A 142,281-nucleotide genomic window follows, 5' to 3' on the forward strand; every position below is an offset into this window, starting at 1 on the left:
ACAGAGGAACCTAGGGGAATGCCATGTGAAGACAAAGGTAAAGACTGGAGTTACACAGCCCCCAAGGCAAGGGATGCCAGTTTTGTCAGAAGCCACCAACAGTTCAAGGCCAGCCATGGGACAGATGATCCCTCAGAGCCACCACCCAAGGCCCAATGCTGCCATCACCTTGAGTTCAGATTTCTGGCCTCCAGAACTCTGAAAGAATAGACGTCCATTTGTTTTAAGCCACCAAATTCCTGGTAATTCGTTATGATAGCCCTGCGAAGCGAACATAGACAGCTTGGCTGGTTATAAAATCTCTAGTTCATGCTTTCTTCCGTCGAGTTTCCTTTCTTTCTTTTAAAAACGCTGCTCCATAGCTGCCTACTTGGCGTATTACTTTTGAAGAGTCTGGAGGCTGAAAAGCTGTCTCATTCTCTTGCCCTTAAAAGTCATTGGATCCTTTTGCTTGGAAGCTTTGAAAACATGTTTTTATCTTTTTATTTTTAAATACTTTTTTTTTAATTAAAATTTTAACGTTTATTTATGTTTGAGACAGAGAGAGACAGAGCATGAACAGGGGAGGGGCAGAGAGAGAGGGAGACACAGAATCTGAAACAGGCTCCAGGCTCTGAGCAGTCAGCACAGAGCCCGACGCGGGGCTCGAACTCACGGACCGTGAGATCATGACCTGAGCCGAAGTCGGACGCTTAACCGACCGAGCCACCCAGGCGCCCCTGTTTTTATTTTTAACATTTAACCGTTTTGCTATCCTATGTCTGAGAATTGATTGTTCAGTGTCCATTTTCTCCAGTGGCTGTGGGCTTTTTAAACAGTAGACTCAGATTATTTTTATTTTTGGAATGTGTTCTTAGATTATAGGTTTTAATGTTAGTTCTGGTCTATTGTTTTGATTTGCTTCTCCATTATAAGGATCTTGGACCTTCTTCACCTATCATCTCAGCTATTTGTTCCCTTTTCTTTTGATTGTTTTGCTGCTTCTTTCCAATGCTGCTCTTTAGATTTTTTATTTAAAACATTTTTCCTTGGGTACTTAACCATTTAGTCAATTCTTTTTTTTTTTTAATTAAAAAAAATTTTTTTTAAGTTTTATTTATTTTAAGAGACAGGATGAAAAGGGGAGGCGCAGACAGAGGAAGAGAGAGAATCCCAAGCAGGATCTGTGCTGTCAGTGGGGAGACTGATGCGGGGCTCAAACTCATGAACCATGAGTTCGTGACCTGAGCCAAAACCAAGAATTGGACGCTTAACCGACTGAGCCACCCAGGCGCCCCCTTCATAAAATTTATTTTTTAATATTTATTTTTGAGAGCCGCCTGGGTGGCTCAGTCAATGAAGCATCTGAGTGCAGCTCAGGTCATGATCTCGTGGTTCATGAGTTCGAGCCCTGCGTCAGGCTCTGTGCTGACAGCTCAGAGTCTAGAGCCTGCTTCAGATTCTGTGTCTCCCTCTCTCTCTCTGTCCTTCCCCCACTGGCGTGCTCTCTCAAAAATAAATAAACATTAAAAATACTTAAAAATAAATAAATAATAAATATTTAAGACAGCTCCAGGGGACGGGGAAGAGGATCCAAAGTGGGCTCTGTGCTGACAGTAGAGAGCCCAACACAGGGCTTGAACTCACGAAATGTGAGATAACGACCTGAACTGAAGTCAGACGCTTAACCAACTGAACCACCCAGGTGCCCCAGAAGCTGGCTCATTTTTTAGTTCTTTTCTTATGGTCACTGGTTTGGCCAACAAGAACTTTCTCCCCACCCCGCTGCCCCGCTCCATATTTTCATCTTTAAATTCTCCTTCGCTCTCACGAACTTAGGCCAATTTGAGACCCTTACATCACCCTCTTCTCTTGTTTTCACAGTTTTTTAGGAGTCCTCCTGCCCCAGGTATGTTCAAAGCCTTGTGACAGACCTGGACAGATAGCTCTGGTAGAAACTGGTGTTGATTTTTCTATGTAATGGCAATATGAGGTCTATAATTACATTATAGGTGTGAGATTTGTGTGTCTTTATTTGTTCTTTTTGTTACTCCATAGAGTTTTGGGGAGCAGGTATGAGAAGCTTCATATTTAATCGGCTTCAATTATGAGACGTTTCCCCTGGCTGCTTTATTTTTTTTTTTATATCCTAGATTCACTTCAGCAAGTTTAGAAATTGCTTTTCGTGGGTTTAGTCGGAATTATGTTAGATCTATAAATTAACGTGAGAAAACCAACTTGGCTGCTAGGCATGTGCTTTGGAAACTGATTGCCAGAATTCAACTCCTACTCTGCCATCTCCTATTTGTGTGATTTGGGGCAAAATGCCTCGCCTCTGGGCGCCACAGCTTCTTCATTTGTTTAAAAACAAAAGAAAACAAAACAAGGGATGCCTGGGTGGCTCAGTCGGTTAAGCATCCAACTCCTGATTTCGGCTCAGGTCAGGATCTCATGGATCATGAACTCGAGCCCCGTGTTGGGCTCTGCATTGCAGGGAGCCTGCTTGGGATTCTCTCTTCCTCTCTCTCATCCCCTTTCCCTTAAACTAAATAAGCAAACATAAAAAAAAAAAAGACCCACCCCCTAAAAATGTAGTGCGATTATGTGTATAAATTGCTTAACATAGAACCTGGTACATATCGCATAGTATTCAGTCTACATATCCAGGAAAATACTGCATTTCTTCATTTTATTTAAGTCTTATTTCTACCTAAGCACAGCTTTATTATTGCCTTCACATTTGTCTTGTACATTCTTTTTAATTTCTTAGGTGTTTTACCTTTTTATTGCAATTATGAATGCCATTTTTCGGCAGTGAATTCTCTACCTTCATACCCAGGAAAACCTATTTTTTGCCAATGTTGGGTTCAACTGTCTTGTAGAATTCTCTTGTCGCTTCATTATATTTTCAGTTGACTCTCTTTGGTTTTTTTAAGTAAAGAAGGATATAATTTGCCTGTAATGACAATTTCATCTTTCTCTTGTCCATAACTACACCTCGCTTATTTTTGTCTCTTGCATTGGGTAGGACCTCCAGCACCACGTTTCACAATAGCGGTGATAACTGGCATCTATGCTTTATTTCTGGTTTAGATAAGATGGTCTCTGTTCGTTCACTATTCACTAGTAAGTATGATGTTACCTAATGGCTTGATCGAGATGCTTTTTCTCAGGGCACTGATTGTGCAATGTGGCAGTTCTATTCTTATCATGTTAGTTTAGTAATAATGTGTTTTTTCTAAGTCTTTTAATATTCTGTCGGATATGATTTGCTGTGGTTTTATTAAGGATTTATATGTTGGTATTTTCCTGTGTTTTGCTTTTGGTGGTGATCTTTGTTAGATGTAAATATTAAGGCTAATGAATTTCATAAAATGGATTAAGAAGTCTATCTTTTTCTTATGCTTCGGAATAGTTTATATACCAGGGGAACCATTTATTCTTGAAACATTTGAAAGAAGCCCTCGACACAAGTATTTGTAAAACTAAGCAAAAATAAAAAATAAAAATAAATAGCCCTCAACACAAGAGTTTGTAAAGATAAGAAAAATAAATTTTAAATGTTTCCTCTTTTTCTACATAGGCTATCTTTTATTGTTTTCTTAATTTTTTAATAAATACTTTTAGCATATTTTTTAAAAAGCTTTGAATGTGTTTTTTTTTTTGTTTTTTTGTTTTTTTGTTTTTTTGTTTTTTTTTGAGAGAGAGAGAGAGAGAGCGTGAGCAGGGGAGGGGCAGAGAGAGAGGAGACACAGAATACAAAGCAGGCTCCAGGCTCTGACCTGTCAGCACAGAGCCTGATTCAGGACTCAAAGCCACAGACCGTGAGATCATGACCTGAGCCAAAGCTGGATGCTTATGCGACTGAGCCACCCAGGTGCCCCCTCATATTTTTTAATAGATGTTGGAAAATCCAAAAAGACACATACCCTAATACCCTGGCCATTCACTTCTCCATAGAGAAAACCACTGTACCTTGTGTATCCTTGCAAAGATACTCTGTTAATACATGAGTGTGTGTGTGAGTATATATATTTTTATTTTTTACTTAAATAGAGCATACTATACATGCAGCTCTGCACCTTGTTTTTTTCATTATATGTCTTACGGTATGGTTCCAAATTGGCACATGTAGAGTTGCCTCATCCTTCCTAAAGATTGCATGGCCTTCCACTGCCTGGATGTACCCCAATTTATTTAACTGATGCCTAATGCTAGACTATAGTTTCCAGGCTTTTTTAAAAAAAATTTTTTTAATGTTTATTTTTTTGAGAGAGAGAGAGGGAGAAGATAGGGGAGAGGGAGAGAGAGAGAGGGAGACACAGAATCTGAAGCAGACTCCAGGCTCTGAGCTGTCAACACAGAGCCCGATGTGGGGCTTGAACCCATGAGCTATAAGATCACGACCTGAGTTGAAGTCGGAAGCTTAACCCATTGAGCCACCCAGGCGCCCCCCCCTTCTTTAAATTACTTTTCCAGTCTTTTGCTATTATAAACAATACTGCAATGAATCTTTGTATAAATTTATCATTCCATACATGTGAGAGTGTATATAGAATTTAAATTCCTAGAAGTGACACACCCATTGGAATGGCCAAAATCCCAAACAGTGATAACACCAAATTCTGGCAAGGATGTGGAGAAACAGAAGCTCTCATTCATTGCTGGTGGGGATGTGAAACAATGCAGCCCCTTTGGAAGACAGTTTGGCAGTTTCTTACAACACCGAAGGTACAATCCAGCGATCTCTCTCCTTTGTGTTTACCAAGAAGAGGTAAAAACTTTTGTTCGTATAAAAACCTGCATGTGGCTGTTTATAGCATCTTTCTTCATAATTGCCAAAACTTGGAAGGAACCAAGACTTCCTTCTGTAGGTAACTGGATAAACTTCAGTACAGACGAGGGATTAGTATTCAGGGCTGGAAAGAAATAAGCTATCAAGCCATGGAATGACATGGAAGAAACTCAAAGGCCATTACTAACTGAAAGGAGCCAATCGGAAAGGCTACATTCTGTACATAGGACATTCTGGAAAAAGGCAAAACTATGAAGACAGTAAAAAAGATCAGTGGTTCCTGGGGCGAGGGGGAAGGAGGGATGGATAGGCAAAGCAGAGGATTTTTAGGCAGTGAAACAACTCTGTATGATGTCGTAATGGTGGATACGTGTCATTATACATTCATCCAAATGTACAACACCAAGAGTGAACCCTAATGTTAACTATGGACATCCATAGAGTCAGTGGACTCTGGTGGGGGTGTTGTTGGGGGGGGGAGGCTGTGCTTGTGTCAAGGCACGGGGCAGGTGGGAAATTCTGTATCTTCCTTTCAATTTTGTTGTGAACCTAAAACTGCTCTGAAAAATAGTCTATTTTTAAAAATCATGGAACTGACATTGTGCGATCAAAGGATATATGTATTTACATTGTTTTTTTCAACGTTTATTTATTTTTTGGGGGACAGAGAGAGACAGAGCATGAACGGGGGAGGGGCAGAGAGAGAGGGAGACACAGAATCGGAAACAGGCTCCAGGCTCCGAGCCATCAGCCCAGAGCCCGACACGGGGCTCGGAACTCACGGACCGCGAGATCGTGACCTGGCTGAAGTCGGACGCTTAACCGACTGCGCCACCCAGGCGCCCCTACATTGTTAATAGATATAGCAAGTGCTTTTGTGGAGCAATTGACATTTTTCACCAACATGTGGACACCTTACCCTCATCAAGGCAATGCAGTAAAACTTTTTGATCTTTATTCAAATGATTGAGGAGAATCATGGTATCTGCTTGTCATTTTAGTTTTCATGTCTTCTATTATAAATCAGATAGGGACACCTGGGTGGCTGAGTCGGTTAAGCGTCCAACTCTTGGGTTTCAGCTCAGGTCACGATCTCACGGTTGATGAGTTCGAGCCCCGTGTCGGCTCTGGGCTGACAGCTCAGAGTCCGGAGCCTGCTTCGGATTCTGTGTCTTCCTCTCTCTCTCCCCCTCCCCTGCTCGTGCGCTCTCTCTCTCTCAAAAATAAATAGTTTTTAAAAATTGATACCCTACTCCTATTCCAATATGGCTTCATCTTACTTTAATTTACTATATCTGCGACCACTCTGTTTCCAAATAAGGTCACATTCTGAGATACCAGGAGTTAGGATTTCAACATATCTTTTTTGGAGGAACACAATTCAACCCATAACAACCTTCCTCTAGAGTCTTTGGGGAGGGGGTGAGAGAGAACGTAAAAGCGAAAGACGCCGAAACCTTCTGCTTACACTGCATTCAGCCTGCCTGAGTCATATTGCTGAGATAGTTACAGCCTCAGCCTTCACTCTAAGCGCACAATGCAGATGAGTTACCAAAAACTTCAATCTGGACTTCAGAGGAATTTACAAAACACTTCTGCCCCATGTAGATTGCACCCCTTCCTGGTTCATGCTTGAGGGAACTGTATGTAGGCTCATCTTTCAGCCATTGCCTCGCCACTCCGGTCCTTGACTGGATAACCTGCAAGCTTGAATTAAGAGAAAAAGAAATGTACAAAGAAAGGTCAAATGACAGCCCCACCTCCATCCTTATCAGATCAGAGACCTCACACCAGGAAGATTTTTGTTTGCTTCTTGTACTGCCCATGGGGGCGGGGCAGGGCAGGGGTCCTGCTGTCCACATGAGCTCCCTGTTCGCCCTTTGAGAGGTACAGGAACCCACAGGTGGAACTGTTCTCGAAGTAATTCCACTGCTCTCAAGTTTCCGTCAAAAGACATCCTTTTTGAATTCAACACCTGTTGCCCACTAAACCTATTAAGAGTCTATTCATGGAAGGCCAGATTTTACTGCTTGGTTCAACCACACCTCTACCAAGAGCCCTTTCTGTCTGTCATTGGTCAGGATTTGGACTTTTGTTTGTTGTCTCAGGATTAATGCACAGGCTTTTCTTGCTTTTCTATGGTGTTTTATACTATACCCTGCATCCTAGAATTTAGACACCGATGAGAGGCTAACCTAAGTCATGGTTAACTTGGGTGGGGAGTCCATGCTCCCCTGGGTCTAAGAGGTTGGAATTTAGAGGAAGGCATGCTTCCTGCTCACTTCCTGCTCATCAGGGCATTTGAAGCACTATTTAATTCCACACCGCCTTTCTATGATCAGTACTTCCTCTCAAAAGCCCTACACTCCTTACCTACCAGGGCCCCAAGTAGGGTGAGGTAAGTGAGGCACTCTCCTGGGGGTGAAACTTAAAGGGGCCTAAAAAGTGTCCGTAATCAAGATAACACTTTCATCCAAAAATAGAAAGAATAATTGGCAAAGTAGGCCAGCTGCTAACTGCCTAATTTTGTAAATAAGGTTTTTAGGGGTGGGATTAACGTGGGAGGAGAGAGGCAGGATTGTGCAAATGCAGAAATGCATTTGAAATTCTGATACATTGCTCATGGTGGATTTTTTTTGCATTAATTTTGATTTTTTAAAATATTGCATTAAAATATTTATCTTGATTATGGGGGTTTAGGGTTTTTTTTTTCTCGAATCCATACATTTTGCGATTGAAGCACGTGTCTCTCACTAGCCTCACCCTCGTATCGGCTTTGTAAAATTACGAGTCAACAAAAACTCAATCCACCTTCTTCAGCCACGCCTCATACATGTTAGAGAATCAGGCTGGTCCCATCCCTAATCCCCCAGCGTACAGATGCCTGCACCTTGAAGTCTCCTTGCGTCCCGGTGGGTTTTAAGATCCTCTCCTCTGGCTTTCCTTGCACGTGCATTAAAATACTACATTGCATTTAGACTGGTCTTCTGCACTCTCAGCAGCAGGAGTGTCTCGACCATGTGTTTTTGCACTTCGGCTCAGGTTAGGAAATGATCTCTTCGTTTCCTCAAAGTTATCCAATTTCACGGCTCGCCAACCACCTCCTCCAACCACGACGCCTTCCATAACCGCGCTGACCCGCAGCGGTGTCCTCTCCAGCAACGTTCTGAGTCTCAGTCCGTGCTCGGCCCTGGGACGTAGGGTGACAGGACCGGCCCCAGCCACGGTCGCCGGGGCCGCGGACCCTCCCCGAGCCCAGACCAGCTCGCTGTCGGGCCGCCGCATCCCTTCACCGGTCATCGTGTGATCCGGTCTGCGCGCTCCGCCGAGTCGTCCGGCGTGAGAAAGGGCTCGCAGGTTTTTACCGGAAGGGACTGAGAAGCGCGAAAAAGCTCCCCGCACGATAGTGCGCAGGCGCAGCAGCGCCCGACGCTTTCTTCAGCCCCGTCTTTGGCGCCGCCGGCTCCGCGCCCCGCGCTCGGCAGCCCGGTGGGGGGCGCTGCGGGGAAGGACCCCCGAGGCGGGAGGGGGCTCCTTGGAGGGGGTGTGGTGCGGCGCCCGGGTCGCCGCCCTCGGGGGCGGGCACCCGTGCGGGCGGAGGGCCGCTGCTAGGACGAGCATGGGGCGGGCGCGACCCGGGGCGTGCGCGGGGGCCGGGGGCCCGAGGAGAAGGGTGACGGCGGGTGACAACGGGCGGGGCTGCGGGCGGCGCCGCGTTCACGCCCTCTGCTCGGCCGGGCCGGGAGGGTCCTCGGCCTCTGTGCGCGCCGGGCCGGGCAGGCTGAGGCGCACGGGGCGGACGCGGCGCCATGCACGGCCCGCCTGCTTGGCCGCTGCGGCTGCTCGTGTGGCGAAGCCCGGCCGCCAGAACGTGGGCCCCGGGCGCCCGTGTCCCGGGGCCCCGGCCGCAGTTGACGGGCCTTTGGCCGGCGCGGCCTTGGGGCGCGGGGCCGCGGCTCCTCGGGGATGCCGGAGCCGCGCGAGGCCCGCGCCGCTGGACTAGCGGCTACCCGAGCGGGGGTCCCCGCGGCCCCGGGGGCGGAGCAGGCCTCGCGCGGCTCCTGGGGCTGTGGGCGCGGCCCCCCGGCGCCTGCAGATGCTGGGGGCTCGCCGGGCCCGGCGCTGCGCGGCTCCCGCGCGCCGGGCTCCCGGGCGGCCCAGCAGTGGCCGCCCGGGTCGGGGACGAGGCCAGGCAGCGCGGGCCGGCTTTGCCTGCGGCCGCGGCGACTCCCGGAGACGACTCGCGAATGCGCTCCGCGGCGGCCAGGCGCTCGGATGCCCGGAAACTTCTGGGGCTGGCGTATCCGGAGCGCGGGAGGCTGGCAGGTAGGGCTTTTTCTCCGTCCGTTCTCTTCCCAACGCTGGTCAGCACCCCTTACAAAGCGCGTGGTCCCGCGACCGCCGAGAGGGGACACCGCGGGGGCTGCAGAGAGACCCTGGGCCACTTGTAACACTGGGTGTAGGGACGGGCTGGCTCCTTACCTGAGGATCTCCACCAAGAAGGGCCGGGTGGAGCGCTCACCTCCCGGTAGCACTGTCGAGCGTTCAGGTTGGCCGAGTTGTGTTTTATGTTTCTCGGCTTGACACACGATACGAGTGGAGCAGTATTTCATTATTGGAACCTTTGGGTCTGTTCTGCTTTGGCATTGCCAGTATTCTCAGAACGGGCCGCGTCCCTTCCCCCCCCCCCCCCCCCCCCGTTCATTGTAAAATTTATTCTAGCCAAAAATATACCTATTTTGTATTATACACTGATACTACTTAAAAACATTTTTTGCCTTAGACAAGTTTATTAAACAGCACTTTTTTTTTTTTTTTTTTGCTGTATGAAGTAAAACAGTCTAAACCTTTCAGATTTGTCTCGTGCTTTTTGCCTCCCTCAATGGTAAGCAGGAAGTTTCTAGCTCTTCAAAAAAAATCAAACACTGCCTACCATCAGTGATCTGTAAACTCCAGAAACTTTGAGCAAACTATAGACCAAACCCCAACTAAATCATAATTGAGTAATTTTTTAAAGAAATAAAAGTGGATGTTTTTAAATGTGTATTTTTTTGAGAGAGAGAGCGTGAGCCGGGGGAGGGACAGAGAGGGGGACAGAAGATCTGAAGCAGGCTTCTTGCCGTCTGCACAGAGCCTGACTTGGGGCTGAACCCACTAACCGAGAGATCACGACCTGAGCCAAAGTCAGACACTCAGCCGACTGAGCCACCCAGGCGCCCCAAAATGAATGTTTCAGAACGATTTTCTATGGCTCCTCGTTTTCAACCATAATTCGGGAAATGCTGGCCTTTTAAGATGTAAAAGTTTCTGAGATTCCCCTAAATCTTCATTTCTTTAATAAATATTTATTGAGCCCCCTCAGTGTCTGGTGGGCCATGGGGTTGCGTGTGTGAGCAGAAAGAAACACAGTTCCTGTTCCTCCTAGGGCTTTCAGCTTGGTGGGGAAGAAACATAAATGAAATAATCATGTGACTGGAGAGAAAACTGCAGCCCTCCCAACTGAGGGCTTGGGATCGAGGCCTGTGAGGTTGTCAGATGCAGCCCTTGAAACAGTGAGAATCCCACACCCTTTGCCGCAAATCCACTGCTTTAGAAAAGATTTTCCAAGAGAGTCATTTGCCATGTAGGGCAGGTCGGTGCCACGGAGGAGAGCAGATAGGGAGAGAACGTTTCTCTTCTTACTGTTGAAGCTTAGGGGAATTCTTGGTATCACTGAGGTAGAAAGAATTTATGTCATGGCTCACTTGATTGTACGTAGATTTTGTTGGAAATAAAGATCTTTTACTCTATTAAAAGAACATTTTGAGACCGGAAGATCCCACTGGGCTGTGAGCTGCTTGAGAACGGCGCTGGGTCTAATTCTGTCTAGTTCTTAGCATGTGTGCTGCCTAGAGCAGGGGCTCCGAGTGCCTGAGGTGGAAGAATAAATAATGGTACAACCAGGCCCAGATTGAGGCCCAAACGTAGAGACCCTGAACCCTACAGGGTGTGTCTGCCATTCCCATATGCAACTCAGAGTGAGTGCCAGGAAAACCAGGGATGTTTAAAGTTTATTTATTTATGAAGAGAGAGAGAGAGCGTGCGAGGGAGTGGGGGAAGGGCAGAGAGCAAGGGAGAGAGAGGAGCCCCAGCAGGCTCCACGCTGTCAGCACAGAGCCCCACGTGGGGCTCGATCTCACAAACCGTGAGACGACCCGCGCCGGAACCAAGAGTTGGACAAGTAACCGGCTGAGCCCCCCGGGTGCCCAGTTTTGTTTTATTTCTGAGATATTAGGCGCTGAGAAGGTTTTTTAGGTGTCAGGCTTTGCTGGTGCCCACATGGGCTCGGCACCATGGGTAGCCTAGCCCCGCATCTCGCGTGCCCATCATCCCTGTACCTTCTTACTCTGTTCCCACATGTCCCACCACGCTGGTATGTGGAGAAGTAAAGCAAGAGCTGCACCGCCTTTTATTATGAGAAGAGCTGGTTTGGGGCGCCTGGGTGGCTCAGTCGGTTGAGCGTCCGACTTCAGCTCGGGTCATGATCTCACAGTTCGTGAGTTCAAGCCCCACGTCGGGCTCTGTGCTGACAGCTCAGAGCCTGGACCCTGCTTCAGATTCTGTGTCTCCCTCTCTTTCTGACCCTCTCCTCCTCATGCTCTGTCTCTCTCTGTCTCAAAAATAAATAAAACATTTAAAAAATTAAAAAAAAAAAAAAAGAAGAGCTGTTTTGATCTGCCTCGCTGAATAATTGTGAACATTTGATCCGAGAAAGGCTGAGGTTGGTTCACTAATTCTTCTAAACAGACAATCAGCCCGTGTTGTACCTTATAAGGAAATCTGATGAAAAACCCTCACTAGGACATACGGTTTCCTTAAAAGTCATTGTGTATGATACATTGAAGCCAATCTGGATGTTGGCATTTGTGGGATTAAAAGGAAGTGGGGTGTCACGTCGTCATTAATTTGTAACTTATCATCATAAGGGCAGCCTCAGATGTTGGCACAGCTCTTCGAAATGCTACAGATAAAGAGCTGTGTGCGTGTGTGCACGCGCATGTGTGTGTTACAATCAAGAGACCAAAAAAAAAAAAAAAAAAAAACCCGAGTTGCAGAGAAGGAATTCCAATGTTAACGTGCTGGTTTTTAGGAAAACAAACGCAAACGTCCTTTTTTTTAACAATTCAGCCATACATCTGATTAACGACATTTTCCTCTGTCTTCAGCAGTTTGCTGAGTATGCCACCTGAAGTGCGTGACTGGGAAAGTTGGATCTTAAGTAATTTGTGTCAGAAACTGTAAAATCAGGGTCTGCCATTTGAACTGTTTCCAGATGTGTGTGTGCAGAGACCGGTCGTAGCGTCACCCATACCCCCCTCTCCCCCAGGTCTTCTAGAGGCACTGCAGCCCCTCACCCGCCCCCGTGCCCCCTCCCCTGCTACCCACTTGCTAGAGGAATCCGCAGCCCATCTTCCTACAGCTGTGGCCCACAGCGGTGCTCTCCGGTCTCACTGATAACTCTTCCTCTTATCCCCTTGGCCAGAAGGAGTCTTCAAAGATACAGGAGCTCACCGAGGAGCCCCTAGTGGACTGCTGGGATAAGAAGTCATTTGTCAGAGCCCCTTGCTGCGCCTGGCAGATAGAGGGGGGCGGTGGAGGGCTCTGGCCATCCCATTGAGTTAGGGGCAGGGAGCACTGCGTGAGCTGATCTCAGCAGTGAGGTGTGTGGGCCGTTGGGGTCCGGTGGGGTCGTGACCACAGTGCCAACCTGGAGGTGCACACAGAGACACCTTGCCAGGCAGGCTCCCGGTTACACTGTTCGAGATACACCACACCCCTCCACCCACACTGTTCAGTTGAGGCCCCTGTGGAGGACCTGGGAGGGTGCCCCTCACTTAAAATACTGATAAGGGCTGTGTGCTTTGAGATTAGGGCCATTCTGAGAAGCCCATGCCCACCGGGAGCTTTTGCTGAATGTATAAGTTAGATTTTATGAAGTGACCAAAAACAATGAAGTGATAAAGCCAGTGAATACGGTAAACAAGGAGCGGATGAGCTGTGCTGAGAGCGACTGTTCCCTGAAGTCCCCAGTCAGGACAGAGGCTCTGACAAGGACCGTACTAACTGGCACATGAGGCTATACCTTTGAAATGGGGACTGCTCCAGAAAGCGGGGGATGTTTGTTTGCTCTGGAGACACCGTATATCAGAGAACGCCTTAACGTTCTGTAGCTGTGCTACGAAACGTGTTAGCATTGATTTAAGTGGAAAGTGCATACCAGATTTTAAAAGAACTTGGTATGAAGGAAAAAAAAAGTGAAGTATCATTGTAGGGTTCGCTATTATTTTTATGTAGATTACATGTTGTTTAATAACTTGGATATATTGGACCAAGTGTGTTGTTAAAATTAATCTTACCCACTCCCTTTTACTCTTTCAATGTGGCGATTAGAAGATTTAAAATTACATAGGTGGCTCAGTTGGTTAAGCGTCCGACTTCAGCTCAGGTCGTGATCTCGCGGTCCACGAGTTCGAGCCCCACGTCGGGCTTTGTGCTGACAGCTCGGAGCCTGGAGCACCTGCTTCGGATTCTGGGTCTCCCTCTCTCTCTGCCCCTCCCCCACTCGTGCTCTGTCTCTGTCTCTCTGTCTCTCTCTCAAAAATAAATAAACATTAAAAAAATAATAAAATTACATGGGTGGCCATCGTGTCCCCTGAGCAGAGAGTACTGGAGGCAAAGGCAGCCCCCCCGCCCCCCAATTGCAAATATGACCCAGATGCCTCAGTCTTCAGCACGTGCTGACAGTCTGGAAGGTCTTTGTTCTGCGTGAACCTAAGAAGTTTCCTAAATGCTCTGCTTCCTGCTAGTCCGCCAGCCCCTCGCGTCTTCACTTCCTTCCCCGTCCAGTTTAGATGCCAGGCTTCTTCACCTCACCCTCGAACCTGGAGTATCTTCTACTCCTTTGTTCCCCATGGTACCCACCTTGCATCCACGGAAATGTCTCCCAGATGCCTGAAAACTCAACATGTCCAAAATCCAAAGTTGCCTTCCTCCCCCAAACTGCCTTTTCTGCTGCCACTTCTCTCAGAGAGTGGGCTGCTGTGTGAACCCCTTTGCCAAAGCCAGCGACATATTCTTGACTCCTTGTGATGGGGACAACGGAAGTGCTATCTACTATGTATTGTTTGCTAGATATCGGGCACCGTACCAGATGCTTTACACGTATGTACTGAATTTTCTCCTTGTGGTATCTCTATGAAAGAGGTATTATTTTTATTGCCGTTTTACAGATGAAGAAACTGAGGCACAGAGAGGTTGAGTGACTCACTGAAGGTCCAACAGCTAGATGGCAGAGCTAGGTCTCAGTTTAGAACCTACCCTCCTAACACGCTCCCCAAATGCGGTCAATTCTCGGGTCCTCTGGAGCCTCGTTCCTAAAAACAGCTGCAGTCCTTGTCACCTTCCTTGTCCCCTCTGTCCCCACCCTAGTTCCCCCAGGCCCCCTTGCCTGAAACCGTGGAACACCACACCGTAAGCGGTCTCCGTCTGCGCTCATGCTGGCCTCCAGTTCTCTCCTTTCACTCTGCAGCCAGAGCGGGACATTTAAAATGCAAAGCTGCCTGTAGCACTCGCCCGCCTAAAGCCCTCTGACAGCCTGCCATACTGCAAATTCCCTGTTCCGCTTCACAATCTGGAGCCCCCCCCCCCCCCACCTCTCCACTTTGTTTCTCAGGGCTGCTTTTGTGTGTCACGAGGTCCCTATTCCAGCTCTGTCCTGCAGCCATTCTACTGCTTCCTGGCCTGCCCCGACCCCAGGCTCAGGCCGGTTTCTCTGCTTGGAGTGTAGGAAGAAGACGAAGGCTTTGTGTCAGAACAGGGTTCGGTACTGTATGAACTGGGTGACCTTGGGCAAGCGCCCTCACCTCTTTGCCGGAGTTGCCCCTAAAATAATGAGGATAAGAGGGGTGCTGGGAAGATTCAAGGAGATAATGCCTATCGGAGGCTTCCGATCGTGGTGGGGGCTCGTTTTTGAGCTTCGTCTTTAGGCCTGGAACGACACTGGGGATAGCTGTACCGACCGGCCTGATGGTCAGATGCGTCGCTAAAAGACTGGTTCTGTGTCCAGCAGCTGGGGCTCATGCTGCACAGGTTCTTCCGCCCACCCCAAAACCCCTGTGCTTTCATGAGCAAACTCTGCGTTTTGGGATGTCTTCCCTCCTCCCTTTGAAGACTAGTTCCTGCACTTTTTGGATGCCGTGGTTCAGTAGGACGAAGACAATAGGAAGATACCTGAAGAAATCTGTCAAGAGATACATAACAGTTGCTGGGGTCCCATCAGGCAAGAGGCTTAACCATGGAAAACAGGTGAAGAACTTCAGAAGGGCTGCAGCGTCCTTGGCATGTTGGGCTTAGGGAGGAATCTGGAACGATAGTTCTGGTTCAAATCTAAATTATTCACTAACGCCGAAGACAGTGGTATGTAGGCAAGACGTCCATTAAAAAGAATCCGTCTAACTGAAAGCTGAAAAAAATCTTTACTTTTGCCTGCGTTCATTCGCCTTTGGCTATTTTATTTTACTTCTGTGTCCTGCACTGTAGGAGGACACAAATGGCAATAAAACGGGCTGATAATCTTTTTTTTTTTTTTTAATTAAAAGGAAAAAGGGGCTATCCTGGAATGAGTTTGGATTCAACTCAATTCTTTCCTCTTTGTAATCGTTATCATGACTGCGTCAGAACTAGGGTTCAGAATCTAAATCGTGGGGCATTTCATTCACGAACTCCAGACTCTGATTTGGAATCATCAATTGGAGTTAAAAGACGGGAGGAGGGAGGGGGAAATGGACCCTTCTGGCACTTCACATGCATGGCACCCGCGGAGGCGTTTGCCAGAGCGAAAGAGCAGACTGGAGAGACTAGCTAGCTACTGATGACAGATGAAACGGAAAGGCCTCTCGGGTTAATCCCTCGTTCCTCAGGACGCCTCTCTCCGGAGCACACCGGCTCCCTGAGGTTGTGCTGGGCAGAATCCCGAGTAGGCATTCTCTGGGCCTGGTGGGCTTTCAGTCCCTCTGGGCTCTTGTCGTCAGGAGCGTGGCATTTTGAAACAAGACCCCAGGTCTTGCATCAAAATGAAACGGCCCTTGACCAGGTTCACATTATTCAGTTAAACTGTGGCTGTGCGGTATGAAGCCAGACACAGGAACTTTCTGGCTCCGTGCAAAGAATCATCTATCTCCATGTGGACTTCCCGAGGCGCCAGAGACTCCGTTCCTAGCTAGGCTCACTGAGGCGCTTCGGTGTGATAGACTCTTATGCCTTCTTCGCCCCCGTTCGGTTTTTTTTATTCATCCAGCAGATGTTTATGGAACTTCTCCTGTGTCTCTGTCCCCGTGGGCGGTGGGAGTATAGCAGTGAACGAAACAGACAAAAATCTTTTAGGTCCTAGTGGAGAGTAGACAGTAAACAAGTGACACTTTGGGTTTAGAATGCCAGACGGTGGCACGTGCTAGGAGAAGAAGGAAGAGGGAGTGATGCAGGCAGCGTTTGGGTATTTGTATTTTAACGAAGGTTGTCAGAAGGTTGTCCGCTAAGGCCTTCTCCAGAACAGGATGTCAGGAGGCCTCGAGGAAGGAAGAGAGCCATTGTGGGAAATGTTCCCTCCCTAAACGCCTCCCCTTTCTCCTAGCGCTCTGCCAGCCAACGAACCGTGGGCACTGAGTCTGCTCTTTGCTCTTTTTTAAATCTAAACAAATATTTTTCATTGAAGTCTAGTTGATGTGCAAAGTTATCTTCGTTCCAGGTGTCATATATTGAATCAATTCTGCCCTTTACTCCACCACGATAAATGTAGTCGCCATCTGTCACCAAACAGCATTTAGTACTGTATTATTGACTGTATTCCCCAGACTGTACTCCGCATCTCTGTGGCTTATTTATTTTATAACTGGAAGCTTGTTCCAGTTCATCTCCTATATCTATCACTCCTTTTTTAAAATTTTTTTTAACGTTTATTCATTTTTGAGCGACAGACAGAGACAGAGTATGAGCGGGGAAGGGGCAGAGAGAGAGGACACAGAATCTGAAGCCGGCTCCAGGCTCTGAGCTGTCAGCACAGAGCCCGACACGGGGCTCGAACTCACGAACCGCGAGATCATGATCTGAGCCGAAGGCGGACGCTCAACCGACTGAGCCACCCAGGCACCCCTGTATCTGTCTCTTAATACTCTCTCCCACCTTTCCTCTGGTAATCTCCAGTTCTCTGTATTTAAGAGTCTAAAATATTTTGTTTGTCCATTTGTTTTGTTTTTTATGCTCCAGATGTAAGTGAGGTCACGTGCTGTTTGTCTTTCTTTGTCTGACTTACCTTACTCAGCCTAATACCCACTCGGTCCATCCATATTAGAGGAAATGGCAAGCCCTCGTGCTTTTTTATGGCTGAGTAATATTCCACTGTGAGTGTGTGTGTGTGTGTGTGCGCGCGCGCACGTGCGTATACCACACTATCCATTCATCTGTGGATGGACACTTGGTATTGTAAATAATACAATCTGTATTCTTTTTATTGAGGTTACGTGAAAGTAATACCTTTAACTGCAGTGGTTAGCATTAGACAAAACACCAAGAGAAGCAATTGCTACTTGCAGGGTGTGAGAGCTCCCATCTCCTGGGGTTCCGTCCATGTCGTGTTCATCTAGGAGCCTCGCCATGACTTTAAGGTGGTGGTACTAGGTGGGTTCCTAATAGGACCAAGCTCAAAAGTACGCAGTAGCACATACCCTGCCCCCCAGTCACCCTGGTCTTAAGAAGGAACTTTTGTTGCCCGCGTCTGATTGCTCTCCTGGAGTTGTCCTGTGTGTACGTAAACTTCGAAACCAACCAGAAAACGTTAACATCCGGGTCCTGGGCTGTTTTCGCTAACATTGTAGCTTGGTGACGTCAATACCTATAGAGTCGCCCCATTCTTTTTAATAACTGTGTAACACTCAGAAAATAAATGCTCCTTTATTGATCTAACTTGTTCCCCATTTGTGGATGTTCCGCCGGTATAAGTGATGCTGTAACGAACATCCGTGAGGGTACATGTTTTGCATACACTTAGGGGAGTATACATAGAAGTTAGAATCTTAGAGGCGGAATTGCTGGATCAAAGGGAATGTACATTCACATTTTAACCGATACGATCGCATCACTCTCCGTTGCATTGGTACCACTTTGCACACCCACTAACAGTGCAAATGCCCCTTTTCCTACAGCTTCTTCCAGCACGGTGTGTTATCGATCTCTGATTTTTGCCAATCCAGTGGATGAAAACTAGAATACCTTTGTAGTGTAGATTTGCACTCCCTTATTAGGGATGCACTCACCTGTTTTATGTGTTGTTCCTGGTCGGGTTTTCTCAGTATCTTCCTTTCTGTTAAGACTCTACCCCACTGCTTTTTAGACGGATGAACAATTGTGTTATTATCTATTGTCCCATCATGCCAGTACTCTGGTGCTTTATTCCCCAAAGCAGTAAGATTAAGAGGGAACGTACCACATGTGTCATGGATGACAGCAACTGCTTTCCAAAGGTTATTTAAAGTTTTGAAATTCTATACATAATCCAGAGATCTACCTGCGTTGCTTGATCTTCAAGCGAAGATACAGTTCAGATGCCAGGGAATAACCACGTGTAGCATGAATGCAGGAAAAATCTCATCTGAGATAAACACCAAGATCAAGCGGCAGGGAGGGAGGCCAGAACGGATTTTCAGATTTTCCACAGTCGGCTCTTGGATATTCCTGGCAAGGAAGACACGATCAAACCTGGGTAAAAGCAAAAGTCATCTTCTCTGGCTACTTGGGTATGCTCGGTCACCCTCCTCACTCTGTCCCTGGAAGCTCCTCGGTTCTTGCCTTCAGTCAAGGGCCCGGGAGCTGAAAGAAGGAAACCCGCAGCACCTGCTCTGCGCAAGCTCTGAGCAGCGCATGCTCTGAACAGCTGCTGCGGGCAAGACGCTTGGTGAATTCGGCGCCCCGCCCCTCGCCGAAGCACCCCCGGGCCTGAGAACTTCCTGTGTTTTCTAGCCGCAGTTGGGTTTCTGGCCATGTCCAGTGTCATCACCATGTCCGCTCCCTTCTTCCTGGGGAGGATCATCGATGTCATTTACACAAACCCCACCGTGGACTACAGCTATACCCTGACCCGCCTCTGCCTGGCGCTCAGCGGCGTGTTCCTGTGCGGTGCTGCTGCAAACACTGTTCGCGTCTACCTCATGCAGACTTCAGGTAAAAGGGCCCTCACCTTGCCGAGCATGGCGTTCCAGAGGATTCGCACTGGGGCTCACGTGGGGTTTCGTGCGCTCCGGGCCCCCTGTTCCTCTTTTCCCACAGTCCCATCCAGCGGGGACAAAGCCCCATGTCTGGCCAGACGTGGGAGCTACGAATATTTTTCGATCCGGCGCTCACTTCTCAGCTCCCCTGGTACGTGGGTGGAAGGGAGGGAAGCCGCCTGTCTTACGGGAGGCACGGCCCGTGGGCAGGAGGCTGGAGTTCTGAGCCTTCTCCAGGGAGCTGTGGAAATCTTGCATGCTCCGTGTTTGTGTTTCCCCTCCAGTGGGCACTGGGGCGATGGTGTTTTACAGCCTTTCCGTGACGAGGCCTGGCCGTTAACAGGCCGGTGACAACCACAGAAATCACAGAGCCCGGGGTGCCCGACTCTTCCGCCGGCTGCTCGCCACTTAGCTCATAAAACGCTCTGCGGATGATTAACCGGCCCTTGCCGCTGCCGAGCTCGGTACAGAAAAGGATTGCCAAGGGGGAACAGAATCAGCTTTGGGGAAGTTAGCGTAGGAAGCCTCATTTGTAAATAGTACTGTTTAAAATGTCTCTCAGCGATCTTCTGTTTTATCCCCGGGTCCCCTCCTGCGCATCCACGGTCTCCGCACGGTTCCTGAGGCAGAAAGAGTGCTCGTTACCAGTGTGTGCGTGTCAGCGTGCCGGGGCTCAGGGGGGCCTGTTGCCAGCAGGTGGACGCAGGGCCCCAGACGTGCTGGGAGGAGGTTGATGACGGCCGCCCGAGCCGCTGCCTGTTAGCTGGCTCGACCCAAGCTGATGCCGTTCTTGTTTGCTTTTGCAGGTCAGCGCATTGTGAATAGGTTGAGGGCTTCGTTATTCTCCTCTCTTCTGAGGCAGGAGGTTGCTTTCTTCGACAAGACTCGCACTGGAGAATTGATTAACCGCCTCTCCTCGGACACCGCACTCCTGGGGCGCTCAATTACCGAAAACCTGTCGGATGGGCTCAGGGCCGGGGCCCAGGCTTCCATTGGCATTGGCATGATGGTACGTCGGCCTGGCTGGCATCGGCGCCTTCTGGTCAGGGCTTTGGCCTGTGCCGGGCCTCTCAGTCAGGGGATGAGCTCTAGCTGAGCTGTTCTCATCGCCCCGTAAGCCACTTAGCCAGGAGTGCTGCCGCAGAGGCACGGGGGATGTGGGGCTTGCTGCCTCCTGTGCGGCCTCCTGCACCCTTCATTTCTCCAGGATGACTTCTTATCTGGAGCGTGCACCATTAACATTTAGGAAAGATTGCATTATTGCCTGGGTTTTCTAAGAATGTGTGAAAGAATGTTGCTGAAAAAAGCAACAGGTGAAAGGAGCGCTTTGAGTGCCAAGCTGTGTGTTAGAGGAAAGGTAAGTAAGTTACATTCCACCCGCCTCCCCCCGGCCCACACCAAAAAATGCAGTAGCGCTGCTATTGCTGTCTTGGTAAGACCAAGGGATGGTTTCCTTTCCTCTTCGTAAGGAAGACGATAAATTCTATCCTGTACACGAGTGGGTCTGTACTCCACTGAAGTGAGCTCTCTCTACTCCCGCCGCCCCTTTTCCTGCCTTAACCGGGTGGCTTGAGCACCGTCGTCTGTTTGCCTCGCTTCTTCAAACCCTGTTTCTGTTCAGACCTGTGCTGCTGGCCGCTAGAATGTAAAGCAAACTGCATAGGTCATTTTAAACTTTCTAGTAGCCACATTTTATTATTATTTTTAAATGTTATTTATTTATTTTGAGAGAGAGAGAGAGAGAGTGCGAGCAGGGGAGAGGCAGAGAGAGAGGGAGAGAGATTCCCAAGCAGGCTCTGTGCTGTCAGCGCAGACCCCAAAGCAGGGCTCGATCTCACGCACCGTGAGATCCTGACCCGAGCTGAAGTCAAGACTCTGACACTTAACTGATCGAGCCACCCAGGCGCCCCTCTAGTAGACACATTTTAAAAAGCAGAAAGAAATGATTTTTTAAATGTTTATTTGTTATTGTTAAGAGAGGGCGAGAGTGAGAGCAAGCAGGGGAGCGGCAGAGAGAGAGGGAGACAGAGAATCGGAAGCAGACTTTCCACTGTCCGCGCAGAACCCGACGTGGGGTTCGAGCTCACAAACTGTGCGCCGAAGTCAGATGCTTAACTGACTGGGCCACCCAGATGCCCCCAAGATGAGATTAATTTTAATAACGTATTTTACTTAATCCAGTATAACAAAGCATCAGTTCCACATGTAATTTTTCTAACAATCATTAATCGGATATTTAATATTATTTTTTCATGTTAAGATTTCAAAATCCAATGTGTATTTTATACTCATGGAGCATCTCAATCCGGATGCTAAATTTTCATTGGAAATATTTCAGCTGTGTTTAGATTTCATAACGTTTGCCATTGAAAAGGTAGATTGACATGCCAGAACTTGACCTAAACTTGACCAATAACTGAATAGAAATGAAATATTGGTTTTTAAGTTTAAATTTTAGTGAAAGCTAAACAAATTTAGGGATTCAGTTTCTCAGTCACACTGGCTGCATTTGCAGTGATCAGTGGCCATGTGGCCCTATCATTGTGAGCAGTGCAGTCCTAGATCCCCAGAGTGAAGATTCTAATTGATCCCATCTCCCAGGTGGAGCAGCTTGGGTTTTTGTCCTCTTTGCGTCCACGCAGCGCTCAGTCCAGAGCAGAAGGACGCACTGCCAACCTGAGCCGGTAAGATCTGGTTTATGAAATGAAAAGCCGCTGTGAAATCCCGTGTTTTCTCAAGAAGACCCATCCTGCACTAACGCATCATTCCTAAATATCGATAGTTCTGGGGCTCAGGAAAAGCTGGGAACCTCTTCCTGTATCAGTTTCAGACAGTTCAGAATAAGTCCGATGGCTAATCAGAAGGGGCCTTAGTCTGCTCAGGCTGTCTTAACAAAGTATCACAGAGCGGGTGACATAACCGACAGAGATTTACTTCTTACAGTTCTGGAGGTTGGAGTCCAAGGTCAAGGTGCTGGCCAAGTTGGTTCGTTGTGAGTCTCTTCTATTGGCTTGGCTTGTAGGTGGCCGCCATCTTGACATGTGCTCACATGGCCTTTCCTCAGTGCTTGCGTGCAGGTTCTTAGGGGGTCTCTTTTCTTAAGGACCCTGATCTCATCAGGGCCCCACCCTTTGACCTCATTTCACTTTAATTACTTCCTTAGAAGCCCCATCTCCAAATATAGCCACACTAGGGTTAAGGCTTCAGCATATAAATTGGGGGGGGGGGGGCACCAACATTCAGCCTCATGAGTTGGCATCACCTGGGACCTGGTTTTTAGCCCTGGAGGAACAAAAGTAGCCTTAGTTTCTCACAAGCTCCCTGGACCTGACCTCTGATAAGTCTGCTGACAAGAACCTAGTAATGTCTATACCAGACTGCAAGTTTAGTAGTTTACATTACGGGATTTTCCTTCCTACAGTAAGATGTGTGTTCCTGGGGCGCGTGGGTGGCTCAGTCGGTTGAGTGTCCGACTTCGGCTCAGGTCAGGGCCTTGCAGTTTGTGAGTTCGAGCCCCGTGTCGGGCTCTGTGCCGACAGCTGAGAGCCTGGAGCCTGCTTCAGAGTCTGTGTCTCCCTCTCTCTGCCCCTTCCCCACTCGTGCTCTGTCTCTCTCTGTCTCTCAAAAATGAATAAACGTTAAAAAAAAAAATGTGTGTTCCTGCTCTTCCAAATGCTCCTTTTTGGTGACAGGACCCTGCATTAGGCTTCAAAGACTTATTACCAAGCACGGAACCAGAGCAGAGAGAGGTGGGTGGTGCCGAGACATTCTGATGGCTATTCCGGCCCCACCGCAGAGGACTTCCCATGCAGTTGGTTTGCTTGAGCTCTGTTGGATTCAGGCGCCGGAACTGTGAGGCCTGCCTTGATTGCATCCCTGTCCCTGCACATGGCCTGCAGGCGACCTGCTGGACTGCATGGCCTGTGTGCTCAGGGTGGATCGGTCCATAAGTGGTCAAAGGTGCCAACCACCTTCCTGCCTCCGGGCCTTTGGGCACTTTCCCTTGTAAGACCCTATTACACCTGCAGTTATCCTCTGTGTGTGTCTCTCTTTTACCCATCTGCTATCTAGCTGTCACTCTGATAAAACTCCACATGGATCAGCTGTCTCCCAGGTGCCTGGAATAGTGTGAGCTCTCTGTAGGCGTTCAGTAACGGGCTGTTGAATGAACGATTGGCTGATCCATTTATCACTGTACGTTTCGGTCTGCGACTTTTCCTCAGCGTTTTAAGAAAGCCTCATGCCGACTATACCATTTCCCGTGCAGATGAGATTTGGCAGATTTTAACCATTTGTTGAAGAGACGCTGGTACCATTGAAAATCCAGGGGCGCCTGGGTGGTGCCGTCGGTTAAGCGTCCGACTTCAGCCAGGTCACGATCTCGCGGTCCGGGAGTTCGAGCCCCGCGTCAGGCTCTGGGCTGATGGCTCGGAGCCTGGAGCCTGTTTCCGATTCTGTGTCTCCCTCTCTCTCTGCCCCTCCCCCATTCATGCTCTGTCTCTCTCTGTCCCAAAAATAAATAAACGTTGAAAAAAAAAAAAAAAAAAAAAAAAAAAAGAAAATCCAATCACCAAACTGCAGGGTTGGCAGGAGCCCCATTATGCTATGTCTCTAGAAGTTGATTATTTCCTCCTCGAGCAGCTCCAGTTGCTAGAAACTTCTTATGTTGAGTCCACATCCCTCCTGCCGAGACTTCGGTCCTCTGAGCCCTAGAAACAGCTCCAACTCTTCTTCCACTTGTTAGTCCTGCTCTCACCTGATGGTCGATTGATACGGGGTTTTGTGGTGTCTTTGCCGTCTTGGCCATTTCAGTGCGACGTTGCTCTGGTCATTCAGTGCCTTAGAGGGGACCCAGACCTGAATACAGAATTCCTGGTGTGGTCTGGCCAGCGTGGAGCAGCCCGGGCCTCCATCCTTCACTCCTGTCCTGCCTTCCCCCCCACTCTCATGGGACAGCATGGTCTAAGGTGCACACAGCACTGTACCGGCTGTGGTCCAGCACTGGACGGTAAAATATTTCCATCCTTTCTTCAGCGGCTTTGTCCGTATTACCCCTGTGTGGTGTGCTCAGTACTCAGGGGGTTTTATGAAGCTTGAAGGTGTCTGAATAACACACACACACACACACACACACACACACACACACACCTGTAGTAGGTAATGAAAGTGTCTTGCTGCTCTGTGTAACAAACACCTAACACCTTTTGGCTTTTGTTTTTGACAGTTTTATGTCTCACCTCAACTGGCCACTTTTGTTTTGAGTGTGGTGCCTCCAATATCCGTCCTTGCTGTGATTTATGGACGTTACCTACAGAAGCTAACCAAAGTTATGCAGGATTCCCTGGCCCAGACCACTCAGGTAAAAGCCCCTCCCTTACGTGGTCTCCGCTTGGAGGAGATGTGCTTCTGCTTTTCAAAAAAGTACTTCACTTTTCCTTAAGGGAGCCCTCAAGAAGGCTAGAAACCCAGACTAGGTTTCTATGGGCTAGAATCCTATAGATTCTATCCTTCTAGAATAGGCTAGAATCCTAGAAACCTAAAAGACTCTGCCTTCTAGACTAGATTACTACCCACACCTTGAAGTAGATCCCACTTGACTAAACATTGTGTGAACTCTTTCGCTCTTTACCGTCACTGTTTCTCATAGGATCGCAAAGCTCATTATATTTTGAAAATAGTGTCTGCGTGACGCTTTGTCCTTCGTTAATTGAGAAGTGAAGCTTTGCAATGCTATCCGGTATTGCATTTTTTAAAAACTGAACATAGCTGGTACATTTTCATGTTACAAAAAACATGGGTGTTTATCATTGAAAACTTGAAAATATCGAGAGAAAAAATAACACATATAACCCTCCCTCTCAGAATGAATGGTATTAACATTTTTGGAGTCTATCCTTTTTACCTATCTTTTTCTCTGTATAAAAATATATTTCACAGGGCACCTGGGTGGCTCAGTCGGTTAAGCATCCAACTCTCGATTTCGACTCACAATCTCACAGTTTCGTGAGTTCGAGCCCCGCGCTGGTCTCTGCACTGACCACACAGAGCCTACTTGGGATTCTTTCTGTATCTACTCTCTCTCTCTCTCGCTCCCTCTCTCTCTCTCTTTCTCTCTCTCTCTGCCCCTACCCTGCTCGTCTCTCTCAAAATAAGTCAACTTTAAAAAAATATATATATATATTTCAGTATCCATTAGCCCCCGTTTGCCTTTCTATCTACATATATATGGCGTGTAAATGTGTAACTATAACAAAAATATATTTGTTTCCAAAAATAAAATTGTTCATATACTCTGCTTTGTAATCTATTTTTAATGTCTTAAAAATGAGAGCCCCGTTTTAACTTTGCTCTAGAAATCTTGAAATGTGACTTTCCTCCCCTGAAATGTATTTATTATTCTCCCAGCTAGCTGAGGAAAGTATTGGAAATATAAGAACTGTTCGAGCTTTTGGGAAAGAAATAACAGAAATAGAGAAATACACCAGCAAAGTGGACCACGTGATGCAGTTAGCAAGGAAAGAGGCGTTTGCTCGGGCTGGCTTCTTTGGAGCAGTAAGTAGCTCATTTTGAAAAGAGTGCAAAGGACAGATGTTACGACTGAAACAGATTTGTATTCCCTTGACTTTGCCGTAAATAGAAAATAATTCTACTCCACTTCAAGATTAGGTCTGAGAGTTCATTTTTGTGAAAGAAGAGGAAACCACTGCATGTGACTAAGCGGCGGTGGGTGATGAGACCAACAAATACAACACTGAACTAGAAAATCACCGCGAGCGGGAAATCTATACCATGTTCAAGTGGGAAAGAACTTCAGAGGCGATTCAATAATGGTCATGATTTAGGGACACAGAGGAAACAGGCCCAGATGAGGCAGCATTACCAAAGACCATGTACCTAACAAAGCTCAAGGCAGATCAGAGACAGGACTCCAACTTCTTGTCTAGCCTTTGCTGAGGGCATCACATTAAGATACATAAATGCATATGCTTGCTGTGCATTCGTCTTGTTGTTAGGGAGGGAGTCCTTAATATTGGGTTTTCCTTTGCAAACCGAGTCCATTGAGTAAAATAGGAATCTGATGGGTGACTTAGCTTCTAGGTTTTCACGTTGATGAGATCATTTCCTTCAATACTGTGATCTTTCCAAAGTAGTTTTTTATTTGAAATTCAGATTAAAACTTAGTGTTCTGGGAAAACCTTGTTGTGATCGTTAAATGCAAAAAAGAAACTATAGGCGATATTTACGCTTTTTGCATTTAGGTTTCTGGCTCCTACCTGAGGTGTCTTCATTTTCTTCATTTGACAGACGGGGCTCTCCGGGAACCTGATTGTGCTTTCTGTCCTGTACAAAGGAGGGCTGCTGATGGGCAGTGCCCACATGACCGTGGGTGAACTCTCTTCCTTCCTAATGTATGCTTTCTGGGTTGGATTAAGCATTGGAGGTATATAATTTAAACAGGCTTGGGAGTTACAAATTAAAACTCAGCTTATTGTCTCTGCGGTAACAATTTAACTTTGCCACTGCACCACCTCTCGTCAGTTAACTTCAACTGAAAAAAACATTTCCTAGAATGTTAGTCCAAATTGCCTCTGAAAGAAGATGTAAAGATATGGACGTGATCTTGCCATGTAGGTGAGCAGTTCCTTGGCTGGGAAGGTGAGGATTTTCATAGGCCTCTCGTGGCTCATTGAGCTCAGGGTCATACTGGAGCTGTATTTTCCAACTTGCATGTTAACACGGCTTGCTGGCTCTGGTCCTAGGAGGTGGGACCAGCAGGTGGGGGCTCTGGGACCTTAGGAGGTGGAAGGAAGGACAGTGCTGAACAGGTGTGCACACAAAACCCACGGTTCCTGTGGCTCTGGTAGTTACCCGACTGACAAATCACCGTGAAATAAAATTCCTTTTGTACCAAGTCAACCACATTCAAAACCGATGAACAGTCGTAAGTAGAAATCAGAAAGTGCGTGAAGTGGGGTCGCTTGCCTTGGTCAAGAATCTCTCGAAGCTCAGCTTCTGTTGTTGAATCCTGGCCAAAGGGAAGCAAGTTCTTGGAGACAGAGCTGTGTGAAGTCTATGAAAGTTTTCTTTCCTGTACCTCGCCTGCATGCCCAGCCAACAGGGGACAAATGATTTCCTGCCTTTTGTTTTCCTCCTTCCCTGAAAACTGAGATAGAAAGGTTAGATAAATAGCTTGAGGTGTGGCCAGCGGAACTCTGGTATCCCACCGTGGCCTCTCCACCCAAGACTTTTCTTTTCAGGGTTAAAGCTAGAGGCTTTTCCTTAGACGTTGGCAGGCAAGTGAGGATATTTTCTGGACTGAGATTTTGAGAGATCCCTGAAAAGAGCATGTTAGTTCTGCGGGCTGCTCTGGAAGAAAAACCTGATTCAGACCGGTCAGGGTGCTAAGTGACTTGGGAAGTGAGAGGGTCAGTTCGCGAGGACCCAGTGAGGTGGGGTTGCTCTCCTCTCCACCCCTGGGATGAGCCTGCTGGGCCACAGGGTCTCACACCTGGCTGGTCGTGTTCCTTCAGTCTTCTGTCCTGCCCGACAGTGGATTTACCTTCTGCCACTTACCCTCTCTGCGGCCTTTCTTTCCCATCCCACGCTTGACCGCAGTCTGCTGTCCTCCCCAGCCTCCCCCAATGTTCTGTTTTCTGCCACAAGCTGCTTTGGTCTTTCTTAGTCCCTCCGCTCCTCGCACCTGCTTTTCTCCAAAATTCTTGACCCGACAGAAGCTACCTCTGGTTTGGGGTCTTCACTGCCTGCCTTTTTGTCCTGACAAGCTCGCAGCTGTGCCTTGTACAGGAGTAGGTGGGAAACACGGTGTACCGGGTGACTGACCGGAAGTTAATTCCCTCCCCCCGTTACGGAAGCTGCTGCTGAGGCTTTGTCTGTGCTCGAGGTTTGAGGGTAACTTTGCTTTCTGAACCACAGGCTGTCCCATGACTCTGATCACTGCCTGGTACAATACGTGCCAAGTGGGGCTGGAGGGGGGAGAAAAGGTGCGGGTAGATGGATGGGGATCTGTGACCACACGGTGTCCCCACATTTACAACCTAGATAGGTACTTAAGGCTGTAGGAACTTGATTCAAGAAGCTGAAACAGATTTTAAAGGTTTTTGTGAAGCTCACTGTTGAAAACAATCGCATGATGAATCTGTAAGCAAGAAATCCTATTTTGTTTATTAGAATGTATTTAATAATTAAATGTTAAAGAAAGTTTAGATGTTTTCTGCTTAGAATAGCATACTGAAAAACAAATACAACAAATTCTACGTATATTCGAGAGAGGATCAGAAGGGCTGTTTGAAGAAAAGCATGCTTGTTCGTTTCGTGCCAGAGAATGCCCTTACATCTACCTAGCGAACCCCAATACCTCGTTTCTTATTTATTTCTATCGAGGTGAAATTCACCTAACATAACGTGAACCGTTTTAAAGTCTACAGTCCGGTGGTATTTTGTACATTCACAGTGTTGTGCAACCACCGCCTCCCCTTGGTTCCGAAATATCTTCGTCACCCCCCACACCCCCAGCCCAAAAAGAAACTCCCATACTCATTAAGCCGTCGGTTTCCATATCCCTCCCTCCCCCAGCCCCTGGCAATCACAGTTTGCTTTGTGTCTTCCCGTCTTTACTGGAGTTCGCATAAAAGGAATCACACAATATGAGGCCTTGTCTGTTTGGCTTGTTTCACTCAGCACGTTTTCACAATTCGCTCACATTGTAGCGTGCTTTGGTCCTTCCTTCCTTTTCACGGCTGAATAATACTCCGTTGTATGGGTGGACCGCGTGTTGTGTATCCGGGGCCATTTTGCTTGGTTTTTATTTTCACTATGTTGAACTACCTCCAACTCCTTCCCTCCTTTTTTCTTTTTTTTTTTCTTTTTTATTAATAGAAAATTTGTTAGAGGAGTTTTAGGCTCACAACAAGATTAAGCAGAGAGTATAGGGAGTTCCCACATGTTCCCTGCCTCTACGCGAGCACAGCCTCCCCATCAGCATCCCCCACCAGAGTGGCACATTTGTTATCATTGACAAAGCAACACTGACAGGTGATTATCACCCAAAGCCCAAAGTCCATCGTTTACATTACGTTCGCTGGTGTTGTATATCCCATGGGTTGGAACATGCATCTGTCATTACAGTATCATACAGAATACTTTCACCGCCCTAAAAGTCCTCTGTGCTCTGCCTATTCCTCCCTTCCCTTAACCCCTGGTGACCACTGATCTTTTTATTGTCTCCACACTTTCACCTCTTCCAGAGCGTCATCTAGTTCAGATAGGCATCTTTCATTTCGTAGGTGGCATTTAGTGTTCCTCTGTGTCCTTTCAGGACTTGATCGCTCGTTTGGTTTTAGCACGGACTAATATTGCATCGTCCGACGTACCACGGTTTCTTTACCCACCCACATTCTGAACGACATCTCGATTGCTTCCAGGTTTTGGCAATTATGAATAAAGATGCTCTATAGATCCACAGGCAGGTTTTTGTGCCGACGTGAGTTTTCCCCCTCTGTGGGTAAACCCAAAGGAGTGAGATTGCTGGGTCGTAGGCAAGAGTATGTTCGGTGTAAGGAACTGCCTTCCAAAGCGGCTGTGCTATCTTGCATTCCCACCAGCAGTGAATGAGAGTTCCCAATGCTCTTCGTCCTCACCAGCTTTAGGTGTTGTCAGAATCTTGGGTTTTCATCCTTCCGTTAGGTGTGCAGAAGTACCTCGTTCTATTTGCATTTCCCCGATGACATGTGATGTCACCTGTAGATCTTTAGTGAGGTCTTTGGGTTCAGGTCTTCTGCCCATTTTTTGATCGGGTTGTTTTCTTACTGTCGAGTACGAAGAGTTCTTTGTACATCGTGGAACCTTTGTCAGCTGGGTCTTTTACAAATATTTTCTCCCAGTCTGTGGCTTGTCTTCTCATTCTCTCTGGAGAGCACAAGTCTTTGATTTTAATGAAGTCTAATTTGTCAGTTCTTTCTTTCATGGATCGTGGGTTTGGTGTTGTATCTACAAAGTCATCACCAAGCCCAGAGTCATCTAGGATTTGTCCTATGTTAACTTCTAAGAGTTTTACAGTTTTGTTTTTTACGTTGAAGTCTGTGATCCATTTTGAGTAATTTTTGTGAAGGGCATGAGGTCTGTGTCTAGATTCTTTTTTTTTTTTTTTTTTTTTTTTTTGCATGTGGATGTCCAGTTTTTCCAGCACCACTTGTTGAGAAGACCATCCTTTCTTTATTGAATTGCCTTTGCTCATTTGTCAAAGATCAGTGGACGATATTTATCTGGATCTATTTCTGCCCGGTGCACTTTTAATTCAACACGAAGAGTTTAATCCACTGTATTCTTGCACAGACTCCCACAAAAAATGCACCAAAATACCTTGGAAAGAATAGCTGAATTGCATTTTTGTGGCATCCTTACCGCATGTTACAAGTATATGTTCTTGCGGTTGGCATGGCCTAGCGTACTTGGAGTTTGTTTGCTTTAAGTCATTAATTCATTCACAGTTCAAAGGTGACTTTGGGGTACCTAGGTGTCTCAGTCGGTAAAGCATCCGGTTCTTGATCTCAGCTCAGGTATTGATCTCGGGGTCTGAGTTCAGTCCCCGTGTTGGGTTCCGCGCTGCGTGGGGAGCTTATTTAAAAAACAAACAAACATGGGGCGCCTGGGTGGCTCAGTGGGTTAAGCATCCGACCTTGGCTTAGGTCATGATCTCACGGTCCGTGAGTTCGAGCCCCGCATCGGGCTCTGTGCTGGCTGCTCAGAGCCTGGAGCCTGCTTCAGATTCTGTGTCTCCCTCTCTCTCTGACCCTCCCCCATTCATGCTCTGTCTCTCTCTCTCTCAAAAACAAATGAACATTAAAACAAACAAACAAAAACAAAGGTGACTTTAAAAAGAGATTGTTGGAAAATTTAACATTTCTAAATTCCTTTTCAGTTTTTAGCCTAGTAAAAGTTGTATTTGTCGAGTGCTTGAAATGGGGTTTGGTTTTGCAGATATGAATTTAAAATGAATATTGGGATGTTTTATATTCCTTTTAAGTCAGCATTATATTCTACTTGTATTGCTCTGTTTTTTCACTAGGTAGCTTTTCTCTGTCACGTTGTGATTTTAATTCAGTGGTTGATTACTGTGGCTATATGCATTTGTAAATTCCCAATCGAACATGAAATCTGTATTAGAAATCAGTGAAATCGGAGGAGGAGAAGCTGAAGGCAAACAAGGGTATGAGACAGAGGGAATTTTGAGTACAGATTCCCAGGCAGTTGCCTCAAATCCTGTTTGAAAGTGAACAGATGTCATATTAAAAGCAAGTTACCGTTACTGTTTGCAGAGGGCTGTAGCAGATGGTTGTTTCCTGGCATTGGTGATGAGTATGTTTGCTTCTCGTCCTTAGGGCTGAGCTCTTTCTACTCGGAGCTGATGAAAGGACTGGGTGCCGGGGGACGCCTTTGGGAGCTCCTCGAGAGAAAGCCTGAGCTGCCTTTTGACGGTGGGTATCCCACGGGTTTGTTCTTTGCTGGGATTAGACAAATGTTGCTTTGGGGGTGCCTGGGTGGCTCAGTTGGCTGAGCATCCAACTTTCGATTTCAGCTCGGGTCATGATCTCGCCGTTCATGCGTTTGAACCCCCTCCCTTCCCCTCTGTGCTGGCGGCTCAGAGCCTGCTTGGGATTCTCTGCTTCTCCCTTGCTCGCTTGCGCTCTCTCTCTTTCTCTCTCTCAAAATAAATACCTAAACAGTTAAAAAAAAAAAAATGTGGCTCGGGACAGTTAGACCAGCTCTACCTGTGAAGGCTGAGCGTGACAAGGGTGTTGTCCTTGCCACGTTACAGAAAGGGTGATCAGAGGGGCAGGTGGTGGGAGGGGAAGGACAGAGGAAGCGTGGGGGCTGACCATGCAGTGTGTCAGTCCTGCCGGTGATCTGTTATCACCAGCAGCAGGAAGGAAGCGAGTACCACCCGGGGGTACAGATGGGAAGGGCCCTGGCCAGTCCGCCAGATTTGTCTTCTGTAGTGCTTTTGATGTTTGTGTTGGGGCGAGGGCGGGGCGGGGGGAAAGGAAGGCAGGTCACACATTAAAAGCCTCCAAATTTCTTGGCTTGGGGAGGGGGGTGGGCTAGCGGATGCTGGTGTTAATTGGCTAGAGCCATCTCCTTCGTCAACTCCTTCCCTAGAAGCTAGCGCTCCGGGGAGCTACGTGACCTAGAAGCAGTGGCCACTCCGTCACTCGCTGACTCCCAGGACACTGATTGCTGCTCAGCCCCAGTATTCTCCAGTGTGACAGGCTGGAGGAAGTAAGCCCGGCTGAGGGAGACGGAGTGGCTACTCCCGAGTCATCGGCAGGGTGAGGAATACGAGGACAGAGCAGCCCTCGGATCCCTCTGGCTCTGCGGCTGGTGTACAATGCTCAGCCCTCTGTCATCCTTCTCTCAAGACATTTAGAGAAGAGAAGACAAACCCTGCACCCGAGGAACTCGAGGTGGCGGCACAGAGGGGGAAGGCAATCGGCTTCGAAACCAGACTGCCCTACGGGGGGACGGTCGCTCCGCTGCCCGTTGGCTTGGGCAGGCGGTTGTCTCTGAGACTCCGTGTCCCGTCAGTAAAACTGGGACAGTCACCTCTGCCCATCAAGGCCATGAGGCTCAGACGAACGCAGAGGTATCGTGCCTCGCACAGAGTGCGTGCAGAGCAGGCTCCGGGTGAGCGTTAGACGGAGGCCTCTTCCGGGCTTGCCCGGGAAGGGCTCACAGTCCGGGGGAGTGTGGTGGCCGTGGCCCGGCACCGCCTGGAGTCAGACGAGTGGGAGAATGGAGTTCCGCTGTCCGTTTGATCTTTGCGTTAAGGAACTCGTACTCTGTCTTGTTTCAGAAGGGGGCGTTTTAAACCAGGAAAGTTTCCAGGGCACTCTGGAGTTTCGGAACGTGCATTTCGCCTACCCCTCTCGCCCGGAGGTGCCTATATTCCAGGATTTCAGCCTTTGTATCCCGTCAGCGTCGGTCACGGCGCTGGTTGGCCCAAGTGGTTCTGGCAAATCAACGGTGCTGTCCCTCCTGCTGAGGTTGTATGACCCCATTTCTGGTGAGTGGGTCATCGCCTGGTAGGGTGGGAGGCCTCTCCAGAGCCCCCCTACCCCTGTGTTCTGGGAGAGGACCAAATTAGGCAACGACTTGTAGTGTGAGACTTCTGGATGCTAGAGGGTTTGTTCCGAGGAAAGGAAGCCCCTATACAAGGGGGTCCCTCTTAAGAGTACACAGAAGCCCCGTCAGGCAGTTTGTAGAGTTCCTGTCTGGCCTCTTCAAGTCCCGAGCGACTTCCTGAATTCTGCCTCCTCTCCCGTGCCGGTGTCTCCTTCTGACGCCCCCATCCTGGGAGAGGACAGGCAGGGCTGCCCCGCAGCCTACGGGAAGGTGCCCCACGTGTGGCAGAGCATCACTGCCCAGCAGCCGCGGAGTAAGTGCCTCTCTGTGCCAGCCGCTCAGCTTGTAAAGCTTCTCTGGAAGCCTTCGGGCTGCATCCGCCCGTGAACTGCCCCGTGGCCAGCGTGCAGACCGGTGATTTGGCAGTCCGTGGTTCACTTCTAGTTTGTGACTGCTTTCTTGAAGTCATTTTGAGGTAGTAGGAATTTTTTTAATGGATTTTTCTCGCCCTGGTTTTTATTTTGTTTTTAACTGGATCATAGCATCTTTTAGAGCAGAGAACATGTTAGTTTACTTCCTTATGTCCTTTGTCAATTAAGAGGTAATTGACATATAGTATTATATTAGTTCCGGGTGTACAACCTGATTTGCTGTATGTAGATCTTACGGAAGGTCTCGTTGACATCCATCACCGCACATAATTATAAAGTCTATATCCGTCTTTATATCAGAGCCTGAAGTAGACAGTCCTTATGTATGGCTTTCATTCTGGATTGAGACAACAAGGATGTTTCTCAACAAGAAAACAACTGCTTGTTAGTAAAGAACCACATCATTAATTTAAAAGGAATACGTCTCGTGGCTTTTGTAGCTGTGCTTTTTGGTTAAAACAACGAGAGAGCTGGCTGTGTGCCAGATAAGTATTTGACTTGCGGACCCTGACCCGCAGAATAGCCAACTGCGTTAAAATGGGTGTTAGCTCCACTGTTTGCCTCTGGAATCCCTGTTTTGATTCACTCTACTTGCTATAAAATTCTGAATTGAGAAAAGTCCCAGTGAAGTGAATGCAAAGCAAGTCAGGATATTAAGCCTGTGGTTTCTTTATCATAAACTGCCTCATCATAAATTCCAGCCTTGGGTAGGCTATATATAAATATATATACACTTGTACTTTTTAAGCCAAAGACCTCAGATGTTTGCCAGTTGGCGAACGTTTACAGCCGGCTTGTAGAATCCCACACCGCTGAGAAGGAATGGCTTTTCTGAGTCACCATCATCGTCATCACCAAGCATTACTGAGCGTTGTAGAATTAATTCTGTTAGCGAGGGTCGCAGGGTTACATCTGATTATTTAGATGTTCTGCTCTGGTATCAGATTCTCGGTGGCGGATAATGATTCTCTTCCAACTGCATTTATGCAGGAAGAGATATTTTAAGGAAGAATAAAAGAGCTAAAAAAAAAAAAAATCACTGGGGGGGTTAAACTCCCAGGACACGTCTCGTAACTTCACTGCAGAACCAGGCCTTCGAGGTGGTTGCTGATGCTGACGTGGCCCGCAAGCTCCAGGGTGGGGCGGCCACTGTCACAGGTGCCAGCTTCAGAGCCGTGCCACCACTGCCAGCGTCTGTGACAGCCAGTGGACACCTCGCTGCTTGCCCCCTTCCATGTAACTCTCTCCTGAGTCCGTTTCGCACAGGTGCATCTTCTTGTGGGGCCCTGAGTCATTCCAGAAAGGCAGCCATTGCAGCAAAGTGAGCTGCGTGGATGAGCGAGGAGACGGGCTGGTCAGCCACCCGCTGCAGGGAGACGGGACACATGGAAGTTCCATGAAACATGTTGATTTTAGATTCCGTTTGGAGATTTTGAATGTACTTGTAATCTTTGAAAGAACCGAGTGTGGAGTTTTTTCCACCAGACCCTTTCTCTGTTTTCATGAGTCACTGGCCCCGTGACACTCCGTGACTTTCCTCTCCTCTCTACAAGGAACTATCAGTCTCGATGGCCATGATATCCGTCAGCTGAATCCAGTCTGGCTGAGATCCAAGATTGGGACAGTGAGTCAGGTAGGAAGAGAGGTTTCTATTTTTATTGTCCTTGTCCTTTCATTTTGCTTTTATTATTTATTTTTGCCTTAGACTGACCCTCCCAAAAGAGAAGGAAGTTTTCCAGATGTACCGAACTGATCTCACCCACAGGTTTTGTAGACTTGGAAACAGAGCTGTATCCTGCGGACCTTAAACACTTGATCCAATCGAAACCGATTTTTATCAAAAGCTGGGGACTCATGTTACTTTGTAGAGCAGATAGTCTAGAGGGTGAGGAGAAAACAATAGAAGTTTTCGACGTTTTACTGACTCCTCCACAGTTCCCATCTTGGTCACCAGCACAGTCTACGGTTTCCCACAATGGGCTTCAGGGATAGTAAGCAAGCCAAGATTCGGGCAAGAGCCAGCGTCTCCTTGCACAGAGGTCGCGGATTTCGAAGCAAAATGTTAGTGTAATACGGCGACTTTGATGGGGCTGTTTTCACGCGACCCTTTGGTGCAGGGAATTTTTGACGCAGTTGTTTATATTTTTTATTACCAGGCTATGTGCACAGCAGACAAATCTGAGCCTCCCCTCAGACCTTACCCCTGCCCCCACTCCCCTAGGCGAGGAGCAGGGGCGGGGGGTTGCTTGGTTGTATAAGTATACCAGTAGTGCATATTGTTTAGGGATGAAGAAAAGAAGCTGGAGGTTTATTTGCTTCTCAGGACTGTTCCACAGGGTTCTGTGAAAATGTCATGTCCCCACCCTGGTTTGTGTATATTTCTAAAAGTAATGCATAGAGATGGATTCCCCCCTTGATTCTCAGCGGGAAGCCCACAGCTGGAAAGTTCAGGTGGACTCGGCATCTTCCATACCTGACAATTCCTAAGGGGAGGAGCTTGCATTTATGAAGTATCTACCGTGTGCCAGGCACCTGCTGTGGAATCTCATTTCCTGCAGTATAATGATGAAATCAATCCTGTTCATGGAACAACATGAATTTTTTAGAAGTCGGCTGGGCGAATTTATGGAGAATGAGGGAGTAGAATTGAGAAAACCCTTGAACAACATGGGTTTGAACTGCATGGGGCCACTCATGTGTGGATTTTCATAGTGCAGTACTGTGAATGTGCTTTCTCTTCCTTATGATTTCCTAATAACATTTTCTTTAGCTTGCTTTATTGGAAGAATACGGTATGGAATACATAGAACATACAAGATACATAGTAATCACCTGCTTTATGTTATCAGTAAGGCTTCCAGTCAGCAGTAGACTATTAGTGGCTAGGTTTTTGGGGAGTCGAAAGTTATACTCGGATTTTTGACTGCACGGGGATCAGCACCCGTCTAACCCTCATGTTACTCAGCGGCCGACTGTGTGTTCTTGGGGAGCAATTTCATAGTTTCTTAGATAGAAGTACTGTATTAAGCTTCACTATATTTACTAGATATGTTTGAAGTCTGTGTTGAAATTTGCAATAAATATGTTGTATTTCCAATGCGCAGGAACCAGTTTTGTTTTCTTGCTCAATTGCTGAGAACATTGCTTACGGTGCGGACGACCCCTCCTCGGTGACTGCCGAGCAGATAGAAAAAGTGGCTGATGTAGCCAATGCAGGTGCTTTCATCCGGAATTTCCCCCAAGGATTCAACACTGTGGTCGGAGAAAAGGGCGTTCTCCTGTCAGGTACCTTTTTGTTACTGCTTTGTAACGAAAACTTGCTGTTCCAGAGAACTCTCCAGCATTTCGTATGGCAGTATTAATTTCTAATTAGGCTCTTGTCCTTAGAGTTTATGCAATTTGCCTTTCCATTTTCTAAAACTTCTTCTGTGTGTGGACTGCCCCCCAGTGTCCTTCACTTTCTACCCCAAAGGTGTTCCCAGATTCCCACGCAGCGTCCCACTGAGTAATAGCCACAGCAGCTTTTTTCTCACCTGAGAAAAAATGTGTTTTGCAACTTGAAATCCTTGAATTTTGCAGAAAAGAAGACAAACACAGGGTAGCAAGATGATCTGTCCAGGGAGGCAGAGGCTGTGAATCAGGAACGGAACTGAAATTGAAGAATTCTTTATTCCCCACTCTGTACTTTGCCCGTTAGACCAGGAGTTTCATTAAAGGGCCAGAGAGTAAATATTTTTAAAAAAGATTTTTTAATGTTTATTTAATTTGGACGGGGAGAGAGAGAGAGAGAGAGAGAGAGAGAGAGAGAGAGACAGGGAGAGAGAGAGAGAGAGAGAGAGAAGTGCAAGTGGGGGACGAGCAGAGAGAGAGAGGGAGACACAGAATCCGAAACAGGCTCCAGGCTCTGAGCCATCAGCACAGAGCCTGATGCGGGGCTCGAACTCACAAACTGTGAAATCATGACCTGAGCTGAAGTCGGACACTTAACCGACTGAGCCACCCAGGCGCCCCGGTGGTTTCTTCTCTTGGTTTTCTCCTGTTCTGTGCACGCACACGGACTGCTCCCTGTGCCTGTTGTCCCCCAGGAAAGGAAAGACAGGAGGACAGCATGAGGACGGAAGGTGTCGGGAGTAGCGCCCTGAGGTAGAGCAGCAGAATGACAGGCCCCAGCACCACGGATGCCCTCTGCTCCCATATCGGCTCCCATCCCCTTCACATACTGTTCAGAGACCCCTTGATGTCTTGACTTTCGGTTTCCTTGCCACATGGGATGTTCTGCAAGGGAAGCGGTGCGTGTAGCGGTTTAGAGCATAGGCCTTCGCTGTTGGTTCAGACCTCCGCTCTGCCACCTACCAACTTATAGACCTCAGACTGATTATTTTCTGCCTTGGTTTTTCATCCGTGAAAAGGGAATGATTACAGAATCCACTTCATAGGATTTTTTCAAGATTGAACGAGGTAACATCGTAACACATTCAGACAATGCCCGGCACAGCGGAACTCCTCAGTAAATGTTAGCTACGATAATAATGTTTGTTACTAATTTTGAGGTTGGTGAGGCAACAGTATATTTTAAACAGAGGTCTCTGTCCCCCGACCCACCTCAGCTGTGACTAACTGGAAGAAGCTGTCTTCAAACTGCCGCGTAGCTGATCAGAAAATCCTATTACCAAGAATTTTTGTTAAGGCTTTCAAGTTTTTTAAAAAAAAAACATTGTCATTGTCAGGTGGACAGAAACAGCGGATTGCAATTGCCCGTGCTCTGCTTAAGGTAAGCTTCAAGCCACTTGGCCGGGATTTTTTGTGGTTCTTGTTCTCATTTTTAATTAGGGAGCTTATCATTTGTAATTTACTACTCTTCTTCGTTTTGTTTTTTTTGGAGGGGGAGGAGAGGTATGTGGTTGAGAGTTCTGGTGAAAGATGGGTGGGGAGTGTTCCACCCGGTACGTCTCGTCCCAATTTAACAAGTTATTTCTTGGGTATGAGGAGCCCAGGACTATGCTAGAGTTGTTGGAGGGAGAGAAGTTTGGCACATGAACCTTCCATCCTGAAGCATACAGTCTAATGAGTGAAACAGTGATTAATTCAAAATATCAAACAAGACAAGTATGATTCCTCGTATCGTCTATAGTCACCTGCTCAACTTAATAGTAGTACAGACTGGAAATACTTATACAGGACTCCTAAGAAGAGAGGGAAAGCCATTTTAGCTTAAGGCCCCAGACATTGTATTTCTTAGCAAATGATAGCCTTCCCCTTTGCTGTATAACTTTTCTCCTCAGGGTCATAGGTGAGGTTTTACTTTAAAACTTTTTTTATGAAAAAAAAATTTGTTTCAGTTTTCTTATCATTTATTTTTTGAGAGAGAGTGAGAGTGCATGAGTGAGGGAGGGGGCAAAGACTGAGGGAAAGAGAGAGATTTGTAAGAGGGCTCTGTGCTGACAGCAGTGAGCTCGATGCAGGGCTTGAACTCACGAACCATGAGATGACCTGAGCCAAAATCAAGAGTCCAACATCTAACCAACTGAGCCACCCAGGTGCCCCTAAAACTTTTTTTTTAAATGGTTACTTATTTTGAGAGAGAGAGAGTGAGGGAGGGAGGGGTGGAGACAGAGAGAGAGAGAGAGTGAGGGAGGGGCAGAGAGAGAGAATCACAAGCGGGCTCCAGCTGTGAGCTCAGAACCTGATGTGCGGCTCCATCCCACGAGTCGTGAGGTCATGACCTGAGCCAAAATCGAGTCAGACACTTAACCGACTGAGCCACCCCGGCGCCCTCTTAGGTAAGGTTTCAAAAAAACAGCTATATTGAAGCATACCATAAAATTCACCAGTTTTAAATGTACTTTGCAGCGACCTTTAGGAAATTTACAATCGTTCAATTGTCACATGGTCCAATTTTAGAACATTTCTATCACCCCAGATTCCCTTGTACACACTTGTAGCTTTTCTTCTCCCCACCTCTAGTCCCAGGCCATCACCACTGTAATTTTCTATCTGTCTGGATTTGCCTTTCTGGACATTTGAGATCAATGGAGTCCTACAGTTTGTAGAATTTGGGGTTTGGCTTCTTTCACTTGGCAGAACGTTTTCGAGGTTCATCCCCGTTGGGTCACGTATCAGTACTTTTTTTTTTTTTTTATTCCTGAGAGTTTGTGTTTTCCTAATAAAATTGTGTTCCTTTTCTTTTTAACGTTTTTCTTTCTTCAGAATCCCAAAATCCTTCTCCTAGACGAAGCCACCAGGTGAGGATATCTTAATCGTATGTATGATTGTATAAGCCACATTCTTCCTTTACCAAATATTACTCCTTACTTCAAAGTGATACAGCTGAAAAATGCCGTTATCCCCCCTTCCACTTTAAAGTGCCCGAGTGTGACTTAACGAGGCCAGTGGACAGGCTGAGTCGTAAGTTGAGTGTTCTAGTCTCAACCTAGACACGTTTGTGATGAGCCCCGAGTCACTCTACTCAGCAGCGGTCCCGCAAGTTGTGTGGAAATCAAGGGTGCCGAGCTTCCTTTGTAGTATCTTTACGCTCTAAGAGGTAGATAGTAAACCCAAGAGGTTGTCATTTTGATCGCAGTGAAAATTCACTGCCGGTTCAGGACAGCTGTGTGTGCAACAGGAAACACGTAAATACGCAGTATGGGTGGCACTGACAGCTTTGCTTTCTCATGTGGGTTTCCTGTTTAAGTGCCCTGGATGCTGAAAATGAGTACCTTGTGCAAGAAGCTCTAGACCGACTCATGGAAGGTAGGACGGTGTTGATTATCGCCCACCGTCTGTCCACCATTAAGAATGCTAATACGGTGGCTGTTCTTGACCAAGGAAAGATCACAGAACGTGGGAGACATGAAGAACTTCTTTCAAAACCCAACGGGATATACAGAAGATTAATGAACAAGCAAAGTTGAGTCCGCATGAAGAAGTAGTTACCGATGAAGTGAACGCAAGAGACTTTAGAGCGAAACATGGTCACAGGAATAAACGAACTTAGAGAGGATGTGAAATCTGGGCGTCGCACTGCAAGTTATCTTAAGTATGCCTGTTTTTTCCCAGGGTGGGTAAAATATTGTTTTGAGATGCACCTGTTCTCAAGACCTTTTTATTCAGAGTTTTAATCACGGTAACTTTCTAAATGTCTCTAGCACTGAGATTATTTTCAGGTGTTTTACTTTCTTTTCTCTTGGAATACTTTAGTTAATATAACGTGGCACCTCATTTGTTTTTTCTTACCTGCCATTACAGATTGAAACTATTGTCACATGACAATTTTTAAAAGGGGATTTTAAATAAAAGGCTTAATTATTTTAGGTGAGTTTTCCAATCACTGTGTAATCTTCTCGGTAGTGTTCTACCTCCTTTGTGTCTGATTTTACTAGAAGATGAAAATCTTCCCTTTTTTTAATTCTGGTAATCTCATGAAGTGAACCTCACATACGGACCTACAGAAATCGTAAACATCACATGACAAGATGGGAACGTTTACATTCCATACTTCCTGTATTTTCAGAGGTATGAGAGTTTAGGAATATGTGTTCCTCTGGGATGAGACTGTTTGAATGTGTGTGGCTTTCAAAATCCTTAGCACGCGAAAGCCTGACGAGTTTTAAAAAGGGTTAAGAAGCCCATCCTTTGAATAAGAAAACTTCTATTTTCATTATTCACGCATTTGTTACTGTGGGAAGTGAGGCATGAACTGCCAGGTATTATTAAGAGGTAAAAATGAATTCTACATTGAAGTCACCCAAAGGCATGTATTTTGACAATTATCTTTAAAAAATGTATAGTTCCTCACCAAATGTTACTTTTCATCAGTTATTTAAATACATTTGAAATTTCACTCAATGAGGCAAAAACCTAAATAATTTTCAGCCTTAAAACATTGGAAGAAAGCTTAGTTCTTTCTATTCTGTACAACGTCATGAAACGTTAAGAACTTGTCACTCTTCTAAAAAGGGGACAATAGTCATTTTTATTTATGGTTATAGTTTTATGCACCCAAATGCCTCGGAACTCATAAAGCAATGCTGAGAGCCGTTAGATTTGCCATATTTCAAACCAGTGCTGTTAATTTGTTGTTGCCTCAAGAAAAAGTGGTTTTTTTTTTTACATTGACGATGCCAGAATCTAAGAAATACCTATGTTGATGTAATGAAAATAGAGGCTTTCCCTTGTTCCACATATTTATTAGTTCGCTGATTATACTGGAAGGAGAGATCACTATTTCATGATAAGCACAGAGTATTAGATTTCATTCTACATAAAGGAGTTTATTATTGAATAAAGTGAACTCAGTGAATGAACGAACTCCATGTTCTTTGAATGAGGAAGCAGTACATCTGTGACAATCATTTTCACAACCTTTACTTGCATTCTTTGTACAATTTGCTGTTATGGTGTGGTTCTCAGAAAGCAGACAAAACACAACGACAAGGGTGGATCTCTTTGTGCCATAGAAGTATTGACAAAATTGAATTTGATCATTACATTTTATTCTCTAATACAAAAATGTTCAATTGTGTCTTTAGGGAACATTTTATATCCTGGATTAAAATTTATAGTGAACTTTATCTGTGTCTGTCACTTCTTATAGAACCTTATTACATTCAGTTTCTCACTAGAATTTGGCTTTGGAGATTCAGAAATAAGGAAAAAACTGACATTACAAATAAAGTAAGTAGTAATTACAAGTTCCCTTCATTTCCTCCTTACCTAAGATTGTTACTGTCTTTTTTATTTTCTATTTATAAACTGTTAGAAGGTGAGGGAGGGATAGTAAAGTATCCCCCAAACTGAGACAGCATTGAAAGACTGGAAAACGAAGCAGGTGCCTCCATTCAGTCCACACACGGTTTTATTCAAGGTAACTTACTGATGGGAGTTCGGGTGGACGACCATCCAGGCAGCTGCACAAATATTCTCCGCAAAGTTGAGACCTTAGTCTAGAGATTTTATAGGGCACTATAGGGAGATCAAAGGGCTTGCATGCACCTGACCGCGAACCTGTAATTAGGTCTCGTGGCACCATCCAGGCATCACGCAGGGGAAAGACTATGTTATCTCTACAAGATTTATGGGAGGCCAAAGCAAGCCTCCGTCCCTCCCAGCCTTGGCGGTCATTTCTAAGGTATGTATGTTAATCTTCAAGGGGCCCGGAACACAAGGGAGGTCATGGAGCAAACATGGACAAGACGGAGGGCTAAAGGTGGAATCAGTGTTGTCCGTAGTCCCACAGAAACATTGTAATTAGTTGCTTCCGTGCAAGAAATAAGTATCCCCTGCCCCTACCACGGACGAGGAACTGTGCTGTGGAGTGGACAGATTAGCACCTGCCCTCAAGGGGCTTCTGTTCAGAAGGAGGGATGAGGCAGATAAAAATTAATTACAAGAAGATAGCTAAATATCACAGAGGTGTCGCTGCCCCTACCGTGGTTCCTACCGCTTTGTTTCCTGAGTGTTTGCACGAGTTACCACGTTTGATACTTTGACGGTCCTATAATTTAAATAAATACCTATCATCCCCTTTTCACAGAAGAGGAAATAGGACTAGGCAAGTTGTAATTCATTCAGCATTGATGCCGTATACAAGAAAAAATTAGAGAAATAGCCGGATCATGGCGGGGGGGGGGGGGGGGACCTTCAATATCATGCTGAAAATCTTAGTTGTCATCCTACATGTATGGAGAGCCATTGAAGGATGTGTATATTCATAGGGGCAATTTAGAAAATAAGCAAAAAAGGACATTTTAATCACCTGAAATTTTACGCGTGAAGATAAAATTTCACGTTAATGAGCTTAACATTTTGTTGTCCGCCCTCCCAGGCTCATCTCTATGTGCAAGGCCTTCTCTGACCGCGGACCTGACTGCTTCTCAGGGAATAATCACAAGCCAAATAAGCCATTATAGGCTAAACCCTTGCAAATACAGTTTTATAAATTAGGGCTCTATTTTGGGAAATCCATTTTATTCCATAAAAATGCCAAAGTGGCTAGAAAATAAAACAAACGTAAATGTTGTAAAACATTAAGTATATTAATGAAAGGAGTATAGTACAACTACCTTGTAAATGTTCCTTTGGGGGTGTTCTCCGTGATTTCTACATCTGAGGCATCATGGTAATCTATTCATTCAACTCATTCGAGAAACATTGATCATCCTCTATTTTGTTAGGTCCTATGCTAATAAAGGACCAGTGCCTCCCTCCTGAAACTAACCTGTGGGTCACCAAAGTGCAGCCTGCTGCCTGATTTCTACGGCCTGCAAGCTAAGGATGGTTTTTACAGTTTTAAATGGTTTTTAAAAAATCAAAAGAAAAAGATCTCATAACGCATCAAAGTTCTCTGAAGTTCAAACTTCAGTGTCCATAAACAGAGTTTTATTGGACCACAGCCAACTTGTGAGCAGTTGCAACAGACCGTACGGCCTGCAAGCAGGTGCTCTCTGGCCCTTGACGGTTTGCTGACTGCAGAACTAATGGAAACAATATGCGTGCTTCCCCGCTCGAAGGACTTGGAAAGCTGCAACGAAATTTGGCATTGTCTCCAAAAGTTCCACTGGCATTAGAGGGCAATTAAATGAATACCTTGGACACTGGCTGGGGCATGGATGATTTCCATGATGAGTTCTCCATTGTTTCCCTGCCTTTCCATTTTAATATTGTCACCATTATGTTGGTGATAATGGAAGTCTAACGATTCCGCCACAGTCACGGGATGTAGTTCTGGCTACTATCCTCTTGTTCATTGCAGTGATTACTACCACATAAATCAAAGTTTGGTCTTAACTGAAAGGGCCGTACTTTAGGAAGGGTGTACAGAAGGGAGGCACGTGTTGAGGTTGAGCATCTCACACTTGTACTTACATGTCTATACTTAGGAGGTACTTTATCTCGGTTAAAAAAAAAAATGGGCTCGTATTGGACATACTATTTTTTGACCAATCTGCTTTTTAAAATTTGGTATTTTCCTATGTCCTTTAAGTATTCATTACACACATCTACGTGTAGTCTTTTTAACCATATAGAATTCTATAATGCGAATATACTATAAATCTATCATTGGGTATCCTTCCATATTCCTTGCTATTATAAACAATACTATCTTTGTTATGATGTGATTTGTTCAGATAAACTTCTAAAACTTCAGACAAATTTCTAATTGCCAAGTTTAAGGAGCACATACAAGTTATAAGGCTTTTTGATAGATTGTCTGCTTAAAAGACTGTACTAACTTCTAAAAATCTCACCAGAAGTGTATACATCAGCGCCTCTTCCCCCCGCAGCCTTTCAACATGAGCTCTTTTCATTTTTTAAAACCTTCCAGCTAATTCAACTGGCAAATAATACTGATGGGTGGTTTGATTTGCATTTCTTAATAATTACTAGTGAAGTTGAAGACCTTTTCATTGTTTTTGGTCATTTGTGGTCTTTGACTTAACGCTAGCTCATGCCCTTCGTACATTTCCATCTTTTCCTATTGGGGTAGCTTGCTTTCTCTTACTGATTTTCTTAAAGAGTATTATTTATTGGAAATGCTGGTTTTCAGCTTGTTTGCCCTCACTATGTTTGTGTTTTTTGACATCCACAAATATAGTCATATCTATATTATCTAATTCTCACAAGTGAGTACTATTCGTAATCTAATAAAGTCTCAAAAAGGTGACACAGATAGCAAATAGCAGAGGTGAGATTTGAAGCAAGTCCCATTGGATTCGAGTCTATGCACTCAATTACTACACCAGTCGTTATCAAAATGTCCCCAGACAGCAGCATCATCAACAACTGGAAACTTGTTAGAAATGTAAACACGCAAGCCTTAGCCCAGACCTAGGACTCAGACGCTGTGGGTGGGCAGCAATGCGGCTTAACAAGCCCTCCAGGTGATGAAGCACCCTTGAGTGTGAGAGCCACCGCACTACGCTATGCCCTTCTTCTTGATTTCCCCGTATGAGAGACTATACTATTTAAAATGAGGCCCAAAGTAAGGAAATGAATTTTTTTTTAATTAGGAAATGGCAGCCACTAGGAAAATGTCGCATCCTCGGTAGTGATAAAGAAGCACTCCGCTGCCCCAAGGCATAGTCCTGAGTATCTACTGTTTCACTCGCGGTCCCCACCATACACTGCGGGAGGCTGACATCCATGGACTGTATTCAGGAGCCACAGTGTACCAGCCTGTTGCAGTGGCGGGAAGCGTGAAGAATGACTCTAGGGTAGCGCTCTTATTTTTGACTTGGGTGATCGGCCGATTTTACCAAGTAGGGCAGAGGTGGTAGGAGAGGGGTCCAAAAGGAAAACAAGAATTTAGCAGGTGTATTGTGAGGTGTCTGCAAGACATGCAGGGCAAAGTGTTAGGAGCCCGCAGTTTTTTACCAAGATCCGGGATAGAGGTGGACTTGGGGTGTTACTAGCGTGGATAAGACAGTGCGGGGCTGAATGGGGAATGACAAACCTAGAGACCAACAAATACAACGCTAAGAGTGAAACCAGTGACAGCTTTTCGGTTTTTCTCCCTTCTCAGCGACGGACACTTTCCAGTTCCCCAAGAGGCTCAGAAAAGACCAGCGTGCAGAGAGGCTTTGCCTTCAGGCTGCTAGCGGGCCAGCCCCACCCACCGGAGTCGAGAAGGGCACCTGGCTTTCCAGTTTCACTTCTCCGGAGGCTAGAGACACCCGCCAGCTGCCTAGAACCCTCCACACTAGTCACCGCTGTGCTCACGCCTCGCGGCGGGACACTACCCTCTGACGTCATTGCCGCGCGCCCCCTTCCAAACCGCCCCCACCACGCCCCGCGCCTCGGCGCGGCCCTTTGACGTCTGACCGCGCGCTTTCCCCCGCCACCTCGACCACGCCCCGCGGCTCGGCGCCGTGCTTTTACGTCATCAGCGCGCGCCCTCCCGTTCCCGGGTGTTCAAGCTCGGCGCGCGAGCGGAGTTTCACCCCCACAGGCGGAGTATCTGTCGCCTCTCCTTTCCGTCATGTTCCCGGCCGTCTCCTCTCCGCGGACACCGGGGCCCGGGACTCGAAGGGGCCCGCTGGCCGGAGTCGCGCCGGGCTCCACGCCCCGGGCGACAAGCAGGAAAGGTCTATCCCTGGGGTCTGCAGTCAGCTCCCCGGCGCTCTTTTCGCCGGTCGGCCGGCGTAGCTCGCTGAGCTCGCGGTAGGTGATCGTCCCCGGTTGGGGCTGGTGAACAATAGGCTTACGGGCTTCAGTGGGCCTGATGGGGTAGTGTCTCCAGACGCCTTCGGAACGCGGAGGAGGGGGCGGGGAGGTAATGCCAAGGCTGGGGGAACTAGACCTTCGCCATCTTTGCGAGTAGTTACTTCAGCCTGAGTTTAATTCATCTCTTAAGCCTTCACTTTGCACTTTTCATGGAATTACCTCTGTGTAGAAGTGAACAAATTGGATTTCAGTCAGTGGTTACCTGCCTCCTTACTACCCCCGTCTTCCATTGTAAGTCAGTCATGATTCATTTGGTGAAATGGCAATAATAGGCGACCTGAGCCTGCTTCTCTTAAGGCCAAATGAATCAATACGAAAACCCTCGACGACGGTGGGAATGAGGATCTCCAATTCTGGAAAGTCATGTTATGCCTAACATAGTTACTGCTATTAATATCTGCTGACTGATAATTACATGACTTTTAGCAAGAGAAGCTATCTTTGCAGCTAAATTAATAGGGGAAAGTCTTTCCTAGCAGTGAGATAAGAATAGGAGTTTTGGGGGCGCCTGGGTGGCGCAGTCGGTTAAGCATCCGACTTCAGCCAGGTCACGATCTCGCGGTCCGTGAGTTCGAGCCCCGCGTCGGGCTCTGGGCTGATGGCTCGGAGCCTGGAGCCTGGAGCCTGTTTCCAATTCTGTGTCTCCCTCTCTCTCTGCCCCTCCCCTGTTCATGCTCTGTCTCTCTCTGTCCCAAAAATAAATAAACGTTGAAAAAAAAAATTAAAAAAAAAAAAAAGAATAGTAGTTTTGCTCCCAAATAAAAGTGTGGCACATCAGTCCACATCATTCCTTAAACCATGCTCTGCATCCCCCTTTCATAATTAATCTAGAACTTTAGAAGGTAACATGTTTCTGAGTAGTTTCCTCCGAATTCATCTACGAAAAAAGAATTTTCCTTTGCAAGAAAAGTGTAATACTGGGTCTTGAGCTTATAGTTAAAATTTATCTATAGATATTTGCAATACTTTAAAGGAGAAATGGTTTTTAATTTTTTTAAGTTTATTTTACTTACTTTGAGAGAGAGTGTGCACAGGAGGGACAGAGAGAGAGAGAATCCCAAGGCTCCACACTGTCATCTCGGAGCCCGATGTGGGGCTCAAACTCACCAACCATGAGATCATGACCTGAGCAGAAAAGAGGATTCGGTTGTTTAACCCACTGAGCCACCCGGGTGCTCCAAGGAGTCATGATTTTTTTTTTAATTTTTTTTTAACGTTTATTCATTTTTGAGACAGAGAGAGACAGAACATGAACGGGGGAGGGTCAGAGAGAGAGAGAGGGAGACACAGAATCTGAAACAGGTTCCAGGCTCTGAGCAGTCAGCACAGAGCCCGATGCTGGGCTTGAACTCACAGACCGCGAGATCATGACCTGAGCCGAAATCGGATGCTTAACCGACTGAGCCACCCAGGCGCCCGGAGACATGATTTTTTTTTTTTTAATTTTTTTTTAACGTTTATTTTATTTTTGAGACAGAGAGAGACACAGAGCATGAACGGGGGAGGGGCAGAGAGAGGGAGACACGGAATCGGAAGCAGGCTCCAGGCTCTGAGCCATCAGCCCAGAGCCTGACGCGGGGCTCGAACTCACGGACCGCGAGATCGTGACCTGGCTGAAGTCGGACGCTTAACCGACTGCGCCACCCAGGCGCCCCCGGAGACATGATTTTTAAAGAATTCACTGCATCTTTGACTTTTACATCTCGAAAGTGCTCTTCAAAGTGGTGATCTTGTCAGTGTTTTTTTTACTACCTTTGAGAAAAGTAAAGCTGTACTTTATTTAATGCGTTTTGTTTCAAATCTCTTTTTACTTTCCAGTGATCATTTAAAGAAAAATCTTTGTTGTAATACTCTCAAGAAACAAAGCTCACTTAATCCTCATGATAAGAGATGGAATAAATTTTATACTGGTAACTTTGCATTATTTTTTGAATGTTGACAAGGTGAAAAGATCTAATTTCTACACTGTATCTGCTCTTAAAGAACAGGTAACAGCAGATAGTCATGACCCTATTTAATTTCTTAGTTATAGAAATCTGGTAGATTTCATGTAATCCTAGAACTGAAGAGGGCAAAATGGGTGAAGGGGAGTGAGAGGTACAGGCTTCCAGTTAGGAAATGGGTAAATAATGGTGATGAAAAGTACAGCCTAGGGAATATAGTCCACAGTACTGTAATAGGATTGCGTGGTGACAGATGGTAACTGTCCTTGTGAGCATAGCATAGAGTTTCGAATCACCGTGTTGTACATCTGAAACTAAAGTAACGTTGTGTGTCAGTTATACTTCAATTAAAAAAAATTCTAGGGGCACCTGGGTGGCTCAGGTGGTTAAGCATCCGACTTCGGCTCAGGTCACGATCTCATGGTCTGTGAGTTCAAGCCCTGCGTCAGGCTCTGTGCTGACAGCTCGGAGCTTGAAGCCTACTTTGGATTCTGTGTCTCCCTCTCTCTCCGCCCTCCCCCACTTGTGCTCTGTCTCTCTCTCTCTAAAAATAAATAAACATTAAAAAAAAATTCCAGAGCTGATGAGAGCTAAAAGATAATCTAATCCAATGTTTGTAAAACTTTTTGGCCACAGTGTAGGATAAATTCTAGTTTGTATTCTATTTTATTTTTCAGAAATGTTAATTGAGACCCTCGCAATGACCCACAATTTGGAAAATGGTGATCTAGTCCAACCTTTGTATTACATAGGGAAGGATACAGTTATATAGAGTTTAAGTGAACGGAGCACACATCTGATTACTAGAGCATAAGAGTCAGAAGCCAAATTTTCCTATATCCTGTCAGTCTTTTTTAAATGTAAAATATATTTACACAGTACACATGAGCCAGAGTTTTCTTTTACTGCTACAGCTCATTTTTTTTCTTGTTTATCAAAGATCTTTTCTTTATATGAAAATAGTACATAAAAGTAAGCATAACGGAAAATTTTAAATATGATGCAAGTTGTATGGTCTCTTTTCTTTAGAGGAACACCTACACGAATACTGCCACACCACTGTGTAACTGAGTCTATGAACTATGATGTGAAAACATTTGGATCTTCTCTCCCTGTTAAAGTAATGGAAGCCCTAACATTGGCTGAAGGTGAGTGTCATTTCCATTTGCCTATATTAGCAATTCAAAATGAAGCCTGTCCCTGGGTCCGAGATTGAAATTTGTGCTTTTTCTGGTATATACCTTCACTTAAATGGGGTAGAAACAGGTAACATTTGGTTTTCCATGAATTGCAAAATATAATAAATTTGAGAAGCAGAATGAGTCCATTTTTACCACAGATTACTTCTTCAATGGTCGTAAACACTGCATATGCAAAACTCAGTCCAATTTCAAAATTTGATTGCGAGTGTGAAGCTTAGCTTAAAAGACCACTCCGTCATGTTATGAGTATGGGTATAATAACGTTATTATAAGATCAAGTCTTACCTCCATTTCTGGATCCTTTGTAGTATCCCAGAGGCTATATGTACACATTTATGTTATCAGTGTAAAGTACCTTCAGAAGATTCTGTTGGCAGAGAATTAGGGTGGGAGTTTGGAAGATGCAGTCACGCAAGCATCAGAAAGGCAACAGTAAGGATAAGGGGTTGGGTGACTGGCAGAACAAAGTTCACAGCATCCTCCATGATCTGCCCAAGTCATTTTTATTTATGATTCAATTCTGGATTTCTGTGATTTTTTTGGAACAGTGTTTTTCAAACTGTAGGTAGTGACTGGAATCAGTTTAGTGGTTCATGGCCAGCACTTAAAAAAACTGAAAGCAAAACATCAGAGTGCATTTTATGTCATAATGTTACATAAGTTTTGTGTGTTTTACTTAAATTACATGTGAATGCATCATGATATAAAATATATCTCATATTGTGAATGATGGTCAAATAAGTTTAAAGTACTCCATTCTAGAAGGAATATTTCTCATCAACTTGAACTATGTATCTTGCCTGTGAGTCCTTGGGAACCCAGGTACAGAGGTTTTCAGACAACTAAACTTCCACTGTAACCTCCATCATGTACTTGTCTTGTTTTAATTATATATATAGCATGTATTATATTTTTCTTTAGTCCTCTAAAAATTTCAGCTCAAATAGTATTTAAACCTTTTAACATACTCCTGGTTCATGCCACCAGACTGTTAATAACAAATAGTACACAGCCTCAGAGGAGAGAGTCCCTCAAAATCAGGATGTGTAAACTTAAGGGTGTGTAAACTTGAAGAACTTTTCTGAATATGGAAACGTACCAAGTGCTGTGTGTTAAGTCAGGGACCTCACAGGTTTACCAGTAGAGTATTTGGAGCTGCTATATTGCTTTCAGGAAATGAAAATATTGAACAGATACTCTAATTCAGCAAAAGCCCACACTTAGCCTAGGCATGATTTAGTATTTTAGCTTGTAGATTATTGATGCCTTTTATTTTGCCCTTCTACCCTGCTTTAGGCAAAGAGCAGAGCTCAAATTAATTAAGTTTCCAGGGCTAACACACTTAACTGAGGTTTACCACCACCGGTGCTTATGACAGCAATATACTAATTTAGTTTTGTCACTTACTATGGAATGCAACCCTTGATGTCTACGTATAATGAAGTGACTTATCAAACTTTTAAAGAAGGTATTTGAAAGTCATGTTCTTTTGAAGGAATAATATTTTTCTTGAAATTCTTTATATATTTAATGAGAGAGATTATTATTTGCATTTCTGTACCAAAATAAAATTATGAATGTTACTAAATATTGTAGAAAGTAAGATACTTGTTTATGGCCAATATTAAAAGATAGTAAACCTAAGGCCAAAATATACCTTTGCCTTCAGATACATTTCTTAAAGTGGTTATCAAAGTTAAATGGCTCTCTTGTTTTGGATATTAATAACTCTAACTCTTGAATTACTCAAGGGCATTTTTTTGATATGAATGAATCTTTTTTATCTGTGGTAATTACTTTTTTTTTTTTAATAAAGAATGTATCCATAAAGAAGATCTTGGTATAAGGAATTTTAACAGTTTTTCTTTTCTGTTTCTTTTTTTGTTGTTGTTATAGTTTTTCTTACTCATTCTTTGAGGTTAAATATGTAAGTTATGTACTTTTTTTTTTTAGTTGATGATCAGCTGACTGTTCACATAGATGAAGGTGGATGGGCTTGTCTGGTCTGCAAAGAGAAACTCATTATTTGGAAGATTGCTCTGTCACCTATTACTAAGGTAATGGCTCTTGAGAGAGCTAGAAGGAGAAGAGGAAATGATTACCAGTTGGCTCTTAATTTTTACTCTAAATTTTTAGAGTTGTTGGAGGACACAATCTGAATTTACTCATTAGATTTGCATTTTCGTAGTGGTATGAATTGCAGAGCATACATTCACATTTTTATGTTGGGAAAAAAAGTTTCTCCCCTTTCATAATTTTAAATAGGATCCATGTTATTAAAATTTTTAGTGAGTGTTATGAATGCCATACCAGTCTGCCTAATGAAATTTAAGAATAAATGCTGCCCACATTAGCTAATGAACTGAGCTTATTTCTTTTTTTAATTTTTTTCTTTTGAGAGAGAGAGTGAGGGAGAATCTTAAGCAGGCTCCATGCTGAGTGTGGAGCTCAATCCCACGTGATTGATGCTGGGCTCAATCCCATGACCCTGGTGTCATGATCTGCGCTGATATCAAGAGTCGGATGCCTAACCGACTGAGCCCTGCAGGCGCCCCTGAGGTTATATATTTCTAAGATAGGACTATGATTCACTGAATCTACTAAATGGTGTTTAATGGGAAAAAAATGATACCAATTTTAGCAGTTGCTAGTTTAACTTTCAGTTGTCGGTTTCTCACATGGGGTTATCATTTGCATTTCTGGGAACTTATCCTCAGCAACCTATTTTCCTGTCTGTTCCAGATGAGGCATACTCTCTTGCAACCACTCACTGGTCACTGTTACTGGGCCATTGTTCTGTTGGACCTGGGGATTCTTGCTTACTTAAACTCTTCATGTCTGCTGGCCTCTGTACTTCTGCCTAGAAGATAGTATTTGTAGTTAAGAGCATAGGTGAGGGAAAGTTCTGGGGGCCATGAAGAGTCAGCAGAAGGAGCCTAATAATTTGGCTGAGGCTAAGAAATATTTTCTAGACACCTTGGTATAATTAATTGCTCTGTAGTCATGCTGATTTTAGATGTCAAATAAATCAAGACTAGACTGGGAAAATTCCATGGGAAGCCTACATACTTCTTTAAGGGAAGTATGACTTCTCTTAAGTCTTGCAGAGTTTTTTTAGTCTAGAAAGATACTGGGCTAGTTGATGTTCAGAGTTTGGTGTAGCTCTTAAGTTTTTCTGATTCTATATCTCTTAAAATATTTTGCTTTAAAATGACTGAAGGGCCTGACGAAAACCTGATCAAAAAGATGTGAGAAAAAAGTACGTTTGTAGAATGGTATTTCCAGCAATGACTCAGATTCTGAAATGTACAGGGAAGGGAAATCGTGAAGTCGGGGTGCATATGCAAAGAATCGGATTTGATGTGAAAGATTTTTTTGTTTGTTTGGGTTTTTTCTTTAGTTATCTGTTTGCAAAGAGCTTCAGCTGCCACCAAGTGACTTCCACTGGAGTGCTGACTTGGTGGCTCTCTCTTATTCTGCTACCTCAGGTGAAGCACATTCTACTCAGGTAGGTGACTTAAATGCTTGATGTGTGTGTGTGTGTGTGTGTGTGTGTGTGTATTTTTTTTTTTTAATTTAAATAAGGGAAGTTGTAACATTGGAGGAATTATCCAATCAACATTATCCAAGTTGATTCAGTGACATAACTGTAAAGCTACAGGAATCAAGATACTAGTATTGGCAAAGAGGTAGACACCTAAGGGCAACTGAACAGAATAGAGAGTGCAGATACAGATCAACAAAGAGGTGTCCCTTTGGTCTTTAACAGAGCTGCAGTAGCAATTCAGTGAAGTCAGGGTAGTCTTTGCAGTAAATGGTGCTGGGACCATTGGACATCCTTATGCAAAAAACAAAACAAAAAAACACCTCATACCGTACACAAAGGTTAACTCAAAATGGATCATAGGTCTAGATGTAAAATGTTTAGAAGAAAACAGGAGAAAATCATCATGACGTGGCGTTAGACAAAGAGTTTTGGGAAATTACCGAAAGCGTGATTCATAAAAGAAAAAGATAAGTCGGACTTCATCAAAATTAGAAACTTGGTGTCAGAGACACTGACAAGAAAATGAAGAAACAAGCTACAGACTGGGAGAGAATCTTTCCAAGTTATATGTCCAACAGAGGACTTATATCTAGAATGTAAAACAAACTCTGAAAGTTTAATAAGAAAACAAACAACCCAATTTAAGAACAGGGCACAGGACTTGAACAGACACTTTATCAAAGAGGATGTAAGGATGTCACAGAGATGTTCACGTCATTAGTCATTAGAGAAATGCAAATCAAAACTAGAGTGAGGTATCACAGTACTACCTATTACAGTGGCTGAAATACAAAGTACTTGAACTGGCAAGTGCTGACAAGGATGTAGAGCAACTGGAAATTACTGGAAATTACTGGAAACTGTAAAAATGTTACAGTATTCATATCACATTATTTATGATAGCCAAAGGTGGGAACAACCCAAATGTCCTTTAGCGAGTGAATGAATAAACGAATGGTTTCATCCATAGAATGGAATAGTACTCAGCAGTAAAAAGGAATGAACTCTTGATACAAGTGACAACCTGGATGTATCTCAGAGACATGCTGAGTGAGATCAACTAGTGCTTAAAGGCTACATTCTGTATGGTTTCATTTGCTGGACATTCTCAGAAAGATGAAACTATGATGATGGAAGTAGTGGTTGCCAGGGTTAGGATAGGGGAAAGGTCTGATCATAAAGGGATAAGATAGCACTAGGGAGTTTTGGGTGTTAATGGAACTGTGCTGTATTCTTATTGTGGTGGTAGTTACATGGATCTTTGCGTGTGTTAAAATTTATAGAACTGCACAACAAAAGGAAAAGAAAGTCGATTTTATAGTGTGATAATTTTTAAAATACAAAAAAAGAGGTGGTTTTTTCCCCCTAATTTCTATTAAATAATAAATTGCCCTGTTTTCTTTTTATCAGTGTCACCAAATTGCTAGCTTTAGGGTCCTTCTTTTTACGGTGATTGCTGAGTGTTATGATCTTGTTTCAAGGCTGTGGCTGTCATGGTTGCCACCAGAGAAGGATCCATCCGCTATTGGCCAAGCCTTGCCAGTGAAGACATCTACACAGAGACCTTCGTGGATTTAGGAGGTGATAAGACTTACAGTTTCCTAACAGCAGTGCAGGTATACAATAGATATTCTTTTATATGTATTGGAAAGCTGTAATTTGACTTGGAAGTGAGATGTGAACAACTAAAAATACAGGGTTTTGAATAGACCATACAGGCCAGAGAGGAATTCAGGAGCCAAGAGAAGAATGTAAGAGTCTAGGATTTGAACAGTTGGACAAAGGAAAGCCCTTCTCCTAGGACTCTGAAATACCAGTATCGGATAGTAGCCAGCGGTATTCATTTCTTTCAGAAATATTTTCTTTTTTTTTTTTTTTCCCAGCGTTTTTTATTTTTTTTATTTTTATTTATTTTTTTTATTTTTGGGACAGAGAGAGACAGAGCATGAACGGGGGAGGGGCAGAGAGAGAGGGAGACACAGAATCGGAAACAGGCTCCAGGCTCTGAGCCATCAGCCCAGAGCCCGTCGAACCCACGGACCTCGAGATCGTGACCTGGCTGAAGTCGGATGCTTAACCGACTGCGCCACCCAGGCGCCCCTTTCAGAGATATTTTCTGATGGTGACTTTGAAGCCCTTAGACGTTATGAAGTCTGGTTTGCTAAAATACACTCTGTAGGTCGACCAAAGAATAAAATGTGGTACTTGATTTGTTGAACCTGTAATGTGATGAACCTGTAATTTAAAAACCAGAATTCAGGGGCGCCTGGGTGGCGCAGTCGGTTAAGCGTCCGACTTCAGCCAGGTCACGATCTCGCGGTCTGTGAGTTCGAGCCCCGCATCGGGCTCTGGGCTGATGGCTCAGAGGCTGGAGCCTGTTTCCGATTCTGTGTCCCCTCTCTCTCTGCCCCTCCCCCGTTCATGCTCTGTCTCTCTCTGTCCCAAAAATAAATAAAAACGTTGAAAAAAAAAAAAAATTAAAAAAAAAAAAAAACCCAGAATTCAGACACTCAATGAAAAAAACAGAATTGCAACTCAAGGTTTCCTATGTAGAATTAGTAGTATTATGTGAATGGATTCATAAGTAAATCATTTTAATAAAGTTTTCTTTTTTTATTCTTTTAAATCTGTTTTAAGGGAGATGCTAGATCATTTATCTCTGTATCAAAGCATTTTTTGTTAATGTTCTTCATCTTAGTTATAGAAGCTTACTTAACGAATTTCACAATATTTGTTCATAGGGAGAAAGTTTTATTTTGTCCTCATCGGGAAGCCAGCTGATTCGACTGATACCTGAAAGTTTAGGAAAGATTCATCAACATATCTTGCCTCAAGGACAAGGCATGCTTTCAGGAATTGGTCGGAAGGTTTCTTCTCTTTTGGGAATTTTATCTCCAAGTACTGATCTCATCGTAAGTTGATGAAATGACGTTTTATGAGCCTGTTTCTTCATGAAATCATTAAGTTGGAAGTTTCCTATGAAGTTGATATTGCCTCCGTATGAACACTAGTGTATATGAAATAAAACCTTTGATCTTTTCAATGATGCATATTTATTGTGATCAAATGAGATGCCATACTAACCCTCTCACACTGTGTAACTGTAATATTCTTAAATAAGTCATACGGATTCTTTTGAATCTTCGAATTAAAACTGTTTTGTAAAATTATAAATGTGCTTAAGGACCAGTTTTGCTTTTTAGACTTAACCAAAAGTGTGTTCACTCCCATTACTGCAGCTGTTTGTGTGGATGACTCAAATCTGGGTCTGCTGGTTGGGCTTGTGCCTCAGGCTCTGGACTAGTGAAGGGAGGCGGATGGGAGCTCACATTTATGGAGTATGTACCCTCTGCTGGGTGCTCTGTATTTGTTATCTCAAGTAACAATTACAATCACCTATGAGGTAGAGAGCTTTCTCCCCAGTTTGCCAATGAGAATACGGCCTCAGGGATGTCATGTAAACTGCCTGAGGTTATGGAACGACTCCGTGCCCAGGCACGTTAGAATGAAAAGCACATTTTCTTTCTACTGTGCTCTTTCCTTCTAATTTCAGGTTGCTCTCATCATCTGCTTTCTTGATGCTCTTTGAACCTAAAACCTGACCTGTCTGAAAACAAATGGCCCATATTCCTTTTTCTCTCCCATTTTCTACACCAAAAGTGTATATAAAACTTACTTCTCTTTTGACCTGTTTATTTCTGTCCATGACCCTGTTTTTTCAGTGACCCAGGTATAAACCTTGATTGTGTGTGTGTGTGTGTCTCTGTCTCCTTCTTACTTACCAGATACTGTAGATTTGATTTCTGTCATGTCTCATTTTCATCCCTGTCTTCTGCTTCCATTGTTATGCCCTAATCTATACTCTTGCTAAATTTCCCCTAAGCTCTTGGTGCCAGTTCCGTTCACTCACCGTCAGCCTCCTTACCCATTAGTGGCCAGAATCATGGTGACAAGAGAAACGGAGAAAATTAGGGCTTCAGCTCAAAACAGTTGTGTGCCCACCTTAAAAAAAAAACACGTCTGTACTTCATAACCAAGTGTATACTTGAAAAGGCAAAATAATCTGCCTACATGTAACTAACTATACACATCCCTGCCACATTCACTTTCCTGTAACACAGCTCTTGAGTTCAAAAGCCATTGAGAATATCTCCCTTGCTTACTAGGTTTACAAACTCATATTCCCGACTCTCTGCCATGTGTCCCTCATGTTTCATTTGAGCATTATTTCTACTTGTAACATTGAGCATTATTTCCAATGTAACAGGACTACTGGTTGCTCTTTGAAAGACCTTATAACTTTCCTAACTCCCAACTGTGCTCTTTGTGGGCTGTCTGCTTTTATATTTCTGCCTATGAAAATCTGACCTGGCTTTCAAGGTCCATTTTAGGATCACTCCTTTCTTTGAATCCTAAATGAAGAATTCTGCTAAGATTACTAATAGAATACTCACAAAATATATAAAATTTAGATTTCAGAAAAATAGTTCATTAACATCAGAACTAAAAAAAATCTATAAACTTAACCTTTTTCTTCTCTCCATACAGCTTTCAAGTGTCCTTTGGGATAGAGACAGAACAAGTTTTTATAGCCTGACAAGTTCAAACATCAGTAAATGGGAATTAGATGATTCTTCAGAAAAACAAGCACATAGTTGGGATATAAACAGAGCTCTGAAGGAAAACATTACTGATGCTATTTGGGTAAGGAACAATAATATTCATTTCTGTAATTCACATTTATGGTTATATGAGAATGCTAGTTTCTCTCATTATTTAGATGACATTGCAATGCACTGTTTTTAGCCATCAGATAAACAGAGAGGGCGCATTCAATCTCTAGAAATGGTGGAACTCACTGATTTACCTAATAATTTTTAAAATGCATCCATTATTTTTATTTATTTAATAACTATTTGAACCGTTTAGTAGGTGCTGGGAATACAAAGTTGAAAAGAAATCCTCACACTCCAGGAACTTACGTTATTGATGTTTTCACGTAGGGATCCGAGAGTAACTACGAAGCTATTAAAGAAGGGGTCAACATTCGGTATTTGGATTTGAAGCAGAACTGGTAAGCAGTTAGTTTGTCTCATAAAGAATATAGATCGTTGTTTGGGAAAATAATGTTTATTATAAAATGATGAGCAGTCTTGCTATCTGTTCTTCTAATGCTAATCCTTTCATACTGTTATACCTCACTCAATGATTTTATGTTCTTTATCTAGAGATGCTGGTTCATTTGACAAATGTAGGCAGTTCTCAGCCTTCAGCTGTGTGTTCTTATATTACTTGCCTGCCCTAGTTCAAGACTCATCTTTCCTGCTCTCATGGCTGGAGCTTCTCTTTCTTCGTGCTAAGAAATGCCCTCCCTGCTGCTGTGGGTGCTCCGTGCTGTCCTCCTTCTCTTCTCAGTGGAGATACCGGGCATACTTGTCCACATCTTTTGCTTTAGTAAGCCTGTGTTTGTGGCTGTATTGGAGAAAGGAAGGTGGGGTGAGGTTTTGTCTTGGCAATACACGTTAGAACTCAGAGTTTATAGTCCCAGTGAATTTCCTCTTAGAAACAAGGCTCTAAGTGGTGCTTAAGATCCCAGGTTAGTCTGATAAAGTTAATATATCCTGTCTTACTTAGTTTTAATACCAAAGGTCATATGGAACTTAAAAATCATTCGTAACATGGCTTCCATGAGAAAGTTCGTAATCAGTGCCCAATGTGTGACTTGGAATCCTTCAAAACACAACTTACCAGAAGTTAAGGGCAGTTTTTATGTGTTTTAGGGTAATTTAATTTAGTAGAACAAATTCTTATTTCTTGGAAGGATATTATAGTTTTGCTGTATAATTTTTCTCTCTCAGGCTCTTGAGAATGTCAGTAAGATCCTTCTTTATAGTTTCTGAAAACCTTATATAAACTATCAAAGAGGTATAGACAATAGTATATACTGAATTCTCATGTATGGTTTAATTAAATATAGTTTATCTGTTTTCCTTTATCTTTACCAGACTTTCAGAGATTTAGAACTGCTGGTAGGACACAACCCACGTGGGCATACGATGCAGACATTTTTCCACATACACTTCTCAGAATGGAGATGTGGGCTGAAAACAGAAAAGAGAAACATACTTAGGAATTGCTGTACTGGGCCAAACCCCAAGCTCCTTTCCCCCATTTTTGTCATGCTAACAAGATGCTTGTGGGGTTTGCAAGACACGGCTCTTGTTCTCCTTCTGGACCCTCTAGTGATCCATATGGAGTATCCGTGTCTGCATATGTTTCTTCATGTAAGAATAGTGTTTGTTGAGGCACCTGGGTGGCTCAGTCGGTTAAGTGTCTGACTTCGGCTCAGGTCATGATCTCACGGTTTGTGAGTTCGAGCCCCCTGTCGGGCTTTGTGCTGACAGCTCAGAGCCTGGAGCCTGCTTCGGATTCTGTGTCTCCCTCTCACAGCCCCTCCCCCGCTCACGCTCGCTCTCTTTTTCTCTCTCAAAAATAAATAAAAACATCAAAAAAACTTAAAAAAAAAAAAAAAAAGAATAGTGTTTGCCTTCCCAATGCTTATGGATGCTCCTTGATCTGTTGCTCATTTTGGCCAGGTTTGCAACCAAGGCTTATATTTTCAGTGAGCAGGCTTATAAGTTCTTTTACTAGATTATTACTGACACAACTCAGATTTATTTTATTTTATTTCATTTTATATTTTTTAAGCTAATTTATTTTTGAGAGAGAGGCACACGTCGGGGAGGAGCAGAGAGAGAGGGAGACACAGAATCTGAAACAGGCTCCAGGCTCTGAGCTGTCAGCACAGAGCCCAGTGCGGGGCTCAAACTCACAAACCATGAGATCATGACCTGAGCCGAAGTCAGACCCTTAACTGATTGAGCCACCTAGGCTCCCCTCAGATAGCTTCATTTCATTTCATTTCATTTCATTCCATTCCATTCCATTCCATTCCATTCATTTTAATTTTTTTTTTAATGTTTATCTTTGAGAGAGAGAGAGAAAGAGTGCGAGTGGGAGAGTAGCAGAGAGAAGGAGACACAGAATCAAAGCAGGCTCCAGGCCCTGAGCTGTCAGCCCAGAGCCCAACGTGGGGCTCAAACTCATGAACCAAACCACAAGATCATGATTTCAGCCAAAGTCGGACGCTTAACTGACTGAGCCACCCAGGCGCCCCTCAGATAGCTTCATTCTAGATATGAAGTTGGATTTTTTAAATCATAAATGTATTATATATATACTCACATAAAAATTTGTTACATTTTTACTGGTTTGCAAAATTTTCATTATCTATTGTTCTGTCATCTCTACTACCTAAAACAGCTTCATGTTTTTTAGAATGTGACAGTGTTTTTCTAAAGATGTCAAACCTGGCCTAGCACCACTCTCTAAGGAATTCTGTTAGATGTGTCTCCATGACTCGGAGGGCGCTCCTTATCACCCAATGATGTAGTCTTTATTTTATTTTTATTTATTTATTTTTTAATGTTAATTTTTAGAGAGAAGGAGAGGTGGAGAGAGAGGGAGAGAGAGAATCCCAAGCAGGTTCCACACTGTCAGTGCAGAGCCCAACATGGGGCTCGAACTCACGAACTGTGAGATCATGACATGAGCAGAAACCAAGAGTTTGACACTTAACTGACTGAACCACTGAGGTGCCCTGATGCAGTCTTTAAAGTAACTTCAACGTAGAGTCTTATCATCGGTGTAACCAACTGTACCTCCGTCCTTGGTATTTTTAAGACTGCATTCTCCAGGAGCTCGCTCGGTTCCTTTTTCGTGTTGTGTTTTGGCAATACTTTTCATCTCTGTGACTTGTTTATTGTATAACTGAAAGTTTGTACTTCTTAGCCCGCTTTATTTCACCCATTCCCTCACCCACCCCTCTTCTGGGGAGTCTTCCTTTGTTTTTGTTCATTTGTTTTGTTTTTAAGATTCCACATGGAAGTGAAATTGTATGGTATTTGTCTTTCTGTGTCTGACTTATTTCACTTAGCATGATACCCTCTAGTTCCATTCATGTTGTCACAGATGGCAGGATCTCATTCTTTTTTATGGCTGGGTAATATTCCGTCTTCTTTATCCATTCATTTGTTAATGGGCACTGGGGTTGATTCCATATCTCAGCTGTTGTAAACAATGCTGAATTAAACATAGGGGTGGGGCGCCTAGGTGGCTCAGTCAGTTAAGCATCTGACTTTGGCTTAGGTCATGATCTCACGGTTCGTGGGTTCGAGCCCCACATCGGGCTCACTGCTGTCAGCACAGAGCCCGCTTCAGATCCTTTGTCCTCCTTTCTCTCTGCCCCTCCCCTGCTTGCTCTCTCTCTCTCTCTCTCTCTCTGTCTCAAAATAAAATAAACATAGGGGTGCATATATTTTTTGAATTAGGGTTTCGTTTTGTTTGGATAAATACGCAATAGTGGAATTATTGGATCATATAGTATTTCAATTTTTAATTTTTCAGGAAACTTCTATACTATTTTCCATAGTGGCTGCACCAGGTTTGCATTCCCACCAACAGAGTTTGAGGGCTCCTTTTTCTCCACATCCTCACCAACACTTGTTAATGCTTGTCTTTTTGATTTTAGCCATTCTGATAGGTGTAAGGTGTTATCTCATTGTGGTTTTGATATGCATTTCCCTGATGATTACTAATGTTGAGCATCTTTTTATATGGCTGTTGGCCATCTGTATGTCTTCTTTGGAAAAATGTCTATTCAGGGGCACTTGGGTGGCTCAGTTGGTTAAGCATCCAACTTTGGCTCACGTCATGATTTCATGGTTCGTGGGTTCGAGCCCTGTGTTGGGCTCTGTGCTGAAAGCTTGGAGCCTAGAGCCTGCTTCGGATTCTGTGTCTCCCTCTCTCTCTGCCTCTCTCCCTCCCACACTGTGTCTTCCTCAAAAATAAATAATAAACATTTAAAAAAATGTCTATTCAGGCCCTCTACCCATTTTTAAATTGGGTTTTTGGGTTTTTGGTGTTGAGTTGTATGTCTCCACATATTTTAGGTATTGACCCTTTATCCGATATATTATTTGCAAAATTCCATTCAGTGAGTTGCCTTTTGGTTTTGTTGATCATTTCTTTTATCATGCAAAAGCTTTTTATTTTGTTGTAGCCTCAATAACTTTATTTTGCTTTTGTTTCCCTTCCCTGAAGAGGCATACTCATAAATATGTTGCTAAAGCTGCTGCCCTAGAGATTACTGCCTGTGTTTTCTTTTAGGAGTTTTATGATTTCAGGTCTCACATTTGGGTCATCCATTAGTTCCTTCTTCTATTAGTAACATTCTTCTATGTCCTGTATTAGCTCTCCAGGTCATTGCCCGTATGTTACAAATTTGGACCAATATTTTTAGATTTCTTTCAAGAGTCCAAGTAGAAGTGATAAAGGTTCAGGAATTGGGTGAAGAAAACAGTGGAAAAGGAGTAAGAGCCACGTTAGGACTGCTTGGTTTGGAGTGGTGTGTCACTGAGTCCCTGGCCCCCACTTGCTTGGTTTTTTCGTTTGGTTCCCCACCCCTCTCCCCACCCTCTGTTTCTTGTTTTTAGTTGTCAGTAGAGGGCGCTTACCACCCTGTTAATGTTTCTGAGACTTGAATGGAAGTGGCTAATAATTAACACTACTCAAAGTTCCGGAGGGGTTAAGGGTAGAGACCATTTAATTCTTTTTGAGGGCAACAATTTTGATAGACTTGAGAGGAACATAGAAGCTTTAAGAGAGAAAAAGGTTTGTCTTCACATGGAGATTTCTGTAACTATTAAAAACAAAATGTTCTTCTGGACCAAAGTAAACTTCAAAGAACAGATTAGGTCAGGGTTTGGCAACCTTTTCTGTGAAGGGCCCCAGACTGGCTATTTTAGGCTTTGGGGGCCATTGTGGCCTTCACTGCAATTATTGTACTCAATCAGTGATAGCACAAAAGCATCCGTGGACAGTTTAGAAATAGGTGGACCTGGCTGTATTCCAGTTAAACTTCATTTATAAAAACTCACTTGGGGGGCGCCTGGGTGGCGCAGTCGGTTAAGCGTCCGACTTCAGCCAGGTCACGATCTCGCGGTCCGGGAGTTCGAGCCCCGCGTCAGGCTCTGGGCTGATGGCTCGGAGCCTGGAGCCTGTTTCCGATTCTGTGTCTCCTTCTCTCTCTGCCCCTCCCCCGTTCATGCTCTGTCTCTCTCTGTCCCCAAAATAAATAAAAACGCTGGGGAAAAGAAAAATTTAAAAAAAACAAAAACAAAAACAAAAACAAAAAAAAAACTCACTTGGGGGCGCCTGGGTGGTGCAGTCGGTTAAGCGTCCGACTTCAGCCAGGTCACGATCTCGCGGTCCGGGAGTTCGAGCCCCGCGTCAGGCTCTGGGCTGATGGCTCGGAGCCTGGAGCCTGTTTCCGATTCTGTGTCTCCCTCTCTCTCTGCCCCTCCCCCGTTCATGCTCTGTCTCTCTCTGTCCCAAAAATAAATAAATGTTGAAAAAAAAAAAAAAAAAACTCGGGCACAGTGAGGCTTGAGGGTTATGCTTTGCCAACCTCTGAATTTGATGATTTGATATTTTTTTTAATTTTTTTGTAATGTTTATTTTTGAGAGAGAGAGAGAGACAGCGTAAGCGGGGCAGGGGCAGAAAGAGAGGGAGACACAGAATCCGAAGCAGGCTCCAGGCTCTGAGCTGTCAGCACAAAGCCCGACACAGGGCTCGAACTCAAAGACCGCGAGATCATGACCTGAGCTGAAGTCGGACGCTTAACCAACTGACCCACCCAGATGCCCCAATTTGATGTTTTTTTAAGTCAGATTTATTGAGCTTATTTTATATACAGTAAAATTCACCCATTTTAGTGTATAATTCAATGAGTTTGACAAATGCACACTCATTTGGGATACAATGAAGAAGAGGAGTAGTTCCGTCACCCCAAAAATTCCTTCGTGCCCCTTTGTAATCAACCCCTCCTCTTCTTTCAGCCCCTGGCAACTATTGATGTGTTTTCAGTCCCTGGAGTTTTACCTTTTTCAGAATGCCATATAAGTGGGATTATATAGTATAGAGCCTTTTGAGACTGGCATAATGCATTTGACATTCATTCAGTAGTTTCTTCCTTTTTACTGCTGAGTAGTGGCGCACTGTGTAGAATTACCAGGGCTCATCAGTTCAGCAGCTGAAGGATCTCGAGCTTCCAGTTTTAGGCAGTTAGGAATAAAGCTGCTCTACCTATTGGCACACAGGTTTTTGTGTGAACTTAAGTTTCTGTTTGTCTTGGGTAAATATCTAGGAGTGGGATTCCCAGGTCATATGGTCAATGTATATTTAACTATATGAGAAGACAAGCTGTTTTCCAAAGAGCTATAGATCTTTCTTTCTCATTGATTAGTGATGGGCTCCTGATTTTGGCAGCTGCATGGCACCCAGCGGACAATCCATGTCTCATCTATTACTCTCTGATAACAGTAGAAGATAATGGCCACCAAATGTCTGATGTAGTAACTGTAGAAGTCACTCAGTATAATCCACCTTTTCAGGTAAGATTTCTATCGTAAATTAAATTACAGATGACAGTAACATCAGGGTAACTCAACTCATTCGAGTTGTTTGTCTTAACCATTGCAGGGTCAAATCTTTTTAGGAGATTGATCTGCGGGGCTTGGAAATATTTAAAAATTTTTTTTTTCAACGTTTATTTATTTTTTGGGACAGAGAGAGACAGAGCATGAACGGGGGAGGGGCAGAGAGAGAGGGAGACACAGAATCGGAAACAGGCTCCAGGCTCTGAGCCATCAGCCCAGAGCCCGACGCGGGGCTCGAACTCCCGGACCGCGAGATCGTGACCTGGCTGAAGTCGGACGGACGCTTAACCGACTGCGCCACCCAGGCGCCCCTGGAAATATTTTTAAATAGCCAGTGTTTAGGCATTGCATTTTATTTGCCATCTTAGATTCGTTCCTTTGCGCAACCTTAGCTAAATGAGAGTGGAAGCAGCTGACAGGAAGCAGTTGTTTAATATTGTAAGTATTGTTTAATAATGATACCTTAACAGGGGTGGCTCAGGTGGTTGAGCATCCGACTTCGGCTCAGGTTCATGGGTTTGAGCCCCGCGTCAGACTCTGTGCTGACAGCTCAGGGCCTGGAGCCTGCTTCAGATTCTGTGTCTCCCTCTCTCTCTCTGCCCCTCCCCCGCTCATGCTGTCTCTCTCTCAAAAATAAAGATTTAAAAAATTTAAAAAAAACAATGATGTCTTAACTGTAAATTCATTTCATTTGACCTTACGTGGTATAGTATCAAATTTTGTTACATTCTTATTCTTAATATGACTGTAACTAAATACTGTAAGGAAATCATTTAATTTGTTCTTTTATTCCAAATAAACCTCATAGTTCTGATTATGCAGGAAAAACATGCTCATTGTTAAGAGTTTTTAGGCAGTGCAAAAGAGGTATAAAGCAAACAATTTCAGAATGAAATCACAGGATACCCCTTTTAATGTTTTATTTATAAAACTACTTCTTTAATAACAGTATATATTTGCTGATTTCATTTAATTAGGTCGTATTTCTATTTTTGCTTCTGACTTTATATATGAACAAATGAACTCTATTTTCTTGTGCTTGATATCTTCACAGTGAAATAAGAACCTAAATGTTTACCGGGGATCATTTATAAAGTATTTGCCAATTCTAAATCAATAATATAATTAATTTTTTTATGTCTTTTTTTTTTTAATGTTTATTTTTGTTTTGGGTTTTTTTTTTTTCATTTTTTAATTAATAAATTATTTTAAATCCAAGTTAGTTAACATATAGTGTAATAATGGCTTCAGTAGATTTTAGTGACCCATCATTTCCATACTACAGCCAGTGCTCATCCCAATGAGTACCCTCCTTAATGGCCAACACCCATTTAGCCCATCCCCCACCCCCCCTCCCCCCCAGCAACCCTCAGTTTATTTTCTGTATTTAAGAGTCTCTTACGGTTTAGTTCCCTCTCTGTTATCTTATTTTTGTTTCTCTTCCCCTATGTTCATCTGTTTTGTTTCTTAAATATTTTATTTCTTTTCTCACATTTGTTATAGGCTTTTAGTTAAAATCACCGTGGAATTATTTTCAAAATTAGCTAATTATTTACAGCTCTACAAATGATTTCTCCAATTGATGTTTGTAAACTTATTTTATAAATCATCCCAAGGGTAGTGTTTAGGTTTTCATAAGGACAGTCTGAATTATTTTATCATTTTTATGAGATAGTAAACAAAAATGTAAAGAACAAAATTATACAAACAAGTATTTCTGTTCTAATTCTCATTAAATATAATCTTTCATTTTCAGTCTGAAGACTTGATTATGTGTCGGCTGATGGTCCCAAACTTTTCAAACCAGACTGCTTATCTGTATACTGAGAGTGCCGTCTATGTGTGCTCCACTGGAACTGGGAAGTTTTCTCTTCCTCGGGAGAAAATTGTCTTTAATACACAAGGTATAGTATCAGCTTTAGAAAGGATGATTAACGACTCATTAGTCATTCCTAGCAGTTTTTATTGTCTTTCCATAAGTGTTATTTTAAGCATGATACCTCCAAGTGTTATTGAGACATTCATTCTGTACGATACCAGTGGTAGCTGAAGTCCTAACCCTACTGAAAAACCAAAAGGGTAGTAAATTCCCAAAGTGTTTTGGGCAAAAAATAGTAACATTTTCTCCAGAAGAAGCCAGGAAGGAAAGAACCAATGGTAAGAGAAGTAATTGCTTATTCCTAGTTATAATAACTTATCCTGAGTTGCTGTTCTTTAAGGAAGTTTGTCCAGATCTCTGGATAAGAAGAATCCCAGGTGCTGGACTCATGCAGGGGGACTAGAATGGGGGCGAGGGGAGCCAGCCAATAGTGGAGGAAAAAAAAAAAAAACAGCCAAGCAGGTAGTCTCATTAGGAATTTTAATCTAAAGAGATTGGGCATAGTGCAAAATCCAAGTTGGGCAGTAAGATGGAACATAGATTTTCTAGTTTAAACACAAGAGCCTTGACTTTGGGTAGGGAGATTGTTATTAAGGCATTGAGCAAGCGTAGACTTTTTTTCCTTCCCCTTTGGCTTACTTAGTAAGTAAAAATACAGGGCACCTAGGTGGCTCAGTCAGTTGAGCATCTGACTCTTGATATTGGCTCAGGTCATGATCTCTCAGTCGTGGCATCGAGCCCTAGATCAGGCTCCACACTTGGTGTGGAGCCCGCCTGGGATTCTCTCTCTCCCTCTGCCCTTTCCCCCTGCTCACTCGCTCGCTCTCTCTCTCAAATAAAGTTTTTAAAAAGCTGAGTTCTAAGTAGGAATATTGTAAAGGAAAAAATTGTTTTTATTATAGCAAAATGATTTTTTGCTTAAGGTGGTAGGTTATATTTATATTTTATTTTTTTAGAGAGAGAGTGTGTGTGCAGGGGAGGGGCAGAGAGAGAGTGAATCTCAAGCAGGCTCTGCACTGTCAGGGCTCAATCCCACACCCCTGGGATCATGACGTGAGCTGAAAACAAGAGTCAGATACTCGACTGAGCCATCCAGGTGCCCCTAGAGTGGTAGATTTTAGAAAACATTTTTGTTTTGTTTTGTTACGTATTTTTGTATATTTTTCTTTCTTTTAGGAGATAGTATTTTAGGAGCTGGTTCCTGTGGTGGTCTTCCTATTCTTTTTTCCAGAAACAGTGGGTTGGTGTCTATTACATCAAGGGAAAATGCATCCGTATTAGCAGAAGACCTTGAAGAATCCCTAGCATCTTCAGTTGCTGGACCCAGCAATGAGGTAATGAAGTTCTATAAGACTTTTTAGTTTTTATTAGAGTGTTCCTTTAAAAAAATTGTTTTAATGTTTATTTTTGAGAGACAGACAGAGTGTGAGCAGGGAAGGGGCAGAGAGAGAGGGAGAGACAGAATCCGAAGCAGGCTCCAGGCTCTGAGCTGTCAGCACAGAGCCAGACGCGGGGCTCAAACTCATGAACCACGAGATCATGACCTGAGCCGAAGTCAGACGCTTAACCGACTGAGCCACCCAGGTGCCCCTAGATATTTCCCACAAATGTTTTAGTTGAACAGTTTAAAAGAGTTGTGATGAAACATAATTCTTTCATCTCCCTCATCTCCTCTGTCCTCCTTTCCAGAAACAACTCCTTTTAGGTCTTTGAGCCGTGTCTTCTGGTGTTTTTTTCCGTATTTCTAAGTAACATCGTATGTTGCTATCTCTTAATTTACCAGTTTTAGACACCTCTTGATTTCCTATTATAGAAGGTAAGGATTTAGGGTAACTTACACTCCTTCCTCTGCCTATATTGTCCCAGTATAAATTTTTTTCCTTTAATGGCAATGTGAATATTTATGGCTCACTGAGTCAAGTAATGTACTGATTACGTTTCCTTCGTTATTCAATTTTATGTGATTCTTGGAGTTTTTAATGGACTAATTTTGTATTTGCTTTCATTCTTTAGTATCTGGCCCATCTTCTAACAGCCTCCAGCGGCGGTTTAAGTGCCTTTCCATATGGTTTTCCCCATAGTCAAATCTCTAGAAGTTCTACGTCTATGATCATCTTGGAATTTTTCTTTTCATGGTCCACAAATCCCCACCAGGATCTGTCCCTGCACCACCCACACAGATTTGCTTTGTGTCCTCTCTGCTCTTTCATCTGCCTTTCCTTCTGGTTTTTCCATCGCCATGCGTTGTAGTCGGAATCACAGATGTTTGGGTGGTTGTGCTTCCTGCTGTTGTGGGATTATTTTGAAAGGGAGAGTGGGATACAAACCACCAGTTTTTTTTTCTGTCTTGAAACACAGAATACCCTGATCTGTAGATTTGTATCATTCTTGTACAGAAGACTAAATTAATATCATGTGGGGCAATTTCCATTTGAATAGAATGTGAAATATATAGACTGTTTCTGTAATTCGAAATTGGAATGACTTGGTAGTTTCAATGGAAAATAACAATTTTTTTGCTTTTATTCTTTTGTAGCCTTGTGGTTTTGTAATACTGCCTTATGTTCTGAAGCTATCTTAGAGCATTCTACTTCTTTAAAATTTTTCTAAATCCCTGTTTAAGCCTGAAATCAACCGTTATTGTTAGTAATATACATTGTGGTGAACTGTGTAAGAGCAAACCTATGAGACGTTGTGTGGCTTATGATGAAACCCCCAGATAGTTTTACTCACAATATAATCCCTGAGTTTTATATATCTTTTTTAAAAAAAAAATTGTATGAGTCGATTCATATTCTTTATTTTTATTTTTATTCCAGGATAGTTAACATAAAGTGTTAAATTAGTTCCAGGTATACAATGTAGTGATTCAGTAATTCTATACATTACTCAGTGCTCCTTATGATAAATGTGCTCTTAATCCCCTTCACCTGTTTTACCGGTCCCCCCACTCACCTCTCCTCTGGTTACCACCAGTTTGTTCTCTGTAGTTGTCAAGTCTATTTTTCACTTTGTCTCTTTTTTTTCTTTGTTCGTTTGTTTTGTTTCCTCCATGTGAGTGAAATCATACGGTATTTGTTTTTCTCTGACTGACTTCATTTAGCATTATACTTCCTAGATCCATCCATGTTGTTGTAAATTGCAAATATTCATTCATTTTTATGGCTGAGTAATATCCCATTGTGTGTGTGTGTGTGTGTGTGTGTGTATACATCTTCTTTATCCATTCATCTGTTGATGGACACTTGGGCTGCTCCCATAATTTGGCTCTTTTAAGTAATGCTGAACTAAACATAGGAGTTCATATACGTTTTTGAATTAGTGTTTTGTATTCTTTTGGTAAATATCCAGTAGTGTGATTGCTGGATTGAAGGGTAGATCTCCAAGTGTGCGTGTGAGTGGGAGAGGGGCACAAGGAGAGGCAGATCTTCAGCAGGCTCCACACCCAGTGCAGAGCCAGACTCAGGGCTCCATCCCACGAACCGTGAGATCACGACCTGAGCCGAAATTGAGAGTCAGACACCTAACTGAGCCACCCAGGCACTCCAGGGTAGTTGTACTTTTAACTTTTTGAGGAATCTCCATACTATTTTCCACAGTGGCTGCACCAGTTTGCATCCCTACCAACAGGGCACAGGGGTCCCTTTTTTGCCCACATTCTTGCCAACACTTGTTGTTTCTTGTTTTTGATTTTAGCCATTCTGACAGGGGTGAGGTTATATCTCAGTGTGGTTTTGATTAGTATTTCTCTGTTGATGAGTGATGTTGAGCATCTTTTCATGCGTCTGTTGGCCATCTGTGTGTCTTTGAAGAAATGTCTGTTCATGTCTTCTCATTTTTTAATTGAGTTGTTTGGTTTTTGGGTGTTATATGAGTTCTTTATGTACTGTGAATAGTAACCCTTTGTCAGATACGTCATTTGCAAATGTCTTCCATTTAGTAGGTTGTCTTTTAGTTTTATTGTTTCATTTGTTGTGCAGAAGCTTTTTGAGTTAGTCCCAATAGTTTATTTTTGCTTTTGTTACCTTGGCCTCAGCGTACATATCTAGAGAAATGTGGATGTCAGAGAAATTACTGCCTGTGCTCTCTTCTAGGATTTTTATTGTTTCAGGTCTCACGTTTAGGTCCTTAATCAAACTTTGAGTTTATTTTTGTGTTTAGTGTAAGAAAGTAGTCCAGTTTCATTCTTTTGCATGTAGCTGTCCAGTTTTCCCATCACCATTTGTTAAAGAGACTTTTTCCCATGCATATTCTTGCCTCCTTTGTCAAAGATAAATTGATCATATAATTGTGCGTTTACTTCTGGGCTGTCTATTCTGTTCCATTGATCTGTGTGCCTGTTGTTGTGCCAGTACCATACTGTTTTGATTACTACAGCTTTGCAATTTTTTTTAAATGTTTATTTTTGAGAGAGAGAGAGAGACAGAGTGTGAGCAGGGGAGGGGCAGAGAGAGAGGGGTGGGGGGGACACAGAATCTGAAGCAGGCTCCAGGCTCCAGGCTTCGAGCTGTCAGCACAGAGCCCGATGCAGGGCTCGAAGCCACGAACTGTGAGATCATGGCCTGAGCTAAAGTCGGACACTCAACCGACTGAGCCACCCAGGCGCCCCTGATCACTACAGCTTTGTAGCATAACTTGATAACTAGGATTGTGATACTTCCAATTTTTTCTTTTCCAAGACTGCTTTGGTTATATATACCATTTTGATAAGATTTTTGTTGACCATTTGGTCCATTTTGTCTTGTTTCAATGTCTTAAGTATATAAACCACTGGTATAAAGTGTATGGTAAACAGTTTGTGCATCTGTGTTGTTGCTGTCATAGGTGGGCCCAGTTTCTAGTCTAAATTCCAATAATTTAGAATATTCTGATACCTTCACCTCTAAATTACAGTTTTTTATTTGACAGAGTATGGTTTTTGAGGCTTCTACAAAGAATGAAACCATAGCCCAGGAAGATAAAACTAAAGTGTTAAAAGCTGCTTTTCTGCAATACTGCAGGTATGAAAAGTTTTTTAAATTATGGCTTAGTTGATGTCTGAGCACACATTTTACTGACGTGCGTTCCTTATTTGTTGACTGGTGAGCAAGTTGGAAGAATGCTGCCACCAAGGAGCAGATGTTTTTCTGAGCTTCGGTGCTTTACCAAACTTACTCTGCACTTGGTAGGCACAAGAGGCTTCCAGCTGGTCTAGGAAAAAACGTGGTGTGACAAAGCCTCTCCGCTTAATGGATAACAACGTGCTGTTAAAAATGGTGATCGTGGGGGGCGCCTGGGTGGCTCAGTCGGCTGAGTGACTTCAGCTCAGGTCACGATCTCGCGGTTTGTGAGTTGGAGCCTCACGTCGGGCTCTGTTCTGACAGCTCAGAGCATGGAGCGTGCTTCGGGTTCTGTGTCTCCCTCTCTCTCTGCCCCTCCCCTGCTCATGCTCTGTCTCTCTCACTCTCAAAACTAAATAAATATTTAGAAAAAAATTTTTTTAAAAAATGGTGATCACGGAAGACCTCTTGCAAACATGTTTTATGTATACTGTGAAGGCAAATAAGTTGCATACAGAGGTTTAGCGATGTTATAAAGAAGTGAGACTTGGCCTATTCATTGAGTTTTGTTCTGTACAAAATCACCCGAGAACTTAGCAGCTTTTTTAACACAGCTCATGATTCTGCAGTCTGGCTGTTCAGGGGTTGGGCTCATGTGGACTCGCTGTCTGTGATCAGCTGCCAGCCACCCAGGCTAGACTTGCCCACATTTAGGGTCTCTGGCTGGTCATGTCTCTGCTCGTGTGCCCTCTCATCATCTAGCAGGCTCTCCCCGCTGGGTGTTCTCCTCCTCCCCGTGGCCTCAGTTCTTTCCTAAGATGCAGACATTCCTGCTCATGGGGGTGAGGTGTGCTCTCTCTGCCACCGTGTGCCCTTCCTCATAGTCCCTCGGCCTCGCTGCTCTTCTTCCTTGACTACAGGCCTCTGCTTATCCGTGTCTTCCTCCGGGAGGTTTTCCCTGCCCCTTGGACGGTTTTGGTTTCCCTTCGGTGTGTTCTGTAGCGCTCCCCTTTCCTTGTCATGGGGTACGTGTGACTGCTTGTTTAACTCTCCGGCTCCTTGTGACACCGTATCCTTTGTGAAACCTTGGAGTGTGTTGTCAGTGTCTTGTCCTTCTGCCTCCAGTCCCTGGTGTGTTGTAAGTATTCGACATATATTTGTTGAACTAATAAATGCATAACAGGTGTCTCTCTCTTATTTATGTTTTTAATGTTTGTTTAGAGAGAGAAAGAGATAGCAAGCGGAGAGGAGGAGAGAGAGGGGGAGACAGAGAATCTCAAGCAGGCTCTGCACTGCCAGGGCAGAGCCAGACGTGGGGCTCAAACTCACGACCCATGAGGCCATGACCTGATCCAAAATCAAGAGTCAGACATATAACCGACAGAGCCAGCCAGGCGCCCCTCGTGTCCCTTTTAAAGAAATGTTGCTAACTTTTAATAATGTTGTTTTAACGTTTTAATAACGTTATTAACTTTGGGCTAAAATACGGGAGTTTCCCAATTAACGTTTATGTGGTGAATTTTGAAAATGTTTGCCTCCTTTAATACTTCCGTGTTCCCGTTTTATTTCAGAAAAGATCTAAGTCATGCTCAAATGATGGTTGATGAGCTCTTTTCCTCCCACTCTGACTTGGATTCCGACTGTGAACTAGACAGAGCTGTTACCCAAATCAGTGTGGACCTGGTGGATGACTACCCGGCCTCAGACCCACGATGGGCTGAGTCTGTCCCTGAGGGTGACAACTTCTACTTTTCGTATTATGAGTGATCTGTTTTGAGAATATTCTGGTTCCTTTTTTAAGCATCTCTTGAAGCATGTCTTTTTTAGTTTTCAAATCAGTTATTTATTATGTTTTAAAAGGTTGTAATCTACCTTATAGTAGATTTTGGAAAAGGCTCAGTTTATTAGGCAAACAGATCTGCCTAATAAAAACTGAAGGAATATTGGAGCAAATCTTGCTTGTTCTACCTGAAGCAGATTAGCCCTACTTAGCTTCCTCTCACATTTTATTTCTAAAAAATTGGTAGCATAGGTAAGCATTTGGCATCTGTGTGTGTGTGTATGTGTATATATATGTATATACGTGTATACATATATACATGTATATGTATATTTTGTATACATATATATTTTTTATATATATGTATATATTTTTTAAAGTTTATTCATTTATTTTGAAAGAGCGTGCGCAAGCAGGACAGGAGCAGAGAGAGAGAGAATTCCGAGCAGGCTTCACTCTGTCAGTGCAGAGCCTGATGCGGGGCTCAGACTCACAAACTGCCAGATCGTGACCTGACCTGACCTGAAGTTGGACACTTAACCGACTGAGCCACGCAGGTGCCCCTTTGACACCTGCTTGTTAGCCCCCAGATTAAATGATAATTCTGGCATAATCACTGTATTTGCCTAATAGAAGGTATACATTTTCCTAAGAGCTGCATTGAGCAAATCTCAGTGTATAGGAGTGGGCGTGTCTTGACATTCGGCCCAGGGTTTTCCTCCCTGCCCTGGGGGACTGTCCCTCTTAGACTTCTACTGCAGCGTCCCAGCAAAACTGTCCAAACCTCCATTTCTCTCCCTTATTTCTTACTTAGCAAGTTTGCTAAGCCTTATTAGAGGTTTAGGAAGGAAACGTCAGTGCTTACCTTTTTTCTTTGACTTTATTTTGATCTGTCCAGCTTAGAATGATGTCAATGATTAAGCTATTGTTAGCTTAATGTTTTTGTGTTTTGAATAAATACACTATGAAATGTATCAAACTCCCAAAATTTCCCTCTAAATTTTTTAAATTCTTGGGTAATGTTACAAATGATTGCATTGAAAGGTTGGTGGTTTCCTTTTGTATAGATTTTTTTTTTTTTGGTTTTATTTTGTATAGATTTTTTTGTATAGATTTTGTATAAGTTTATTTTGTATAGATTTTATTTTAATAGCAGTAGTTATTGTAAACCCAGTATATTATGTGTTTAAATTTTGTTATTGTGTTTCAACAGAAGCACCTGGGTTTAGCAATACATCGCTGATTATTCTTCACCAGCTAGAAGACAAAATGAAAGCCCATTCTTTCCTTATGGACTTTATTCACCAAGTAAGCATCTAGTCGCTGTGAACAGGGATGGCCAGGACCCTGTGTCTTTTGTCAGCTCTAAGGCAATGGGAGATCCTTGCTTATTGTGAGATGTTTCATTGGGTGGGGACATGACCAGTGTTCTCATTTTCTTTGCTGACTTAAAATTAAGTAATTCCAGGGCTGGTGGGGGTGACGGGGGCGAGGTATTCAAGTATAAATAGTGCATTGAAAACAGGGTGAAAAGAAGAAAAATAGTGTCTTTCAGCAGAAATGTTTCAGTTTTTCTTATCACTTTCTGTGATGTCCCGCTTTTCATTCCGATCTGTTGTGTGCTTTTATGTAAACTCAGGTTTTCACGAATTGACTTTGTGTTGTTAAAAAGAGTGAACCATTTTAAGGTGATGACAGATTTTGATACATGGGCTTTTAATTTTGAAGTGCCATTAGAATCAGTTCCCTGTTTAAAGTGTTTTCTTTCAGGAGTATTCCCGTTTATATTGGGTCTAAAATTAGAATATTAAAATTTGCTGCTAGACAGAATTGTTAGGCAGAATCATCCACCTCTGCTTTGTTGATCAGTAGTGGCTTCCACGCATATTACATATCCACATGAAGAAACTCAATCCCACTTTTGCTTACTTTTTCCAAAATCAGTAATGCCTTGACATTAAAGAGATTCTGACGCTGTCTCAGTAGAACTTCCTGTGGTGACGGGAATGTTCTGTATCTGTGGTCTTCTGTAGTCACTAGTCACAGGCAGCTGCCGAGCACTTGAGATATGACTGATACAACTGAGGAACTACATTTGTGTTTAATTTAATTTTAATTAAATTTAAATCACCATTTGGTGGAGAGTGGCTCTCTTATGATTCCAGAAATAGCTTGATTGTTCTTAATTCCACATTCTGCTTCATTATAATGCATGGCGTGGCTCCTGACTACTTTTATTGTCTTGGCAAGAGAACTCCATTTAAGTCGCTCTCTCTGTCTCTCTCTCTCTCTCTCTCTCTTTTTTTTTTTAGGGGTTTAGGTGGACTGCAGATTAATGGGGAAAATACGACATTTTCTCCTGATATAATTGTTTAGTCAAGTGTACTAATTAACTATGAGTTAACTGTTAGTACCTAACAAACCACCCCCAAATCCTCAACTTGTGGTGGATTAAAACAGTTCTTTAGGGTACCTGGGCGACATTTCTGTTGATTTTGGCCGGTACCGCGACTTGAACTGCATTTAGGGTAGGCTGGGCTGGAAGGTCCCCAGGCTTCTCTCGCCTGACGGACAATTGGCCGTCAGTTGGGCCACTTGGTTCTTCTCCACTTAGTCTCCAGTCCTCCTTTCGTCTGGACTGGCTTCCTGTGGTCTCGGGGCAGCACTCACCGGGGATGAACTTAGAAGCTGTGGTCTTGCTCAGGTCTTACCTTAGATGTCACATCGTGTTACTTCCACCAAAGTGACATTGGTCAAAGCAAGTCACCAGGCCAGCCCAGATGAAAAGGATTGAGAAGTGGATTGTACCTCTTGACGGGAGGAGTGGCGGTCACGTGGCAGGAAGGTGTCATACTGGGATGGAAGGAGTTCATGCCTTAACATGCCACCCGAGGACACACTGACTGACCAGAGGGGGAGGGAGCCAGGGGGCAGGAGCAGTTACCGCCTCTTTTGGCACAGCCTCCCTGGGCTTCAGACTCCTGCTGGAGTCACTGCGCTCTTGGAAGCAGTGTGCATTGCAAGGGAGTGTCTAGCCGGATCTAAAAATCCCATTCCGGCTATGTGTTTATGCTTGCGTTACCTTATTAATGCTTATTATTAATTTATATTAATAATCAGGAAAAACGTGTAACCAGATACTTGTATCTAAGGAAATAATTCTGAACAGAAGGCTCTCCTCCTCGGGCCAGATTCAACACCAACGAGGCCATATCTCATTCCAAAGGGGAGGAGAATTAGTATCCGGGCCTCAGGACAGTATCTTTGCCTCTGGGTTTCCGGTGTTGAGGGAAGCATATATCCTCACACATAGTGCAGAGAACCTTAGAAGCGGGGAGTTAATGTGCTCCTCTTTGCTGTGTGGCTTGAGTGACGTTACTGTGTCGTTACCACTTCACTGGCCGTGCTGCCGCACTGAGGCAAATAGAAGCAGATGAGCAGAACGCCCTCATGTAAAAACTACATTTGCGGTATTTGTGAGGGAGCCAAGAAGGGAATTCAAATCAGAAAGGACAATGGAACTCTTATTTTAAAATAGCCAGGTGAGCAGGTTGAATAAATTAAGACAGATTGATTCAGTGACCTGTTCCACGGTCACTAAAAATAATGGGTAAAAAGAAAAAAAAATGAATAAGTGTGTTGTGAAAAAGAAGATGCCATCAAAACAAGGTACAGGGGCCCCTGGGTGGCTCGGTTGGTTAAGCGTCCGACTTCAGCTCGTCACGATCTCCCCATTCGCGGGTTCGAGCCCTGCATCGGGCTCTGTACCGACAGCTCAGAGCCGGGAGCCTGCTTCAGATTCTGTGTCTCCCTCTCTGTCTGCCCCTCCCCCACTTGTACTCTTGTGTGTGTCTCTCAAAAATAAACAAACATTTTTAAAAAACTAAAAAGCAAAACAAGGTGCTGAACAACATGTATAATGTGACTCCTTTGTGTTACAGAAACCAAAATGTCTTCCAGTGTGGAAATGCCACAAAAGCATATAAAGATATGAAGGAAACAACTGCAGGTCCAGTAGGGAATGGGCGGGGGACTTGTACCTCTCCGCGCTATTAAGTTTCCTAACCATGTGCAAGTCAGGCTCTCTGCTTTCACCATGGACAGTGTGGTGGAGAGATTTCCGGAGTGGTGACCCACACCTGCGCTGTTAGTTGAGCCTCGAGGGGAGGAGCGTGTTGAGAAGAGAACCCTTTGTTAAATATTTTGTATTGTTCTCTTCCATGGGTTAGAGCTTCACGCCCTCTTTCCTGACTTTGCTATTCATTTGGGATGGTAGAGAATGTTCCTGAGAGCCTTGAGGTCCAACCTACAGTATTATCCTTCCTTATGGCCCTGGTTTATCACACCCACTCTCTTTTGGTTGTATTCTCGGAAGGAAGGGTTCTTGTGTGCTGTCCTCTTAGTCGGTGTGTCTTTATGTATGATTGCTGTATGTTCTCAGAAGTCAGGGTGTGGCTTTTCTTTTAAGCAGTTTAATGAGTGAATTTGGCAGCAAAGTGGCAAGAAATGGTTCTGCAACCAAGAGAGGTCATGTCCGTCCTCTCGTTGCCCAGGTTCCCTGCTCGCAGAGGCAGGCAGTGAGAGGTGCCGGCAGCACCCTGGACACACAGCATTTCCATGGTCATTCCCAGTGTAGAAACCATCTTCTCTCATTTAGAAAAAGGGAAAGAGCATTTTTACACAGAGAAAAAGGAAAAAGACGCGTGAATGTCATCTTTTATCTTTTGTTTTCAGTTGGCTGATGTTGGAGTGTTTGTTCTTGACGTGTGCTTGTTTTTGTGTTTTTAAAAACATTTTTTAATGTTTATTTTTGAGAGAGAGAGAGACAGAGACAGAGTGCAAGCAGGGGAGGGGTGGACAGAGAGAGGCATAGAATCTGAAACAGGCTCCAGGCTCTGAGCTGTCAGCACAGAGTCTGATGCAGGGCTCAAACTCCGGATCGGCGAGATCATGACCTGAACTGAAGTCCGATGCTTAACTGACTGAGCCACCCAGGCACCCCTTGACATGCACTTGTAAACCAAGTTTGTTTACAAAACCAAGTCTTGCCAAGACACAAGTTGTTTTGGCTTTTCACTGTAATTACCTCTTGTTCTTCTTGTCTTGACTGCTGATGTTCCTAAATGATTCTATTTTGTGGGAAACAGCCTTCCGCCCTGGGTTTCCTTTTACACACTTCAGGGCTGTCTTTATACTTTAAAAAAAAAAAAAAAAGAAGAAGACTAACCTCATGGGGTATTTGCAGAAAACCATTTAGCAAAAGGTAGATTCCTCATTGTTTTTTTTAGCTCGTTGTAATAAATCTAATTCAGAAAAACATTTTTTTTCTTTTTCTTAATTTTTTTTCTTTTCTTAAAACAAAAATTTTTTTTAACGTTTATTTTTGAGAGGCAGAGTGTGAGCGGGGGAGGGGCAGAGAGAGAGAGAAAGACACAGAATCTGAAGAGGCTCCAGGCTCTGAGCTGTCAGCACAGAGCCCGACACGGGGCTCAAACTCACAAGCCGTGAGATCATGACCTGAACCGAAGTTGGACGCTTAACCGACTGAGCCACCCAGGCACCCCCCAAAATTTTTTTTTTCTTAACCATGTGCATGCATCGCTTCTGTCCATAGGAATTCCCTGGGGATTTGGGTTACTGTTTATTTTTGTTTTCTTTGTACTTTATTTAAAATAAACCTCAGCATATAAAAACCAAGTCACTTTGTTAATGAAATAGATCACACTTAAAATGTGGAAGAGTATTCAGTATTTAGATGTCTCTTGGCTTCCTAGTTGGGATGTACCGCTTCATCAAATGAGAAAGCTTACAAGTCTTGGAACCTAGCAACGCCTGAACCAGGCATCAGGCAGACCAGAGGTAGATAGTGCAAAGGATTAAAGACTCTCCCACCCTCCCCATGGCTTTAAGGTTCTGGGAATCAGGTGCTGAAGATGGAAACTGCTGAGTGTCTAGTTCCTGAGGATCTTGAATGTAGGGAAGTTATGTAGAAAAGAGCAATTTTACAATTTTCATAACCATAAGTAAGAAATAAGATGGAGTGATGGAATGGCCCTAATCTCAGAAGAGGAACCATCTGCCCTTTCTTATAGGTGCTCACAGCTCTGGCTGAATGGTGTGTGTGTGTGTGTGTGTGTGTGTGTGTGTGTGTGTGTGTGTGTGTGTGTGTGTTCGTGTTCAAAACAGCAAAAAGGAGAGGTAGCTGAGGTACTTTTTTGGGGGCAGATGAGGCCAGTGGCTCTGTACCCAGTGTGCTTCTGGGGGAGATAAGACTGCATTACTTTGTACGTTACTGTAAATGCTTTCTAAGAACATGTGTTTGTGTTTCACCAGGTTGGCTTATTTGGACGTCTTGGCACTTTTGCAGTTCGAGGGATGCCCATGGCAACTCGCCTGTTGCTCTGTGAGCATGCCGAAAAGTTATCAGCCGCCATCGTTCTCAAGAACTACCACTCGAGGCTCTCTGAGCTCGTGAACACAGCAATAATGATTGCTTTAAATAAGAGGGACTGCGAAATCCCATCCAACCTGACCCCCGCAGACGTCTTTTTTAGAGAAGTAAGGGTTGTTATTTTGCCCTTAATGTGGCTTTGTAGAGCTGGTCCGTTGGCTGATCATGCCCCCAACAGAGAAAAAGCTTGAGGCCAAAAAAATCTCATTGAAATTTTAAATAGGACTCCATATTTATTCGTCACTTTCCCTACAAATTAGAGCTTGCAAACTTGACTAAGAAATCTTCCCTACTGTCTGCTGGGTGTTTTCCTTTTGTCTCTCCAAATCCACTCTTGACTCTGCCTCAGAGGGCACCTTCGCCAGTGGGTTCCTTTGCCCTGTGGCTTCTTGTTGCCTTTAACAGAGGTGAGGCACTGTTATTCTCTGTTCTGTCATGCCCCCCTCCCCCCAGCCTCATTCCCTCCCTGCTTCCACTGCAGTTTGCTGTGCCTTCTGTCAGAGACTGCGGCTTCCCTCTGGCTGCTCTCCGCGTTCCCAGTAACTGCTGCTTCCCAGTGCCCCTTCACACCTGGGCTTAGGGGTGGCTTCCCTGTCGCTAGCCCTGGGTGCCGCCCCTTCCTCTGCAGATCCCCTTCCTCTGCCAACCGTCCCTTCACTAAACTCTTCTCAGGCGCCTGCTAGGATCCTACTATCTACCTTGCTGTTAAAATCAATTTATTTTCAAAGGAAAAGAAAAACCTGTAAACTTTGGAGGGAGAAAAGAGGAAGATGCTGGTCAGCTGGCCATTGTGAAAAAGAGTACTTTTTGGGAGGGAGAGGTTAGATCTGATGCCAGAGCTTGTCCAAAGAGTTGGGGTCTATCCCTAAAACCCTGCTGGAGAGCTGTCCAAGTTAACTGTTGGGAGTGTTGGGTGTCAGGGTCAGTCTAGGTGGAGGTGAAAAGGTCTTGGAATTCTGAGGAGATGGGAATAGTGAAGAATGTGTTCTTAAGATCCAAGTCCATGAAGTACATGGTGGAGGGTGGCATGGTGGAGAGGAGGGTATATGGATTGGGGCCAGCAGCCTCAGGTAATTCTGAGATCCTGAACTAGTCTGTAAGAACCATCCGGCTTTTGGAATGGAGGGACTGGAGTATTGTAAGGAGAGTTAGTAGGTTTTAATACATTTGAGGAAGGAAATTCGGAAATGGGTCGTAAGCCTCGCAAGGCTTCAGCTTTGAGAGGATGTTGGGGTTTTGAAGGGAAAAAGATAGGACCCTTAAGGCATATAGGTTGCTTTCACAATTAAAGTGTTGTAACTTTTGTGTCTTTTTTTTTTTTTTGTCTTTGTTCATACTTAATTTTATACAGCAAAACAAAGTTTTTGTTAAAAAATTCACAAATTATTTGAAAGAATTAAGAGTCGTGTTCTTTTTTCTGCATTCGGATCAAAGTGGAAAGCATACTAGTTAATTCAGTATATATTTTCCAGATAACTGGAAAAAAAAGGAATGATTTGGAAATCAGAAAGGATTATCAGTTGGATACATAATTCAGGAATAGTACGTTAGGAATAGCATAGGACAAAACCAAAAATGTGATAGGTTTTTTCAAAAGAACACTCCATATGGGAAATGGTAATGTTTAAGACTATGACGTTTACTGGCCTTAAGCTTCCTTTGGGTGTAGTTCTGAATCCCAGGGTTCCATTAAAGCAGAGGTAACTGTTTAAGTGTCAGACTTTCAGGTTAGCATATGAACAGAATTTGAGACCGCTGAGTATGTAACTCCTATCATAAAGGTGTTGAGCAAATGTTTTGACAATAATTTTCTGCTATCATATCATATCATATATCATATCATACATGCTTTCCCTATCGTTTTCACGTTAACAGTATTAAAAAAAATTCTTCAGTTTGGGGCACCTGGGTGGCTTAGTCAGTTAAGCATCTGACTCTCGATTTCAGCTCAGGTCATAATCTCATAGTTCTTGAGTTCAAGCTCCTCATCGGCCTCTGCCCTGCAGTGCAGAGCTTACTTGGGATTCTCTCTCTGTCCTGCTTGCTCTATCTCTCTCAAAATAAATAAGCAAACAAACGTGAATTAAATAAATAAGTAAATATTGCACCCTAAAAAAAAAATTCTTACACTTAATCTTTTAAATGAAATGAGCCAAAAGTCTCTTGCTAGGGCTGTTAATGTGCCTTTGACTAACATCTGAGAAGGCAGAACAGGGTTTAAAAGACAATGATTCTGGTTGGGCCACGGTTTGTGTATAGGTCTTGCTCCTTCAACTAGTTTGTATACTTAAGGGCAGCAAACCTGATTTCTGTTTTTCCTTATCTCTGAGTGCCCAATGCTATGCAAACTCTAGGTGTATTAAGTAGTAAGGTAGGGAAAGTTTAACTGTGGGCTGAAACTGGAAACAAGGGTTTCAGTGCTTTAAGAACAGTTTTGCACCGTTACCTCCGTGTGTTAGTAATGACAAAAATTAGAAAAGAACAGTTAGAAATTATATAATTGACCCTTGAACAATGTGAGGGTTAAGGGTGCCCGACCCCCCATGCAGTCAAAATGTTTTTAAAAAAATCCTGAAGAAGAGAAAATAAATTTACAGTACTGTAAGGTATCGAAAAACATCTACATGTAAGCAGACCCACGCATCTCAAACCTGTGTTGCTCAAGGATCCCTTGCACAGTATTTTCTCTCCCTACTTCTTTTTAAATGTATTTTTTGCCATCAACTGTTTTATTCTGAGTAATGAGCTAAGAATATGACTTTATGAGAAAAGCCCGTTGAGTAGATTCTGGGCAGTTGTGATTATTACCCATCGCCATGGTTTTTGTTAAAAGTAGTTGCCTTCTCTGTACTCCCTCAGGTGTCGCAGGTAGACACCATTTGCGAGTGTTTACTGGAGCACGAGGAGCAGGTCTTAAAGGAAACATCTTTGGAATCTGTTGAATGGGCTGAAGTGGTGATCAATGTGAACAGTATTCTCAAGGTACAAAACCACGGTGAAGATTTCAGCAAATCAAAGACCGGAGTGTGGCTGGAAGAGAAAGTGGTTTCCATATTCCAACTCTGTATTGCCAGTAATTTAAAAGTGTTTTAGCATTTAATTCAAAAAATTTAGAAAAGTACAGTCGTTTTATTTATCAAGCATTTTGAATGTCTTATGCATATTAAAAGTTTCTATAATCCGGGGTTCTGGATTATAATAAAATAATAACCTTTTATCTGGAGAAAGATACGTATATCATGGCAAATGTATTAATGTTATAGTAACTAAGTGTCTTAATTACTCAAGAACTTCATAGTTACATTATTGATTAAAATGTTCCATTTAATCTTAGATAATGTTCTTTATAGCAATGGTTTTCCTACTTTGGTTAGTAAGTTTTCCAAAATTAAAGTTAAGTTATGGAGTAAAACAAATTTCAAATGCAGAAAGAACCAAAAGAGTAATTCTTACAGACTTGAGCTGAGTATTTTCTTAGTATTAATAGACTTTGATGTTTCAAATTATCTTTAAAAATACTGGGACTCATCACTTTCTGCATATGCTGATGCATTTTTTTCTAGGACATGCTACAAGCTGCCTGTCATTATCGACAGAATAGAAACTCCTTATATAGAAAAGAGCCAGTAGAACAAGAACCTGAGTATGTTCCTTGGACAGGTGAGATTGCAAGCTCTGAGCGCAAATGTACTGGTTTATTATTAGCAGTCCTTCAAAATATATTTCTAATGGCCTGTCGTTTCTGGAAGCTGTATTATTCCATTAGTGTGGGTTTGTGAGTGAAATGAAAAATAAGTGCCACCTCCAGAATGAGTAATTCTTGTGAAAATTGCCTTATTCTCTTAGAATACTTTGTAGATTTGTCTGATACTTATTATGCGTCCACTAGATTTAAAAAAAAAAAATTTTAAGTAATCTCTACCCCTGACGTGGTGCTTGAATTCACGATCCTGAGATCAAGAGTCACATGCTCTACTAAGCCAGCCAGGCGCCCTTTGTCTACTAGATTTTAGTGCATATGGTTATTCAAAGAAGGAGGTCCTGGCCCTAGAGGTATTGACAATAGTTAATGTTGATTTAATACAAGAAAGTAAGTGGAGTTAGCACTGACGGAATTTAGAAGGGAGAGGATCATGTTCACCTGGCTGTGTTGAGGAAGTCTCCATAGAGAAGATGGGATTTAAGCAGGACATAGAGAGGGGTCACCTGAACCCCTATTTGGTTTATTTTTCCAGCAGCGGTGACATGATAGTTCTTAGGCAGTTGGTCTTTCCCCTAGCCATTGTAGAACCCTTACTTACCATATTACTTTATGTGATTTCATAGCAACGAGTGGTCCTGGGGGCATCCGAACAGTAATCGTGCGCCAGCATGGGATTGTCCTGAAAGTGGTATATCCTCAGGCAGACAGCAACCTCCGAAACATTCTGACAGAGCAGCTGGTAGCACTGATTGATTGCTTCCTGGATGGTTACGTTTCCCAGCTTAAGTCTCTGGACAAATCTGGTGATCAAGAAAGATACAGCAGTCTGGAAATGGAATACCTACAGAAAAGATCAGATCTCCTATCTCCACTTCGTAAGTGCATGATATTTAGCAATGGCTATGGGTCTTCGGCGTTGCGGAACGGGTGACGGAGTCCAATCGTTAATGTAGCATATTCAGTGTAATATCATTAATCCAACTGTAACAGAGAACGTAAAGCAAAGCATGTATGTACAGCTTTCTGCATTCATTCATTTGTTCGACCTTGTCTTCACACCTTTCCAGGTACGAGTACCATAGATGGTGCTGAAGATGATTTGAAAATGAATAAATTAAAAACAACTGGAGACTGTGCTCAAAGAGCTTATCTCAGACTTTTACATGAATAAGTCGACTGCACAGTAGAGCACGATGAGGGCGGTTAGAGGGTACAGATGGAACAGTGTTCGGCAAAGGACACATTATTTTCATAGCTAGAGTTAGGAGAAGTAGCTCGTTTTGCTAGTGTACCAAGGAAGGGACTAACATCTTGGGTAGGCAGTGATGAAGCAGGGGATTAAATTTGCCTCTCTAATGAGTTTATAAGGATTATGAAACTAAATGCCAGTAAGTGGAAAGGTTTCTATTCCGTTATTTTTTAGAATATAATATGAATTAAAGGTAAAGTTTCAAGTAATACTTTCTATCACATAATAAGTTTTCACTAACAGAAATTTTTCCATCTGTTCTCATTTCTACAGTCACACTAGGCCAATACCCGTGGGCTGCTTCATTAGCAGAAAAGTACTGTGACTTTGATATCTTAGTGCAAATGTGCGAGCAGACTGACAACCAGACCAGACTCCAGCGCTACATGACCCAGTTTGCTGATCAGGTAACGAGTGTTGGGGACATAGGAAATGATGCTGTTGTAAGGTTTTACCATTTCAAATCTTTTTTTTTTTTTTTTATGTTTATTCAAGAGAGAGAGAGAGAGAGAGAGAGCACGTGTGGGGAGAGGGGTAGAGAGAGAAGGAGAGAGAGAAGTCCAAGCAGGCTCAGAACTGTCAGTGCAGAGCCTGATGCGGGCAGGGCTTGAATTCATGAATCCGTGAGATCATGACATGAGCAGAAATCAAGAGTCAGACGCTTAACTGACTGAGCCACCCAGGCGCCCTCGTTTCAAATCTTACTTGGGTGTTTTGTTGGAAGATGATATATAGTCGTTCTGTAGTTACCTTATATACTAATTTGTGCATTAGGTTTCTTTTGTAAATTGGCAGATGATTCCAAATATTGTTGAAAGGTTCTGTGACCTTTGACGAATAAGTTAAAATTTTCATTTCTATTCATATTTCCAGTCATAATTAAAAGTACTTAGGTGTATGAAAATTGAGAGAATTTTTAAAATTTGAAAAGAAGATCTTAGGAGCACAGGATGCTGCAGCTTTTAGAGAGCTCAGCTTTCCATACACCAAAGATGTATGTATGTATCTCTCCTTCTTTGACATCATGCTTCTTATTTTTTTTCTAATTTTTTTTAAATGTTTATTTATTTTTGAGGGAGAGAGAGAGAAAGAGTGTGAGCAGAGAAGGGGCAGAGAGAGAGAAGGAGACACAGAATCCGAAGCAGGCTTCAGGCTCTGAGCTGTCAGCACACAGCCTGATGCGGGGCTTGAACTCCCGAACCATGAGATCATGACCTGAGCCGAAGTCTGATGCTTAACCGACTGAGCCACCCACGTGGACCACATGCCTTTTATTTTTCAAAAAAACTTTCCACTACGACACTCTCTAGGTGAATTTAAGCTAGTCGATTGTCAAGTAAGCACTGACTTTTTTCTTACTATAAAAGTGAACATAGTATGAAATTCAGAAAGCCCCTATAAACCAGAAAGATTTTAAGAATCATTCAAAATTTCACTACCCAGAGAGGAAGAACCCTTTGTAACATTTGGTTTATGTTGTTCTAATCTTTTCACGCCATATTATTGTGGACAAATACGTTTTGCCAGTTGCTAATCACAAACATTTGTCCTGATATCATTAAATATTTCACAATGTTTTGATGGTGTTGTGGTATTTCATGGCCTGGATGTAACTTGCCTTATTTGATCAGGGCCTGATTGTTTGACATGGCTTATTTAGTATTTCACGATAGCACTAAAGTAAGTATTTCTGCGTCCATCATGATTTGTATTCTTTTGTGGATTCTAGTTCTTTGTTGACATTTTTCATCCATTTTTTTCTTTCTTTTATTTTCTTTAATATGTTCAGTAGTTCTTTAAAAAATCCTTCTGTACTACCTCTAAAATCTGATCATCCTCAGATTTGTTTCTCTTGCCTACTTCTTGGTCATATTTTTCTGCTTATTATGTCTTACTAATTTCTTGTTGTATTTTGGATATTGTGTGTAAAGGAACCTTAAAGATGAAAATAATGTTTGTTTTTTTTTCTCCTGAGAGGCAGATAAAGTGAGAGGTAGGTCACTCAGTTCATCAAGAACAGAAGTGGGCCAAGATTTGGTTGAGGCTTTTGTTACATTCATTTCATTTCTGGTTTCAAAGTCTCGTGGGACTGGTGTGTTCATGGCAGAATTTCCTTTAGTGGAAATACCTCTTAAATACTGTGTGACTGTAGGACATTTTAATCTTCCCTTCCAGCCTAGCCTTCCATGCTACCCCAGCATCCGGCAAACATCAGGTGGGGAAAACTGACTAGGCATTTAGACCCTCTCTAGAATCCTGTTTATCATTCCAGTGCACATGGCCTTCTGGCACAGAATTGAACCCCTGGAGGTGTGGAGGCAGCACCTGGGTGGCTCAGTCAGTTAAACGTCCAACTTGGGCTCAGGTCATGATCTCACAAGTTCGTGGGTTTGAGCCCTGCGTCGGGTTCTATGCTGACAGCTCAGAGCCTGGAGCCTGCTTCGGATTCTGTGTCTCCCTCTCTTTCTGCCCCTCCCCTGCTCATGCTCTGTCTCTTTTTCTCTCTCTCAAAAAAAAAAGAATAAACATTAAAAAAAGAATTTGACCCCTGGGAATCTTTCATTCTGCACTGTTGCATAGAACTTTCCTGTGTGTTTTCTAAGATAGGACATGGGGCACGTTGAGCACCTGATGTGATTAGTGTGACTGAGGAACTGAATTTTAACATTTTAACTAGGTTTAAACAGCTATACATAGCTAATGGCTGTCAAACCATACCACGCACATCTAGAGTTTACATGATCTTAAGCAAGATCCCCTTTCTGAATCTGCATTCCTCTTTTGTTAAACTAAGTTAAGGGGTTTTTTTTGAGGATCCTAGTATATAGAAAATAAATGTTTAAACAGGATCTCTGTTCTGGAATCTAAGACCTTTGAAAAAAATATTAACGTTTTATTATCAGAAATATACTTTTTAAAACTGTATTAATATTATTGGATTCTTTGCTCTTTTATTTGTAGAATTTTTCAGACTTTCTCTTCCGTTGGTATCTGGAGAAAGGAAAGCGAGGCAAATTATTATCTCAACCCATTTCTCAGCATGGAGAGTTGGCAAATTTTTTGCAAGCTCATGAACATCTCAGCTGGTTACATGAAATTAACAGCCAAGAATTAGAAAAGGTAAGAATTGAGTTACATGGAGCAGGTTTAGGCAGTTTTTTACTTAGTTTGTTTTTTTTTTTTAACTAGTTTTTATTTTATAGAGAAAGAGCACAAGCGGGAGAGAGGGGCAGAAGTTCAGAGAGAGAGAGAGAGAGAGAGAGAGAGAGAGAGAGAGAGAGAATCCCAGACAGGCTCCATGCTCAGCACAGAGCCCAATATGGGGCTCCATCCCATGACCCTGGGATCATGACCTGAGTTGAAGTCAGGAGTCAGATGCTCAAATGACTGAGCCACTCAGGTGCCCCTTTAGTTTTAATTAGCTTAGTTTATAGTGATTAAAATGCTATTTAGAAATTATTTTAAGCATATGTCTCCTTTCTCTGACATAATTTGAATAAAGTATTCTTGTTTATTTATGATGGCATTGCTCGTATTTTTAATGTCTCAAAAAAATGTAGCCCGTTGTGTTTTGACTACTATTAGAGTAAAATAAAGCACAAAAATTGTATTAACATGTAAATAACCGTTGACCTTTATTTGCAATGAGTATTAAAATGTTCAAATTATGAGTAAAAACAATACACGAATTAATTTTAAAATTTGTCCTTGAAGTGACTCTGTAATTGTTACAGAGCAAATGTCTTATACGTGTTTCTTTTCCCAATAATTAGTGTCGCTGGTTGGTATTTTATTGTGTAATTACTCTTGGTGTATAGAACCAATTAGTTTTTAGGTTTGCTAGTACTGACTTGATCTTTCATTGATATAAATTAGGGGGCAAAACAAGTTTAGGTCGTGCATTAGCCTGTATTTCAACTTGAATTAGTACGCAGGCTCTTACCACTTTTCATGTTTTGTTGTAGGCTCATGCAACACTTCTGGGTCTGGCAAACATGGAAACACATTACTTTGCAAAGAAAAAAACCCTTCTTGGCTTGAGTAAATTGGCTGCGTTGGCTTCAGACTTTTCAGAGGATGTACTGCAAGAAAAAATTGAAGGTAAAAGAAAGAATTTGAGCATCAAGCACGCTATCAGTGAACTTTTATAATGCATTCCTATTATTGTTCAATGGTATTCATTAGACATAGGACCCATCTCTTCTTTAAGAGGAATGCTTTCTATTCAGTGGCTTTAGACAATTACATAAGTGCATATTTGGGATTCTATTTTTTAGAGAAAGTTTGTATGTTAAATAAGAATTCCTGAAGAATGAAAGTAAATGATTTGACCTGTGCTTTGATTACACCCTTAGTGACTCACATTCGAAGAACAGGAAGAACTGCAAAGAAATCTTTATTCAGTGGGTTTGTTGTAGGTAGTAGTTTGTTAAAGCTCCTGGTTTCAGAATTCAAAGCTTTTTGGTGTCATAATTGTGAGACTTTTGTTATGTTGTCAGTTAAGAAAATGTTTGGATATATTCTTATTTTTGAGAACCAAGGGGAAGAGGGAGATGGAAATCTAGGAGGAGGATGAGGAAGGGCCCTGGACTGTACTTGAATTGGAGATTTCAGATGGAATCACGATTGTTCAAAATTAAAGTATTTCTTGGGCTCTGTCCACTGAAAAGGCCTAAAAGCAGTGACACCCCAGTGGCAGGAGCGTACCTAGTCCTGTATCATGGCTTCTAACTACTATTTCTCAGTAAAAGGAGATGAGGGTTATTGAGGAAATGATCCTGGGGAGTCTTGTTGGGCCAGAAAGCAAGCTTAATGTAGAGATGTCAAACAATACGACAGCCACCACTGGCCAAGTTTGGGGATAATCTAAACACCAAAAAGAATGATAGTAAAACATTTTATTTCACAGTTTAAAAACAAAAAAAAATCCATAAATCTACAGTGAGACCCACAAGGGGAGGGGTCTGTGAGAGTTTCCTTTAGAAAAAAAAAGAATACCAACTAATAAGTGTAGAATGGGACTTGGCAGATCACCACCTGCAACCGTGGTGACTAATGTGTCATCCAAGGACGCTAAAGCCATTGAGTTTAGGGGTTAGGGGAAAAGGATGGCCTCATGTTTTCAGAGTATCATGACATGGACCTGACAGGTACCATCATCAGCACTGAGACAGGCTCCCCGTGAATACTTCCCAGGGTGATGTCATGTAGCAGTGTGGAATGCCACCTTGTGCTATTGTCGTGTCAGAAATGTTCAACCTGAATCTAACCACAGGGAAGTGATTAGATAGATCCTGTTTTGGGGCATTTTGCAATATAATTGGCTCCGACTCCCTAATTCAGCAGCATGAAAGACAAAAAATTTAAAAAAACAACAAAACAGGAGGCTGTTTTAGATTAAAGTAACCTGAGAGCCGTGACAACCAAATGTAGGGAGAGAGGCTGGCTCAGCTCCTTGATCATCCCCCAAATAACCAACCATGACGCACGTTTTGGGGACAACTGAGGGGATGTGAACATAATTAACATTAGATGATATTTCTGTATTTATGTTAAATTTTTCAGACCTGATAATGATATTGTGATTGAATGCCCTTAGGAGGTACATCCTAAAGTATTTAGAAATGTCCTGATGTTTGCAGCTTTCATTTGATTTAGGAGGAAAAGCAAATAGGTAGATTGGTAAATAGGTAGATAAAGCCAGAATGATAACAGGTAACTGTAGGTATACAGGGGTGCACTGTATTGTTCTTTAATATTTTCTCTAGGGGCGCCTGGGTGGCTCAGTCGGTTGAGCGTCTGACTTCGGCTCAGGTCATGATCTCATGGTTCGTGAGTTCGAGCCCTGCGTCAGGCTCTGTGCTGACAGCTCGGAGCCTGGAGCCTGCTTTGGATTCTGTCTCCCTGTCTCTCTGTCCCTCCCCTGCTCGCACTCTGTCTCTCTTTCTCTCAAAAATAAAAAAATGTTAAGGAAAATTGTTTTAATTTTCTGTGGTGTTAGAATTTATTTTTATTTTTCTAATGTTTATTTATTAGAAAAAAAATTTTTTAATGCTTTATTTTTGAGAGAGAGAGAGAGAGACAGAGTACAAGCAGGGGAGGGGGAGACACAGAATTTGAAGCAGGCTCCAGGCTCCGAGCTGTCAGCACAGAGCCTGACGCCAGGCTCGAACTTACGAACTGAGAGATCATGACCTGAACTGAAGTCGGATGCTTAACCGACTGAGCCACCCAGGTGCCCCTGTTTGTTTATTTTTGACAGAGAGACAGAGTGCAAGCAGGGGAGGGGCAGAGAGAGAGGGAGACACAGAATCCAAAGCAGAGCCTGACTCAGGGCTCAGACTCACAAACCACAAGATCATGACCTGAGCTGAAGTAGGCTACTTAACCAACTGAGCCACCCAGGTCCCCCTAGAATTCTTTTCTAAATAGGCTGCATGCCCAGCATGGAGCCCATTGTGGACTTGAACTCACGACCCATAGATCAAGAGTCGTACACTTAACCAACTGAGCACCCAGGTGCCCCAAGTTTGGAATTTCTCAAAGTAAAAATTGGAAGGGGATCTTAGCTCTGTGATCAGGGGTGAGGGGTATACAAACATAGATACTTGTATTTGGTTGCAGGGCTTATCCACAGAGGCCAGCCTTTGAGGTATGGATTCTATTTATAATACCGTCATTTTTTTCTTCAAGGAATGGGAACAATGGAAAGAATCTTGACAGAAATTGGACAGATCTGGTTTCATATGTTTTCTCTGGCTTACTAGCTTTGTGACCTTGGATACCCTCTGAGCCTCGGTTTCCTCAGCTATAAAATGGGTAGTTGTAAGGAGTGGAGACACTGTGTTCCTTGAAAAAAATGTCTTATACGTATTAAGTCCCCAATAAAATGTAGGGTTAGCATTTAACTTTTTTTATTAAAACTATTTTTCACTGTTTATAAAGGAGATTTTTCAGTCTTATTTTTAAGCACCAGTAGTGTTTATTGTTCTAGAGAAGTGTGTATATATTCTGCAAGGTTGGCTGATAGTCTGACATGGGAAGCCATATTTTAGCCTAGTCACCAGAGATAGACCATGTTATTCAAATCCAGATGGTTGTTTTATCTATTTATTTATATTTGAGAGAGAGAGAGAGAGAGAGAGAGAGAGAGAGAGAGAGAGAGAGAGTGCTTGTACAAGCTGGGGAGAGGGGCAGAGGGAAAGAGCAAAAGAATCTTAAGCAGGCTTTGTGCTCAGCTCAGAGCCTGACACGGGGCTCAATCCCACAAACCGTGAGATGACCTGAGCTGAAATCAAGAGTCGGACGCTTAACTGACTGAGCCACCCAAGTGTCCCTCAAATCAAGGTTTTATTTCTTGCTCCCCCCACAACCCGCTCACCAGAAATCATTGGAACTGTGGTCACCATTTTACATTTGATCACTTCTTAACTTTTGCTTTCTTAACACAATGGGAATGTTTTTGGGTGTCAGTAATTACCTGCAGACTATCATCACAGTGTATCTAATCCTAGGGAGTAGATTTTTTTTTTAATTTTCTGGTTATATAAATAATTCCTTACTGAAATTTGTAAATTACCAGGAAAAAACATAACAAACAAATAGTCTATATAATCTCACTGCCCCAGAGAGAACTATAGTCACTGTTTTGTGTACCCTCCCAGTCTGCTTCTCTATGTATGGAAATCGCACAAAAATTATTTAATTTTTACAAAATTAGGATCACGTGGAGGGATGTCAGTATTTGAATGAGCATATTTATGCTTCGGTCATTGTACCTGGCGATGACAACTGTGTTTATGAGAATACATAGCAGTTCTCAGTCCTTGTCTGCTGCAGTCCACATCTTCCTGGGCAAAACCGGGGAATTGGGCTGCAGCCTGGATGGCTGATGTCACCTCATCCAGTAGAGCTCACCATTGCTAATTAATAGGTTTGGTGCATAATCTTCCAGCCTTTTTTTCTTGTAATAACTCATGGCGGCTTTTAAATAGATCATTTCCCTTAGTGCAAGATTCTACTAGAAACTGGTGGGAAGAAGCACTTTCTTGAGTTAACATAAAATGGGACCGGGTGGCCCCAGATTTGGGGGACTTGTGTCTTGTGAAATAGCCATCTGTTCTCCAGGCAGTAGGTGTATTTTCATAGCTCTTCTCTCCTAACTCTGGTTACTGTGACTGTTTATATGACTTGGATCGAATCATGAATATGTTTTAACATAATCAGGAATCAAAGGCAAGCAGAATTAATAACATGTTGAGATCATCAAATAACGATGAGATTACCATTAGAGGTGTTCCTTTTTTTTTTTTTTAATTCAGATTTGTTTTGTGACAGAGCAGAAGTTTACTCCCCTCCCTGCCTCTCATTTTGAATTCTAGAAATGGCTGAGCAGGAGCGCTTTCTGCTGCACCAGGAGACCCTGCCGGAGCAACTGCTGGCAGAGAAAGAGCTGAGTCTCAGTGCGATGCCGGTGCTGACTGCACCACAGCTCATCAGCGTACGTCTTCGCGAATCCTTGCGCCATTCCTCAGTCTCAAAACAGCATCAGTGTTTCTTGAGTCAGATGGACAGTTCCTAAGAGTAGTCCTCTTTCCATTTCTATTTTTCTGGTAACTTTCCCCTTCCTCTAAAATAAGTTTTTAGAAGCTGCTTGAGAACAGGATGCCAGTTGGCAGGAAGCGGATCAGCCTCTGCCTCCCATAGATTTCCAGCTGTTCCTAGAGATGCTTATCCAGGTGACCAGAAGGAAGTACTTGGATTTTCTTTTCTGGCATAGGACATATACATACCATGAGGTACAGTTCAGGCTCTTCCATAAGAAAAATAGTTTAAGGAACTAGATTTACATAGCCTGTGAGTACTGTCCTCCCGCTTTTGTCTGGAACACAACACATCCCTGAGGGCAGGAACACAACAATTCCCTAGATTATGGGCTGCAGCCTCCATGAGACAGTCTCATTGTTATGTACTGTACTTGTAGCCTTAACTCTGCTTCGCTCTTTGCCCTTCAACAGAGCATCCCAATACAAGAGTGATGTAGGATCACTTTGAAATCGCTCTAATTATAGTAACAGAAGACAATTCCAAAACTTCAGTATTTTAGTCATTATTGGTAACAGATTTCCTGTAATTGAGCCCACAACAGCCTCTTTTTATATAGCATATTGCAAAGAATATGCCCAAAAGAATACTGAAGTATGTTACATTATATTGAACCTAAGAATATGAATTTACTGACATTTTTAAAGTATATGTACCAAATTACACAAATTAAGTACTGTTGAGTGTAGGCATGTTTTTAAAAAAAGTTGATCGTGAGGATAGATGGAATGTGATTTCCAAATGTGACAGTCTTCTTAGTATAAAATACAAATACCTGTGACTGACTTGGAAGACATAATGACTTATTTTCTCCCTAAATTTCTCTAGTCTTAGTTATATGATTACTTAAAATAATCCTCATCCTTATTTGAATTTCCCATAGCTATATATCTGTGAAGAAAACAGAAGAGCTAATGAATATGATTTCAAGAAAGCTTTGGACTTGCTGGAATATATCGATGAGGTGAGTAAAATCCCTGGAGACGATCAAAGGCAAGTATCACAATTATGTATTTGGTTTGCGGTAGAGTTGAAAACGTATTAAAAAAGAAAAGATAACTTCTTTTAGCCAATCATGGCAATGTGTTAATTAAAAAAGACTCCCGGTGGGCGCTTGGGTGGCTCAGTCTGGTAAGCGTCCGACTTCAGCTCAGGTCACGATCTCGCGGTCTATGAGTTCGAGCCCCGCGTCAGGCTCTGTGCTGTCAGTTCAGAGCCTGGAGCTTGCTTCGGATTCTGTGTCTCCCTCTCTCTTTGCCTCTCCCCCCTCACACTCTGTCTCTATCAAAAAATGAAAAAACGTTAAAAAAAATTTTTTTTTTTTTTTTTTTTAAATTAAAAAATATAAAAAAGACTCTCGGGTGCCTGGGTGGCTCAGTCAGGTTAAAGCGTCCGACTCTGGCTCAGGTCCTGATCTCACAGTTCAGGAGTTCGAGCCCCACATCAGGCTCTGTGCTCACAGCTCAGAGCCTGGAGCCGGCTTCAGATTCTGTTTCCCTCTCTCTCTGCCCCTACCCCATTTGTTCTCTTTCTCTCAGTCTCTCTCTCTCTCAAAAATAAATAAATGTTTTTTTTTTTTTAATTTTAAAAAAGACTCTCTGGTTCAGCTATTCCTAACTCTTGGAATGTGTAGCTCTTTAGAAAAGTTGTCAGGAGAGTCGCTTTCCTGATAATTCTCACATGTTCCCTGGTGTCTTTTTCTGTGCACGAATAAAAAACACGGCTTTTCAGAGTCCTGAGTTAATTTTTTTCTTTCGTTTATTAAGTCATTATTAGTTCTTCATTCTGATACGTTGCTTTATCAATTTATTTTTCATAGTATTCACCCTAAGAGGAGCTGTTTCTCAGCCTTCTTTGGGGGGGAAAAAAAGATTTTGATGATAATTCTGTAGGATAAGAATTGGCCTTGCAATTGAAAGTAGTTTGGTGGATTTAAAAAATGTAATGGATTGCCTTTTATGTTACCGTGTTTAAAATCTTAACCTTTTCAGCGTTCCTGATAACATCAGGTTATCACAGAATAATCAGAAACTGATTCGCACAGAGTTATTAATTGGCTTACTCTTCTGTGTATTAATGTCTTAAAAGGAAATTTTTTTAAATTATGAATCAAAAGTAAAGCAATATTTATGTAGAATGAGAACCTGATACAACTCAAATGTAAGCATGTATTTCTTAAAATCAGGACTTAATGAGAATTTTTTTGTTTCACCATAAAGGAGGAAGACGTAAATATAAATGATCTAAAACTGGAAATCCTTTGCAAAGCTCTTCAGAGAGATAAGTAAGTTCTCATAGCATGAATCTAAGGTACGGTTTTGGGAAAGGATTCTTTAGGAAGATTATGATACCATACATCAAACGGTCTTGTAGCCTAATTGTTTTATAACATATACTATGAAAATTGTAATGGTTGCATTAGTAATCTAAATTTTTCATTCAATAATTAAGGGAGAGTTTAAGGACTTAGGACCACTAGTATAATACGTCTCTACTTTTGATTTTAAAATTTAGACCATCAGTTTGCACAGAAACGCCTATGTTCCTGATTTTCACACAAGTTGGGCAGTTCTGCCAAACAAGCTGCTGTTGTTTTAAATAAAAAGTTTATTAGAGTATCAGTACTGTCTTGTAAGTTATTGAGACCTCTCACATTATCTCCTTCTTAAGGGGGGAGACTTCTGCTGGAAATGGTGGCAAAGAAAGGTGGTGGCTGTGAAAGACTGAGAATCAAATTGCTTCGGGGAAAAAGAATTTTAAAGAGAACGTGACTTGAGTGTTAACGTCCTTCCCTACCCACAACTTCCCTTTTTATATCGTGCTGAGAAATTACAGTAGAACTATTTTTACTAAAGCATTTCTTCCTCTGATCACTCCCAAATGGTTCACATTGTTCTGCTTGGTCTTGGAGGTCACTCTCTGAAGCATCTAGCTCTCCCACTTGATTCTCCTTCCTAATCTAAAAAAAAGTATGCCATCATTTGGCTGGAATTCTTTTCATGGCTTTATGTTTAAAAACTTTAAGGTATCGTGGGATATATCCATTGATGATACAGAGTAGTCGTTCTGTGTGTGTGTTTTTCAGCAGTAGATAATCTCATCTAGATAAAACTTACATTGTATTAGACACCATTTACCCTTTTACTTTTATGAAAAGCAGAGTCTGTTACAATATACTGTAACTATTGTGCTCCAAAGATCATACTTTGGAGTCCTTACTAGATTTGTTACATATTTATAGCGTTTTTGGGGAACAGATACCTCACTACTTGGTTTTGACATCACATAGGTATGGTTACGTTGGGCAGGTAGCTACTTGAGTGTAACATCTTGTATCTACTATAAAGACTCTAAGTGTGTTCAACATTTAAAGCTCCCTTATTCTAATAATTTGAAACAGTATCACAAAAACTTAAGATTCTCCACCTGACCCCCCAACCCCTCCCCAGCACAACCATTAGAACAAGACTATGGTAGCAAACAGAAGTCCTTTATTTCAGATATGTTCACGATTTCATTTTCTTCCCATTGCAATTTTGTTTTCTAGCTGGTCCAGTTCAGATGGTAAGGATGATCCAATTGAAGTATCTAAAGGCAGTATATTTGTGAAAATCTTACAGAAGCTTTTAAAAGATGGTAAGTAGTTTGTTAACACTAGAAATTCTGGTATCGCTCCTCCGTTTTAGAAATCTGAGAATGGGATTTGCCAAGGTGTCAGTGCGAGGGCAGTTTAAGATTAAACAGTACCATACTTAGAATTCGATTTGTTTAAAATGAAGGAAGGGTTGGGGTGCCTGAGTGGCTCAGTCGGTTAAGCGTCCGACCTCTCCTCAGGTCATGATCTCACGACTCATGAGTTCAAGCCCCGCATCAGACTCTGTGCTGACGGCTCGGAGCCTGGAGCCTGCTTTGGATTCTGTGTCTCCCTCTCTCCCTGCCCCTCCCCTGCTCACGCACTTTCTCTCAAAAATACACAAATATTAAAATGAAGGGTTTTTTTTTCTTTCCTCTCCAATTGGGGGAGCATGTGTCAAGGTGAAGTCTCCATCCACATGGATCCTGGGGGACTCCAGTGGGCAAAGTGTCCGTGCTGATTGGACCAGGAATAGATTCAAGTGTTGGTTGTGATACCAAAAATGTATATGATAAATGAGATGTAACTTTTTGTTATATAACTGACCATACTATGCTTAAGAATAAATTACAAATGCTTTTTCAAATCCATTTTGGATGTTAATACTCTAAAATTCATTTTAGGAACAAAATAAAAAGAAACAAGAAGGGAATGTGTTCTGCACATACTCCCATACTAAAGCAGTGAGCAAAATTCCATTTGCTGATTGAGACACAAATTAGGTAAAGAAGCTTTTATGGACAAAATGCTGTTCTTAGGGAGGTATATGAATTAGAGGATGCAGTTGACCCTTGAACAGTGTGTGGATGAGGGGCACTGATCCCCAGCACAGTTGAAAATCTACGTATAACATTTGACTCCCTAAAAACCTAACTGCTGATGTTCTGCTATTGACCAGAAGCCTTACGAGTAACACAGTTAACACATATTTTATATGTGTGTTATGTACTGTATTCTTATCATAAAGTAAGCTTAGAGAAATGAAAACATTCTTAAGAAAATCATAAGAAAGAGAAAATACAGTCATAGTACTGTACTGTATTAAAAAAAAAAAAATTCGCATGTAAGTGGACCCTTGCAGTTCAAACCTGTGTTGTTCAGGGATCAGCTGTGTTTTTACTTTTACCATTTTTTATATTACTGGGAGCTTAATATATGGAGAATGTTAGGTAGAGATGAGCAATTTTGCACATTTTATACCTATGTGACTCGTATTATAGAATTATATCAAAACGTATGCTACTAAATTCAGGCAATGTGCAAAATAGGCTAACTTAGTGTTCACCAATCTTTTCAAATATAAGGACACTCTCTTTTATATCAAATGGAAAAAATACACAGTGATAAAAAGTTGTAAATTCAGCAGTCCTTCTAAATGGATGGGACTTCTATCCATCATACTGACATTTACACACATTTGAAAGGTTTCTATATATACGTATGCAAGGTACATTATTTAATCTACGAAAACATGCCAAATCCAGTCTCTGATACATAGTAGTCACTCAATAGACATTTGTCCTTTGAATGCCTGGAAGTATTTTGCAGATTCATAGGACTCATAGCCCCAACTCCTCTGCAATAGATTGTATTCTGCAGTCCTGGGTTTTAATTCTTTTTTAACGTTTATTTATTTTTGAGAGAGACAGAGCGTGAGCAGGGGAGGGACAGAGAGAGAGGGAGACACCGAATCCGAAGCAGGCTCCTGGCTCTGAGCTGACAGCACAGAGCTTGACGCAGGGCTTGAAACCACAAACCACGAGATCATGACTTGAGCCGAAGTCGGACGCTTAACCGACTGAGACACCCAGACGCCCTTACAGTCCTCTATTTTAAAAAATCACTGGCTTAACCAAGTGAAATGAAGGAGGACCCTTAGAAAAGTTCTATGGGGGGCGCCTGGGTGGCGCAGTCGGTTAAGCGTCCGACTTCAGCCAGGTCACGATCTTGCGGTCCGTGAGTTCGAGCCCCGCGTCAGGCTCTGGGCTGATGGCTCGGAGCCTGGAGCCTGTTTCCGATTCTGTGTCTCTTCTCTCTCTGCCCCTCCCCCGTTCATACTCTGTCTCTCTCTGTCCCAAAAATAAATAAACGTTGAAAAAAAAAAAAATTAAAAAAAAAAAAAAAAAAAAAAAAAAAAAAAGAAAAGTTCTATGGAATTAACCACACCAACCAGTATTCTGAGGTTAAAGAGAAGCAAACTCTCAGTGTTTGTGTTTCAGAAGGTGTTTTTTTGTTTTTTTTGTTTTTTGTTTTTATAGCCCATCTGTATGGGTCTCCTAGCATTAGTTTTCAGATTTTTAGTCTCCTTTTATAAGTGATCCAAAGAAAATGTAATTCTGTGACTAGATTACTTGGAACTTGCTCAGAAATGATTTGAACTTTTCTTCATGAAAAAGGAATACTTGATTGCTCCATATTGATAGATTTAATAGTACATTCATTTTCAAAAATGAGCAAGTAATACAAAGGTTAATTAAGACTTTACATTGTCACAGAATAAATAAAAACTAAAAATGAAAAAAGGAATCTAGCAAAGAACCTATTTTTTTTCTTGAAAGTATTTGAAATGCTTGAAATTCCAAAAGAGCTAAAATGCACCAAAAGGCTTTCTCTTTTCTGTATTTGGAAATGAAGAAATGATATGGTTGACTTCATGTATGGTTATAGAGTTGAAGAGTTGGAAACCATTTGGACCCAAATCCAATGCTGTCCATGAAATTTGTTCTTCTAAAAGTGCCACAGAGGGGCACCTGGGTGGCTGTCGGTTGAGCCTCTGACTCTTGGTTTTGGCTCAGGTCATGAGCTCGCAGTTCGTGGGTTCAAGCCCCACTCCGGGCTCTGCAACTGGTAGCATGGAGCCTGCTTGGGTTCTCTCTCTCTCTCCCTCCCTCTCCCTGTCCCTCCCCCACTCAAGCTGTCTCTTTCTCTCTCTCTCAAAAAAAAAAAAAAAAAAAAAAGTAAAAAAAAAAAAAAGTGCCACAGAATTGAATTGTGGCTAAGTAAGTGGTGCTCTTTAAAGGTGACTTTGCTGTTTTTGTTATTCTTACATCTTACTCATAAGGACAACAGGAACGTAAAGTTGTGAAGAATTATTACACTGTGACCAAAGGACAAAAACAAGTAGAAATATATTATAGAAATATATAAAAGTATATATAAATGTATATAATACATTCAGACACATTTACATACATACATACATACATACATACATGTACAAATTAAAGGTATATGTATTATATATAACAAGAAGCCAAAGACATTTATTTTTGGAACCTTTTTAATAATATAGTTACTATATACAATGGTAAATATTTTTAAAGACAGATCCTGAAGATAGAGAGTTATAGATAGCCTCATATTTCGTAAGCTCTGACAGCCAACAATTACTTCAGCTTGTGGAAATGTATTCATCCTCCAGACATATTTAACTTACCCATACAGAGCTTTTCAGTTTGTTTTTATATATTACTGAGGTACATTATCCACACAAAATAAAATGCACGTATCATTATATATGGAGTTTAAATTTTTTTCTAATTAGTCACCAGTATTTAATAGTTGAGAAGAGTTCTTACAAAAGTCTTCTTTTCCTTTTTAAATTTTTTTTGTTTTTTTTGACAGAGAGAGCATGAGCAGGGCAGGGGCAGAGAGAGAGAGGGAGACACATAATCCGAAGCCACCTCCAGGCTCTGAGCTGTCAGCACAGAGCCTGACGTGGGGCTCGGAACTCACAAGCTGTGAGATCATGACCTGAGCTGAAGTCGGACACTCAACCGACTGTGCCACCCAGGCGCCCCACAAAATTCTTATTTTCTTAATTCTCTTAAGAATCAAACTATTTGCCTAAACTAAACTGATATATTTATCTGGCAACAGTAAACTGGATCTGATGAGCACTGCCCCCTTTGGATGAGGCATTGGCTCTAAGTTTACCAACGTCCCCGAGGCCACCTTCCTCATGTGACCTGCCGGAGTTTTTGGCCCCAGCTGTAACGAAAAGAAATCCACCAAATGTTAGTTATAAACAGAGGGCGTGCCCCATAAAAATAGAAGCCAAATAAGATGTTACATTTTTTTAGAGAATTGATCTTTTAGAAACTAATGTATTTTCACAAGTTTAATACTGTTTTACAGATAAAAAGTCTTTATTGGAAGTATTTTAATTATAATAAATGATGTATAAATATATTGAATTTAGCCTCATAACATTCATTAACCAGATTTTTATTATATTACAATTAAGTACAAAAAAAACGGTGCTAGGCACTTTGAGGGCCTTTGATTTTGAGACCCTTATGCTAATGTAACAGATTATAAAATACTGTCTTATATGAAAATTTTGTTTTTCCAGTTTTCTTTATCAAGCAAGAAAACTGTACATGCCTTTTTGTAACTACACAGATCTTGATTTCAGCCGTTCTGTCTCATCAGTGCTCATTGGCTTTCTGGCTTTTAGAGGACTAATGAAATGGTTCTTCACCTATCTCACTTTTAACTATAATATATATTTTGAGAGACTGTAGCTAGCTTTCATGACATTGCATTTACTGAATTATTTCCCTATACATATAATTGGATACATATTTAATATATATAACTGTCGAAATATTTGAATATGTAACTATAAGATATTTGAAATACCTGAATACATAATTGTTGGAATATATAATTGTTTGAAATATTTGTTCTCAGGTGATTGTTAGTTAAAAACTCCCACGATGAAGAAATAAATGACTTAAACTGTAGAGAAAAATGAAAATATTTCAGGTCTTATTAAAGACTTTAATTAGATTGGCTGTTTTGACCACTAGGGGGAAAAAAACACTCAAGCAACCTCTTCTAAGTAAAGCATGTCGTGTTGTTAGACCTGCAAGTATGTTTGACCGTGGAAGGAATTTAGAACAGAGTATTTCCCAATAGTGGAGTGACATTATATTTTAAATAGAAGCACAGATGCCGTTATCATCAATCATCTTAATTCATTTGAGAGTTTTATCAAAGTAAAAAAGGACTTTCTGTGTTTGTGTTTATAGGCATTCAGCTCCGTGAATACCTGCCAGAGGTGAAAGAGCTCCTACAGGCAGACCAGCTTGGGAGCCTCAAGTCTAACCCTTACTTTGAGTTTGTTTTGAAAGCAAACTATGAATATTATGTCCGCGGACAAGTGTAACTCCTTCTGAAAATGGTCACTGCTGCTAAAAATTTGTACAGGCTCGTCCTTAGAAAAATCTTAGACCTTAAATATCTAAAAGTTTGTACAGTTTTATAACATGAATTACTGAATTTTTGGTACTTTATTTGGAAACAGCCGTGTGACTGTAGTTTTTTGTTTTTTAGTTACAAGATCTTTTCTCCTTTTGCCATCGATTCATCACTTGTTATTTCCCTGCTGGCTACCCTCCTCATTCCATCAAGGGCTCTGGAGTTCTTGTTCTAGTTGTGGCTATTTGTTTGCACAAAGCACTTCTAGGCCTCAGTCCCTATAACTCTGAACATGACAGGATTGCACTGATTGTCTCTGAGATTGCTGTCGCTCTGGAGATTGTGCACTGAGGAGAATTGGGAGTCTGGTATCCGTTTGGGTTAGGGCTGCTGCGAAATGTCCAGTAAGACAGATGTCAGATTTGTGACTTGCTGTAGGACCGAAAGACAAAACAAGTGGGCATAATTCCTGTGAGTTTGAGAACTGCTTAATTCACTGGGAAAATACTATACATTTCCATGTAAATAGAGTATTAGTGAGTAAAAACACTTTAGTGGTAACCTGCCTCCAAGTACCATATGGTAAATTTGTAGTATTAAAGTTAGTTATGGCCTTTCAGTATGGGGATTCAAGCTGTATTTTCAAGGTGATTTACACTGAATTCCTGCTTTGCCACAGTCTGGCAACATAGAGCATGTGTTACGCTAGAAGCCGTTATAGGTTTTCTTAACACGGCATCTGATTTACTGAAAAGTAGTGGCTCTCAGAGCTTCATTGTTCTGACTAGTGTCATTACTCAGTTTTTCTCAGCTTTAAATAAAGACTAGAGGTTGGACAGGGTGTTGCTGGCATATTCAGATTCTGGCCCAGTGGAATGCTCACTAAACAACTTGCTCCAACAGCTGAAAAGGTCAGAAGTTAAATATGGTAAAGAGTCCGGTGCCTGGTTTCACAAAGTGCGGCCATCGTGCCTCTCTTCCCGTGCCCTCTTCCCCTCTAGGCTTCAAATCCAGCCTTTGAACGTGTTGGCAGGAACAGGTTAATGGAGCTCGTTACGTTAATAACCAGAGGAAAGACACTAGCAGTCTTGTCTTTTTCTGTTTGCAGCTTGTGTGCTGGGACAGCATGAGGGTCCCGGTTAGGAGCATATGGAAGGGTGCGGTGCTAATAAGGGAAGGTAGGAAGAACTTGTCAGGTGGCAGGGAAGAAATGGTTGAACTCTTGTGTTCTAAGCCGAGGCTTTGCTTTTACATAGACATTAACAGTTCTTGCCTGTATGATCCTTTTTAGATACTCGTGTGCTCTGGGAACACAAGACTGTGCCCCCTTCACATGCTACCGCAAATCTAAGTATCCCTAATGTGACAGGAAAGCCAGTCTGACGGTGACCCTGGCCCCGTTGACTGCCTGATGTCAAATTGCTGCTCTCGCGGTGTAATGCATAGTTGTCTTATGTTGAGGGAGGAGAAGCCTCACTCTTCTAGCTCTGTCTCTTAGCGTGGCACCAAAATGGTTGGGTTTTTTAAAATTAATAAAATTAAGGTCTGAGGTTTTAAGTAACTGTTCTAAATTTTAAAAAGTTGTTTCACAGTGTAGTCTTTATCAAAGAATTACTGATTTTTGTATAAATTGAGTAATAAAGGCACATTATAAAGGTGAGCGTGTTTTCTAAGGAAAGAGAAACTGCCTTGGGAAGGGGTTTTTTTCACCCCTGTCTTTGCTGTTCTGAAAGTCACAGTTTGCAGCCTCAATTAAACGAAGCAACGCGTGTTCGATAGCAGCCAGCTTCGTGCTCTGGTATGTTTTGTTTTAAGACTTTGTGAATGTATCAAGGTTGAAGGTAGAACTTGAGATACACGTAAGGGACTTGCTGAAACCCTTAGCGAAGTAAAAGGCTACGGACACCCTCTGTCACAGGGGTTTTGTTTTTGAAGAAGCCTTCGAAATTGGATTCTTTCTTTGACTTCGGGGTCTGGATCAAAATGCTGAAGTCTGTCACCCACCGAGCACACGAGGCCCGCGCGAAGGGCACACGGCACATTTCCCCTTCGAGGTGGATCGCTCTCTCTAGTAGCGGGAACGGACGGAAAGCCACGTCAGAATGTCGTCAGGCTCCTCCTTGATCTCTTGTGATCCTTCACACTTGTACATCTTGAGGCTGATAACTACAGAAAAAGGTAGTCCCACCTTTTTATTCCTGGACCTTTTATGGGAGAATGCCTGAAGAGAAAGTAGTTTTACGTACTCCTATGTAAAATCCACTCATTAAATACAAAAATACAATTTTAAAAAATAATTTTGTGTAATTCTAAAATTATGAAAAGCTGTAGAAAATGCAAAACCTGTTTTTTTTTTAAGTATGTGGAAGAACATAAACCCCTGTAATACCACCAGCCAGAAATCATTTCAGTTACCAGCTTAGAATGCATTTTAGAGGCACCTGGCTGGCTCTGTTGGAAGAGCGTGCATCTCTGGATCTCGGCGTCATGAGTTCGAGCTCCATGTTGGGTGTAGAGATTACTTAAATAAACTTAAAAAAAAAAAAAAAAAAGAAATGTATCTTAGACTATTTGGAACTGTCCATATTTTATAACCCAATGTATATTATGAGCATCTCCATATATCCTTAATCCAATGTTTCCCAACCTTTTTCCCATTGGCATCCCTAAGGGATCTTTTTAGACACTTTTGCCCTAATCACTCCACCCCCATCCCTCCATGAAAATTTAATACTGCAGATAGATAGATAGATATACATACACACACACACACACACACACACACACACGTAATGTACTATGCCTTTGGAGGCCACAAATCATTGTAATATCTAAGTTTTTTTCACACCCCCCAAGAAACAGTTTCCCCCCTTTGAGAATGCATGGTTTTTCAAGATACAATTTTCTAATGAGTGCTTGACACTTTACCACATGGCTATGCCATGGTTTATTTAACACTTCTCCCTTCTTAATGATCTTAACATTTGAGTTCATGGTTTGGGTTTGGGTTGGGGTGTTTTTTGTTTTTTGGGGTTTTTTTTGCCATTTTAAATAATAGAATAAATCTTTCTACAAAAATCTTTGTGCGCTCCAAGTTCCTTTAAAATTATATGACTTTTCCTGTTCAGTTTGTGATGATGCTTATACACGTTTAGTGAACAGTTGTAATCATTTTGAATGTCCTTTGCTCACCTACCCACCTCACCACCAACCCCCCCACCGCCACCTCCTCCAGACACTCAGAAGAAAGATATTGTACTATTTATTGAGCACTTCTGTCCCAGGCACTTCTGTCCAAGTCAGTCTTAAGGAGTAGGTAGTACCCTCCGTTGAGAATACAGTCTTTCTTGAAATGACCTGCCCAAGGCCACATAGCCATTCAGAAGAGGTGAGGGGCATACCCAGAAATGCCAAGTGCAGATTTTTCACCAGGTTCTTATGCCAGATATTAGGAGGTAGTGGGGGCAGAACGGGAGGTGACAGCCCTTAGAGGTGGCCAGGGCGGAAGCCGTGACTTCATTTCTGGATGTCCTTGGCTCCTGTTGGAAAAGATCCCTTGAGGATCTTTTATATTTCCGGAACGAAACCAAGTGTTGGGGATGATTGAAGGAAGGGAGAAAGGGGTCCCACCCCCAACTGCTCCTGGTGGGAGGGGGAGTCGCCCAAGCCCCAGCTGTGGGACCCCGGGGGCCCTGTGGTCTGACTCACCGAGCCTTATTCTGAGTTTTAACATTGAATGGCATGACTAATACGGGTCTTATTTCCCTCAGAATAGTTACAAGCATCCAAGGGAGCCATGTGAAAGCACATAAAGCATTCTATGAATTCGTATTTGAATCAGTAGGAAATAACAACGGGAGGCTGAGACCCAGCAAGGTGGCTCACAGATGAGTGAGGAACCGAGGGGACAGGGCTGTGGAGAAGACAGCTGAGCGGCAGCCCAAGGCCCCGTCAGAGTGTCAAGAGCCCGGGGAAAACTTAGAAGCCGACGCTCTCTGTCAAGCATTCCCTCCGTGGCTGAGCTTTACTTGGCGATAGTTCTCAAAAGGCTATGCGGGCAGCCACCCGCTTACTAGGCGAGAGCAGAGCACTGCTGTGTTCCCCAAAACCGTACATGTATGGAGGTGGCCTTTCCACTCACCCGTTAGGTCTATTCCCTAGGCCAATGAGAACTCAACAAGACCAGGATGGGATTGGGTGGCCCCGTGGTGACCCGTCAAGAGACCATTTAAACAGCCCCAACCGTGGGCGGAGAGCAGATGCCCGGCCCTGTGTTCTCGGGCCCCAGCTCCCGAGGTTTCCTTCCCTTGGGTTTTCTTCATAGCTTTTCACGTGTCTTTGAAACCGATAGACTCCGGGCTCAGAAAAGCTTGCTATGGGAGAGAGAGGAACCACACTGAGCAAGAGGTTTGGAAGATAGTGGCAGCCCAGTTCCCCTTTTTAAAACAACAAATTCTTAGGTATCCTTGCTGCTTTCAGGCCAGAATTTAAGCTTTACCCCTCAAAATTGTGCATACAGTGCATGTGCAGGGTTTTTTTTGGATTTTTGGTTTTTTTGGTGGGGGGGGGGGTCTTTCTTTGTTTCCTTCCTAGCATCTTCGCTACCCACGACAGCAGGACAGAAGGTATTAAAAAGGACACGTAGCTCTGTCTGTTACTCACTCGTTCTCTGCAACAACTGAAAAAGCTACATGTGAGAGAAACTACAGCAGCTTTCAGCTGACTCTTTATACTCACGACATAGGCCCCCTGCTAAACAAACTTCATTTTTTAACGGACTTTGATGGTTTAGGAAGAGTTGCCATGATGTGGGCTACCGGGGAGGGTTACGTGTGCCTTTATATCCGTCCTCCGGAGAATCCACACCTGTCCCCCTTGCCCAGCTCCGCGACCAAATGCGAATTGCAACTATTTTGGGAACACTTAAGCACATCAGAAAAATGAGTGATTCCATTCGCGCTGGCACCACAGCACCGATGTACCCGCTCCAAGCACGGCACTGAGTTCATCACAGAAAACGGTCTCTCCTTCTGCCTTCGATGGCAGGGTTAGGACTGCGCTTGTTCCCCCACCCCCACCCCCACCCCTGCCGAAAATGCGAGTCCGGCACCGACTGGGTAACCTCTTCTGACCCTCGCTCCACCTTACCATAAGTAGATCCAAATCCTTCTAGAAAATCTGAAAGGCATATCCCCATGTATCAGTGGTATAAATAGAACCGCTTCAGCAGGCTCTGGTAGAGGGTGAGTTGCTCCAAGGTGGACTGGGAAGCAGCCTGGCCTTGGCAAGGCTGCACCCTCTAAATAGAAAGATGAGTTTGTTCAGCCTCTGCAGAAGGAAAAATTGCTACCCATCCTAGAGTGCAATGTCCTTGTCCTCTTTACTGGGAGGAAGGTCGAGCAAGGTCTCATTTAGTAAGGGCGCTTCGCCCATTCCACCACCGGGTCGGGAGTTGTGACCCCTGCCTTTCAGCCCCAGGACAGGGACACTCTTAGTCCCACCAGGGAGGTGGCGGTTTGGGGGCCCAGCCCAGCCCACCCAACCTGGGGCGGGTTCAGTCCGGGAGGAAGAGAACACCCACCACCAGCACCACCAAAGTCACTCCCTTCACGAACACCCGAGTGCGCTGCGTGTCACTGAGAGGAACAGCTCCGGCTGCCCTGGCGTTGTGCCTGGCGCGGCCAGGGCCGCCGCCCCGGCCTGTCCCCGGGAGCCCTCCTCCTCCTCCTCCTCCTCCTCCTCCTCCTCCCCGCCTCTCCGCCCTCTCCTCCCGCCGTCAGCTGTCTGGCCCGCGACAGCTGCGCGCCCTCCCGCCGCCGGTGGCCCTCTCCGCGGTGGGGGCGGGTCAGCCCTCCGAATCGGGGAGCTCAGGGGTGGGAAGGGAGAGGCGAAGTTCACCGGCGAGCGGGGGTCGCCTTCCTTCCCTTCCTGGGACCGCTTCTCCCATCCTCTCTTGTCCCACCACTGGGACACGGCTCCCTCCTCCCTGTAGCCGCACGTGGGGCTCTGAGGGTCTGAGTAAACCCAAAGAAGGGATGAAATGTGGGAGGCACCCTCCGGAGCGCCCTGTGCGAGCAGAGCGGACAGGGTGGGGAGGCCTTGCGGACAGGTGCAGCTCCGGGAGCGCAGGCGCACACGCGCACCCACTGGCGCTCGCGGTGACCCTCGCCCCACCCCATCCCCTCGGGCGGGCAACTGGGCCGGGTCGGGAGGGGCCGACCGGCCGGGGAGACTCTCCATATACGGCCCGGCCCGCGTTACCTGGGCTCGGGCCAGGCCGCTCCTTCTTTGGTCAGCGCAGGGGACCCGGGCGGGGACCCAGGCCGCGAGCCGGCTGGGGGACGGGGCTCCAGTGCCCAACACCCAAATATGGCTCGAGAAGGGGAGCGACATTCCTGCGGGGCGGCGCAGGGGGGAGCGCCCGCGGGCTATATAAAACCTGAGCGCGAGGACCAGCGGCCACCGCAGCGGACAGCGCCGAGAGAAGCCTCGCTTCCCTCCCGCGGCGACCAGGGCCCGAGCCGGAGAGCAGCAGGTGTAGCCACCCGCCCAGGTAGGGCGGGAGTGGGGGAGGGGGCCGGGGACAGGAGAACAATAGGACAGGGGGACAAGGTGACAGGGCACCACCGAGGGGAGCCTGGAGAACTCCGGGGTAGAACCCAACCGACTCACCTGATCAGCCCCAAGGCCTGCTTTCGGCCCGCCCACCCCGTGGCTTGGTCCTCAGAGCCACACGCGCTTTATAGAGGAGGCCCGAGGCCATCAGCTTTGGGAAACATCTCCAAATTTATCCCCAGCCCCTTTGGGCTCCTTTACCTGGCGTTTCGTATGTGCCGGGTGGATTAGAGGTTTTGCTTTAGTCGTCCCAAGGGCAATGCCTTCCCGAGGAAGGCCGGAGCCCAAGAGCAGCAAAGGCCGCAATTCTCTGGGGTCGCCATCAGGCGAAACGGTGCCTCTGTTCTGAGGTTGGAATGTCGTGGGGGTCCGGAATGGGCCACTCCTCTCGGCACGGTGCACCAAAGCCCTTCCCACGGGCATCTCCTTCGGTCCCCGCGCTCGCCCGGCGAGCAGGTATCGCCCGCCTCAACCGCCCAGACGAGGCCGCCGAGGCGCCGAGGCCTGGGGCGCCAGCGCCCGGCTCCTGCGTCAGGTAGCCTGCAGCGAAGGCAGAGGTGTCCCGGCGGACACTGTGCCGGGGTTCCCGGGGTGGAGAAATTCCCCGAGATTCTCCGCAGCGCGGCCCTGAGCCCGGGGAGCGAAGCCCGCCAGGGTGCCCTCCGCCGCAACCCCGGCCGGCGGCGCGCGGCTCGGGGCTGGGGACGTCCGTCGGTCCCCGGGAAGGGAGGGCGCTCGGGCCGTCGGGGACTCCCGCGCTGTCGCGTCGTGCGTCTCCACGGCCTTCCTGTCCTTTACAGAAACCAGACACCATGTGTGACGAAGACGAGACCACCGCCCTCGTGTGCGACAATGGCTCCGGCCTGGTGAAAGCCGGCTTCGCCGGCGACGACGCCCCTAGGGCCGTGTTCCCTTCCATCGTGGGCCGCCCTCGCCACCAGGTCAGGCTGCCCGTCCGCGGAGGGAGCCGGGCGGGGGTCCCCCGGGGGTCCCCCCCCCACCCCCCCCCACCCCCGCGTAGGCCAGCCGCCGTCGCGGGAGCCGCGGTAACGTGGGCGTGGTGTCTCCGCTCCGCAGGGCGTCATGGTGGGTATGGGTCAGAAAGATTCCTACGTGGGCGACGAGGCGCAGAGCAAGAGAGGCATCCTGACCCTGAAGTACCCCATTGAGCACGGCATCATCACCAACTGGGACGACATGGAGAAGATCTGGCACCACACCTTCTACAACGAGCTCCGCGTGGCCCCCGAGGAGCACCCCACCCTGCTCACCGAGGCCCCCCTCAACCCCAAGGCCAACCGCGAGAAGATGACCCAGATCATGTTTGAGACCTTCAACGTGCCCGCCATGTACGTGGCCATCCAGGCCGTGCTGTCCCTCTACGCCTCCGGCCGTACCACCGGTGAGTGCGCGCGGGGCCGCCCCGCTCCCGCGCTCCCCCGCTCCCGCCCGCCGCGCGCGCCCGCGCCCGGCCTCGGGGGCGCGCGCTCACCGCCGCCGTGTGCCCCGCCCCGCCCCCCGCGCAGGCATCGTGCTCGACTCCGGCGACGGCGTCACCCACAACGTGCCCATCTATGAGGGCTACGCCCTGCCGCACGCCATCATGCGCCTGGACTTGGCCGGCCGCGACCTCACCGACTACCTGATGAAGATCCTCACTGAGCGCGGCTACTCCTTCGTGACCACAGGTGCGCGGCGCTCCGGGCTCCCCGGGCGGGCGGGGTGGCGCGCGGGCCGCGGGGCCCTGCGCTGAGGGCGCCTCTCCTGCCCCTGCCCCCCCTCACAGCTGAGCGCGAGATCGTGCGCGACATCAAGGAGAAGCTGTGCTACGTGGCCCTGGACTTCGAGAACGAGATGGCGACGGCCGCCTCCTCCTCCTCCCTGGAGAAGAGCTACGAGCTGCCCGACGGACAGGTCATCACCATCGGTAACGAGCGCTTCCGTTGCCCGGAGACGCTCTTCCAGCCCTCCTTCATCGGTGAGTCCCGCTCGCCGGCCTCCCCGGGAGCCCCGGGGCCCCGCCCGGTCCCCGGCTCGCACCCGCCGGCTCACGCTCCTCCCTGCGGCCCCCAGGCATGGAGTCGGCGGGCATCCACGAGACCACCTACAACAGCATCATGAAGTGCGACATCGACATCAGGAAGGACCTGTACGCCAACAACGTCATGTCGGGGGGCACCACCATGTACCCGGGTATCGCTGACCGCATGCAGAAGGAGATCACGGCGCTGGCCCCCAGCACCATGAAGATCAAGGTTGGCGGCGGCCCGCGCCCCCTGCCCGCGGGTGGGCCCCGGGGTGCGGCCCTCGCCGGCCTGACGCGCTCCCTGTCTTACAGATCATCGCCCCGCCTGAGCGCAAGTACTCGGTGTGGATCGGCGGCTCCATCCTGGCCTCGCTGTCCACCTTCCAGCAGATGTGGATCACCAAGCAGGAGTACGACGAGGCCGGCCCCTCCATCGTCCACCGCAAATGCTTCTAGACCCCATTCCACCAACAGCGTGCGAATTCTCCTCAGGACGACAAATCTGCTCAGGTTGCAGGTGGCTGACCTCGAGTCACCGCGCAGCAACTTCGTCTCTAACAACTTGAGTTGCCGCAGCCGCAATCCGACACAATGTTTATAACGTGTACATACATTAACTTATTTACCTCATTTTGTTATTTTTAAAACAAAGCCCTGTGGAAGGAAATGGAAAACTTGAAGCATTAAACTCAGCCATTCTGTCTGTTGCGTAAAGTTGTTCGTTGTGTTTATTTGCCGGGGCGGGGGGGGGGGGGGGAGTCGCAGGGGGCAAGGGAGGAAGAGGGACCCCACCTTCCTGCGTGACTTTTCACGATACTCGGAATGAGCGCGCTCCTTGCGACGCCTTAGTTAAGTCTTCCCTTGCTCGCGGTCTCCCCCTCTGGATCAGATCCATTCCCAAACACTGGCAGGCCCGCCCCTCTGGTAGGTGGTGAGGCCATCTCTCCCACCGCAGGCTCTGGGGTGGCCGCCGGCGGGCGGGTGGCTCTGGCCAGCGGCCGGCGGCGGGCGCTGTCCACGGTGCTGGCGCCGGGAGCCGCCCCTCAGAGCGCATTTCCGTCCCACCTTAAGGGATCGGCCTTCCCTACTGCATCTGGAGATCTAACTGAAACAGTGGTGCGCTGCCTTTAATGAACCAGCTTTCATCTGCAAGGGAAGGCGGTCCCTTCTCTTCCCGACTGGGAAGTCCTTTGCTTCGTGCCAAGGCGACGGAAGTGCCTCTTCCAGGGTGGGGGCTGGGGAGGAGCGCCGCCCAGAGGTGGGAGGAGGGTAAGGGACACATGCGCTTTCCAGAAAGGGCGGCGCGTGCAGGGCTGGGCCGGGCACGGAGGGCAGCCCAGCAAGGAGGGGTCTGCGGGGAGTGGAGCTGAGACTGGCACTGGCGCTGGTGCCAGTGGAGCAGGAGTAGTGAAGACGACCATCCTCCTTCCCAGCCCTGGCAATGTTCCCAAAGGCACGAAATATACTAACGGAGTAGGAATTTCTATGGGACCGCACAGCCGTCTTCTTTAAAACAAAAACAGAACTACCTTAATGTCTTCTAGTCAAGATCACCAAGGACAGTGGTACCTAAATAAAATCGATTTTGACTCAAGGCAGGGAATGAACTCTTTTGGAGATAGGCTTATAAGTAGAATTAACAATATGCAATGTTATATGCCACGTAGCCATGTGTTTATTCATTCTCTCCTTTCCTTTTCGAAAAGGTTCTGAAATCCTTGAGGCCTCTAAGGTGGGAATGACTGCCAAATGCAGAGATCAAGAAAATCAATAATTCGGTAGAATTTAAAACGTTAATAAAACAAGCATAGGATACTATGTGTTATTGCCCACCAAGGGTGGATAAATGTTTAAAATGGGCTACATCCTAGTCTCTCAGAGGAATCTAGGTTTTACTGATAACAGTAAATATACGTAGGCATATATGATCAAACAGAACACACACACAGCCCGAATAATCATGTAGCCAGCAGCCTGGAAAAAATGTCAGAATTACACGAGTTAGCTAATTGTCATGTTGTTGTTTTTTTAATTTAAAAAAGATTTGTTTCTGAGAGAGAGAGAGAGAGAGAGAGCAAGCACGAGTGAGACAGGCAGAGAGAGAGGGAGACAGAGGGTCCAAAGTGGGCTCTGTGCTGACAGCAGAGAGCCCGATGCTCATGTTAAGTGTTTTTAACCAAAGCCCAACATCACTTAATTAAGACTTCACTAAGGTGTGTAAGGGGGTAACAACACATTTTCCCGGTGATCATGATCATTACATAGCTTATGATCATTTAGGATTCACAGAAGTTTTCGATATAATCTGGTAACGTTTCCTCATGCATTGCCTCTGACATTTCTATGGACAAAACGTGCAAAAACTATCAATTGCGTGGTTTCACTGGGAATGTGCCAAATCTAAAAATTACCTTTCCTTTACTGACACTTCTAACAAACAAACAAACAAACAAACAAAACAGGCATTTTATTGGCGTTCTGTACTTTCCTATCAGGTCGTATTACCTATGTTTGTCCTGAAAGAGAGTGGAGGGTGTGGTGTAATAAAGAATGAGTCTGTTGAGAATATATATCTAGAGCATATACAAATGTCTGTGCCGGGTGAGGGGAGAAAGAACTATTTCCAGCAGCTCTATGAGTGTCTGTAGTAGTAACAGTCGAGAAGTCCCTGTGTGGTGGCAGTACCCTTAGCGCTAGAGTGAATAATGTTACATCTGATTCCCCACCGAAAAGCCATCTCGGGGAATCCATTGCTGGAGCAGTGAAAGAATTGAAAGCAGCAAAGAATCCACCCCCCACCCCACCCCCCGTTGCTTTTGGTGTGTTTCCCTAGACTTGGCAGTAGGCTTATCGGGGATCCTATTTCCTTCTCACAAACCTTGGTAAGTTGCCACCAATTTGTTTTCGCTGAATCTATGTTACCAGTGTTCTGTCGAAGAAGGAAGGAATAGAGAAGAAACTGGGCAGAGTGTGTCGGGATTGAAATGAAGGATGAGGGCGCCTGGGAGGCTCGGTCAGTTAAGTGTCTGACTCTGGATTTCGGCTCAGGTCACGATGGCACGGTTTTGTGGGTTCGAGCCCCCCCGTCAGTGTCCACAGTGTGGAGCCTGCTTGGGATTCTCTGTCTCCCTCTCTCCCTGCCCCTCCCCCGTTCACGCTGTCTCTGTCTCTCTCTGTCTCTCAAAATAAATAAATAAACTTAAAAAAAAAAGATTAAGGCTGAGAGGGAGAATTGAAAGTAGTCAGTACCACGGCACATGCTAGGCTCTATCACTTAAACCTTTGGAAGCTCGAATTAGACCGGGGAATATCAGGGTCCCGCCCAGCTGCATCTGTCCCGTGACCCGTCACCCCAGATGTGGTAGAACCCACCAAAGGTTAATAAAATATTTTATTGCCCACATACCACGTGCAAGGGGTACAGAGAGGGCTAAGATATGGTCCCATCCTTACGCGTTTGGGGCCCTGATCCCCAGGATCACCAGGCACCTTATGCCTTGACTCTGATCACCACAAAGGCTGTTGGAGCCGCTCTGCGGGCGGTGAGGGAGGCCGGCACATGCCGCACTGGGAGCCATCAGATGCTGTGGACACAGTGGCTGTTTTGTTGCCTGTTCAATTGCCACCATGAGGCCGGCTTCCCTCCCATTGTTTTCCGACAAGGCTCGATGGGTTCCAAATATGGTTCTTATGGGGATACACATCCCTCATGGTGCTCAAGCAGGTTGTCCTGCCTGTGGTGTTGGGGACACAGAGTAGCACGGCCCCTTACCTGGGGGTGCCTCAGTCCCGAGGGCGGGAGGTGGGGAGGGGCTCATGGCACCAGACCGGCACTGCCATGTGAGCATTTGTGTGGTCAGCCTGCCTACCTGACTGCCTCCTTCTCCTCTTCGTCTCGCTTCTGTCACTTTCATATCCTTCCTGCCCTGCACCGTCCTTTGGAAGGCATCCATTTTAGCACCATGGAGATGTCATAGTTCTTTTGTGTAATTACCGTAAGCCGATGATAAGCCCTGAGACCTCTAAGTGACCCTTCCCCCATTGTCAGTTTCTTAATGGCTTATCCTGACGTTCAACAGTTCCTGGGGGTGATTAGTGAGCGAGTAAAAGATCGAGGAAGGTGCAAAGAGGACATTGGTGGATCTCACCTCTGTCAATGGAATCAGGATTGCCTTTTATGTGATAACGGTTGGAGTTTCTTAAACCTCATCATTGTGCGGAGTTGCTGGTCACCACAGCTGGCCTCAGGAACGGCAGATTATAGCATGGGTCAAGGGACAGCCGTGACACCCTTGGATCCTCATCCCACCGTGTCCTCACTTAGTTCCTTCACGGTACCTATGTTGGGCTCTTGTGGCTGCTGTAACAAATTACCACGAAGTAGGTGACTTGGAACAACAGGAATTACCTTCTTCACAGTTCTGGAAGCTACAAGTTCGAGGTCAAGGTGGCGGTGCGGATTGGTTTCTCTCTCCTTGGCTTGTAGATGGCCATCTTCTCCCTGTGTCTTCATTTCATCTTCCCTCTTTCCACATCTGGGTCCAAATTCCCTCCTTAGAGAACACCAGTTATGTTGGATTTAGTGTCCACCCTAATGACTTCATTTTAATTTAATTATCTCTTTAAAGACCCCCATCTTCAGGGGCCCCTGGGTGGCTCAGTCCGTTAAGTGCCTGACTTCAGCTCAGGTCATGATCTCACGGTTCGTGGGTTCGAGCCCCGCGTCGGGCTCTGTGCTGACCGCTCAGAGCCTGGAGGCTGCTTCGGATTCTGTGTTTCCCTCGCTCTCTGCCCTTCCTCTGCTCACATTCTATCTCTCTCTCTCTCAAAAATAAACATTAAAAAAAGATAAAAATAAAGACACCATCTCCAAATATAGTCACATTCAGAGGTACTGCGTGTGTTAGGACTTCAACATATGAATGAGTGAGGATACACAATTCAGCCCAAAATAGGGAGCAACAATTTGACCCAGTATGGTACCTAAGAGGCCCTATAACAATTAATTTATATTAACACCAATAATTAATTGTATTTATTTTTTTAATTTTCTAATGTTTATTTTTGAGGGAGAGACAGAGTGAGAGCCATTGGAAGGGGAGGGAGAGAAGGAGACACAGAATCCGAAGCAGGCTCCAGGCTCCGAGCTGTCGGCACAGAGCCCGACGCGGGGCCCGAACTCATGAACTGGAGATTCTTACATGAGTCGAAGTCGGACACTTAACAGATGGAGCCAACCAGGTGCCCCTACATTAGTAGTTCATTATAATAGGTCCTGCAGCTCTTATGCTAATGTTGTGTCTTATGCTATATGAAGCACCTTCAAATGCATGAACTCATTTGAGTTTATAAGGTAGCTAGAGTAGAGGGTACGGTTCCACTTTCATAAATGATAAAGGTGAGGTTTCAAGATTGAATGACTTGCCTAAGTTTATAAATTAGGAAAAGGGAGGGGCGCCTGGGTGGCTTAGTTGATTGAGTGTCCGACTCTTGATTTCAGCTCAGGTCCTGATCCCAGGGTCATGGGATCCAGCCCCAAGTTGGGCTCTGCAGTGAGTACAGAGCCTTCTTGGGATTCTCTCTTTCTCTCTCTCTCTCTTTCCCTCTGCCCCTCTCCCCTGCTCTCTCGTTCTCTCAATAAATAAATAGATTAATAAATAAATAAATAAATTAATTAATTAGGAAATGTGGTAGAGCAAAGACTTGAACGTGGAACTCTCGACTCTATTCTTTTATTTTCAATATATAAAACCTGGTGTTTTATAGGTATTTCTTTTTTTTTTTTAATTTTTTTTTTCAACGTTTATTTATTTTTGGGACAGAGAGAGACAGAGCATGAACGGGGGAGGGGCAGAGAGAGAGGGAGACACAGAATCGGAAACAGGCTCCAGGCTCTGAGCCATCAGCCCAGAGCCCGACGCGGGGCTCGAACTCACGGACCGCGAGATCGTGACCTGGCTGAAGTCGGACGCCCAACCGACTGCGCCACCCAGGCGCCCCTATAGGTATTTCTGATAAACAGCATATGGTTACGTAGTTTCTCCAGCTTCACAAATTTGTCTTTTAATTGAAACACTTGACCCATGTGGTATCTGATGTAATTGCTGACATATTTGGGTTAAGTCTACCATTTTATTTTGTGCCATTAGATTCGGCTGTTCAAAGTCTAAAATTAATCACTTCTCCCTCCTGGTACAACATGAGACCCTCTGAGGACTGTCATTCCAACAATTTACCTTCCTCCTGACTTGTCATGTATTTTCATTCTATCTTTTTAAACCCCCAGGCACGCCTGGGTGGCTCAGTCCATTAAGCGTCAGACTTTCGCTCAGGTCATGATCTCCCGGTGTTTTGTGAGTTCGAGCCCCACACCCAGCCCTGTGCTGACAGCTCGGAGCCTGGAGCCTGCTTCAGAATCTGTGTCTCCCTCTCTCTCTGTTCCTCCCCTGCTTGCACTCTGTCTCTCTCAAAAATAAAGATTAAAAAAAATTATAACCCCCCAGACATTATCATTTGTTACACATCAGTCATGGCTTTAACTTCCTCAAAGTATTATAATTGTCAGTTTAGATTTACTTGTATATTCATAATTTTCTTTGCCCATTTCTTCCTCTTTATGGATACTTTGCAAGTGAGATCATTTTTTTCTACCCGAAGCACAAAGTCTTTACAATGTCTTTCATGAGACTCTGTTGGTTGCAATATATCTCACTTTTTGTTTCTCCCTCATTCTTGAAAGATTTTTTTTTTCTGAATACAGAATTCCTGGTTGACAGTTACTTCTTTCAGCATATTGAAAATGACATTTCTCTATCTTCTGAGTGCCATTTTTGCTGTCGAGAAGTCAACAGTCATCCTGGGGTTTCTTTGAGGCAATTTGCATTTCCCTCTCCCTGCCTCTCAGTATTTTTATTTTGTTTTGCTTCGTGTTTTTTTTTTTAAAGATTTCTCCTTGTCTTTGGTATTCTGCAGTTTCTCTATGATGTACCTAATTGTGGATTTATTTTTTTACTTCCTTAGAATTTATGAGGTTTTTGAATATGTGGATTGGTGTCTTTTCAACAGGTGTGGGAAGTCACCAACCATTATTTTTTTCAAATACTGGCTCCGGTCCCATTTTTTCTCTCCTTTCGTTCTGAAGAATTGATCAGTTGGGCTTCCCCAAAATTTAAATGCCTGTTCATCAAAGGACACGATTTAAAAAATGAATAGCCAAACCTAATCCGGGGAGGAAACGTCTGCAAAACATATTTGACAAAGGTGTGATATCCAGGCTATAGAAAGAACCCCTATACTTCAATAACAAACAGATAAAAATGCAATAAAATGGGCAAAATAGTTTGAATAGACACTTCACAAAAGAAGATCTGTAAATGGCTAATAAGATAAGCGCATGATCATACTTGTTAGGATGGCTATAGTAAAAACACACAGAAAACCAACTACAACAGAATAACGAGTGTTGGTAAGAATGTGGAGAAACTGGAACTCTTGATCATTGCTGATAGTACTGCAAAATGGTGGAGCCTCTGTGGAAAACGTTATGGCAATTCCTAAAAAAAAAATTAAAGATAGAATCCAGCGATTTCTATTTCTGGGCACATCCCCAAAGCAATACAAGCAGAGACTCAAAGACGTATTTGCACAACAGTGTTCATAGCGCCGTGGTTCACAAGAGTCGCGAGATAGAAGCAGCCCAAGTGTCCATTGATGGATGATTGGATACACAAAATATGGTATATGCGTACAATGGAATATTATTCACCCTTAAAGGGGAAGGAAATTCTCACACATACTACAACATGGAGGAACTCTGAGAGCATTACACTAAGTGGAATAAAACAGTCCCGTGAAGACAAATACCGTATGGTTCCACTTATATGATGTACCTAGTGTAGTCAAATGCACAGAGGAAGAAAGTGAAAGGGTGGTTTCCAGAGACTGGGGGGACAAGGGAAGGGAGGGTCAGTGTTTAATGGGCACCAAGTTTCAGTTGGGGAAGATGAAAAAGTTCTGGAGATGGATGGTGGTGGGGGTTGCACAATAAAGTGAATGAACTTCATGCCACAGAACCGTACACTGACAGATGGTTCAAATAAAACATTTTATGTTATATATATTTTGCTCTAATTATTGAGGGTGAGCACTGTCCTCAGAGCGGGCTCTTCCTCAAGTCCCTGCCCCCTGGGCACTGTGTTTGCCATACCCTCATCCCAGCCCTGTGCTGAGCGTCTGTATTTTTTCCAAAGGGCATTTTGGGTAATTCCTCCAACCGATCTTCCAATCCACTAATTCTTCCTCTTACTTAATCTATCATGAAGTTCCTTCGTTCACTTTCAAGTCTCTGTTATTAACTTTCTCACAGATAGAAATTTTTAGAAATTGCTTTGTTCTTTTCCAAATCAACGAGGTCATGTTTTTATACTTTCTGTTCCCAGGGGATATTTGTTAGCTTTTCTCTTGCTTCCTTGATGGAGCACGCATAATTTTGTTTCGTTTTGGTTTTGGTTTTGTGTTTTCACAACGTGTACCTAATAATCCCGGTAGCTGGAGTCTTGGAGTTTGTTTCTGTTATCCGTTGTTTCGATTCTTGTCCATACTACCTTGTTTCCGTGTGTTTTCTTGTTAACAACGCCATGTTCACCGTCCTGAAAGAATTACTTGTAGAATACTTGGAAACAGAATAAAAGTGACTCTCTCCAGAAACGATTTGTATTTGCTTCTGCCAGAGAGCTCCTAGGCTACTAGTAATCTGCAATGATGGTAAAATTCACAGCCTGAGGTCTTTTGGTCCTCCCAGGCGATACGGATTGGGACTACAGACACACGTGAGGGCTCAGCTGTGTTCACAATTTCTCCGAAATCTGCACCCCACACCACTACCACCACATGCTCAGTGTCAAGGCCACTTACCTTCCGGGGACTTGAGTGTCAGCGCGGGGTAGGGTTTACTTCTGGGTAACTCCTTCACTCCCACCCTGTGGTGTAGCCCTTAAGGGCCCCAAGCTTTACAAAGCTGTTAAACCCCAAGTGCAAGGTAATCAAGATAAACCCTCTCCAGGAAAGAGCTGTTCCTAGAATTGCTGCGTTTCTGGCTTCTCTTAGATTTTGGCCCTAGTAATTCTTTACTATCTTGTCAACTCTTCAGGGCCTGTAAGATTTTTTAAATACTTTATCTGGCTTTTTTTTTTTTTTTAAGCTGTTTTCAACAGGAGTGTTGATTCTGAAAATTTAGCCTGCCGTGTTCTCTAAAAATAGAACTCAACGTCTCTTACTTCTCAGGCTTGGCTTTAGCCACCTCTGAAAAACAGCACAAACCTCATATACAAGCTTCAGGAATTTTGCCTCAAGTTCTGCTGCCTTATTTTAAGGCTATTTTTTCCTTGGACCTAAAAGTGCTCTGGCTCTGAAATATTCCCCAGGATGACAGGGTACCAGCTGGGAGGCAGAGGTGCCTGGAGCCCTGGCAGCCCCTATGAGAACGTGCCATGTGTCACCAGGGATCGGCTGAACCACGAGAAACAAAACAAAACAAAAATGAATGAAGGGCGACAGGGACAAAGGAACTAGGTCAAAGTGGTAAGTCATTGCAGCAGGTTCTGCAAGGTTGATGTTGGTGGGCGATTTTTTCCCCTGCCTTTTTTATGCCTCAATATTTCTTCCAACTTTATTTTTCTTCAAGAAATGCATATTATGTCAATATTAAATATAGTCAGGAAGAAAATGAAAAACAAAACAAAACAAACAAACAGAAGAGAAAAGACCCCCATTGCCCAGTAGCCCTGGATAGTATTTTCGGCAGCAGGGACAAGTTTGGGCAGATCCATTCACAACCCGGCTGGTGACCAGAGGCTGGGCTCCTGAGACAGATGGAGGAACCTTGGGGTTTGGGCTGGGCAGTGGATCACAGGGCCACCGTGTCATGCAAGAGCCCAAGGTGGCACCTGCTGAAAGGAGCTAAACTTGCTGAGCTCCAGAGCAGTCCTGGGTGAACTTGGCAGACAGCAGTGAGGAAAGAGTCCCTGGGGTCCCAGACACTGAATTCTAGTCCTGGTTCCAAATGCTTAAAAGGGATGCCTTACATGCTTCACATCTATCTCTGGAAGCTTCTCTGGAACCTGGATTTGCCTCTAATTTTTTAGACTCTAGAGTGTAGTGCCGAGCACACGGGCGGAGAGTGGGATGGCGGGGTGGGGGTGCGGGGGCGTGGGTGTAGACCACCAGGGACACTGAGGCTTGGATCTGCTGGCCTGGCTCTGCCACCTCAGGGGAGCCCCGCGTTTCTTCCCACACCGCACGGGCACTGGAGGCCAGGAATCTGAAAGCCAGGGTCTCAGGGCCTCTCGAATTCAAGGGACTTCATAGAGGAAGACACTCTGGTCTGGGCCAGGATGAGGGGGAGCACTGTCCTCAGAGCGGGCTCTTCCTCAAATCCCTGAGCCCCGGGGCATTGTGTTTGCCACACCCTCATCCCAGCCCTGAGCCGAATGTCTCTATTTTTTCCAAAGGGCAGTGTGGCCACTGTGAGGCAAACAGATTTGTCCCAGGCCACGGGAGAACACAGGGTCATGGTCCACTGCCAGGGAAGTATCCTTTTCCTCCACCCAACTTCCTGGTTGTCCAAGGACACAGGCGTGGGGGCTGTCCTCATAAGTCTGAGAAATCAAGACATCCCCAACCTAGTCCTGATTCTTTTTGTTGTTGTTGTTGTTGTTTATAATTGCATCTTGCCTTTTTACAAAAGGTTTTATTTATTTTTGAGACAGAGAGTGTGAGCAGGGGAGGGGCAGAGAGAAGGGGGGTGGGGCGGCGCGGGACAGAGGATCTAAAGCAGGCTCCGCCAAGCTGAAAGCACGGAGCCCCATGCGGGGCCCAAACTCACAAATTGTGAGACGGTGACCTGAGCTGAAGTCGGACGCTTAACTGACTGAGCCACCGAGGCGCCCCCTGCTCGTTCCTTAGCTCCTTTTCCAAAAGGATCCAGAGCGCTGTCACTCGACTATTGCCTGCTTAGGGGCCTACCCACCAGTCAGCAATTAATGTGCTGATTCATTCAACAAACACTTTTTGAGCACTTCCTGTGTGCCAGGCACGGTGCTAGGGGATAAAAGGGTGAGCCAAAGGACTCAGGGGCTCAGTCCTCAGGGGCCTTACAGTATCAGGGTGAAGGGAGACATGTCAGTTACATAACACAAACCAACGTAAGTCCGTAAATCTGGCACATGCGACAAAAGAGAGGTGTGGCGTGTGACAATACAGAGCGAGCCAAGGGCCACACAGAAGGGTTCAATGAGCAAGTGCAGGTGGAGGTGCGTCTGAAGGGTCGAGAGAAGTTAGCAGGCGAAGGGCAAAGGAGCAGCTCATTCAAGACCAGGGTGGGGTGGAGGGTGGAACCCCCAGCCCCCAGGAGGGCCGGGCGAGGCTGGGGTGTAGGGCAGTGCGGGGTGAGGGTGCAGCGGGAGGCGCCCCCAGCTTGAGCAGACCCTCCCTTGCAGAGGATGTAATTTTTCCTTGATCTAAGACTGGAAAGCCACTGACGTGTTTTAGGCAGAGACAGAGAGAAAACCGGGCATCACCGGAGCGGCGGGACAGACGCCGTGACGGCTCTCGGGCCCCTGACCCACATTCACCCACAGTCATGGGAACACGGGAGCCAGTGTGAGCTGTGGCTGGTGCGGCAGCCAGGCAGTTGGCGGTCCCGGAGCAGGAGCGGCAGGTGGGGAGGGCAGGGCGGGCCTGGGGCCTGAGGTGGGGGCGGGGACTGGGGCCTGAGATGGTGGTGGGGACTGGGGCCTGAGATGTGGGTACATCCTGGGTCCTGAGTTGGGGATGGGGCCTGGGGCCTGAGATGGGGGTACATCCTGGGTCCTGAGGTGGGGGCGGGGTCTAGGTCCTGCGGTGGGGGCGGGGCCTGGGTCCTGGGGTGGAGGCGGGGCCTGGCTCCTGAGGTGGGGGCGGGGCCCGGCTCCTGAGGTAGGGGCGGGGCCTGGGTCCTGAGGTGGGGGCGGGGCCTGGGTCCTGCGGTGGGGCTGAGGCCCGGCTCCTGAGGTGGGGGCGGGGCCCGGCTCCTGAGGTGGGGGCGGGGCCCGGCTCCTGCGGTGGGGGTGGGGCCCGGCTCCTGCGGTGGGTGCGGGGCCTGGGTCCTGAGGTGGGGTGCCCCTGGGCTGCAGCCTTTTCACTTCCTCCCAGTCTATCCCCACCTTGGAGCTGGCACAGAGGGTCTAATGAACTGGAATGTTCTCCGTAGAAAATCCGGAAAGAGCACAGGAGAACGAGAGTTCGTGCTATTTTGGCGTTTCCTCCTCAGGCACTAATGCAGAGGAATCTTAAATGGTAAATGAGCCTTGGGGGGAACCTGCCTCAAATAGCACCGCTCTATCCAGTGTCTGCTCTGAGAACGGTGCTTTGTGCACTGGGGAGGGGAGAGGGGAGAGGGGAGAGGGGGAGGGAGGGGGCGGAGCAAGATAGGGAAAGGCGAGGTGGGGGGGAAGGAGGAAAGGGAGGAAGGGGAGAAGGGAAAGGGGGAAAAGGGATGGGGCCGAGGGGGAGGAGGAGGAGGAGGGGAGGGGAGGAGGGCCGCAGCTGTCTGCCCAGCGCCACCGCCTGCCACCCGGTGAGTCACGGTGCCAGCTCCCACCGCCTGCCTCTATTTTTATATCAGCGCCTGCTCATATCTGACTCGTTAAATAAGCCTCCCAACTGGAGGAGGGGAATCTGATGGCAGAGAATGAGGACCGAGGGAATAATGTAGAAGTCTAAATAGGAATTATAAAGCGATCCCTCTCTCTTATTAGGAGATCTTCGCCTTTTTAACAACCAGGCGCTTTAAGCTGCTGCCGCACAGGGGAGGGGAGACCTGGGAGGCCTTGGGCAGCGGCCACATGAATGATCCCAGGATCCCAGCAGCCGGGGCTCTGGCCCCAGAGGGTGGTGGCAGCTGCGGGAGGGGCTGGGGAAGGTGCGCCCATCGCACCTGCCGGTGACACCCAGCACAATAGGCCCCGTCCGCAGCCAGCGGGAAGGCTGTGTCCTCCCACCCAGCAAGCCAGCGGGAGCGCACCGCAGATGGTCACAGACAAATGCCAGAGACTGGGGCTGGCGGTCACATGGGGGAGGGGGCCACCGGCCCGCAAGCCAGGTCACCTTGTGCAAGTAATTCAACGGCCCTGAGCCTCAGTTCCCTCAGCTGTGAAATGGGGGGCTGGGGGGGGGGTAGTGCGTTCAGCCTCGTGGGGTTGGAGGATTGCAGGGACACCCCGTGTCCGAGTCGGGTGCGCCCAGGGGGCTGCTGGGCCCGGGCTTTCTCTGGGATCTGTGATGGGTAGGTACACCAGCCTTTCTGAGCAGGGGTCAAGGGCAAGAGGCGCTCTGCCAATGTGTTTTTGAGCCTGTCTGGATTTTCTTCCATTTGGAGACTCTCCGGGATGACATTCCTCCTCTGACGTTCGGTTATGTGACGCAAACCCGATCAGAGATGTCTGTTTGAGCCCTGCCTTCTGAAGTTCACCTGCTTGAGTCAGATCGTGGGGTGAATCTTGGTGACGTCAATCCTGGTGCTTTAGAGGTGCTGGGCAGAGGAGAGTTAGAGCTCGCTCTTGCCAGGAAGAGCTGGGGGAGCTGGGATCCGTGCATCCTTTTTGCCATGCTTTGCACCGAATGCACAGCTAGAACTCACGTGTGTCCGTGTGTCCTTGTGTCCCCAGGATCGACGCCGGTCCCACGGTTCTTTCCCGGCTCCTGGGCCTGGTGGAGAAGAGGCGTGAGCATTTCTGGTCTCTTCATGGCAAAGATCCCCACGTTCAGAGCAAGATCCTGGTGACCCAGGGGCCCAGGACCTGCCTGTGCCCTGAGGCTGCGGGCCAGGTAGGCTGAGCCCCGGACCCAGTGCAGCGTCAGGTGCCCCGAGAGTCATGCCTGTAGGAGCAGGTGCCTGGCCGCTGGCACAGTCTTCTCCTTTCTGGGGACCCCCAGAACAGGCAGCTGCCCTCTCCTTCATATACTGCCTGACCCTAGAAGGAAGCCCAGGGACACTGACAAGGAGCCTGTTTTCTCCCCCTTTCTTCTTGTCCAACTAGGCACAGATTTAAACTCAAACTTTATTTTATTTAAATTTTTTTTTACATTTATTTAATTTTGAGAAACAGAGTGAGACAAAGCATGAGCGGGGGAGGGGCAGAGAGAGAAGGAGACACAGAATCTGAAGCAGGCTCCAGGCTCTGAGCAAACGGTCAGCACAGAGCCTGATGCGGGGCTCGAACCCACAAACTGTGAGATCGTGACCTGAGCCTCAGTCGACTGAGCCATGGAGGCAGCCCTGAACTCAAACCTTAAGGCCATGGGTGGCCCTGGTAGGCCCTGGGGAACAGTCCAGAGCATCCAGATGCTGCCCGTCAGGCTCCATGCACACGCTGTCCTCTCCTGCCCTGCCCTCCCCTCCCCCTTCCCCTACCTATCTGAGCACTGTGGCAGGAGCCCAGGGCCCACGTGGTTCCTCCCTCCAGGGCTGGCTCAGTGAGGGGCTGCAGGGCGAGCAGCAGGCCTTACAGAGTCTCGCCCATCGTGGACTAGACGGGGGGGACCCTCTCTTGTGGCCAAGGAGCACCCTGCCCAGGAGGAAAGCTAGCCATAGTCCCATTCTCATTCTGCAGGTTTGAAAGACAAGGCCGAGAGTCGATCACACAGTCCCAGGCTGTTCTTCCTCCATCACTGGCCCGTCACTTCCCCTGAGCCACGGGACTGCTCGAGAAGCTGTGGCAGAGATTGTGGAGGAGTCTAGGGTAACCCTGGAAACGGGGAGCTGTCAGGCCGCTTCCTGGTGAAAGAGACCAGAGGACACATTCTCTTTTAGATCCCTTCAATCAGAGTCAGTGTTCAGCCCACCTTCCTTAGGCAGGGTTTTAATTTCTCAGTCTTCCTGGTGGCCTGCGCTCCCTGATTTTCCTTTTCCACGTCGCGGGGTTTGTTATCCTCTGGGAGCTTGGGAGCTGGCTGGGGAGCCTGGGGGCAGGAAGGAGGGTGTGGGGAGCGGGCAGCCTTCCTGGGCTGGGCTCGCTGTGACAGCTCACCCCACATGCCTGCCACGGGCCACATGCCTGCCATTCCCCCTGGCGCGCTCATCCTCTCAATATAGGGCGCTTCTGGCACACCCAGGCAGGGGGCCTCTGGCTCTGGGGCCGGACACCCTGCTGCTTTAGGGCAAGGCCAGTGGGGACAGGCTGGGCCAGGTATCAGCTTTCTTCCTCTCCTTGCATGGCCAGGGCCTGCAGCCTGCCTTCTGATTTGCGTGTATTATTAGGTCCCAGGGACTCCGGCGGCCATGGGTGAGCCTCAGTGGGGGGGGGGGGGGGGGGGCGCGATCCGGTCCTGGAAGGAGTTTATCCCTGAACCTGAGCTTGGTTGGGGGTCCCCGGGGCCGCCTCCGGGCAAAATGAAGAAGGTGCCTTTCGTACACCTGTCAGTGCCTTTCCTCGTTCCCTTGCTGTGTGCCCCCACCTGCCCCCGAGCTCACACGTGGGCCTGCCTGGCCCCACTGCCCCCTTGTGCCCCCCCCCCACCCCGGGGCTTGTTTCTGTAATATAAATTGACCTAGTTTGTGGCTGATCTGGGCTTAATTGCTTTCTCTCTCTGGGAACATATGGGCATGTTTACTAGGGCGGTTAATGTCATGGCTCTCCAAGGAGAGTTAATTTGGGAAATGGGGGCCGTACTGCCCCGGAGGGTGCGGGAGGAGGCCCCTCCCAGGGCACAGAGCCCACCCGGCCCCCCACTCGGGGGTCCCTGAGCTGCCAAGCTTTGGGATGGAGGGATGCACACAGTTTTGCTTCCTGCCCCAGCCCCTGGACTATTTGACAATGGCTGGTGGCAGCAGACAGGCTGTGGACCTCTGCCACCAGAAGTGACCGGCGTCTTTAGGTGACAGGAGGAGAGGATATGCGCCGCTTTCACTGGCTGCGTTTAGCGGGAGAGAAGCCTGCCCTCTGCCTCTCCAGGGGCTCACAGCCAAGGTCGGGCCTCATGGGCAGGGCACTTTGATTTTCTGTCTTCCGTCTTCCCTCCCTTCCTCCCTCACTTCCTTCCTTCCTTCTTTCCTCCCTTTGTTCCTCCCTCCCTCCCTCCCTCCTTTCTTCCTCCCTCCCTTCCTTCTTCCCTTCCTCCCTCCCTCCTTCCTTCCCTCCTTCTTTCCTTCCTTCCTTCCTTCCTTCCAGGCTGAGTTATCCTGGTTCCCCCGACCTCACTCTGGGACAATTCCTCTATGACTCAGTGCTCCCACCTTGGGCTTTATCTTCCGCATCTGTAAAACAAGGGACAAAATAGTCACCTCCAGGGTCCCTTTCTGTCCTGAAGCTCTGAAGCCAGCCCACAGTTACTGCTCTGGGACACACAGGGCTCCCGAATGCCATCTTGGCCCGTGGTAGTCCCGGGAGATCCTCGGCCCGCCTCCCCTCTAGCAGCTCGGTGCCCTCCCTGGCTGGCACTGCCCCACCTCTAAATGAGTTAATGCAGGGCTTTTCTTGTGTGCGGGGCTGTTCCCCTGCCAACTGAGAACTCCAGTCTCGGGCCAGTCTGCACACTGTGGGGAAAAAAGGCCAATTGTAAAAACTCCCCTCACATAGACGAGGGCGGGGGTGGTGGGCAGTAAATAAGAGAGGTTAAATCCCTCTGCCTGGGCTATGCCCAGGAACTAGGGTGGGAGGGAAGGGGAGAAGAGGAGAGGGGGCAGTGGCAGGAGCTCTGCACGGGGGAGATGAGCCCTCTGACGCTCAGCTCGGAGCCGGGAAAACTCTCCATGTCTCCAAGTCTTTAGGAAAAGCCCACAAAGTGCGTTACTATTAACTGAACTCCAGAATTTTATTTGGGTTTTAGCAGTTTCCCCATGAATATCCTTTCTGCTCCAGGACCCCACCCAGGGAGCCCTGGTGCATCTAATTATCATGTTTTCTTTTCTTTTTAGAAAAAAAATTGTAATGTTTATTTATTTTTGAGAGACAGAGACAGCATGAGCAGGGGAAGGGCAGAGAGAGAAGGAGACACAGACTAAGAAGCAGGCTCCAGGCTCTGAGCCATCAGCACAGAGCCCGACGTGGCGCTCGAACTCACAAACCGCGAGATCACGACCTGAGCCGAAGTCAGATGCTTAACCGACTGAGCCGACCAAGGGGCCACCATAGGGGAGCTCTCAATTTGGGTTTCTCTCGCGTTTTTCTCATGATCAGACACGCGTTATGGGGAAAGAATATGAAAGAGGCCAAGTGCCCTTTCCATCACATCCTAGAGAGGGACGCGTGAGATCCACACGTCATCCCTGGTGGCATTTACCCTCCTCGCGTGGCCAAGGGGCTGTCTGCCAGCTTCCTCCACCCGAAGTGGCTGTTTTGTACTTTCCGTACGGTGTTTTCCGGAACCCAGGCTTAGAGCTTAGAGGAGGGGATGAAGCTCCACCCACAGCCCGGAGTGGAGAGTCTCCCCATATATTGCTTGGAATCTTTCGTAAGGAGGGGCTGCCCCTCTTCACTCCTTATTCACGAATTCAGTCGGAATCTACATCCGCGTGGAGACATCTATATTTTATGCTTTGGGCTATAATCCAATGTCACGTTATTTATTTCGCTGTCAAATCATTCCGGCCTTGGCCGTCAGGTGCTCTTTCGGGTTGGCTCCCCTGTTCCTCTGGCATCACAAACTGCTGTTCATCAAGCACTTGCTTACTTGCTCCTACTGTGATCTGCTCCAGCCACGTGGTGTATTTCCACCCCCCCCCCCACTGGCTCTAGAATCAACCACTTTGCCAAGGAGCCGTGGTGCCTTTTCCTGGATCTTTAGAAACCAAGATCTGGCGCTGGGGTGCTTGTTGTTCCTGGGGTGTTTGTTCTCGCTTCTAGGCCCTCTGGGTAGGCAGCGCTCGGGAATAATGATGTGTGTGTACGTTAGCCCACGTATATACGTACATCTGTAACTGTTTCCACGTCTGCGTTTGTATCTATGCGACATATGTGTTAGGTTACACGTGGCTTCTTACCGGTATCTCTGACTCTAACGGAGTTTTAAATGATGCATGATTTGAATGAATCTGGCTAGCTCACAGAAAAGTATGGACATGAAGACAAGAGTCTCTATTCCTGAGCTGTGGAGGGAGGATATTGGATTTTGCGCGGGATGGAATGAAGCTTCAAGTCTATCTTCCTTCTTTCTGTGTTTTTTTAAAAATTTTTTTTTAATGATTTTATTTATTTTTGAGACAGAGACAGAGCATGAGCAGGGGAGGGGTAGAGAGAGAGGAAGACACAGAATCTGAAGCCGGCTGGCTCCAGGCTCCGAGCGGTCAGCACAGAGCCCGACGCGGGGCTCGAACCCACAGACTGTGAGATCATGACCTGAGCCGAAGCTGGACGCTCAACCGACTGAGCCACCCAGGCGCCCCAAGCCTATCTTATTTCAATCTTAGGAGACCACACAAGCCCAGCTGACATCTAGCTGACAGAGAGAACATTTAATTGCTTTGTTCACTTTTCAGCCAGTTGTCTGCCATCGCATAGAGACAGATGGAGATAGGCTGAAATGACACATCCTCACGTAAAGAAAGTGAAACGTTCCCTCCTTCCAGAGCCAGCTCTATTAAGGGTAGGAAGACACTGCTGTCCAAGCAGCTGGGTGTGGGTCCTCTGGGCGTGTCTTTCCCCCCTACTGTGCCTGGGGGGGGACTTGGCAATCTTAGATTCCGGCACCTTCAGCAGACAAGCTATCCTTGCTCTGAAACTTCTGGATACCCTGGGCAGGTCATCAGGGCCCACAGACCCCCTTGCCTGGGTGGGGAAGCACCACAAGGATCACAAGAAACCTGGTCTTCCCTCCTTTAGGCAAAAGCCAGTCCAGACCTGGCAAGATTGGCTTTCTGGTTCCCCAGTCTGAAGGTGGCCCAGGCTTTACCGTTATGCTGAGCTCTGCCTTCAACTTTGGGACAGATGGCGGTGAGACTGGCTGCCAGCCACCGTGACCTGTTTACTTTTTTTTTTTTTTTAATGTTTATTCATTTATTTTTGGGTGGGGGTGTAGAGGAAGGGGCAGAGAGAAAGAGGGAGGGAGGAAATCCTAAGCAGGCTCTGTGCTGTCAGTGCAGAGCCTGATGGGGGGCTCGAACCCACGGACCATGAGATCATGACCTGAGCCAACATCAGGACTGAGCCACCTAGGGCCCCCTCCCCCCACCATGACCTGTTTAAAGGGACTTTGTGGCAGGTGGTGGGGCACAGCTGGCTGCAGGAGCCCCGCTCCCCTTATCAGCTCCCCCTCTGCAGGGGCACGAAGGGCTCCAGCTTCTTTTCTCCCTCTTTAAGTCAGGACAGAGGACCTATCTGAGGGACATGCAGGGCTCATAGGTTCTGGAAGCTTCTAAATTAAAGGGAAAGGAATCTTGGCTTGAAGCACCAAGCATCTTTTTTTTTAATGTTTATTTTTGAGAGAGAGAGAGAGAGAGACAGACAGAGCACGAGTGGGGAAGGGCAGAGAGACAGAGAGAGTGAGACAGGGAGACCCAGAATCCAAAGCAGGCTCCAGGCTCCGAGCTGTCAGCATACGCCCGACGCGGGGCTCGAACTCATGAACCGTGAGATCATGACCTGAGCCAAAGTCAGACGCTTAACCAACTGAGCCACCTGGGCACCCCCTGAAGTGCAGAGAGTCTTTAGAGATGTGACTTGTAAAACAGAGAAAGGCATGATAAATCTGCCTTCTGCTTTAAACCTCTTAGAGAAGGGCTCACCAGGCCCGGGGGAGACAGCAAGCAAAAGGGAGACATCTGTTTTGCCCGACAAGCCCACTGTCCCCTGGAGAAGGTGAGGTGCGCAAGAAACCCCACCAGAGGTAGGAGTCCTGGCCTATGAGACCGCTGTGGGCTCTCCGGAGGCTGTGGGAGCAGGCAGTGAGTGACATTTGGGAGCAGACCCTGAATCTGGAAGTCATGAGTCTTAGAGGTCGCTTCCCAGATGTGTGATCTTGGGGGGGGGGGGTTCACTTCACCACCCCCAGCCTCCTCTTCCTTGTCCATAAACAGAAAAATATTTGCAAGGATATTGTGAGGACTGACGTGGTGATGTCTGTGTAGCCTTGGCTGGTTGTGAAATACCATTCGGTTCCTGGTAGCAACCATCCCCGCTGTTTAAAAGACAAGGCCAGATTCTCCCCGTTTTGGCGACTGGCTCCCGTGTCAGTTTGATCTATGCCCTCACTGGGATTTTTTTGATCACTCCTTTACCTGCTGGCACGACGAGATACTCCAGGCTGCCCTTGTGTATCTTCTGTCCTAGGCCTAGACTCAGCCATTTCTCCAGGGCGTTCGGGTTCCTTTTGTCGGAGAATGGTCTTAGGACGCAGAGTTCTGGGGCTGGCTGTGCTTATCGGTACGTGGGTATCATTGCTTCGAGGGCCTCTCAGCCGGCAGAGCAAGAAAGTATGCACTCTACACCCTGTGGATACACACAACTGTGCATATCGCTGTATTCGGCAACGCGTACGTTAAACGCGTTGCCTAACGCGTTCGTGCGTGAAACGAGTTCGTGTCTCCAGCTGTAGTACGTTACCTGACGAACAGCCAAGTGACCAAGATAGTATGCTGATGTGCGTAACCTTGGTGTGATGAAAATGGCCCCTTCCATCTGTGCTCTCCCTCCAAAAAATGCACGACCCCCGTATAATTACGCGAAAGACGTCAGACGGAATCCCAACCGAAGGGCAGTCTATGAAATACCTGACCAGCACTTCCCAAGACTGTCAAGGTTATCAAAAACGAGGGAAGTCTGAGAAAATGTCACAGCTAAGAGGAACCCAAGAAGACCCGAGAATTAAAGGAAATACGGGATCCTGGAACAGAACAGGGACACTGGATAAAAACTAAGGAAATCCAGGGGCGCCTGGGTGGCTCCATGGATTAAGCGTCTGACTTCGGCTCAGGTCATGATCTCAGGGTTTGTGGGTTCGAGCCCCGCGTCGGGCTCTGTGCTGACGGCTCGGAGCCTGGAGCCTCCTTCGGATTCTGTGTCTCCCTCTCTCTCTGCCCCTCCCCCACTCATGCTCTGTCTCTCTCAAAAATGAATAAACGTTAGAAAAATTTTTAAACAAAACAAAAAACTAGGGAAATCTAAATAAAGAATGAACTTTAGTTAATAATAATGTATCAATGTTAGTTCATTGTAACTAATGTACCACACTAATTTAAGATGCTAATAACAGGGGTATTGGGTATGAAGTATATGGGAACCTTCTATACTATCTTCACAACTTCTCTGTAAATCAAAAACTACTTTAAGGGCACCTGGGTGGCTTAGTTGGTTGAGCGTCCAATTCTTGATTTCAGCTCAGGTCGGGATCTCGCGGTTCATGGGATCGAGCCTTACATCAGACTCTGCGTTGACAGCTCGGAGCCTGCTTGGGATTCTCTCTCTCTGATCTCTCCATCCCTCCCCAGCTCCTGTGCGTGCTCTCTCTCTTTCAAGTGTCTCTCAAAGAAATAAACCTTAAAAAATACTCTAAAATTAAAAGTTTCTTTAAAAAATAAAAGAGAAGGCCAAGGCCACCTGCTCTGGCTGCTTGGGTCATCTTCCAGGATGCCTGCTCCCTTGGGAATGCAACTACAACTTTGTGCCCATCTGTTCTTGCCTCAACTTGTAGCAAACTGGGCTCCTTACCTGTTCCCTTGGAAGCACAAGAGCCTATCATGGGGTGATGGGCAGAATAACAGCCCCCAAAGATCTTGCAATCCCAGGACCTGTACCCCCCGTTAGCTTCTATGGCCAAACGAGCCTTCGCAGATGTGAGCAAGGTAAGGATCTTGAGATGGGGAGGTTATCCTGGATTATCCAAAATAGTCACAAGAGTCCTTACAAGAGGGAGGCAGGGGTTCTGAGTGAGAGAAGGAGGCGTGATGGTTGGGGGCAGAGACAGGAGTACCACAGGGCCAGAAGGGGACCGAGAGCCAAGGAAAGATGCCTCTGAGGAAATGGAATCTTCCCTTACAGCCTCCAGAAGGAATGCAGACCCGCCAACCCCTTGATTTGAGATCCACTTTAGACTTCTGACCTCCAGAAATGCAAGGCGGTAAGTTCATATTGTTCAAGCCACTAAGTTTGGGGTGACTCACTACAACGTTAGACAGCCACAATAGGAAACTACAAGGGTCAAGAAGAGTGATCCTTTCTGGGGCTGACTTCCCTCTTCCTGGAACAGGCCAACTTGCCACAAAAGCAAGAGTCCCTGTGGTAAAGGGGGCAAATTTGCCTTAGGATCGGCATCACAAACACCTGCACTGTGTACAGGTGACCCGGGAGTCTGGAACAGCCGAGGGTAATTAACATTGACGCTTACGCTGGGTTTCCACCACCTCCACGTCCACAGCAAATTTATCACCTGCAACCGTACTTGATGGAAGCGAACTTGCTTTCCTTTCTTTGAAGTTCTTGCCAGCTTCTTTTTGGAAGGCAGTAATTATCTGCCTTTGCTATTTAGGGCATCTTTATTTCCTGAATATCAGGATGAGAACAGTAGTCGGCAGATAAATTCTCTGCAACCTGAAGACTTATTTTCACATGTTGCTTTTCCTTTCTAAATAATAAAGTGTCTCAAGGGAAAGGCTTCCCCGACCGGGGCATGTGGGTCTGTGTGTGCGCGTGTCTGTGAGGGTGTGGGTTCCATGTATTCGAAACCTCTCCAGAAATAGATGAACCAAACTTTCCATGAGACTGAAGAAGCTTTCAAAACAACAAGCCTACATTATTCTCTGTGCATCATTGCTGGTTTAAGATTGGAGCAGAAATACATCCCTTTAGATAAGGCTCCTCGGCCAGCAGAACGTCCACAAAAACAAGTCTGGGGCGGGCACCTGGGTGGCTCGGTCGGTAAAGCCTCGGATTTTGGCTCAGGTCATGATCTCACAGTTTGTGAGTTCGAGCCCCGTGTAAGGCTCTGTGCTGACAGCTCAGAGCCTGGAGCCTGCTTCGGACCCTGTGTCTCCCTTTCTCTGCCCCTCCCCCACGTGTGTTCGCTTTCTCTCTCTCTCAAAAATAAATAAACATTCAAAAAAAAAAAGTGGCGTTATGTCACAAATGTAACCAGTGGAAATGCCTAAAGCTACATGTCGCCTACACCGGGAAAAGGGCACTTTAGAGTCTGTAAAACAGCACTCGCACACATCATCGAAAACCTGTAAGGTAGATGCTATTATTTTCATTTTATAAATAATCGCTACTCTTTTGGTCTTTTCTGAGAGCTTGAGACATGGCAGGGGCTGTGCTATGCCTCCTGCCTGGTATAGTGGTTGGGAGCCCTGGATGTGACTCCCAGCTTCCCCCTTTTACCCTCTCCCTTTACCAGCTGAATGGCTTTGCCCACATTGCTTAGCCTCTGTGGCTCAGTTTCCTCCACTGTAGGAGAGAATAACTGTATTTGCCCTCAGGGGATTCCCATGAGACTGACATGAGATGATGTTTGTAAGGGTCTTAGAACGGTGCCCCCCATGGTGGAAGGCCTCACAGCATCCCTTTGAAGCAGGGGTGTGTCCTAAACCCATGTCAGGTGTATCATTTGCCTCGCTCTGGGGCCTAGAACTGTGGTTGGATTAGCTTGTGTCATCTGTAGTCTTTGGCTAATGGTCAGTTGATTTTCAACAAAAGGGCCAAGGCAGTTCAGTGGGGGAAAGAACAGGCTTTTCAACAATGGTTCTGGGACAACTGGGTATCCATGTATGAAAGAATAAATTTGGACCCCTACCTCACACCATACGCAAAAATTTACTACCAGTTTCTTTGTGGGTTTTTCTCATCCACCTGCTGTGTAAGGGTCACTCAGCTAGTCCCCACCCTGCCAGAGGGCATTGTTCCATTCATAGCTGTAGACGCAGTGTGTTCATGAGAGGAAGTGAGTTGCCATCTTGAACTGGAAGTCCAAGATTTAAAAATGTGTGCCTCAAACGACACCATCAACAAAGTAAAAAGACAACCCACAGAACGGAAGAGAGTATTTACAATTATATATCTGATAAGGGACAGTTTTGGCCTCAGCTTACCAATAACCGGTGTTGTGGTTGGACTGGCTTTTATGGTTCATAATATTGCAAGATGCGCTTCAGCAACGACCAGCAGGAAGCGATGAAAAAATAGAAGTTTATTACTTCCAACACCTGGAAATTACACAGCATACCTGGGGCCACATAGAAAGGTTGTTGGGGGAGAGAGTGCACAAATCAGGAGTTCTGCTTTTATTGGGATCAAGGGTGGGGGCCTAGGATTTCACAGGCTCACTGTTTGTTGGTAAGTTTAAACCATAAGAGTGGACATGTACAGGAAGGGAAGAGACAAGTGACTCAAATGGCCAGTTACCAAAATTAACCAAGATGTCTGAAACAATGGAGCCTCAGTGAAGGGAGGTGACCTGGCTTTTAATCTAATCATCTACTCAGGCTGGCAATGTGTTCATTCAAGAGAGTCATCTTTAAAATGGATACTTAAGCCATGAAAGCGAAAGTCAAGCACTTGAATTACAAAAAGGGAAAAAGGAAACAAACAAGTAAGGCTCGCGCTGCAGGGACTTGGACCCAGACTAGATAAATAACTTCAAATTCAACAATAAAAAATAAATCCCCTCATTAAAAACGGGGAAAGGATTGGAATGGATTTTTTCTCCCGAAAGCAAAACCACACAAAATCCAACGGCCAGCGAGCACTTGACGCTCAACCTCGTTTGTCATTATGGAAATGTAAACCCAAACCACAATGAGATACCACTGCATACCCACTAGGATGTGAATAAAGACAGACAGTGTCAAGTATCGGCACAGACGTGGGGAAGTGGGAACTCATGCGTGGCCGGTGGGAATGTAAAATGGGGTAGCCATTTTGGAAAATGGTTTTGCAGCTCACCAAAAAGTTCAGCGTAGCATTGTCCGACGACCCAGAAGTTCTGCTCCCTGATTTACATCCAAACGACTTGAGAACAGGCGCTGAAGCAAATACGTGCGCATGAATGGTCATAGCAGCACCATTCATAACAGCCCAAGAGTGAAAATAACCCAATTGGCTATTAACAGATGAATGGATAAACAAAATGTAGTCCGTCCATACACGTGGCGTATTATTCGGCCACAAAAAAGACCGTAGCACGGACCCATGCTCTAATGTACCTGAACTTTGAAAACCTTATTCTAAGCGAAAGAAGCCAGACCCAAAAGGTCACATATTGTATGATCCCGTTTATATAAAAATATCCAGGATGAATAAATCCATAAAAACAGAAAGTAGGTGGAGTCCAGGAGCTGGAGGGTGGGGGGGGGGGGTGGGGGGGGGAGAGGAGTAATGGGGAGTAATGGAGAGTAATGGGGAGTAGGTATGGGGTTTTGGAGTAACGATAATGTTTTGGAACTAGATAGAGGTGGTGACCGCACAGCATTGTGAGTGTACTAAATGCCACTGAATTGTTCACTAAAACGGTTGATCTGGGGGCGCCTGGCTGGCTCAGTCAGTTAAGCGTCCGACTTGGGCTCAGGTCATGATCTCGCGGTTCTTGAGTTCGAGCCCCACATCAGGCTCCGTGCTGACAGCTCAGAGCCTGGAGCCTGCTTCGGATTCTGTGCCTCCCTCTCTCTCTGCCCCTCCCCCACTCATGATCTGTCTGTCTCCCTCAAAAATAAACATTAAAAATTGTTTTTAAAAAAGGTCGATTTTTATGGAGGTTCCTCAAAAATTAAAACCAGCACCACCCTGTGACCCAGCAATTGCACTACTAGGTATTTATCCAAAGGGCGCAAAAATGCTGATTTGAAGGGGCACATACACCCCAATGTTCACAGCAGCACTGTCAACAATAGCCAACATGTGGAAAGAGCCCAAATGTCCATTGACTGATGAATGGATAAAGAAGATGTGGTATATATACGCAATGGAATACTACTAGGGGATGAAAAAGAATGAAATCTTGCCATTTGCAACAACGTGGGTGGAGGGCTTTATGCTAAGAGAAATTAGTCAGAGAAAGAATTTGAGAATTCTTGAGAAAGAATGTGGAAGTTGAGAAATACAACAGGTGAACATAGGGGAAGGGAAGGAAAACTAAGATAAAAATAGAGAGGGGGGCAATCCATAAGAGACTCATAAATAGAACAAACGGAGGGTTGCTGGAGGGGAGGGTGAGTTACATGGGGGAATGGGCACTAAGGAGGGCCCGTTTTGGGATGAGCACTGGGTGTCCTATGTAAGAGATGTATCACTGGGTTCTACTCCTGAAGCCAAGACTACGCTGTAGGTCGTATGTTAAACTTGAATTTAAATTAAAAAAATAATACAACAAGATGGTTGATTTATGTTATGCTCATTTCATCTCAATAAGAAAAATGAGAAAAAAAAAAGGAAAATTAGGATAGTCATTATTCTTGGGGGATCTAATGGCTGAAAGAGGACTCTGGAGGCATCTGAATTGCTGGAAATGTTGTGACCAGTAGCCCGTTTGGTCTTAAGAAAGTTCCGTTGCTCACACCAGAGACCTTAGAAGTCAAATCTAAATTCCGAAAGTCGACTCAACTGCCGAATCTTAAAGCAGAATGCAACAGGTAATACTACTGAGGGACTATTTTACAAGAAAAGAGATGGCCAGGAGAATGGACATGAGTGTTTAATATTGGAAAGATTCCTTCTGCCCTTGGTTATTAACACCATGCTAACTGCTGTAAAATATCCTCTAAAGGAATTTTCGTGGAAGTTCTAAGAGAATCTAGTCTTGTGCCAGGTTGTTTGTGAGCATGAGTTCGTGCACAGAGAGCCCTCCCGTCACCGTGGTGTGGGAGGAGTTCGTGGCGATCTCTATAGCCCCAGGAGGACATTCTGTTTGGATTTGTACTGTGCTCCTGTCATCACAGACTCTAAGAAGGAGCTCGGGGTAGCACAGGCTTCCGTATCTCAGTACAGGAAGCACATGTGGGGGATGCACCTTGCTGGATGGAACCTCCCTACCCCCACCATGTTCCTGCCACTGGGTCACTTCCAGCCCCCCCCCCCCATGTTCCTGCCATTGGGTCACTTCTGGGTCCCCCCCACCATGTTCCAGCCACTGGGTCACTTCTGGGTCCCCCCCCCACCACCATGTTCCTGCCACTGGGTCACTTCCGGGTCCCCCCACCATGTTCCTGCCACTGGGTCACTTCTGGTCCTCACATAAGCCCATCTCTTTCCCACCTTGAGGCCTCGGCTCTTGCTGTCTCTATTTTCTATGGACCCAACTTCCCCACGGACTGGGAATGTTGGCTCCTTCCCATCCTTGGGAGAGCGGCTGAAGCACCACCTTGCAGAGAGGCTGTCTCAAGGGGCCGAGGCTTTGCGTTAATCAGGTGTGGTAAGGCACGCAGACATGGGGATGACTGTGGAGAAAAAAAAAGGGTTTTATTCTGGCAGTTTCCCAGAAATAGACGCCCCAAGCTCTGCAGGGCCACTCAGGAAGCACCAGGTTTTGACAGGACACCGAGGGAGCAAAGGGGAAAATGTGGGCACGAGCCATTATTACGGTTTCTGTGGGAAGGAAAGTGGCTGATATGAATGGTGTCTGTGGACTCTGGGGCGGGGGCGTCCCTGGCTGTCTTGCCAGGGAGTAGAGCAGGTGGCAGGGATCCTGAATGTGACAGCCCCATAGAGGAGCGGGTCAGAGGTGTGGGCTCTGGGTCAGTAGGTTCACATCGGAAAAGCACCCCCTTGGGGCAAGTTGTTTACTGTGTGTAGGGGTTGTGTGACCCTGGAAGGGGCAGTCCCTCCAGGTCAGCAAGGCCCCAGGTGTGACAGCATCAGAGCACAGAAAATAAAAGACAAGGTTACTATGGAAGCCTTCCCAGGATGATAATGCTTATTATATTTCCTACCTTTCTTCCAGTTTGGTCTGTTTCCTTTGCTAAAACGGAAGCTCGGGGGGGGGGGGCGGGAGGAGCCATGTCTGTCTTCTTTCCCCGTGTATCCCCCGGTGGCTAAAACTCAGTAGATGCCGGCCACCTGGGTGGCCCAGTTGGTCGAGCGTCCAACTCGTGATTTCCGCTCAGGTCACGATCCCAGAGCGCGGAGCCTGCGTAAGACTCTCTCTGTCTCCTTCTGCTCCTCTCTCCCACGCGCGCTCCTCTCTCTCTATGAAATCGAATCAAATCAAATCAAATCAAATGAATCAAACAACTAAAATAAAGTAAAACTTAGGTGCTCAATAAATAGTGAATTGATGAATACGTGAATCAGATTGTGTGGGTGTGGGCAATCTCTGAAATTTTAAGGTCTGTTATGCTAATACCCCGACGGTGCATCCATCTATCTATCTATTTATTTATTTATTTTCATTATTTTCTCTTTAACTATAATTTTTTTTGAGAGAGAGAGGTAGCGTGCAAACAGGGGACGAGCAGAGAGAGAGGGAGGGAGAGAGAGAGAGAATCCCAAGCGGGCTCCGTTCGGTCAGCGCGGAGCCCAACGCGGGGCTTGACCTCATGAACCACGAGATCATGACCTGAGCCAAAATCAAGAGTTGGAGGCTTAACCGACTGAGCCACCCAGGCGCCCCTGTAATTTTTTCTGTTAATTGGACGGGCTGCTCTCAGTTGCTGACTGTTCCAAAATGTTGTCCTGCCCCACATGCTGTCAGATCTCCTGAATGTTTTGACAAATGTTCCCAGTCATGACTTCAGCGATGGGGGGGGGGGGGGGGGGAGGGACTGAATGGGATGAAGGTAGGCCAGAACACCTGCCACTCCTGTCCTATTTTTGTACCAGCCCCTTTTCCTTTTTTTTTTTCCAGTGGCATCTTTTGCTCCGAAAATGGCAAGACTGTGGGAAGGTTGCACTTTCACTAAAGGGACGTGTCGTCTCCAGCTGAATGGTTTCTAGACCAAGCCTTCTAATGGGAAATAATGCTTGTGCTAATTCCTGTAGAATTAACTCCCCGGCCACATAGTTCTCCAAACTGGCTTAATGTGCAGCTGGCATGTCCCCAAACGTGGACGAATTCCCTTTGGCTGTGGCGTCAAAGTAGAGGTTTCAAATTAGGCTGCGGAGTCTCCTGGGACGGGAAGGAAATGAGGACTCAAGACAGGTAAGCGGCCAACCCTAGCTGCAGGAGGGAAGAAAAGAATAAAAAAGTGAAGAGAAGGGGCAGGTGGAGACGTGTGGGCCCCTCTCACACCGGGGTTATGATCACTTTTCTCTTTAGAAATGAGATAGGCAGGGCGCCCGGGTGGCTCAGTGGGTTGAGCAGCTGACTTCGGCTCAGGTCATGATCTCACGGTCCATGAGTTCGAGCCCCGCGTCGGGCCCTGGGCTGACAGCTCAGAGCCTGGAGCCTGTTTCCGATTCTGTGTCTGCCTCTCTCTCTGCCACTCCCCCATTCGTGCTCTGTCTTTCTCTGTCTCAAAAATAGAAAATAAACGTTAAAAAAAACCGTAAAAACTCAGATGGATCGGGGGCACCTGGGTGGCTCGCTCAGTTGAGTGTCCGACTCTTGGTTTCAGATCAGGTCATGATCCCAGGGTCATGGGATCGAACCCCTCATTGGGCTTCACGCTGAGTGTGGAGACTGCTTAAGGTTCTCTCTCTTAGTCTCCCTCTGCACCTCCCCCCCCGCCGCTCATGTGCTTGTGTGCTGTCTCTCTCTCTCTCAAATAAAAAAAAAATTAATTAAAAAAAAAACTCAGATGGACTGAAGGGTGGGTAGAGGAATGAATAGTTGATAAAGCAAGTAAGCAAGTGGAGTGAAATGTTAGTGATAGACCCCACCCCCACTCTCTCCGCCCAGCTAACCTCTGTAAATGCACAGTGTTTCCCCTTCGTATCATCCCCTCACTTTCTAGGTGAGGTCACAGAGGCCCAGAGAAATTCCGCTACTTGCTCAAATCTCACTGCTTCCGTCCTCCCGTCTAGGTTCACGTCACTCTGAGCTCTGCGGCCCCTTCTCCCTTCTCGCCCAACCAGCAAGGGTGCCCTAAGAGCTGCGGAAACCCATCGAGTGCTCTCTCTCGGCCCCGGTCACGGAAAGACACTTGAGGGAAGCAAGTGTCTCATCCCTGGTGACAAGGGCTTCTCCTGCCAGCGTGAAACCCGAAACTCGACGCCAGCCAAGGACGACGGCACGCACCGACGCTAACTGATAATGTGTAAATAATTGCACATCCACTTCAACTTTGCGGTTCAGAAAGGAGCCGCCCTGCAATGAGGGGCCGTGAAACGTGATTGCAGCAGAGAAACCAGCCCAGAAATGGGCATGGAGACGGTTCTCGCAAGCTCGCAGGAAAAGTGGGTGGGCTGTTCAACAAACGGGCAAAGGGTTAGTCCCAAGAGGACAAATTTAGCAAGTAAGCATATTCTACACACACTCCACCAAAAGTAAAGTTCAATATCACTAGTAAACAAAGAAATACAAACACTGCTTTTTTCATCTATCACAATTCTTTTTTTTTTTAATGTGTATTTATTTTTGAGAGACGGAGAGAGACAGTGTGAGCGGGGGAGGGGCAGAGAGAGAGGAAGACCCAGAATCCGAAGCAGGGTCCAGGCTCTGAGCTGTCAGCACAGAGCCCAACGCGGGGCTGGAACTTGATGCATTTTTTTTAAGTTTACTTATTTATTTTGAGAGAGAGGGAGCCAGAGGTAGGGAAAGACAGAGAGAGAGAGGGAGAGAGGGAATCCTAAGCAGGCTCCTCACTGTCAGTGGAGATCCCAACACAGGGCTCGATCTCACGAACAGTCAAATCATGACCTCTATCTCACGACAGTGAAATCAAGACTCGGATGCTTAACCAAGTCACCCGGCTGCCCCCAAAAAGCAAAGCAAAGCTGGATGCATCACGATTCCAGACTTCAAGTTATATTACAAAGCTGTAGGAATCAAAGCAGTATGGTACTGGCACAAAAATAGACCCATAGATCAATAGAACAGAATAGAAAACCCAGAAATAAAGCCACAACTATATGGTCAGTTAATCTTTGACAAAGCAG

The 142,281-nt window shown here is 45.2% G+C and overlaps 3 protein-coding genes across 6 annotated transcripts; all 3 read left to right on the plus strand.

The window, feature by feature from the left end:
- The first annotated feature begins 8,452 nt into the window (after positions 1-8,452).
- ABCB10 (ATP binding cassette subfamily B member 10) lies at positions 8,453-42,208 on the plus strand. 4 transcript variants are annotated; one of them, XM_043596350.1, is made up of 14 exons: positions 13,357-15,118; positions 18,364-18,566; positions 18,824-19,024; positions 19,875-20,077; positions 24,293-24,427; positions 25,474-25,620; positions 26,374-26,509; positions 31,467-31,562; positions 32,939-33,148; positions 35,192-35,271; positions 36,743-36,923; positions 38,366-38,409; positions 39,846-39,880; positions 40,330-42,208. In XM_043596350.1, exons 1-14 carry the CDS (start codon positions 15,108-15,110, stop codon positions 40,547-40,549), a joined length of 1,902 nt encoding a protein of 633 aa, XP_043452285.1. In that variant the 5' UTR covers positions 13,357-15,107; the 3' UTR covers positions 40,550-42,208. The 4 variants fall into 4 exon arrangements, with proteins under 4 accessions (XP_043452284.1, XP_043452283.1, XP_043452285.1 ...); XM_043596349.1 differs by lacking the exons at positions 13,357-15,118; positions 18,364-18,566 and adding an exon at positions 8,453-9,100 and having other exon boundaries at positions 32,942-33,148; XM_043596348.1 differs by lacking the exons at positions 13,357-15,118; positions 18,364-18,566 and adding an exon at positions 8,454-9,100.
- A 4,291-nt stretch (positions 42,209-46,499) lies between these two features.
- NUP133 (nucleoporin 133) lies at positions 46,500-105,206 on the plus strand. Its single transcript, XM_043596353.1, has 26 exons — positions 46,500-46,796; positions 49,832-49,950; positions 51,958-52,061; positions 53,405-53,512; positions 55,033-55,167; positions 56,293-56,463; positions 58,100-58,255; positions 58,555-58,625; positions 64,918-65,065; positions 66,867-67,014; positions 68,166-68,323; positions 71,898-71,989; positions 73,600-73,763; positions 75,022-75,116; positions 80,142-80,366; positions 83,119-83,241; positions 83,823-83,919; positions 84,586-84,837; positions 85,485-85,618; positions 88,173-88,331; positions 89,177-89,312; positions 93,593-93,711; positions 94,699-94,779; positions 96,035-96,099; positions 97,363-97,451; positions 102,486-105,206. Exons 1-26 carry the CDS (start codon positions 46,615-46,617, stop codon positions 102,620-102,622), a joined length of 3,468 nt encoding a protein of 1,155 aa, XP_043452288.1. The 5' UTR covers positions 46,500-46,614; the 3' UTR covers positions 102,623-105,206.
- Positions 105,207-109,075: 3,869 nt separating this feature from the next.
- Positions 109,076-112,009, plus strand: ACTA1 (actin alpha 1, skeletal muscle). Its single transcript, XM_043596354.1, has 7 exons — positions 109,076-109,207; positions 110,070-110,210; positions 110,347-110,671; positions 110,796-110,957; positions 111,056-111,247; positions 111,343-111,524; positions 111,608-112,009. The coding sequence occupies exons 2-7, from the start codon at positions 110,082-110,084 to the stop codon at positions 111,749-111,751; spliced, it is 1,134 nt and encodes a 377-aa protein (XP_043452289.1). The 5' UTR covers positions 109,076-109,207; positions 110,070-110,081; the 3' UTR covers positions 111,752-112,009.
- The last annotated feature ends 30,272 nt before the right edge of the window (positions 112,010-142,281 follow it).

Source organism: Prionailurus bengalensis, chromosome D2, assembly GCF_016509475.1.
Source record: "Prionailurus bengalensis isolate Pbe53 chromosome D2, Fcat_Pben_1.1_paternal_pri, whole genome shotgun sequence".
NCBI lineage: Eukaryota > Metazoa > Chordata > Mammalia > Carnivora > Felidae > Prionailurus > Prionailurus bengalensis.

Excerpts from the sequence above, each read along its gene's own strand:
- ABCB10 (XM_043596348.1), top strand. The coding sequence starts at position 8,584 with ATGCACGGCCCGCCTGCTTGGCCGCTGCGGCTGCTCGTGTGGCGAAGC. Across the intron at positions 19,025-19,874 it reads CTACCTCATGCAGACTTCAG|GTCAGCGCATTGTGAATAGG; the intron begins GTAAAAGGGCCC and ends TTGCTTTTGCAG. Across the intron at positions 35,272-36,742 it reads AGATTGGGACAGTGAGTCAG|GAACCAGTTTTGTTTTCTTG; the intron begins GTAGGAAGAGAG and ends TCCAATGCGCAG.
- NUP133 (XM_043596353.1), top strand. The coding sequence starts at position 46,615 with ATGTTCCCGGCCGTCTCCTCTCCGCGGACACCGGGGCCCGGGACTCGA. Across the intron at positions 68,324-71,897 it reads TTGCTGGACCCAGCAATGAG|AGTATGGTTTTTGAGGCTTC; the intron begins GTAATGAAGTTC and ends TTTATTTGACAG. Across the intron at positions 97,452-102,485 it reads ACAGAAGCTTTTAAAAGATG|GCATTCAGCTCCGTGAATAC; the intron begins GTAAGTAGTTTG and ends TTGTGTTTATAG.
- ACTA1 (XM_043596354.1), top strand. The coding sequence starts at position 110,082 with ATGTGTGACGAAGACGAGACCACCGCCCTCGTGTGCGACAATGGCTCC. Across the intron at positions 110,672-110,795 it reads CGCCTCCGGCCGTACCACCG|GCATCGTGCTCGACTCCGGC; the intron begins GTGAGTGCGCGC and ends CCCCCCGCGCAG. Across the intron at positions 111,248-111,342 it reads CTTCCAGCCCTCCTTCATCG|GCATGGAGTCGGCGGGCATC; the intron begins GTGAGTCCCGCT and ends TGCGGCCCCCAG.